This window comes from Syngnathus scovelli, chromosome 20 (genome assembly GCF_024217435.2).
Source record: "Syngnathus scovelli strain Florida chromosome 20, RoL_Ssco_1.2, whole genome shotgun sequence".
Lineage (NCBI taxonomy): Eukaryota > Metazoa > Chordata > Actinopteri > Syngnathiformes > Syngnathidae > Syngnathus > Syngnathus scovelli.
The window spans coordinates 3,582,455-3,715,789 of record NC_090866.1 but is presented as its reverse complement, the minus strand read 5'-3'; the positions used below and the strand labels follow the sequence as shown (position 1 = coordinate 3,715,789).

The 133,335-nt window shown below is 44.0% G+C and overlaps 14 protein-coding genes and 1 long non-coding RNA gene across 29 annotated transcripts; 8 read left to right on the top strand and 7 right to left on the bottom strand.

Moving 5' to 3' along the window:
- Positions 1-11,760: 11,760 nt before the first annotated feature.
- Positions 11,761-23,128, bottom strand: dusp10 (dual specificity phosphatase 10). The gene is made up of 5 exons (XM_049758115.1): positions 22,974-23,128; positions 18,849-19,906; positions 17,248-18,077; positions 15,209-15,577; positions 11,761-15,142 (listed from the first exon to the last, which is right to left on the bottom strand). Exons 3-5 carry the CDS (start codon positions 18,029-18,031, stop codon positions 14,877-14,879), a joined length of 1,419 nt encoding a protein of 472 aa, XP_049614072.1. The 5' UTR covers positions 18,032-18,077; positions 18,849-19,906; positions 22,974-23,128; the 3' UTR covers positions 11,761-14,876.
- A 1,319-nt stretch (positions 23,129-24,447) lies between these two features.
- taf1a (TATA box binding protein (TBP)-associated factor, RNA polymerase I, A) lies at positions 24,448-31,142 on the bottom strand. 4 transcript variants are annotated; one of them, XM_049758116.1, is made up of 12 exons: positions 30,987-31,142; positions 30,671-30,874; positions 30,372-30,535; positions 30,131-30,244; positions 29,860-30,058; positions 29,660-29,781; positions 29,403-29,561; positions 29,230-29,296; positions 29,041-29,164; positions 28,802-28,956; positions 26,911-27,080; positions 24,448-24,926 (listed from the first exon to the last, which is right to left on the bottom strand). In XM_049758116.1, exons 2-11 carry the CDS (start codon positions 30,807-30,809, stop codon positions 26,926-26,928), a joined length of 1,398 nt encoding a protein of 465 aa, XP_049614073.1. In that variant the 5' UTR covers positions 30,810-30,874; positions 30,987-31,142; the 3' UTR covers positions 24,448-24,926; positions 26,911-26,925. The 4 variants fall into 4 exon arrangements, with proteins under 4 accessions (XP_049614073.1, XP_049614074.1, XP_068505224.1 ...); XM_049758117.1 differs by having other exon boundaries at positions 24,448-24,792; XM_068649123.1 differs by lacking the exon at positions 30,131-30,244.
- Positions 31,143-31,710: 568 nt separating this feature from the next.
- mia3 (MIA SH3 domain ER export factor 3) lies at positions 31,711-46,372 on the top strand. 6 transcript variants are annotated; one of them, XM_049758111.2, is made up of 28 exons: positions 31,712-31,895; positions 32,717-32,850; positions 34,450-34,536; positions 34,647-36,753; positions 36,869-37,207; positions 37,293-37,423; positions 40,356-40,487; positions 40,627-40,648; positions 40,728-40,816; positions 40,888-40,965; positions 41,051-41,161; positions 41,251-41,322; positions 41,608-41,712; positions 41,848-41,970; positions 42,047-42,134; positions 42,209-42,261; positions 42,348-42,438; positions 42,518-42,656; positions 42,728-42,890; positions 42,957-42,992; positions 43,084-43,151; positions 43,270-43,355; positions 43,485-43,598; positions 43,912-43,956; positions 44,032-44,078; positions 44,548-44,613; positions 45,033-45,429; positions 45,574-46,372. In XM_049758111.2, the coding sequence occupies exons 1-28, from the start codon at positions 31,775-31,777 to the stop codon at positions 45,711-45,713; spliced, it is 5,184 nt and encodes a 1,727-aa protein (XP_049614068.1). In that variant the 5' UTR covers positions 31,712-31,774; the 3' UTR covers positions 45,714-46,372. The 6 variants fall into 6 exon arrangements, 4 of the variants coding, with proteins under 4 accessions (XP_049614068.1, XP_049614070.1, XP_049614069.1 ...); XM_049758113.2 differs by lacking the exon at positions 43,485-43,598; XM_049758112.2 differs by lacking the exon at positions 44,548-44,613 and having other exon boundaries at positions 31,713-31,895.
- Positions 46,373-47,039: 667 nt separating this feature from the next.
- aida (axin interactor, dorsalization associated) lies at positions 47,040-50,292 on the bottom strand. 3 transcript variants are annotated; one of them, XM_049758121.2, is made up of 11 exons: positions 50,066-50,290; positions 49,917-49,996; positions 49,321-49,387; positions 49,193-49,246; positions 49,076-49,130; positions 48,929-48,992; positions 48,739-48,839; positions 48,323-48,445; positions 48,121-48,243; positions 47,932-48,049; positions 47,040-47,835 (listed from the first exon to the last, which is right to left on the bottom strand). In XM_049758121.2, the coding sequence occupies exons 4-11, from the start codon at positions 49,211-49,213 to the stop codon at positions 47,736-47,738; spliced, it is 705 nt and encodes a 234-aa protein (XP_049614078.1). In that variant the 5' UTR covers positions 49,214-49,246; positions 49,321-49,387; positions 49,917-49,996; positions 50,066-50,290; the 3' UTR covers positions 47,040-47,735. The 3 variants fall into 3 exon arrangements, with proteins under 3 accessions (XP_049614078.1, XP_049614077.1, XP_049614076.1); XM_049758120.2 differs by lacking the exon at positions 49,917-49,996 and having other exon boundaries at positions 50,066-50,292; XM_049758119.2 differs by having other exon boundaries at positions 49,917-50,291.
- A 259-nt stretch (positions 50,293-50,551) lies between these two features.
- rnf8 (ring finger protein 8, E3 ubiquitin protein ligase) lies at positions 50,552-54,004 on the top strand. 3 transcript variants are annotated; one of them, XM_049756606.1, is made up of 8 exons: positions 50,552-50,765; positions 51,389-51,517; positions 51,683-52,131; positions 52,210-52,417; positions 52,589-52,645; positions 52,991-53,029; positions 53,100-53,207; positions 53,282-54,004. In XM_049756606.1, exons 1-8 carry the CDS (start codon positions 50,571-50,573, stop codon positions 53,540-53,542), a joined length of 1,446 nt encoding a protein of 481 aa, XP_049612563.1. In that variant the 5' UTR covers positions 50,552-50,570; the 3' UTR covers positions 53,543-54,004. The 3 variants fall into 3 exon arrangements, with proteins under 3 accessions (XP_049612563.1, XP_049612562.1, XP_049612561.1); XM_049756605.1 differs by having other exon boundaries at positions 51,683-52,417; positions 52,592-52,645; XM_049756604.1 differs by having other exon boundaries at positions 51,683-52,417.
- Positions 54,005-54,465: 461 nt separating this feature from the next.
- Positions 54,466-65,000, bottom strand: tmem151ba (transmembrane protein 151Ba). The gene is made up of 3 exons (XM_049756603.2): positions 64,519-65,000; positions 56,918-61,626; positions 54,466-56,841 (listed from the first exon to the last, which is right to left on the bottom strand). The coding sequence occupies exons 1-2, from the start codon at positions 64,609-64,611 to the stop codon at positions 60,181-60,183; spliced, it is 1,539 nt and encodes a 512-aa protein (XP_049612560.1). The 5' UTR covers positions 64,612-65,000; the 3' UTR covers positions 54,466-56,841; positions 56,918-60,180.
- On the top strand, positions 56,491-58,576 carry tcte1 (t-complex-associated-testis-expressed 1). The gene is made up of 5 exons (XM_049756607.1): positions 56,491-56,638; positions 56,718-57,274; positions 57,368-57,817; positions 57,914-58,304; positions 58,417-58,576. Exons 1-5 carry the CDS (start codon positions 56,491-56,493, stop codon positions 58,425-58,427), a joined length of 1,557 nt encoding a protein of 518 aa, XP_049612564.1. The 3' UTR covers positions 58,428-58,576.
- Positions 59,895-62,460, top strand: LOC125990020 (uncharacterized). Its single transcript, XR_007488792.1, has 3 exons — positions 59,895-60,033; positions 61,478-61,639; positions 62,284-62,460. It is a non-coding gene; the product is annotated as an uncharacterized lncRNA (long non-coding RNA).
- Positions 65,001-74,790: 9,790 nt separating the features above from the next.
- Positions 74,791-80,625, top strand: nfkbie (nuclear factor of kappa light polypeptide gene enhancer in B-cells inhibitor, epsilon). The gene is made up of 6 exons (XM_049757136.1): positions 74,791-75,546; positions 77,238-77,340; positions 78,007-78,217; positions 78,382-78,470; positions 79,738-79,986; positions 80,057-80,625. The coding sequence occupies exons 1-6, from the start codon at positions 75,227-75,229 to the stop codon at positions 80,123-80,125; spliced, it is 1,041 nt and encodes a 346-aa protein (XP_049613093.1). The 5' UTR covers positions 74,791-75,226; the 3' UTR covers positions 80,126-80,625.
- A 1,661-nt stretch (positions 80,626-82,286) lies between these two features.
- slc35b2 (solute carrier family 35 member B2) lies at positions 82,287-86,524 on the top strand. Its single transcript, XM_049757133.1, has 4 exons — positions 82,287-82,542; positions 83,300-83,487; positions 83,565-83,725; positions 84,374-86,524. Exons 1-4 carry the CDS (start codon positions 82,523-82,525, stop codon positions 85,304-85,306), a joined length of 1,302 nt encoding a protein of 433 aa, XP_049613090.1. The 5' UTR covers positions 82,287-82,522; the 3' UTR covers positions 85,307-86,524.
- Positions 86,525-87,951: 1,427 nt separating this feature from the next.
- On the bottom strand, positions 87,952-92,853 carry hsp90ab1 (heat shock protein 90, alpha (cytosolic), class B member 1). Its single transcript, XM_049757130.1, has 12 exons — positions 92,689-92,853; positions 91,632-91,766; positions 91,353-91,559; positions 91,064-91,223; positions 90,824-90,957; positions 90,441-90,749; positions 90,191-90,356; positions 89,916-90,106; positions 89,683-89,830; positions 89,334-89,602; positions 88,644-88,977; positions 87,952-88,488 (listed from the first exon to the last, which is right to left on the bottom strand). The coding sequence occupies exons 2-12, from the start codon at positions 91,764-91,766 to the stop codon at positions 88,370-88,372; spliced, it is 2,172 nt and encodes a 723-aa protein (XP_049613087.1). The 5' UTR covers positions 92,689-92,853; the 3' UTR covers positions 87,952-88,369.
- Positions 92,854-94,517: 1,664 nt separating this feature from the next.
- On the top strand, positions 94,518-102,606 carry rbm25b (RNA binding motif protein 25b). Of its 2 annotated transcripts, none has more exons than XM_049757128.1 (17): positions 94,518-94,685; positions 95,160-95,260; positions 96,405-96,610; positions 96,696-96,753; positions 96,941-97,101; positions 97,190-97,372; positions 97,446-97,529; positions 99,407-99,660; positions 99,732-99,843; positions 99,930-100,019; positions 100,198-100,271; positions 100,544-100,694; positions 100,861-101,308; positions 101,411-101,691; positions 101,814-101,912; positions 101,983-102,030; positions 102,128-102,606. In XM_049757128.1, the coding sequence occupies exons 2-17, from the start codon at positions 95,182-95,184 to the stop codon at positions 102,218-102,220; spliced, it is 2,421 nt and encodes an 806-aa protein (XP_049613085.1). In that variant the 5' UTR covers positions 94,518-94,685; positions 95,160-95,181; the 3' UTR covers positions 102,221-102,606. The 2 variants fall into 2 exon arrangements, with proteins under 2 accessions (XP_049613085.1, XP_049613084.1); XM_049757127.1 differs by having other exon boundaries at positions 99,930-100,043.
- Positions 102,607-102,682: 76 nt separating this feature from the next.
- On the bottom strand, positions 102,683-106,930 carry eif2s1b (eukaryotic translation initiation factor 2, subunit 1 alpha b). The gene is made up of 8 exons (XM_049757138.2): positions 106,763-106,930; positions 105,936-106,178; positions 105,787-105,866; positions 105,556-105,707; positions 105,253-105,359; positions 103,530-103,627; positions 103,243-103,386; positions 102,683-103,139 (listed from the first exon to the last, which is right to left on the bottom strand). Exons 2-8 carry the CDS (start codon positions 106,174-106,176, stop codon positions 103,014-103,016), a joined length of 948 nt encoding a protein of 315 aa, XP_049613095.1. The 5' UTR covers positions 106,177-106,178; positions 106,763-106,930; the 3' UTR covers positions 102,683-103,013.
- Positions 106,931-106,991: 61 nt separating this feature from the next.
- On the top strand, positions 106,992-109,724 carry atp6v1d (ATPase H+ transporting V1 subunit D). Its single transcript, XM_049757139.2, has 8 exons — positions 106,992-107,189; positions 108,123-108,240; positions 108,343-108,422; positions 108,486-108,598; positions 108,686-108,789; positions 108,929-108,995; positions 109,065-109,143; positions 109,221-109,724. Exons 1-8 carry the CDS (start codon positions 107,149-107,151, stop codon positions 109,363-109,365), a joined length of 747 nt encoding a protein of 248 aa, XP_049613096.1. The 5' UTR covers positions 106,992-107,148; the 3' UTR covers positions 109,366-109,724.
- A 129-nt stretch (positions 109,725-109,853) lies between these two features.
- Positions 109,854-116,641, bottom strand: LOC125990226 (protein PALS1). Of its 2 annotated transcripts, XM_049757132.2 has the most exons (15): positions 116,403-116,641; positions 115,513-115,603; positions 114,878-115,312; positions 114,312-114,520; positions 113,324-113,401; positions 112,974-113,093; positions 112,719-112,880; positions 112,451-112,528; positions 112,196-112,379; positions 111,672-111,740; positions 111,513-111,581; positions 110,979-111,140; positions 110,704-110,906; positions 110,456-110,566; positions 109,854-110,374 (listed from the first exon to the last, which is right to left on the bottom strand). In XM_049757132.2, the coding sequence occupies exons 3-15, from the start codon at positions 115,188-115,190 to the stop codon at positions 110,198-110,200; spliced, it is 1,935 nt and encodes a 644-aa protein (XP_049613089.1). In that variant the 5' UTR covers positions 115,191-115,312; positions 115,513-115,603; positions 116,403-116,641; the 3' UTR covers positions 109,854-110,197. The 2 variants fall into 2 exon arrangements, with proteins under 2 accessions (XP_049613089.1, XP_049613088.1); XM_049757131.2 differs by lacking the exon at positions 115,513-115,603.
- Between the last annotated feature and the right edge of the window lie 16,694 nt (positions 116,642-133,335).

The window sequence follows — 133,335 nt, the reverse complement described above, 5'->3', positions numbered from 1 at the left end:
GACCGCTCAACTCCAGCTTCCAGATCCACTGTCATATAATGGATCATTGAGGGCAGAAAGAACCAGAAACATATGTATTGACATTAATTTCCTTCCCAGAAATGTGTAGAACAGATCTTGGCTCGTAGGCATTGCTCCCCCCCCCCCCCCCCCCCCCCCCCCCACACACACACACACACACACACACATGTTGGAAAGATAGAAATGTGTCGCTATTTGGATTTAAGTCAGGTGAGTGGACTTGTCAAAGGTTTATTCTGTAAGGAGGAGGGAAAGTAGTAAATCATTGGAGAGCCTGAGCTTCCTGGCTCAGGTTTGTGGTCTATTGTCTCCAGCGGAGTGGGGGCAACAGCAGTTTTAGGGGGTCAATACTCAATGATCAGGCAGATGGATTTTGTTATGTTCACCTCACAAGTGGCTTTCAGAGTTGACTCTAAACTGGTACCAGGCCCAAAAGCTCTGAGGTGTCAAAACTGCAAAGAATATTGTCATTGTCTGAGGCCGCTGGCACAATACTTATTTTTACACTACTACTAGGTGAACTTGGAACACAAATTGTCATTTTGAAAATCATTTAACTGTCATCAATGAAGTGAAATGTAAACTATTTTCCTATTGTGGCTTCAGCCAACAATCCTGACTCGACCCAAAATATTCTCGTCTCAGATGAGCTATTAACAATTGGTTGAAAAACCATTTCAATTCCTTCGGGCTGCATTAATATAAGACACCAACCAAAAGATAATCAGGGAAAATTTTAGAGACAAGGAAAAACGATATGATGTGCTGCATTAACCTGAGACGGAAAATATAATCACAAGCTCAACACACCTGTTTTCCATAGATTGTTTTTTGTTGGCCTCTTGCGGAAAATTGCTTATTAGGGGTTGTTTTAAAATAACATTTGTGGTTTTATGAATGAATTCCAAAAATAATACGTCTGAAGTGGCCAAATGCGCTGCAGTTGAACTCCTTCATGCTGGGCAACACTTGGATTGCAATATTTTAATTTTTCATGAGTACATTGCACAAAAGCAGAACTACAGCGACTCGGTTACACTTCCTGCGACCCAGAACTTACTTTCTTGTAGCAGCTAGTCCAAGTGACGCCACACCCCTTCTTTCATTTAAAATCAGTGTTGTCCAGGTGACACCCCCCCCCCATGAGCGGTTCGATTATTTGGTTATTATTATACTTCATCAGAATCTTAAGGTCAAACTGGAGATGTTGTTTCATCCACTCACAGTGAGATAATCACTGCACCTGCTGCCAAAAAGAGGTTAACAAAGACAGGAAGATTAAATAATACATTCATCACATTGTGAGGGGCGAAGGGCCAAGTTCATGTCAAATCCATAACAAGCAAAGTATCCTCAACCCAGGCTCATTTCCCCGCATGCACGTCACACACCGCTGGAAATCTACGAAGAGGATGTATTGATCTTGCTCGCACTTCCTTTCTCACAAAGTCACAAACAGAGCCGCCGTATCACAAAACAAGGCCCCGCCCCCGCCAAAACAAAATAATAAACGGAACCTTTGGCAAAATAATCCCAAGACCTTTGTGTGTGTGTCTGCGCGAGTGCGAGTGTGCGTGTGCGTGTGTGTGTGTGCGCGCGCGCATGCTTCTGTGTGCGTGCAGCCCGTACTTATGCTCCAATAATGCCTTCCCTTTGATTCGAGAGATGAAAATAGCCTGTCTTGTGTTGGGAAAGGTTACATGTTTTCTCACATGGATCTTTAGTGCCACAAATATTACACAAAAGGTGTGTGACCATTTCAAAAGTAAATTAAGCCTAAATTAAGGCTAACCTTAAACCCACCCTTTCTTGTGTCAACCAATCAGGTCGCTCTAGCAACTCTTGCAGTTTTGTCTGTTGTCTGTTTGTCTGTTGTTTTTGTTGCTCTGGCCATGTCTCCCTATTGTTGGTATGTTAGCTGTTGTGCTGGTGTTTTCAATGTTATTTTTGAATCTTGATTATTTGTTGATTGTGTTCGATTAGTCTTTTGAGTTTCCATTTTGTTTTTTGAAATATTTTTTTTTAGAGCCATCATGCCTTGCTTCCCTGCTTATCAGCATTTGACTCCTCCAAATGTATTTATTGATCTGTTTATTTCCACAATTCCTCCACGCAAGTTTTATGTTCTCAAATAAGGGAAAGGAAGGCCACATTTGCCATCACTTTACAGCAGTTTATTGAACATCATGAAAAGAGTAAAACATGAACACAAGGGATCAAATACCGAAATACCAGAAATCAGCTACAGGCTTTGATTTACATCATTGGTTTTTGAAGCAGCAGGCAAATGGACCACATCTGTGGGACCTTCATCAGACACAATATGTTTGGCTCAAGCTCTGACATTGTAGACTTGAGTTATTGGACTTTTTGTCTTTTATAACCACTCATCAAACGTCACTGTCATGCACCGCCCACGCGCTAAATGATGAAATATCTCAAATCTTGGCTGTTGACCTTCACCCATCTGTCTCATTTATGGTTTACATTTTGCGATTAGAAAAGAATTGCGGGACAAGTTCAATTTTAAGGACTCGTGGAACCTTGTGAGACCAGATGTAAATTTGAAGCATCATAAATATAATTTTGATTCTTGCACCCTTGGTCCCCATTGTGTACTGAAGGAGTTAAATATCAAATCAAATGCTTTAAAGTCCACAATCTCTGAATCCAGTTTGCATCTTTTGCCTCGTAGCCCATCCATGTCTTGGCAGCCATCACCAAACATGTTCTGTATTCATGAGTCCCTGCCTTTACAGAAGGTCAAGGCAGATGTGTGTGGTCCTCCATTCTTGTTGGACCACTACCTACTGGCTAATTAGCATGCAGCATAGATCCAGTTAACAAAACACAGGGAAGTACGAAGAGTGACTTTCGGGGTTTTTTTTCCCCCGTGGATGTTAACCGAGGGTTTCGCGATCGGGTGAGCGACACCTCTGCACCACCGCAACACAAGGCCGCGCCCATACCAACCCGGTTGCTCCGGGGTTTACCCTCAATCGGGCTGCGGGGGTCCCGAGGGCTTTGCCCCGCCGCCTTCATACGGCGCCATATTTTGGCGTCGGGGGTACTTCCCTGGAGCGGGTTTCTAGTATGATTTCGTCTACGTTCTGTTGCGGGAGAAATTTAAAGGGGTGGGGGTGCAAGCCCCACTCCCCCGTGGTTACGGACGCAAGAGATGCCACCCCTTTCAGCACCTGAAGCACAGAAAGTGCTGTTAAGTATGGAGGCACCACCTCTGACTTCTTTCCAGTTAATACTGGGGTGAGGCAGGGGTGCGTATTAGCCCCATCACTTTTCAGCACTTGTATGGATTGGCTTGTGGGCCGTGTTGTAGACAGGACGGGCTGCGGGGCGTCTTTCGGCAATGATCTGGACTTTGCTGACGACGCTGTGATCTTTGCGGAGACCCTAGACGTCTTGACCGAAGCACTTGAAGCGCTGAGCGAGGAGGCGGAGCCGCTGGGACTGCGCGTCTCCTGGATCAAGATGAAGATCCAGGTCTTCGGTGACTTTCTGGACGCTGCTATCGAGTCAGCCGATGTGGCAGGCGAGAAGGTGGAGATCGTAGACAAGTTCACTTATCTCGGCAGCGTGGTGCACCGCTCCACTTCATGTGAGGCTGAGGTCGCTCGTCGGCTTGGTCTTGCGCATGGAGCAATGGGCTCGCTGAATGGGACTGTTTGGCGCTCCCGATATCTGAGCACGTTGACAAAGGTTTGAGTCTTTCGCTCGCTGGTCATGCCCGTCCTGCTTTACTCTTGGACACTGACTGGCGGGCTAAGGCGAAAACTGAACACCTTTGTGTGCACTTCCCTCCGTTGCATCCTCGGGATCCACTGGCGAGACCGTGTGTCAAACCAGACGGTTCTCGAGCGAGCGGGGATGGAGTGCGTCAACTGCCAGATATGGGAGCGACAGCTGCGCTTCTATGGCCACGTGGTACGCTACCCACCCTCGGATCCAGCGAACAGGATTCTGTCCGCTCCGGACCCGAGGGGGTGGAAGCGCCCAGTGGGGCGACCGTGTGCGCGGTGGTTGGAGCAGCTCGGGAAGCATCTTGAGATTGTGGGGGTGTCAGGCCGGGCAGGCTCCCGGTCCTACGCTGTAAGGTCACCGATGGAGTAAAGCAAGAAGGTGAGTGCAGCAAAGCGTCACCGCGACGTGTGCCCCCATACCTGACCTGACCTGACCTGATGTTAACCAGAATATCATTTTCTGTTTATAGCATTGTAATATAATTTATATGAATAGATCTTCCATAAAGGCGACATAAAAAATGACAATATTTTATTTAACAAAAGTCAGCGAACTTAATGCTAAGATAACGTGACACACCGTCAATGCGCCCAACATAGACGTCACTGTAATGATAAACCTTCAAACTAGAACAGAGCTAAAACATTTAAAGCTGCAACTGTTGATTAACAGCAAAGCATTCAAGCAGTTGCGTTAGTCGCCGGCCTCCAGTGGCTCTTTGCCGAAGTGATAATGGAGTACTGAGTTATGTGCTGCCCTAATGAGCGCAAATAAAAAAAGCAGGAGACATTCAGCAATGATCACATCTTCCACCACTGAGCGGCATCTGCTGCAGTAGAATCCCTTCAGCTATTTAGTTACGGGGATGCTTGGCTGCGTAGGAGTGCTGTGAACTGGGAATATCGCATGCTGTAATATGGAAATTCTTTGGTAACGTGGATGTCCAAGGTTTTTTTTTTTTTTTTTTGAATCACTCAATTCATTTAGTAAATGTTACAGTTTTGCCAAAATTCTACGAGAGGGGGGTCTGTGTGTGTTTATATATGCCCATATTAACTCGTTATTTTATTTTTGCATGGGAAATGTTTCCTTTAATTATTCTTTCAAAGTTAATTATTTTTCTAGGTTTTTTTTTTTTCATATTCAGGAAGAACAAATATGACATGGAAACAAATCAATTTTGGCCACAATGCAGATATGATGTGTGCTAATATGTTGAGACAAAATACTCAATTGTGGCCACAATATAGTCTTGTATACCGTACACGAGAAAAACTAATCTGCAAATAGGTATAACGTGTGCACGGAATCCGAATTTGTGGGTTTGTAGAAAGATGGCTGTCATAGAGGGATGTGCATTGTGTGTGCCAGTGATGACTTCCATGTTGTAGTAAACTCAAGTACAAACCGGGCCTCAGTAGCACCAGGTCAGTTTAAAAGCTCCAGTTTCATGCGTTCGGTGAACAAACGATTTAGAAAGGACACACAACCCACAAGGTCCAACAGTCTTCCCCGCTGATTTGTGGGCCCTGACACTTTTATTCAGTGGAAAACAAGAGTCAAGGCCCAGGAGTTAAGTAAGTCTATTAACACCATGAAGAAGTAATGCGTTCCAGTGGCGTGCCAAAGCTTTGCCACCCAGGGTGATCACGTGAGGGTGGGGGGGGAGTTGAGCCCCAGATAGTCTGGCGGGTGGGTCAATGTTTTTCCAGCTGACACTGTAAAATAGGTATCATGATTTTTCAGATTGCTTTTAATCTTCCCAGTTAATGACAACATTGTCACTAAATGGGTCAAATATTTGCCAATAATGCTTTGGCAATGGCAAAGAAAAATCGTATCATTTAGTCGTACTTGATGTGTAGGCCCGCACTCCAGAGACTAAATTATTTGATTACAAGTCCATTTTTTTTGTAGAATGTCCTCGTTAATTGTTATACTGTGTACCCCACAGTGATAGAAATAAAGAGAACAATACACACATTACATCCAATAAGCACACAAATCATCAGTGACGATAAATCACTCGAGCTACCTCCCAAACTGTTTTGAAAATCAATCTCAGATGGGATGATGTCATCTTCCCGCGCACTCACAAAATCTGTCTGTATTTTCAACAGGACAGACAAGCCAAGATACATTTTATAAGGTGTCGTTCATTGGAGCCATCATTGTCCCAAAAGGCTTCTCTTTCTTATAAAAGAAGAAACATTTCATTGTCCTCCTGTCTATTGTGTTGGGCATGATGTCAGTTGTGCATCAAATGAGCAAAGGGCTGAGGAATGGAACGAGGTGGATCTAACATTTAAGCGCAATGGAAAAAGGTTGAGTTGAAAAGCAGTTAAAACGATACGACAGATTTGATGCACTCGCTATGTGGTACCGAATTGTGAATTTGGCAAGTGGACGGGTTGAATCCATCATCCTGTTCTCCTAACAGCAGGACGAAGGACATTAGTGGCCTTCACTTCTGCAGCCAGTACAGCTGATCTGTTGTTTTAACTTTTTTTTTTTTTTTTTTAAAAAGGCTCTTTATTATTGGAAACTTTGCAGTGCCACCCCATGGACATTCCAAACATAAACGTAATGCATAGTGACTGACACTAGATTTGAACTACTGTTTCACATTCTCAGTTGTTGGACAAAATCATCTTGGCAAGAATTCGGAAGATAATTATTTATTATTATAATTTTTAAAAAAATAAGCCTGGCCATATGAATGTTACATAATAGGCATGATGATTTTCCTCACTTTTGTTTGGTGGTGCTGGGAATAAAGTTGTGGGTTCAGTTTTTACTGCTCAATGTGACCCTCAGGTCAATGACTTGAGTGTGTGTCAGGTGGTAATTTACAAATATCTATATTAAATGTACTTTAAAAGCTCACCAGACCGGAGAAAGGATGACAGAGTGGGAAAGCAAGGATAATAGTTAGTTTTTTACAATAAAATCCTGCACGAATTTATATTTCTTTAAAATTATAAGCGTGCATTTTAAGTATATATGTAGTTATCCAGGAAAGTGTGAGTAAGAACAGATGGATAAGAATTGACTAGTAGCCTACTAAAATTGGATTGCTGAAGCGCTGTGCTGTATTTATATTGCATTATTCCTGTTATACACAAGGGGGCAGTGTGCCCACTATACTGCACAATCTGGTGTTTTAAATGCATATATTTGATTACAGTGTTGTGTTCATTATGCTAGAAGTGTGTATAGATGAGTGTCTCGATACAAGTGCAATACCATTCACACATATATTCATGGATGTGCATTACGGCACTGATTTTGTTTGACTCATCCCCTAATAAATGTAACCCCATAACCTCTTTAATAATCATGATCAAACCTCCCCGAGTCCAAAACCAAGGTTTGTGCCTCCCAAGGCAGCTAAATAAGTGTCATCTGTTCGCAGGCTTAACCTTAACCAGTTTTGTCTAACTGGGTCACAAAAGGTCGAGCTAGTCCAGACTCCAGACAAGGCGCCTCTCATTGGCTCAGCTGTTGCTCATGTAGAGCGCTCGCCTGCTCTGTTTACTGATGTCACCGGCTGGATGGAGCCCTTAATAGGCAATGGCTCATCTCAACATTACGAGCTGTTTATAGAGGAGGTGAAAAATGACACTTTTATTGCACATTACAGCACCCCTCTGTCCCGCCGTGCACCGCCTGGCCTGTCATGCTTTTTTCCCGTCATATAATTTGCTGGAACAAGATGACGCGTCAAGGGGGAGCAAAAGGCAAAAAGCAGCTTCACTTGTTTAGCATATAAATCAAGTTGGAGTGGGAGTGATGGGTGATATGCATTTTGTGTGGATTCAAGACCTTCAAGACTGCTAGACAATTTATGCCATAGCTTTATCACAATAACAAGAAAAAACAATAATGTGTCCAGTTGACAGCTTCAAGATTTTACCCCGATGTTGTTCTGTAGCTTAGGATACTGGAGTATATATAATATAATATCTCGAGTTATAATTAGCATGACTTTATGATGCTCGTGCATCTGGTCAGCTGCATCCTGGTTCTAAACACAGCACGGTACATCACTATATCGTCCACAAGAGTGCAGCAGCTTCCAACATTTTTGCACGGATGTGACAAAGCCTGAAGGAAAAGTATCAGCTGCAATGCTGAGCTGTTTTATTGTGCCCTCACATCCAGTTTGAGTTATTTATAAAAAGCCCCGAATCAGCTCCACTCATGTCTCCTCTCTGTATGGTAACAATTAAAATATACCAAAAAAAAAAAAAGGGGGGGGGGGGGGGGGGGACATGGCAACATAAACAAACGAAAGTCACTCTCACATGTTAAATGTGCCTCATGGAATGTCATTCAGTCCTGTTCTGTTCTTTAATGTATTCTTTATCAGGCCTTCATCTGACGTTTTGTTACTCAAAATGTGGCTCACACAACGGGGTCTAAAACACTTAATTTACAATTTATAGTCATCAATTGGATTGTCCACACTGTCATGTCTTTCATGTCTTTGTAGTCTGTGATCAGTGTTAAGATAGGGTAGGTCACATGACTAGAATCAGGAAGTAAGCGCAGGTTTCAGCACAGTGTTGAAAGAGAACGCTGCTTGTTCTATTCTCTCCTGCAGTTCGGCAAACCTACTACCTCCATTTTGTGTTATACAAGGCATCGTTGTGTTGGATTTTGTCCACAATTTAGGGAGCGCGTTTTATTTATTTAATATGTGAATATGCTTGTCTGCTTATGTACTTTATTCAATGAGTTTGAGCATATCTGTTTTTGTAGCTAGGCAAGACTTTTTGTATTTCGACCTCATTCCTTCAGTTGGTATGTATCTTTAAGTTATTATGGATCGAAATAGATCTTTTGAGTTCTGAAACTATCAAAGTCAAAGTCTGCTTTATTGTCAATTTCTTCACATGCCAAGACACACAAAGAGATCGAAATTAGGTTCCCACTATCCCACGGTGAGAAGACAGTTCACAATGTACATACAAGTATATTGGTAATATAAGTAATTATAGTTTTCTGTGATATTAGACGATAGGATAAAACCATGATTGAGATTTCATATCGATTTAATTCATTTAGTTCGTATGACTGATCATACTATGTGGTTTGTATTCTCCCAGTTTCACCCTTTGCCTTGTTATTAAACCTGGAGTCAACCTTCAACCTGGCCTTCAGAGTCTTGATGAGTGAAAGTGGTTGAGCTTACTGTCTTCGGATATTCAACATATTTGGAGGGCAGGATACACACAATTCCATTGAGGGGAAATAAATGAAATATAAAGAGGGGAAGTGCATATAATGGATATAATGTGATTGAACAAGTGTGCACACCCTCTTATAGCTGACAAAGTGGCTGTAGTTTCAATTGACCAATCACATTCCAACGCATGTTAAACAATTCAGCGCACATCTGCCACCATTACATGTGCCTCGGAATAACCCCAAAATAAGAATCACGACAGGTCTGTAACTAGACAGATGATGTGATCCACATTTGGGTCCCAAACCACCAGTTGAAAATCCCAGTTTTAGGTAATTTAATGAATCATTGTCCCTCATGCAAGTGTGTCAGGTGATACAAGCAGGGAAGCCTGATATGGCTAAAGAGAGAGACATAGCCAGAGAGAGAGTGAGTCAGGGGGTCTGGGCCTATTTCACACTGAGTAAAAAAAATTACAGATGGTATGACACCACGACAACATCTCTGTAAATATGCAGATATCTGTGGAGTGAGAAGGGGCAAAGCAAATAAATTAATAAATCAAATCCACAACGGCTAAGTAGAACGAAAACCCACTGTTGCACATTTGTGGTGCATCAAGGGGGCGTGTTTGGAATTTGAGTCACTAGTGCACAACTCAGTGTGGTGACACTCGGCCATATGTCACAAAAACTCACTGAGCTGCCATGTTTAGGATTAGGTGGCGTGAGATGAAGCTCCTCCTGCTCCCTTTATCAAAAATGTAACACACGTCTCGTTTACCCGTGTGCTTGTACGTGTGCTACTACCTCAAATGTGCCTTGTGGATCATGAGGTGAATGTTTTCATGGAGTATTGAGACCTAAATATGGCTGCCTAGCAGCGTGCACACTCTCATTATGTCATCAATCAATTTAAACATAAATGATAATTGAAATTTTATAGTCGCCAGTAGAGAATTAAGTCACACACTGTAAATATTCATATCTCCATTCATTTTCACTTACTGTTGTTTTTATTTGGTCTCTTGACATTGTAGATGTTCACTGGAACATGTCTTGCAATAAATAGTTTTACTATTCTATTTTCATACACCTCACTCTGTGACCACCCTAAAACATATACAGTGTGTCTATATTTTACTTTATAGCCTTAGTGGGACACATATAGCTTGAGAGTGCTCCTGTGAGTATTCACAGAATCTGACCTTTTGGCATGCATGTATATATATATATATATATACACGGCATACATATGCAGACTGAGTACAAAGTTGAGCCTGTGTTAGTAGCGTCACTGACTTCCCCAGACGTGGAGGTTTCGGATGTAACTCAATAGGGCCATTAATTATCTCTGTTTCCTTGGTGACCTCACAAACAACAGCTGCATGGTTATCGGTCATCTAGCGATGCTCGCCTCGAAATGGCGTACAGCAATGTGGCTAATTGTTTGATTTTTTTTTTTTTTTCAGGGGATTGAAAACATTTTGGTATGGTCTTGCGAATAAATCCATCAAGCTGTTACTATGATAAAATATTTTGCCGGTGTATTCAGCGGCAGTCTTAACGATACTTTATCCATGGTAACTTGCGCTTCATTCAAGACTCTGTCCTTGAACACATCAGATGATGCCTCTCTTCTTTCAGAGTCGATTTGAGTCACCAGTCGTCATCCATGAGTGCCCGCTTGCTTCTTTATTTAGATGCATATGCGCATAGGAAATGAAAGGTAGAGAACAAAACAAAAGTCAGGACACAAAGAAAAGCCAGGTGAGGTCTCGCAGTAATAATAATCAGAATAAAACAGGGCACTGTAAATTACATCATTGCTGCCACTTAATTGCCGTCTGTAATAAATATTAATTACTAGATACATTATTATATACAAATAATTATTATTATATGTAAAATATTACATAATTACCATATAATTTTTATATAAAATTCTTAAATAAACGAGTACAACCATGACTCGTGCGCTTCAGTAACTGTATTGGCTAGGAAGTGATTCTAAACAATGCCTTTGTGTGAAAGTGCAGATTGTGGCCGCAGCGGCATTTAGTGTGCAATGCCGTGCAAGTGTCTCCCTATGACAACGCTTTGATGATAACCAGTGTGGCCGTCCACGGGTTCATGCAGCTCCTCTGTTTCATTTCACCACCTCCTCTGTTGTTGTGAGGTCATGCACACACACGCTTGTGTGTCTGCATATGTGCATGCACCAGTGTGCGTGTGTTTAGGAAAAGGTGGGTCAGGCAAAACTCAGGCCGTTTTGCCTAATATGTCCATGTGGGGCTCGCTGGAAAGATCAGTTCTATTCTGGTGCTGCCAGCCTGTCCGGTGCTGATAGGGAAGGATTAATGATGCAGGGCTCTCATCAACTCGTAATTAGAAACAACGCTAACCACTATTTTAGTGGCTGTTTCTATGCTGGGATCCTGACCTCCACGACCCCTTCCCCACCGCCTGAACAAATATAGGCCCGGCAGCTACGTGACACATGTTCCAAAAAGAGGCGAGTGCAAATAATTCTCAAGTCTTGCTGTTTGACACTCACATTTCACAAGGTCGCTTTCTCTCAAAATACATGCTGTCACATTTGTTTCGTTGTTATTGCGGCTTAGGACATTTAGATTCTCACCACGTAAGCGAAAAGGACGGGGGAAAATGAAAATGCTCTAGCTAAATATGTGCTAACCACTCCGTCAATAAATCACCTTGTGGAAAGATATTTTCCCCGTGTTCAAAACATTTGCATGATATCATTTCAAATATCAAAGGAAACCAAACTCAAAGCCCCCTGTTTATTTTCAAAGCTCACAAGTAGAGATTACAAAATTACAGTGCTTCAGTGGTTCAAGGAGTAGCAGTAGTAGAAGTTGAGGGATGACAGACCAGTTGAAGAATTTAGAGCAAGTCATGCAAGAAAAGGTGAGGGAGAAGGCCTCCGATATAATAGCACCCTTTGTGGAGAAAAATAAATCCATCTGTCCATAGGTCAGTGCAAAAATAGTCATAATGTACGCATACAAAGAAAAAAAAATTCAACTGTATATTTTGGACAGTTGATAAGAAACAAAGAAAAAATAGCAAATTATAAATCATTCTAATGGAGCTTCTGAGACTGTGATATTGTTGTGATGCAGAAAAAGAAACATCTCAAGCTACAAACACAATAATAATTTAAAAATTCAAATAATATAAAAAGCATTGCGTTTGAGACAGCACCAGATGGACTGCAAGAGTCCTTCACACACCAGGAGCCAATGGCATGCTTTGTTGCCTCAAGCAGACAGCAATGTACTACAATGTTAACATTGTCTTAAAAATCATTGCATAATAAAAAAAAAAAAAAAAAAGCCAAACCAAAACATACATAATTCAAATCGTAAATAACGTTGGCTCAGTTGGCAAGCTCCCGTTTTTGTTTTTTTTGCCAGCGGCTAATGGCTGAAGATAAATGCAGAAGCTACAAACGTGCTAAATGGTTACAAGATACACAGCACCAATTGACAGATACAATGACATGTGAAGACACTTGAATTGAAGCAAACGGGAACATTTTTTTAAAACGTCATCCACTCTCATTCATGCGCCAAAGAGCTGCAGCAGATTCATTTGTACAAACAACTTGCAACATTTGCATAGCATGAATTTTCACCAGGAAAATGTGGAACTTCCATTTCTGCATAAATTTTCATGCAAATAAAATTAAAATAGTGGAGAAGGATGTGAACAGACTAAACAATGTTTGTGAAAATTATGTCGGTGTCTAGAAATGACCTAACCATGAAAGTTAGTAACATCTGAAGCACAACGAGTGTGAAAATTTAGATGCAGCAGGCTGAGGATAAACTTTGTTTGTGAGCATATTATTTTTATTTTTAAACTATTTAGCATAGAGTTGAATTTAAAGCCGTTTTTTTAATCTCCCATGACTCACACAGTATTTACGCTTAAACCCCAAAAAATTCATATGCTGGCCACATTTTGAGGTTGTGAGTTTGTAATTGCTCTGTGTCAATATCCTTCCAGCAGAACATTCTCAAAAAATGGCAGACAGCTGCCAAAAAGTACATTTTGCCACAACGTTTTTCGCCATAGTTTGTGGTAAAAGTGTCTGGGGTTTTTTACAAAGATTTTTCAAGTAAATATCTTAATATTCCTCTTTTTTTCCTTACAGTGCACTAGGTTTTTGTATGAAATCAGATTCTCACCAGGCTCTTTGAATGTATTGCTTTGTCAATCAGGCCCTGCCGGCGGTGACGTGAGACTTAAGGCATTGAACGAGGCACTAGAAACAGCCCGTGAAAGGGACACTTTGCCTCCGGTCACTCGGTCGGCTGTAGCTTAGTGTCAAGGGTTGAAAGGTGTCACTCCACACTTGGCAGGGGAAGGGTGCGTTTATGTGAGTGGACACCTCACCTCTGCTACCATGTATTACCATCCATCATCATGACAAGATATATTAGGCAGTATAGCCGCACACTCGGGAAGGACGTAATGTTAGCTAGCACAAAGATGGAGAGGAGCAAAAAAAGGGGAAAAGCAGGCAGTGAAATTAATCTATTGTTACATTAAAAAAATCACCAGTAGCCCAGTTTTATGTTCATTTTTTTCATAACTATGCATGTGGTTCTCAATGTGATTCTCAACTGGTGGGCCAGAAACCAAAAAGACAATTTTGGGTGGGTCATAAAAAGCCAGTAAAACAATATACAAACCAATCTACCTTGACTTATGAGGACTCAGCTCTTAAAAATTATATCTCTCAACATGAAAAAAAAAAAAAAAAACCATCAAGCAAAACAACCCCCTTTGAAGTCATGGTACCACTATTTGTACTTTTCTGTACGGTACAAAGATGAATGGACTTTGGCCTTGGGCTCTTTGCTAACTAGTTTACACTGTAAACAAAGCCAGTGCACCTCTGGCTAACCGACGTCATGGCCTATGATGTTTTTGGCTGTAGGCCAAATGTGTTTGAAACGGCCTTTAGAAATAATATTCATATCTCAGAGGCTATTTTCAAACAATATCTTATTTTTGACACACAACTTTATAAAATGCAAGTCCCCAGGATGACAACAGCTGAGAACCACGGCCAAAACATATTTCTGTAACTATTAGGGATGGGCATAATAATCAATAAGTTAAATTTATTCTTAATCTTTGCATTGAATCAATCGATAAAAAATTTAGAACAGCGGACAATTCAGTCTTATTTGAAGAATGTGTCTTGTTTCTGGTATTGAAGCAGAAGACGTTATCAATAAATAATTTCCCACACTCTATCAAGAAAACACAGCACCCATCCCTAATAAGTATTGTACCCAAAACATAAATGTACTGCACCAAACAGAATTAGTTACATAACACCAAAACTCAGCTGCGTGTTTCCAATATATAAACAGAAGATCAAGGTTTGCATTCCATTCAAAATTATTGCACTGTAAGCCAGAGTGGGCTTGTAATGTATAAAAATAGATCATTAACACACCAGACATGTCTTCAACTGTTTATAGTTATTTTTGTCTTTTTATTTTTATTTTTTTTTATGACTGGCAAAGCATTGGCCAGTCTCGCCAACATGTGTGCCATAGTATGAACTTCTATCTCACACTCGCTCCTCTGCAGTCCCACATGGAACGTTTACAGCACATTCTCTTTCCCTCTGTCTCAACATCTCAACACATGCTCTCCTCCGGGAAGTTGGCCAGGTTCAAACAGTAGGGATATTTTGGCATCTCATCAGTTTTGATCCACCGCTTTGCTGACCCACAGCTTTGGCACTCTCCAGAGTCCGAGACAAGCACAGGCGGGGAGATTCGAGAAAAAAATAAATAAGTAAGAAAATGGCGGCTTTCACATTCCACGTTCAATTACCGATGGGTGATACGAGCGGTTCAGACAATGGTCTCCACACCCACTAGCTTTGGTGTGAGGATCCGTGGCGTAATTCCGTTGTTGAGGTCTTCCTCGAATTCCAGCAGCTGGCCCATGAAGTTGAGGTTGGGGGAGATGACAGGCCTCCTGGTTTTAACAAACTTGTAGGCGTCTGTCATGGTCATCCAGGTGTGTTTCATCAAGTAGGCGATGACGATAGTGGCGGAGCGAGACACGCCAGCCTGGCAGTGGATCAGAAGGCCCAGACCAGCTTGGTGTGCTTCCTCTGAAACACAGCAAAATAAAAAATGTGTTTTCTTCCCCACTTATCCCGTTCAGAGTGTTTTCCTACCGATAAATTCAAACGCCTCCTCGAAGTACTGTCGAAGGTTCTGCTTGTTGCTGTCGGTGGCCGGCAGGCGTTTGTAGACGAATAGGCCCGTGTCATAGTGAAAAAGCGGCAAGTGGGTGGTCACGTTGAGGATATAGCCCACGTTCAAGTGTTGCAGCAGGTTGACGTCCTGGGCATCGTGCTCGTTTCCCAGGTAGAGGAAGGGTAGCACGGGCGTCACGTCTGCGTTCTCGATGTCCGGGGTGGAGGGCAGGGTGTGAGGTAGCGCCCCCGAGAGGTCGGCGGCCGCGCCCGAGTCCAGGCCTTCGTGAAGGTGCAGTGAGTGTTCACACAGATTCTCGTGGCTCTGCCTGAAGCAGCTAAGGCCTCCTGTAAACAGACGCGCTCGAATCAAAATCTGGACACTTGCTATTATTTTTTATTCAGATTTATTGTTTTGTTTATATTTACTTATTTGTTATCTTTATTTAGGTATTATTTTATTTATATTTTATTTTGTGTATATTATTATCATGATGATGATTTCATACATATAGATAATATTTTAGGAGGGGGAACTTTACTACAATAGCTGTGAGACAATAAAGACTGAATTTTTATTATGACTCTCACTGAACTTTTGCACCTGTCACCCGTAATATTGTTGAGTAGTATTGAGAAACACACACACACATACACATACACATACACACACACACACACACACAACACACACACATGGACAATGCACATGTTGTTCACAGAGCAATAGTTGATGCATGATTTAATGGGAGGTCATTGCACAGCCTTGCAGTTTCCCCTGGGCAGGTGGGGAGTTGCTTTATGGTTGTCATTTGTTTTCCCACTGTCTTGCACACACACACACACACAACTGAATCCACTTGTATCCTTGCATGGGAAGAATACAGAGGCATGTATTTCATTTTTGAAACGCAGGCAAGGCATCAATCCACAGAAAAATATTTTGAGCGCACATTTCATAAAATCAAGCGTTTAATTTTAGCCTCATGTGAATCTCATCGCCACAATGTTAACAGTGAATGACGAAGAGAGCTCTTTGGCCTCACAAAAGTCGAATACGGAGCCAGCTGAGTGTCCTGTGTCCCGTGTCGGGTATTTTGATAGAGAATAGTCGATTAGTTGAAGGCGAGGTCAAAAATCAGTCAACTGGGATATAATTTGGTTGCCTCCAGTGTAGCAGCGCCAGTGTACAGGACATTTGCATGCCTGTGAAAAAATAATGAGATGGAGGCGTGTGCAAAGAGTGAGATGAAAACATTAAGTCAGCCATTCCCATATTCACGTATCACAAGACGCAATCAGCTGATGGGGGTATGTGTTTTGCAGCATTAAAGATGGAGGTGCTTCTGACTGCATGCTGGCTGATCATCAAACATTGTACTTAAAAGCTAATTTGCATAAAAAAGCTATAATGGAAAACTGATGTTCCTTTAAGTCTGTAAAAAAATGCACAATACAGATTTGCAAAGGACACTCAGCCTCGCACCCGAAACAATATGCCGCTCCAGCCACGCACACGCATGCACACACACGCCCGCGCGCACACACGCACACACACACACACACACACACACACACACACACACAACCAGCGGTGGAAAGCATGGTGGCCATTCAGCATAGTGCCTCAACAGCTGCTTCTCACACTACTGTATTTATGTCAAGAATAATCTAAAAAGGCAGTATCACACAGCGTTTGCGTGTGAGGTGCACGCTCAAGAAGTCATTTCATGCTGCGGTCTTCCACGCGATTAAACAAGCAATTTGTCTCGAGGGCAGGTCAGCTGATCAGAACAATAAAGGTCAAAGTTTAACAGGCTTTACACAAACACTGCACACTATTATGCAACCTCTCACAACTTCTCATCTCCGTTTATATTGGCACTCAAGCTCCGAGCTCTGCTTTCAGACGTCGAGAATGATTTCAAACTAAGGCCCATGAAATTGCACTTTCTATCCGTTAATATGGTGGAAAGCCGCCTTTCCATTTCTGGCCCATCAAGCTTTTGTATTCTCACCTTTGAGAATGATGGGGTCTTTGCCCTCCCTCCTCAGGGACTCCAGGACCACATGGAGAGGCTGAGAGGGCGCCAGCCTGTTTGGGTCGACGGTGCCGTCGTCGTAGACCACTATTTCTTTGGAGAAAATGCCCTTAAATGAGTCCTTGCCCTCCCGAAGGGAAATGAGGTCCAGCACAGTGATCTTTCCCTGCTGCAGCCTCCGCCGGCTGATCTTGTCAGAGCAGTTGATGTGTACGGCCCCCCGGATATGGTTCTTGTTGTACTCCGTAAAGGCCCGGCAGTCGATAATGACCGGCACGGGCCGAACGGGGTGACCCATGGGGCAGCAGGTCATCCGCTTGGCCAGCTCATTGGGGTGGATGACTCTCACAGTGGCGGACGGGTGCGCCTTAGGTGCGCCCGGGGCGAGGCTGGAGGCGCTTAATGCTTCGTGGTTGCTGAGCATAGGGGGTCCGGCATAGCTGAGGTTGGGGCTGCTGGCACTCACCTGACTGTGGTTCAGGCTGGGGCTGTCCTTCTCATAGGTGGTCACCGAGCAGCAGCTGGCACTGCTGCATCCACATGACAAGGAGCGTGTGGAACCCTTGGATGAGGGCATATACGTCACAAGATTGGCCGTCGCCCGAATTTTCACCACAGTGGTGCTGATGACCGTGTCGTCGCTGCTGGTGGAGGCGATGGAGTCCAGGTAGCTGGTGTCCAGTCGCAGTTGGAGTTCCTGAGGTCGGATTGGCCTTGGCAGCGCCACCACAATTCTGTCGTCAAGGGGAGATGGAGGCATGGGGAGGCCGAGGGCGGGACGTCTACGGAGAACTCAACACGCCGCTCTGACACCAGAAGGAAAAAGATTTGAATTGTGCATTTGCACAGCGTAATCAAGACTGAATCAACACACAAGTCTGTTTGATCAGCAGCAGGAGCAGCATCCTGAAGCCAAATATTACAATTGGCAACACCCACGCTGATAACAATAACAAACAAAAGAGTCTTTCAAGTGAATCACTTCAAGCTAATTCAATCAGAATCAACCTCTTGTTAGTGTCATGTTTTGTTTTTATTGGTGAGCAATTGGGTTATGTCTTATCCAAAAGCTTTTACTCTGTGAGATAAGAGCAGAAAATACTGCACCACTGCAGTTTGATCTCTCACACAAGTCAAGAGATGGACAGTAAATGCGTTCCAAATGCAAGCGTTTTAAAAGCATGTCATCCTGAATTGTTATGTAAGGACCACCGCCATGCATGCATGCATGCATGCACTCGGTCATCCTCCCGCACAGCAAAGGATAAATTCGTTCATGGATAAATTCATTCAAGAAACTCGGCATGGGGACGTGCTGTGAATATAACGTGAGATTTACAGAGCTATGCGCACATAAGCATCAGCCACTACAATATTTAACAATAATAACTACATCAATATCTGCAATGCCTGCATTACAAACTTAAACTATATAAAAGCAACACGTTAACGTAATAAATTATCACCAAAAACAGCTGCACGAGGATGCATTCATTATTTATAGTTTGACGTGAATTCCCTGAGCTTGTGTATTTATCAACTTGTAATTGCCAAACTTGCGTTAAATATCTGCTTACCGGTATGTGTTGCTGTCTTGAGCCCAGTAATTCACAATCTCCGCTCGATGACAGGACTGCCTCCATTCAGCAAGTCCCCGTGCAGTGGATCGGCAACATTTTTGGGGCCACCTTTACCCCGTTAGCCAGAAATAATGTCGAAGCAAGTCTCGCCAGCCTCCAGCAGCAGGACTGACGCGAGTTGGACCCAGTTCACGACTTCATTAATATTAAATGTGTCGTTTGGGTACAGTGGGGTCCCGCCCTGCAGTGGGAGGGGTATTAGCTGGGACGTCTGGTACTAAGCCAGGGGCGGGGACGGGGAGGAAAGCAGATGGGTGAGTCTGTCGCTTTAAACGGCGGCTTCAAATCGCCTTCAGTCATGTGCGCATAGCAATGATGTCACGGGGAGCCAATCAGCAATCACGTTGAAAAACCAGGAAGATGTTATGGTGCTTTCAATTGCTGCTCGTCATTGTGAATACTCAATTGGTGGGACTTGGGCTGCTCATCAATAAGGAAGTTAGTTTAGAAATATTAAGTTTCCACAGGGTTTTAAAAAAGTATTTGAATAGTAGAGTTTCGTTTTGTAGGGGTGACAATATCAGAAATAACTCTTTGCTGTTACAAGTCAGATTTATTTATTTATAGTTGAAGTGTTATATTAAAACCTAAACCTAAATATGTGGTATCTGATCTCTGAGTGTTTGTTTCATCTAGAATACATTTTTCTAATGTAGTAACAGAGAGTTAAAGTAATCTCACGTGACTGTGTACTAATGCCATTAGCAGTTGCTTTAATTGTTTTGATTAAAATTTAAGGTGGCCACGATAAAAAAATAAATAAATAAATAAAAACTCCTGATGGTCCAGTGGTAAGGATGCTGCGCATTGACCGCCACGGCCTGGATTCGATTCCCGGTCAGGGACCCATACGCAGCCATAGTGTCTCCGCTGTGCCGGTCCCAAGCCCGGGTAAATGCAGAAGGTTGTGTCAGGAAGGGCATCCGGCGTAAAAACTGCCAAAAACTTCTCATTCGGACCATCTGGACAAAACGGATGGTTCGCTGTGGCGACCCCTGAGGGGAAAAGCCAAAAGGAGCCACCACAATTAATCAGTTTTGCTGTAGGCATTATTTAACAGCACACATGCAAACCATGCACCATATAAGGTTGCATACAGCGGTTTGGTCACAGGGCTTTGTTAATGCTAATGTGCAAATATCATTTGTATTGCATGAGGTATGTGCTATGACAAAATATGTGTGTTTCCTGGGGTCTCTTTTGAATGGTGTTTTTTTTTCATTTAAGTGTTTAACCACACCCTATCTCAATTTTGGAAATTAGGAAACATAGGACTTGGAGTATCAAAAAATATGTGTTATTGACTGAAAATCCGTTTCCCTTGACGTGAAATATTAATTCCTATTTTTCCCATTGCTGACATCTGATGTTTTTGTTTTGTTTATCTACTTTTCAAGGAATGTGAATAAACAAGAGAGAATAAACAATATATGCTTTTATTGCTTAAATCGACGAGCTGACTTTGACTTTGACTTTGACTTTGTTTTGGGAAAGCTTGGTATTGTTTATTCCACTTTTCATGCCTCATCTCTGTCCTTTCAGAAGTATGAAATGCCCTACTTTTGTCAAACAGCTCTCATACAAAAAAAAGGTTTATCGGTATAAGGCATCCATGTTATGTGACGCCAAGAACCAAAAAATAACACTTGAGGTAACAACGTTTCTTGTCATTATGTGAGATTTAGCTGATGACATTGCCAAATACGAAAGGCAACATGCTGGGGACTTTCTGTCTTAAAACCCTAAATATAGTCTGAGCTCTTTTTTTATGCTCAGCTGCAACCTGAAACAATGCAGGGCATTTATTACCGCTGCTATTATTAGTGCACTGTGCACTTATTTATGAATTCATAAGCCTATTTGGATTGGATCGGGCAACAGATGTTTTGTAAATACATGTCTGGATGTCTGGATATATAAATAAGGGCTGTATTGGGTAAATTCCTGGATCGGAACTAGTCAGAAGAAAAAATTCCTTATTACAAACTAATTGAAGTTCTTGTATGAATTTAGTTGCGTTCAAAGGTTTTGTAGTTAGAGTGATAGAATGGTTGCGTTTTTTAAACGAGGTGTTAAGATGCTGGTTTAGCAGTTATGTAAATTTACCCGGTTCGGCCGGTACGGCTTGTTTCGTTACGCTAACGTTAAACAGAAAACATAATCCCGTATTATCCAATTCTGATGTGTTCATTCAGCATTCACAAAGCAAAATGAAGTTATGAAAACAAAGCCACATAAGATGTGAGAAGTATAGTTAGAAAAACTCATGGGCTGTAAACATGTCTATTCTTGGGGAAGTGATTTGTTTATGTTGACTTATGAAGGAGTCCTATAATCAAGAAAAAATATTCTCTTAAATGATCTCAATACTTTGTTCAATGTGGAACTACAAGTATGCGATGGTGGGAAAAATCAGATGTTGCAAGTCATTCATGATTCATTTTCAGTGAGATTTTGCCTTTTTTTTTTTTTTTTTTTTTTACTTTTGCAAGCGCTCAAACCACATTGAGCTTACACAAATGTCAACCAGTGGAAAAAATGAGTGAATGCGGCTTTCTATATCAGTTTTGAGATCAGACCAACATGAGATCATCACAAATGAAGTAAAATACTGTCGAGTGGTTAGCTTTTTTTTTTAAAGTGTGGATAATATGACGTGTTATTTGCTGGCCCAGAAGACAAACATAAACCACTTCCTCACTTTGACAAGGTACAGACTTCATGTCACATTCAAAGCATGAGGCGATTAAATAGGTTCAGGAACGTCTGAATAATTTTGTTTACTAAATTAATTTTTTAGTCTTTAATTAACATTTGATGTCATTGACTGGCCTCTCGCTATCTAGTGAACGACTTCATCACCGCTTGAGAGGGACATATGAGGCACAGATGGGCCTACTGAAATCCCAACAACCTGATAAGCAACATGTTCACTAAACACAAGGCGGGAGGGACACTGCTAAACATTCAACAGCCTGTCACTGTATGTATGTTGTCTTAGATTCTCGCCATTCGGCGTCACGGGTGGCTTCGCTTGTGAAACTTGAAACTTGCAGTTGTCATTTGATAACTAGAATGTTTAGTCGACTTTCATTCCGATATATTAGATGTAAGATTATTTACAAACATTTAAACAGAAATGATTCACATTTTTCTGGCCTTCACTCGCTTCTACTCGTTACGTAACAACAGAGAGTGGATTTTTCAGTTTCTCTTCAACGTCAAACCTTCCATGTCTCAAGACTATCCCTTTGGCACTCCCCTTGGTGGTGGTTATAAAATGCGAAGGAAGACGTAAGCATGCAGTATGTTGACTTTTCAAGCACAATGTTGCATGTGCAGGAAGAGGGACAACGTCAACAAAGCAACGGTCGTCTTACCCTAACATTTCCATCTCTGAATTAATGACAAACCTATTTACCCTGAGCTGAGCTGGCCTTCTCCGTATTATTCAATCACGTTGGCATGTCCCTTCTGAATCATCCATGTGGTTACCTAGCAACTAGTAAATATTGTATAGCTAACAGCATTCAAACGTGCATATGAACAATTAATATGCATTAAGGCAGCCTCCATCATTGTATGAGCCATCGGTGAGCTTCATTGTCCCGATCTGATGCTTCATCTTCAGTGAAACGAGAGATGATGATCTCAAGTATAGGTCACTCTGCCTGGGGCGGCCAGCCAATTTAATTGTGACCTTCACCCAGAATGGAATCATATTACAAACACACACAGAGGAATTTGAGCATGTTAAATGATGCCCTGGTTATTTTTCTACCACAACAGTGAGCTCTGCAGGGGTGGACGGTATACAGAAACAACACTACACATTAACATTACTGGTCCTGTAGTGCAGTTCTCCAAAAAGCTGCTGCTATGGGTAATGTAACCTAAAGGCTACCTTGGTAATCTTTAACCAAAGACAATAGAACTAATGCCTGTAATTACTTTTTGGGCTTAAACACTGTTGAATGCTCAGCACCCTACAATTTTCATATAACAGCACAGTCAAAGTCTACATACTAAACAAAAACACAAGAAATAAGAGTCATCACATACCAGTGGCAATCCCGAGCTTCTTCACTTTAGCTCAACTAATTTCAGTAGTTGTCAGTTTTTTCTCACTGATTACCTTGATGGCTTAAGTATTTATTAGGATGATTAGCTCTTTTATCCTTTATTGGATTGATTGTTAACAAAGCCTTGTGACATCATTTATTATTCACCAAACAAACAAGATATAAATAACATAGTGCAATCGAACTGTTAAAAAAACAAAACAATAATAATGTTAAGAACATGCTAAATCGAATGTTGGTACCGTGACAACACCAGAGCACATGTTTATAAACCGTAAAAAAGTCTAGCTAATTCAACTGTGCTCCAATGGACCAGCTCATCAGTAAATACTCGCTGCCTTCCACCTCTGACACAAACACGCGGCTTAAATATAAATAACAATGACACCCCAAGCAGCCGTTGTTAGTCGCATGTAAATAACAACTGTTTCTAGGATAGGGGGTCACCGGTTGCGAATCAGCCTTGTGGTCGCAAATTGATGCTGGGAGCGATATATAGCACTATTGCAACACTGGCGCACCACAAAATATTTTGTATAACTTGCAAAGTGCGATTCAGTGACTTTGATAGGCTGTCTTAGGTCTTGTTCTGCTGTCTCGGCAAGCCTCTGTGTTCTTTCTGTTCAAGCTAACTCCCCAGGAAATTCGACACAAGCTGTCAAGAAATGTGAAACGCTTCACTTCCTGTGACAGAGATGGAGGATGGAGGACAGCAGGTGCAGGGAATAGCACAAAGAAAAATATTTTGCGGGTAACAAGTGTGCTTTCACATTTGGCATTGGACATAATTCAAACCTGTTTTTAGTTTATGAAAATATTAAAAAAACATTCAAATGTCTCTAATGGCTAGGCGGCTCGGTGGAGCACTGGGTAGCACGTCCGCCTCACAGTTAGGAGGGTGCGGGTTCGATTCCACCTCCGGCCCTCCCTGTGCGGAGTTTGTATGTTCTCCCCGAGCCCGCGTGGGTTTTCTCCGGGCACTCCGGTTTCCTCCCACATCCCAAAAACATGCTTTGTAGGCCGATTGATCACTCCAAATTGTCCCTAGGTGTGAGTGTGAGTGCGAATGGTTGTTTGTCTCTGTGTGCCCTGCGATTGGCTGGCAACCGGTTCAGGGTGTCCCCCGCCTACTGCCCGATGACGGCTGGGATAGGCTCCAGCACGCCCGCGACCCCCGTGGGGACTAAGCGGTTCAGAAAATGGATGGATGGATGTCTCTAATGGCCATCAACAATCAAAAGTAATTGAAAGGCAAAATTAGGTCACTTGCCTTTTAATTGGAAAAGCTTTTGTGTAAATCTCCTGATTATTATTGGACATAAGAGTTCACTCATTGTGTGTCTTTGGAAAAGTCATTTGACAAAAATAATTTTTGTTTTTGTTGAAACTATTTACTTAGGTGGGGTTGATGTTGAGCTTTGTCTGTGTACTAAACCACGACTGTCAGTCAGTGCGCAAGTGATTCAAGTATTTATTCTTCTGAGGTACATCCTGCCTCTTATTTAATATTCATCATTCTGGTACCAAAGACAAATAGGGATAATTATTATCGTTCTATTCTTTTAAAGTCTAAACACTCCTCAAAGAGCTTATCAGAGTCTCCTGGGTCTCCTTGAATTTTCATTTATTTCCCTGACAGAACAGAAGCCTACAATACATGAAAGCTAATGAGGTCATTACTGACCCAAGAAAAGTCAAGGAAAAGAAAAAGAAGAATGCAGACAGAAGAAGAGAGAGGTGTGTCACTCGGTGATGTCATCCATCCGAGCGTCCAGCGTGAGAGAGACGGCGGCAACACCCTGAGTCAGAGGATGACATCAACGCCACAAGCTGTCAGACAGGTCATGAAATGCCTTTTGTCCCATGCTCGCATTGTCCTCTGGTTAATGCTGTCATTCATCCCGCCACCGGCTTTAACATTTGTTAATCTGACCTATCACACATCGAGACAAAGAAACACAAACAACACATTTAAAAGCTGGCGTAGACCAAAGCTGGCACAAAGGAGCAGCGTTTTGATTGAGGTCAGGCAATGAAAACTGACCATTAGACAGAATCACTGGAAGGTCGAAGGATTGAAATGACTCACGTGTTGGCAGCTTTGCAATCAACTCTAAATCAGGTGGGTTGTTATCAAAAACCAACAGCTGCTTGGCAATTTTGCATGATGCCTCACGTCATAATAACCAGGTTGAACCACGGCTTCTACTTTGGTAGCAAGCGTCATTCGTGATAGAGTGTTACTAGAATGCAAAATATTGGCTTATTTTTTTTATTTTTGGAATGTACAACAAAAATATGAATAAAAACAGAGACGATAAATTTCATTGTCAGGCAGTAATTTTGCTAAGTCTGCATCACTCCTGAATCCTAAACTTCCTTATGTTTCAAGGGAGGTGGCTATAGTTTCAGTAAAGTTGCTGAAGCTCATGAAGAGAAGGCAGCGTGGTTGGCTGGTGATCGATACTGCCTCAGTCATGCTTTCAGTCTCTGATTGGTTGTTTTTCTTGGATGCGGTACTTTTTGAAATATCCAAATAGAGGGCCAAGAGCAGGAACAATTAGAAATAATTGCAGGAGTTACCATCATATATCTTAGATCGCATACATCATGGAGCAGAGAAGCACTTAAATATCATGACAAATGGAGAGTTCATAGAGGAAAAAAAGATGAGCGGAAAAACACACTCCCACATTCATGCAAAATACATAACATTTTTCAACCATTCAATTTCCTACTATGACCGTGAGGATCAGGTCACACGTACTTAACCAGAAGTACAGGAAAGGTACAGTGACGCTGGGTGTATTACAAAATGGTAGCTGGGTTACAGCATATTTCACACAATTTTAATAAATTGAGATTAAATTCAGCAAAGCTAACTTTCTGGTGTGGGATCAATCCGGATGCTTGTGTTGTCTTAATAATTCATCTCAACCTGGAATTCTCTTCTCTTTCCTTCTTCAATTTTTCAAATAATTTCCCCTCCGTGTGTACATGTGTCGTAGTACATTCACAGAGTTCGACGCAAAGTCACAAGATTTGGATTGCCATTTATCATGCAATAAATTACATCCCTGAGCCTGAGGTTGAGCACTGTCGGCTGAGCCACTTTGCATTTTAGTCACTCCACTAATGCGCAGCAATGCAGTGTTTGTCCACTCTGCTGTAAGCCAGCGCATTGTTTGGGCTATGAATCTTCAATATTTATTTACTACAACATCGAGTGTTTAGTAGCACAGCCCATATGCCCAGGGTACATTTACAAAGATTGTAATGGTCAGCTTTGAGATACTAATAGGTGGCATTTTTAAGCATGTTCATCATTCCAAAAAAAGCTCCCCAGAAAGCAGTTCAGTCATTATTCCTCCAATGTATTATTGAAAGCTTTTTTTTTTTTTTGCACTTGGAGAACAAAGCTTATGCGGTTGTCAATTTTCAACTAGGGGGGGATATTTGGGGATTTTTTTTTCTCTCCTCCTCCCTAAAGTTCCACAAGACACGTCTGCCCTCGAGCAATTTTGTTTTAGCATCTGCCAGTACTCAGTGTGTTGAAAGCTTTTTGTTAAACTGTTCAAAGGCCCATCATTGTCAGGATATATCCATCACACATGGAATAATTGCATCAAAGCAATGTAATTATAAAACGTAATTTGATTTTTTTATAATTCCAATTTTGGATGTTTTTTTGTTTGATTTGTGTTTCCTGGTTTGATCTTCTCCAGCGTTTTAAAGATTCTGGTCGCAGCCTAATATTTTCCCATTCGCCTTTGTAGACTGCAGCACTGCCAAGCACATCAGTATGTTAAGCCCCAGATGCAAAGCTGAATTAAGAGGTTTTCACCCTCCACATCTTCTTTCTTCTTTAACACTCTGCACTCCCTTAACGTACAAGACTTGAAACATCATCCACTTACTGCTGAGTTGTGCTGTCACAGTCTGGATTTGAGGGTACACATCCACTGGGTCGAGCCAAGCAAGACTCTGAGTACAAACTGCTGCTGGGTCGAGCCAAGCAAGACTCTTGAGTACAAACTGCTGTCTTGTGTTTTTTTTTGTACTTCTATGTCAAGAAGATGAGGTGGAACTGCAAGGAGGGGAAGAGGGGAGAATTCACTTAATGTCAAACTGGCACAACAAAGAAATATGCAGTGCCTTTCTAGGCTCCGCAATAAATTAAACATATTCCCTTAACATTTTTTTTGTTACCAGTCACCTTGAAACCTGCTATGATAATTTAAAAAAAATACAGTGGGAACCTCCAGTCTCTAAGACGACTATAAGAGTTTTTAAATGACATGCGACTTGTATCCCCCAGATCTCTTCAGTAGCTGCTTCTATGGTCAGGCAAGTGCTTTGGGCTTTTGGTTTATGTAATGACTGCAAAGCAGCACGCACACACACGCACACACGCACACACTGCACAGCCAACATTGTGGCAAGCCTAATCAAGTAAGCAGAATCATTACAAAACACTTTCTTTTATTAAATTGGCATGCTGCTCCATGCTGACTTTATTTCATGGTTTGGTGCAAAGGACCCAGAAGAGTAAACATAATGTTAAGAAGGCATGACTAATGTTGTCATATAATATGATACACAAATATTTTTGGTGCACTACAAAATACATTGACCAAAATTTACTGTGTGCTAAATATTAGCACTTAAACTATGCCATCTAACTACAACTTCAAAGCTCCCTTTCATTTGACGTTGTTTATGGCTCCTATTGTTAATCCACACATGGTGCTGTCGATAATCTGTCATGCTTGTCCAAATTAAAGCACACTGGGTTGTAGTGAGGTCTGTGCTGGTTGAGTAATCTCTCATGACAACAGATCTAACAGAGGCTGTGCGTGTTGTGTGGGTAACACACGGACTTGTAGCATCAGTGGTGCAGCAAAAGTCAGCTTGGGACAGAGTAAGATTTCCAACAAATGTTACAAAAAAAAACCTTAAAATACCCATGAGGGCTGGCTAAGAGCCAAATGTGCTTTCTGTCCAGAAAAGGTGGCCATTTAAACCACCTATTCAAGGAAAATACGTATAGTGCTAGGGCGACCCCATGTGGAGAAGAACTGTATCAAAATAACTTCAGCAGACCGCACTGACAGATTAAAATAATAACTTGTCGTCTTCAGGTTCTCCAATCCTTGATTATTTGTCCAGCTGGGTATGTGAGCTTCATTTCTGGAAATATATAAATAACACTGAGCTGTACAACAAAGACAAAGTATAAATCAGTCGCATTGTGTTTTTTAAAATTCATTTAAACATTTTGCAAATGTTCAAAGTTTCATCTTTTTTATTTACTCATCACATTATTTTGATATCCTAGGGGAAATTAGTTTTGACCATGAAGTTGACTTTGATCTCCAACGCAGTTGCAAGCACAAGGTTTGAAAAATAAATACCATGACAGGGCGGCTCGGTGGCGCACTGAGTAGCACGTCCGCCTCACAGTTAGGAGGGTGCGGGTTCGATTCCACCTCCGGCCCTCCCTGTGCGGAGTTTGCATGTTCTCCCCGAGCCCGCGTGGGTTTTCTCCGGGCACTCCGGTTTCCTCCCACATCCCAAAAACATGCTTGGTAGGCCGATTGATCACTCCAAATTGTCCCTAGGTGTGAGTGCGAGTGCGAATGGTTGTTTGTCTCTGTGTGCCCTGCAATTGGCTGGCAACCGGTTCAGGGTGTCCCCCGCCTACTGCCCGATGACAGCTGGGATAGGCTCCAGCACGCCCGCGACCCCCGTGGGGACTAAGCGGTTCAGAAAATGGATGGATGGATGAATACCATGACATTTTCTCACCTGGACAGAGGATCTTGGTGAGTGATGCCTTCACTTCCATCAGTTGGGGTCTTTGCACGGCATCCTCACTTGCGTGGAACATTGTGAAGTGCATTGCGGGCCACCACTCTTTTCTCGCTGTCATCTGCTCAGCAACAACCTCCTTCCAGTCGTCCCTATTTTGACACATACGATGGCAATGAGTGATGAAGCCCAAATTGGCATTTGGTAAATTAACGTCTTTATAAAAAATGGCATACTGTAACTGTAATTTGTCAATAACGTCTTTTAAACACTTCCACGCATCCATGCTCGTCCTCCAGCAGGCATAGTCAAGTATGTCAAGGAGAACCCCAAGAGCCTTCTTTATGTCTCCTGGTTTCTCTGACACAATAAAAAATGACATCATAGGTGTGTTTCATGTTTTGTCCGTTCATGTCAAAATTTACCTGAGAGAAGCAGGAAGGAACTGTAGTCTAACATCAGCTCATGGCTTGGAACTAAATGATGGAGGACCTAAGATATGAAAAAGGAAATTTGCATACAAAATAGTCAGCCTAGTGTTGCTTTGAGCTTCCTTGTAAATCTGCTGAAAAGAACTTTTGATCACACTGTGGCATACCTTTAAAACTTTCATCAATTTTCTCGCTTGTGCATTGTGTCTCTGCAAGTACTGGTAAAGATAGACATGTGCGTTTGGATTTGAAGGGAACGTGCTGTCATATGCATACTCTTCCAAGACTTTCTTGGCTTCATCATGAGCGTCATAGAATTCAAGCATCTGTCCCAAAAAAACAATGTTCACATGAACAAGATTAAAAGGAAGCAACTTTGATATTTACAATTACAATCTCATTGAAGATAATTGAATTTATTTACCTCGACGTAACTCAGTATGAAGGGATCCCAAACACCAGGATATTTTAAAATCTCCTTCAGATTGACAGAAGCCTGTCTAAAGTCATAGTGCATGTCTTGGTTGCTTCCAGCGTTTGTCGAACCTTGAAAACACAAAACAACCTTAATTTATTCGGGGTCTTATGTAGAATGGAGCCCAACGCTATACAGTGTTGTCTTACTCGTCTTGGTGGGTGCATTTTTCTTGTTGCACCAGATTATGTAATCCAGCAAACCACTGTAGGCCTGGATCAATTTACTCCTCTGATACTGATGTGCAGTCTCTTGACCATGCCTCCAACTTTCAGCGATGGAGAGGTGACGGTTTGCATTCTCAATTTGACCATGGAGAAGCAGGTGGAAGGAATGTTCCAAGCAGATCTAGAAAGACATAGATAATCTTAGTACACTACAGAAAAATGATGAATTCACATGGATATGATGTTGCTGTACCATCAGGTAATGTTTGAATCCTGAATGTTTCATTTGCTCATAAATTATATTATAGTCCTCCATCTTTGAGTTAGGGTGATGATGAAGGATTTCAATAGTAATTCTCCAAATCATCTGAAAAGCAAAAAGTCTTCATTACTGACTATTTCTTTAGACGAGTTAGTCACTTTTTTTTTTTTTTTGCATTTGTTAGTCCTGGTTTGTGGTTTTCTAAAAGCTCTAACCAAACTTATTTAAGTACCTCTTTGTAGTGCTTTCCAGGGCCAGCAGTTGTGTCCTCCAACTGTTGGGGGTAACAAGCCATATATTCTGCAGCCTCCTGCCATCTGTGATGCAGCATCGCCTCTCTGATTCTCTCGAGACAAAGCCTTGTGGTCCGATGGAACCCTGTTTCCTTCGCTGTCTCTGAAATGACGAGGAAAGAACGACTCTATTGCATTATCAACTCACACTCAACTCCAAACACGCATCACAAAGGTCTGAGCGAAAACAATAGTCTGATCAAATTTTTGGATGGTATGCACACAGTATTCTGCTCACCAACAACAAATGCCTCTGCCAGTGGAAGCTTTGATTTTTTCTGCTTTTTTGTCACATTGTACTCTGATGAATCGTTGTGCTCGTCAAACAGTACAGGAGACTGTACGGGATACCAAAGCTCATTTTCCAGATCGTCCATTGTAAGCACTGCTGTTCTTGCTGATAATTATTTATTTTATTTTTTTTTGCTTGCAGTGCCTCCGCCTGAGGGTTAAAATATAATAATGCATGTGTTAAGCATGATTAGCATCGGTTAGCACGTCAATCTCATAGTTCTGATAACAGAAAATGCTTCTATGGTGGGATTGGCTCCTACCTGGGGGTTCTTGGAATTTCAAGTTAATTTATAGGTTAAAAAGTTTATAGATGTTGAAAATAAGGCTCGACATGGCAATGTTTCTATTGCTCGTGAGGATTTTCTTCTTTTGCTGTGTTTTGTCAGATGAAAGTTCATGCTGCGCGATGCTGTCCTCTACTGGTCACTTGTAGGAAACACAATATTATTTTATTATGTACTAAAAATATTAGTACAGATGTTATTTACTGCCTAATTAAATAACTGCTGCAACATCTTAATTAATCCTCCTGGTATCAATGATCTCTTTGATATACCTGTGTTTGTAAAAACAGATCACAATAAAGGACATATTATATAAATGTGGCAAATTAGTACATTTAGATCTCAAACATGAACACACTGAAAGCATGTTATGCTCTGCGTTATAAAATTAATTTGGAGTTTATTTCAGGTCGGGGACAAGATTGGTAACAGTAAGGATTTTTTTTGGTGAAAGAAGGTATATAATTAACTTATATAAACAAGTATTTAGTAGAATGTGATCAACCATCGCTAAGTGATTGTTACGTAACAAGGTATATTTGTATGTTGTACCAGCCTGTTTCCCACAGATGGGTCAATCTCAAAACAATGTGCCCTTGGGGTACTCGTTGACTCATATGTGAGCAACTAAAGAATCCAAAGTGAAACCGGGCAGCATGCAGTGAAAACGAACCCGTGTTGCCTACACCCACCCGGATCTGATCTGCTTGCTGACGTGTCGCCTCCCATCTCAGTACTCCTACTCACCACTCAAATCTGCCAGCATGGCAGCAAAACACTTTTACCAAAAAGGCTTTTTATTACTTTTATTTAATTTTATCTCAACCGCCGCCTTGGAGAAGCGATTCTCCGATTTTAAGAGATGTGCCGACGAGGAGTGCAGCTGTAAGGTTTTTTTTCTGTTGATAGTTAACAAGAACCTCGGGCATGCATCTTCCATCCATCCCAAAGCCGCTAGCCATAAACTGAGCCTTATCTCTTGACCTCGACAGTCGATTTTTTTGCGACTGCGATAACACGGTCTGCTGTTGCTTTATCTTTGCGACGACATTGCAAATGCTGGCCAGTTCGACAATGTTTGCTGATCCCTGGTAAAGGTTACTTGCAGCCTTCGTTGGCCGGTTTCCTGACGGCTCCGGCCTGCATTAGCAGCTAATCGCTAATAGCACTATAAACAAATAATACCTGGGCAGACGATGTGTAACAGCAGCTAATTTAAGCAATTTTTGTTTTTCTTTTGAACGATGTTATTAGGCATACCCGTGTTAACTTTCTTCATTTATTAGAGTTGTTAGCATAACAAATTAAATTCAGCAGAGAAAAAAACATGTAAAACATTGAAAACATTCTAATGATTTATATATTTAAGTGTACAAAAGCAGTTTAAACATCAACTAGAAGTTCACGCCACAAACCTATACTGTTTATGGAAATCTCAGAAATCACTGTCCCAGTTCTACAAACACAGAAGCATAGCAGAGATCCCTAAACTGATGTGCAGAGTCTACCTGAAGCGTTGACACAGACAAAAATGCATGTTTTCAAAAAATGACATTTTCTGCAGGGACCATGGTAAAATTATTATTGACTGCTTACAAACTAAGTCATAGTTTTACCAATGTGATGGATACAATTTTCGTTTGTTTCATTCCCCAGAAATTAGATGAGGATTGAGATACCCATAACTCTGTGTTTTCTTTTTCTAGTGCTTCTATGTCGTGGAAAAGCAGTGGAAGATTTCTCAGGACCGGACTGTCGATTCTTGTCATTCAAGAAATCAGAAACTGTCTATGTATACTACAAATTGTCCGGCAGAAGGGATGACATGTGGGCCGGGAGTGTGAGTACATTCTACTTTATGATTAAATTTGACCCTTCCCATGGGCTCACCACTTGTGGGAGGGGCCAAAGGGTGCAGAGTGAGCTGTGCGGCGGCCAAAGGCAGGGACCTTGGCGGTCCAATCCCTGGCTACAGAAGCTGGCTTTTGGGACATGGAATGGCAGGAAAGGAGCCTGAGCTGGTGTGAGACTCTCTTCCACTCTGGAGTTGCCCACGGTGAGAGGCGCCGAGCAGGTGTGGGCATAATTATTGCCCTTGGCTAGGTACCTGCACATTGCGGTTCACCCCGGTGAACGAGAGGGTAGCCTCCCTCCGCCTTCGGGTGGGGCGACAGGTCCTGACTGTTGTCTGTGTCTATGCACCAAACGGCAGCTCAGAGTATCCACCCTTTTTGGAGTACTTGGAAAAAGTACTGGAGAGCGCTCCTTCTGGGGACTCCATTGTACTGCTGGATGACTTCAATGCTCACATGGGCAATGACAGTGAGGCCTAGAAGGACGTGATTAGGAGGAACGGCCCTCCTGATCTGAACCCGAGAGGTGTTCTATTACTGGACTACTGTGCTCGACATGGATTGTCCATAATGAACACCATGTTCAAACATAAGGGTGTCCATGTGTGCACCTGGCACCAGGACACCCTCGGCAACATTTTGATGATCAACTTTGTGGTCGTGTCATCGGGTTTGTGGCCGCACGTTTTGGATAATCGGGTGAAGAGACAGGCGGAGCTGTCAACTGATCACCACCTGGTGGTGGGTTGGCTCAGATGGTGGGGGAAGATGCCGGTCCGACCTGGCAGACCCAAACATACTGTGAGGGTCTGCTGGGGACGTCTGACAGAATCCCCTCTCAGAAAGAGCTTCAACTCCCACCTCCGGCAGAGCTTTTCCCACATCCCGGAGGAGGCGGGGGACATTGAGTCGGAGTGGACCATGTTCCGCGCCTCCATTGTTGAGGCAGCCGACCGGAGCTGTGGCCCTATGGACACGAGCTATGAGTCGTGACCGAAAGAACAAGATCCCGGATACAAGCGGCCGAAATGAGTTTCCTCCGCAGGGTGTCCGGGCTCTCCCTTATAGATGGGGTGAGAAGGTCCGTCATCCATGAGGGACTCAAAGTCGAGCCACTGCTCCTCCACGTTGAGAGGAGCCGGATGAGGTGGCTCGGGCATTTCATTACGATGCCTCCTGGACACCTCCCCGGTGAGATTTTCAGGGCATGTTCCACCGGCAGGAGACCCCGGGGATGACCCGGGACGCGCTGGAGAGACTATGTCTCTCGGCTGGCCTGGGAATGTCTTGGGATTCCCCGGGATGAGCTGGACAAAGTGGCAGGGGACAGGGAAGTCTGGCTGTCCCTCTTAAAGCTGCTGCCGCCGGATAAGCGGGGATGGATGGATGGATGGATGGATGGATGGATGGATGGATGGATGGATGGATGGATGGATGGATGGATGGATGGATGGATGGATGGATGGATGGATGGATGGATGGATGGATGGTTGGTTTTGGGAGGGACGGACGGACGGACGGACGGACGGATGGATGGAATTTGAACTAGAAATCTGTCAATTCATGGGTGCACCTCTTTGTCACAGGTTGGAAGTCAATTTGGTTATTTCCCAATGGACCTCTTGGCTGTCAACCATGTTTATACAGATAAAGAAGTTGAAGTTCCAACAGAGGTACAAGATGTTAAGATTGAACAATTCACTATATTTTTTACATGATTTGCATTTGAGTTTGTTTAAAAAGCACGATGCTTCAAATCCATTGTCTTCTGTCTGCTTCACAGCAAACGGATTTTGTCTGTTTCGACACAGGATTTGACCAATTTGACAACTATGAGATAGATTCACTGTTGGGTTTTCCAACAGTGAAGAATTATGATGAAAATGAACAGAATTTTGACAAAACCCAAGTGCCAGAGGATACTGCAAAAGACACAAACCGACCAGAGGAGGAGGCGATGAATAACAGTGAAATAGAAGCTGATGAAATTGGCAGGGCCACAGATAATCAAAGTGCCTCTTTTCTTCAACTTGATATGGAAAAAGAATCTCATGAAGAAAAACTACCTCATACAGAAGTTACACCCGACGACACCGACTCTGCTGCTGATGACGGAATGAATGAGCAAATAACCACCAAAGAAGTTTTTCTTGAAGATGCAGAGTCAGAGGAGCGAGATGTTCACAAAGAATACGGGGAGGAATCACTACCCGAAAATGATCCTGTGTCGGAACACATTACAACCCCAACTTCTCAAGAAGAGACAATCTCAGAGTTAAAAACAACCTTTAGATCAACTTTTGATGCTGTCACCACAGATGCTGAACCCACCATGAAAGTTACGCCTTATGAACAAGAGAATAATGAATTTCTTGAAGATCATTCTGATCAACATGGTGATACCTATGAGGCAAAACCAACTCAGTTGCTTTCTTCTTCAGAGGGAAAAGCTGACACTTCCATGGTTGCACAGGATGACAAATCAAAACTTGATGATGAGAAGGTTGTATCAAAATTTTTTGGTGATGGTGTTTCTGATGAAGCAATAAATTCAGAAGAAGACTCGGGGGACGAAACATTTCTTAATCATGAGGAACCACCAAAAGACGCAGCACCAGAAAATGTCCATCCAGTTGGAGATTCACCTGATTCCAATTTAGAACTTCCTACATATACTGAGGAGCCGGAGAACCTAGTATTCCATCCAGGGTCACTAAATTCTCATTCCGAAGATCCTGGAGATCACGCAAAGTCAGAGAACTCAGAGAACCCAGTATTCCATCCAGGGTCACTAGATTCTCATTCCGAAGATCCTGGAGATCACGCAGAGCCAGAGAACTCAGATCAAATCCTTACAGATACACCGGATTCTCTTGATCCAAGAGAAACAGTGGTTGGGGCACTATTGTTTGATCTTGAAGATGATGATGCTGGTGGTCTAGCGAATAAACATGGAGAAACTCAAGCTGAACAGCCGAAACCTACTGATGAAATGGTACATACATTTGATTCTGTATTGCACAGGGTAGCCCAAGCGGAACTACACAGGAAATTACCAGATGGACATAATTTGGAGAAAGAGGTGACCGAGAATGAAGAAAAACATGACAACAGCATTGTAATGGGGGATGACTTGAAAGAAGTTTCCCATGAATACAAAATTGAAATACGTAAAGAAATAATCCTTCCTGAAAAAAACAGAGCGGTGCCTTTAGAGGAGATTGAGTCATTTAGCGAGCTGAACGATATAGCAGCGAGAGATGATGTCCTGCCCCAAGAGCCACATATTAATGATGAAGCGCTTCATGTGAAGGAGAAGAACACGGAGATGGATGAGAATAAATATGAGGAAAGAGAAGACCTATTTGAAGATGAAAATGCACTTTTGTTCTCTCAGTCGTACGACACAGACGCTGTGAACGCATCACCGACGACATGTCCACATGTTACCTCGAGTCCTGAGCTGGTCTACAGCGACAGCGTCCTGAGGCTGACTCTGCTGCAGGGTTATTACACTGAAGAGAAGATGCTGCATTTCCAGAAGTTTCTGGGACTCAAGAATCTCTACAAAGTGGAGTCCATGTTCTCCGACATGGACACTAAGTTACAAGCTACTCGTCTTGCACTTTCAGGAACGGTGCAAGATCTCGAAGAGGCACTTGAGGACATCTTTGAAACTTCGGAAAATACCATCCTAGATGAAATTGAGAAGATTCTGGATAGTCGGCACTCAAAATACGACGATGAGCAGCGGATGGATCTGATAGATGATGAAACACAAATACTGGATGACTTCCAGGAGCTGGCATTTAATCTAAGACAGAAATATTCTGCAGCAAGCGACAGCACAACTTTGGTGGAAGAGAAGATAAAAGTTAAATATGACCAGGGTATGCATGTATTTTTTACTATGTTTTTTGGGGGGATTATATTTGTCATAATATGCAAGAAGGGTCTAATACTTACTTGACTCCATTCTAAAGTGTCCATGTTTTTTTTTTTCAGTCATTGCAAACAAACCAGACATGAGCGGCAAAGATGATTTGCCTCACATTGATGAAGTCAAGAAGAAACCTGACATGTCATTGTTGGAGAGTGATGATAACCGTACAGTGACCGATCTTGAGAAAGACCCCGCGGGGATTGATAGAGAACCGGAGATCAGCTTGGACGAAGAGCATACTACACCGGATATGAGTGTGGGGGAAGATGGCAGACACTTCAATAAAAACAAAGAAAACCAGCCAAGTTTCAGCGTGTCAGAGGAGATCCAGAAGTTTCCTCAAGCTGCTTTGGAGAGTCCCTTGGACAAGGGCCTTGGGGAAGTGGAGCACGCACCCTCAGGTTGGTCATCCAAACAGGAATTTTGTGTTAGAGTTTGTCTTTGAAACACTGTCTAATTTTTTTTATTCATTTTTTAATATATAAGGGTCTTTGGGATCCATCGAGCCTCTGTCTGAATTTCCTGAGAAAGAAGTGGGATTGCTCTCAGATGTGGTCACGTTTCTGGGTTGTGCTGCTACAGTTGTCAAGGCAAAAGTTGCAGAGTGGACCGTTCTTGTAAGTGATGAAGCTAAAAATATGTTTGTTTGCTTTGAAGCTGCTAAAGGAACAACATGATTTGGATACAATTATTTTGTAATCCCCCGTTTGGTCAGTTCACGAACTATTTAATGACATAGAGTGGAGCCTCGGTTTTCGAACGTCCCGGTTCTCGAACAAATCGGTATTCGAACAAAAAATTCGAGATTTTTTTGCTTCGGATGTCGGACGGAATTTCGGTTGTCGAACCTCGCGAGATGAGCCGAGAGGACCCACATGCCAATTGACTCCGTTCGTTATTACATTCTCGTTACTCAGAGGATTGCATCAACTCTAATCATGCCTCCAAAGGAAGCAAGTGGGAGCAGTAAAGCCATCGTAAAACACAAAGACGCTCTTAAAGCAATGCGACAGTGAGCGCCTCGCGCACTGCGGTTGCGGGATCGGACCAAATTAAGCTCCCTGCGCACTGAGGTCCACTTAAAATTGGGTACATCAGGACTTTAAAAATATTTTCTAAATTTCAGCGACGGCTCTGTCACAATAATGTGACCAGCGCGGTGCAGTTGCGCGGTCGGCAACGTGCTACGGTTGCGCCTTCGGCGGTGCGCTGCAGTTGTGCGATCGGACAAAAATGCGCAAATGAAAAAATGCTTAAACAAGGCGTTTTGTTTTAGTTGTTTTTTTGGCTTGGAACGGATAATTTTTTTTCCAGTATTTGTAATGGGAGAACATGATTCGGAATTCGAACGATTCATTTCTCGAACAGCCTTCTGGAACGCATTGTGGTCGAAAACCGAGGCTCCACTGTACTTATAGCAGCAGCAATTTAAGCATAGATGTTATTCTGTGGTACAACAATTACCGTATTTATTCAAATTATCGTCCAGGGCAGTAATTAGAGAAGGTTTATGTCCAACGGGGGGAGGGTGGGCGATTAATAGAGAACACTTTTTGTCCGATCGCCAACGGGCACTGAAATGGGCGACAATATGCAGATTTTCCTTATGTAGTATGCAATACCTGCATCTCACTGGTGTTAACACTAGAACAGCGGCTGTTTTGATCTACCTCTAACAGCGGGGTGGGTCAATTGACGCTCCATCGATGCGACACGTTACCGTCGCACATCACATGTTGTGCACGTCATGTTATCGCGATCGTCTTGTTCGAGCTCACGCCCCGATAACGTAATTGTGTGAGGATATTGTAGCGGAGTGACGAGTGTAATTGTGTCATAGTTTATGGAGAAAAACAATTTAAAAGGGACATTCAACGTGCTGTCAAATCAGTCATATTTAAACTTGCGCAATGACGTCGGCATGCGGTCGCGGAGGAAAACGTAAGTTTTGGGGGGAAATTTTAGCAGCATGGGCGATAATTATCAATGTTTTTTATTTATGTCATTCCTAACACACACTGGGCGATTATTAGAATATGGGCGATAATTAGAATAAATACGGTATGTTTTGCTGTTGTACAGTGATGTCAAATAATACATTCAAAGAAGAGTCAGTCTTACCTGAGGCAACTGTGCGTTCAAAAAAGTAAAGTTAAAGTCCCAATGATCGTCACACACACATCTGGATGTGGTGAAATTTGTCCTCTGCATTTAACCCACCCCTGTGTGATTTTGATCCATCCCCTGGGGGAGAGGGGAGCAGTGAGCAGCAGCGGTGCCGCGCTAAGGAATCATTTGGTGATCTAACCCCCCAATTCCAACCCTTAATGCTGCGTGCTAAGCAGTGAGGCAATGGGTCCCATTTTTATAGTCTTTGGTATGACCCGGCCGGGGTTTGAACACAACCTTCCAGTCTCAGGGCAGACACTCTACTACTAGGCCACTCTGAGCTGGAGTTCGTATATGAAGTCTCCTTTTGGTAACACCTTATGTTTTCGATTTGTTTTTTTAACAGCATTGTTCGATTGAATCAATATAATTATATTTTGTCATGTTCCACTCGTTACTCGTATAAACTTACCAAGTTCCGAGTTATCGTGAACGTCTCATGTGTCCCCGCCCCCTTTTTGTTGACTGGCAGTGCAAGGCTGAAGTTCAACACAGCCGGTGCTTAGCTGGTTGCTAGCAGAAACGCAGAGGCTTGTTTTAGCATGAATAGACATCTTGACACTCATTCATATACCTACGTTTTTGTTTGTTTGTTTATTTTATTTTAATCTTGCTTCAGGTCTGTGTTGCTTTTCGGAACAGAACCTGTCCAGGTCTGCTTGCCAGCTTCCCCACTACGTGTTCGGTGTTAATTACCGTTAGCCCAACTACTGCTTCCCATTTCATTTTTTGCAGTCGTTTCTATTTAATATTTTTCTCCACATTGTATCCATTTGTATTTAATTCACACACGTAGGCCTGCAACGTTGCTTGTTTTGTCGCACCATAGACGTCCCATGTTCATCTAACCCGTTCATTAGCTAGCAAATGTCAAACTAGCTTACTTGGCTAATTATTAGGAATAAAGAGCGACATGCTACTAAGACGTCCTCTCATGGAACTCGAGCATGTGTACGTGTTTTTTCTAGAGGAACTTCAACAGGTAAGTATTTTGTAAAAAGCATAGCATATGCCCATGTCGATGATGATGATGTACTGATGCGCTGACGTGTTGAAAAGCATTGGAATTGCTTAAGCGTGTTCAACCCCTCCTCCTTCGCTAATGATTTACACAACGGGCAACGTAACTGAATTACTCACTTCTGTTGTTTATTTTAGGTCGTAGATATGCACCATAGCCAACGCTCATTATTGTTTTTTGTTTTTTTTTTGGAAGGGGGGAAACCATTTTTAGTTTGATGGCATTTTACCTGTGCAATTTATCAGTTAACATTTCATGATTTTCTTTGGCCTATATTCAGCACACTTCCTCTGGCCTTTACAACCCAGTCCTCTTTTCAGTCCCCTAAACTGCGTGGTTGTGTGTGTGTTTGTCCTCAGATGATTTCACTACTGCCAGAAGAGTGGAAGCCTGAGGAAACTTTGTTTGGCTGTCCGTGGCAGGCTGTCATCATCACTGCTGTGGTTGGTTTACTGACCTTTACCATCTTCTTCTGGAAAACTGTGCTAGTGGTAAGTGTTTAACCAACGTTAGTGTTCAGCACTGTGTGTACAGTACAATATTTACATTTGATATATCCTCACTAAACAGTAGTGTTCCCAGCATGGTTGTGTTGCCAAGAAACCACTAACTTTAATAATTGCTTTGCAGGTAAAAAGAAGAGAATATCTTGGTAAGTTTTTCATTCACAAGAAAGTCAAACAATGATAATATTGAAGTCATTTTTGGTTAACTGATATATTTCCTTTAAGTGGATGAAAAGCAACTGGACGAACAAATACAAGCACTTAAAAAAGAGAAAAATGACGCACTGACCCGAATGAATGAACTCCAGAAACAGGTAAACTTAGAGTGAAATGGTAACATGCTTCAGCAAAATAGCTTATGTCTTGTATCTATCTCCTAAAACAGACTGAAGAGCTGAAAGAAACCCAAAAGGACTCTGTAGAGACGGTTAATTGTGCATTGAAAAACAAGCAAAAATTGGAGGTAATGTTTTACACCCAATATTAGATGCAGTAAATATAAATATATCATTATTGTACTTCTAAATCCATTTTTCTACTTTTTGTAGAGTCAAATTTTGGAGGCTGAAAAAGGGTATGAGCGCATGGTAGAGGAAAAGAAGATCTGCCAAAAACTGCTTGATGAAGAAAAAGAAAACTCACTGCAAATTGGAAATCGGGTGCGTTATTTTTTGAGGGTTAGCATTCATTTTTCATGAATTATAAACTGTCTTGTGTGATTCACTCTGAAAATTGCTGTCTTGAACAGCTTAAAAAATTGGAGAAGACAAACGAGAAGCTCGAGCTGAGCAGAAAAAAAGCTCAGGAAGCTTTAGCTAAGGTACAAATGATTACATAATCTTTTGACCGCAATCAAGAGGTCTATTAATAAATTGTGTGTGTGTGTGTGTGTGTGTGTGTGTGTGTGTGTGTGTGTGTGTGTGCGTGTGCGTGTGCGTGTGCGTGTGCGTGTGCGTGTGCGTGTGCGTGTGTGTGTGTGTGTGCGCGCGCGTGTGCGTGCGTGCGCGTGTGTGTGCGTGTGTGTGTGTGTGTGTGTGTGTGTGTGTGTGTGTGTGTGTGTGTGTGTGTGTGTGTGTGTGTGTGTGGGCTCCCCCCCCCCCCCCAGACAACTGTCCTCTTGGATGAGGCTAAGATCCGAGAAGATGCACGCAGTGTTCAGCACAGATCTCTCGCAAAGGAGTATGCGGGGCTTAAAGAAGAAAATAAAAATGTAAGAACTTTTTGTGTAAGCAATGTGACGAAAATTTATGATAATATTAAAGATGAGATGACATGTAACCCCTCAGATGGTGGATGCATTCTGAATGTTTTTTTGTTGTTGTTTTGTTGTTTTTCCTCCCTCTAGCTTAAAGGAACCATAAAAGATTGGGAGGACAAACACACAGCGCTGAGCGAGCAGATTAAAGTATACCAGAAGGCTCAGAAAGAGTTGGAGGACTCCGTGGTGCTCAAAGATCACAATGTGGAGGTCTGCACTTTTGTTAGATGCCTGTTGGGGATATTGCATCAAATTTTCAGCTCACACAAAACGCTTCTCATGGCAGGTTTTGTCCGAACTCCTGGCAGACCTTGACGCCTGCGAGTTGCAAAAAAGCAACGGCAAGGTATTGGTGAATGGCGAAGTAGCACCTGGTAAGTCCACTGACTTTTTCCAAATGATTTTTTTTAATGCGGTGGTTTAAATGTCATTGTCATGGCTTGCACAGATAAGAAGACTGCAGTAAAGAACAGGATCAAACAGATGATGGACGTCTCCAGGGTAACAAGACTCAAATTCAACACAGCTCTGGCAGAATTACAAATAGTGTTTTACTATAGTCCTAAACCATCATTGTCAAAATCCAGGTCCAGACCACACTCACGGTGATCGAAGAGGAGCGTGACCGCTTCATGTCCAAACTGCTTAGTGAGGAAAAGAGTAGAAAGGCTCTGGAAGGTGTGTGGATCACGGGAACAGCAAGAAATGTCACTGTGGAGAACAATGTCGTAGAGTGTGCGACCTTGTTGTGCCGCAGAAAAGCATCAGGAGCTCGAACATAACATTGCAACGCTCAAAAGTGAGAAGAGCCACGTGGAAAGCCAATTCAAAGTCCTCCAGCAGAAGAATGAAATCATGATGGAAATGTACCAACAAAAGGAAAACGCTCTGCAACAGTAAGTTGACATGTCAGTGTGAACACTTAAGCCGGGCTTTTCTCAACATTTCGCTTCCGCTGCCACGGCAGGAGGCTCACCAAGGAGGAGCTCGAGCGTCGCTGCAAAGAGGACATGCTGTCCAAGGTGGGAGGCAAAGCCGTGGAGGCCGAGGAGCAAGTCAAAGTTCTGCGTCAGCGCATTAATGAGATGGAAGAGCAGATGAAGAAGACTGAAGAAGTCTATAAGGAGCAGGTAAGACTCACCTAGCTAAGAAGAGCTGCATTTTCACACTAAGAGTTGACATTTTTTGTTTTTAAGATAAAAGAACAGGAAAATAAGACTCACTCTAACTGGGTAAGATGGACAAATCTTGCGTGTTTAGTGTCGTGAATTTTATTTATTTATTTCATGTGAATGCGTGTTTAGTGTCGTGAATTTATTTCAGGTGAACGCTCGCAACGCAGAGCGGGCTTTGAATCAAGAGAAGCTTGAATCTTCCAAGCTGCGTGAGAAGTGAGTCGACCCCGTGGACTGAAAAGATTAATTTTATTTTTGATTTTTATTTTTTTAGCAGTGTTAATATGGCAAGGTGGAAAAAGTTGACCTACTTTTATTGCGTCCTCCCTCACAGGTTGGCTGCACTGACCTCACAGCTGAATGAGCGACGAGCGCCTCTCTTTAGACCAAACTCGGGACAAGCTGCTGGTCCTCGCCAAGGTGAGCGCATGTTTCTCATCTCATCGTGTTGCTTTATTATTTATTGCCTGGAGCTCATCTTTAGGCTTAATTATAAAGTGGAGGCATTTGTTTTGTTCTCACGGTAAAAGACTGGTTTGATCACAACAGGCGATTCATACGGGCCCTCCCCAGTGAGTGGGGGGGTGCCGTCCCCTCCATTAATGATTGAGGGTCCCAGGCGTCCTCCCTCGGCCCCAGTGGGCCGAAGAATTGATCCGTACGGTGAGTTTATTGGGTTCCTTTGCCGACGATTTACCCGCCACCTCGTCCACTTGAGTCCCCTTCTCAAATTCTTTTTGGTCTTTCCCACTCTTCAATTCCTCGTTTTAGTTGTTCATGTCCTCCTGGGGCACCTTCAACTTTAACTCTTCCATTTCCTCAACCCTTGAAGACTTGGGTTCTGATTTCCACTTCCTTGTTTCATCTTACTTTTGAAGAACTTGTAATTCTTTCCCTCCATAAGGAACAGCTTCATCTACTGCAGTGGGTTTCTTCTTCACTCACGTCTTTGCATCATTTCTTTGTCACCCCTCAGGTCCTCGCCCGCCATCAGACCCACACAGTCGTTATCCTGGAATGGGTAAGACTTGCTTTTGCTTGGTAAACCTCTAACGTAAGCTATTGCCAAACGTTTGTCTTTCTTCTTCCTTGTTAGACATGTCGGGCCCGCGCAGTTCATCACCTGCCAACATGGATGGTTCTGTGAGTCACACATTATTTTCATACAGTCCTCCCCTTGGTGTGTCTTGTTTATTGTTTATAATGTGGATGGGCATAATACATCAAATATGAATATTTTTGGAGGGAGAAAGAAAGGGTTTGTCAAACACAAAGAAATCTGTTTATTAACATTGTTACATTTGTGTACACTGTGTAATATAATAGGAATTAAATTGGTCATGTCTGAAGATAGACAGGACCGTTTGCGTTACAATACTGCTATTTAGTGGTGATTGCTGGAATTCTGCATTCAGCTCCATGTTGTTTGCCATATTGATCATTCATAAATGGATAGTGAATATCCAGGCTCCCTTGGCAGACAAAGTACAGCAGTTTGTTAGGATAGTTAGATTACAAATTTAATCTCTTCTAAGGATAGTGAGATCAGGAAAGTGTACTTTAGCGCCTGTCCCTGTCTTGACTTGTTTTTGTACATGTCCTTGCTGTGAAGGAGACTCAAGAAGTAGATCCACACACAAAAGGCGAGGCTGAGGCCTCCAAAGAGGCTGCGGAGTCAGTGAGTAAAGAGGCCTGTCTGTTGGTCTCAGTGTGAAGGGGTATGCAAGAGGCCCCACCCCCTTGTCTAACCTTAACTGGACTTTGCTTAACACCTGACTGCGTGTAACACAACCACGACAAGCCGCAGTCTCATGACCATGGTGCTCATTTTTTCTATTTATCATGCTTGTTGGTTAGAGGGTTAAGTGACTTGGCTGTGGCTTTTTATTGGGATTACTATATTCTCGAGTAGTGGTCTCAGTTAAAGGAGGTTTTTGATGCAATTACACAATTTAAAACACAAACATCTTTTAGAACTCAGTCGTAAACTCAGGACCTCTCTAACTTGCCGGCCACTATTAGAGGAGCTACGGTTAAATAAATGTCCCTTGAGCACATCAAATTGATCTCCATCGGCAAGCTTGTTGTCTGTCGCAGGGTCCCGGATCCTTTCTAGCATCACCCATCAGGGACTCGCCAGGCTCCTTGAGTCAAGGACCCCCGCCACCTGGTCCCGGACTCCATGATCCACCCTTCCCTACAGGACCTAACAGCCGTTTGCCACCCAGTGGTCCCTACAGACCTTCTAGACCACCCCTCTACCATCCAGCACCTGGACCCCATGGTCCTCCAAATGCGCTTCTCGGGCCTCCGCTATCTGCCAACGGACCCCCGGGTATGTCGCTGTCCGGGCCGATGGGGGGAGACTTTGGGCCCCACCCCGCCAACGGACACTCATTCCACCCTGGACCAGGACATGTCATCCATCCTCGGGGTCCTCTCCCACCGCCGTTCCGTCCGCCTCCAGCTCATCATTTTGGGCCGATACCACATGGTAGGTTCTGACAGTTTGTGTCCTGTTCACAGGATTTACACACACGCACGTAAGCAATTCTGCATGCTTGACCTATAGTTATGAATCGAACCATAAGTTTCTGTTTTAGTCTGGCATTGTTGTAGCCTATTGCCTTCTTTGCAGGTCCACGCGGGCCTATGGGTCCACGCCCACCATTCCCTCCTGACATGCGCTTCCCAGGACCACGCGAGCACAGCGGGCCCCCATCGGACCTGCCTCCGGTTGTACCGCCCAATCCGGGTCACAGCGAAGCCTTGGGTTAGCCTCCAGCCGTTGCCCCTCGTGGTTTGGTGGGAGGGCCGCCCCCGAAGCGGGAGGCCTCTCAGGACTCAGCGAGGCCGGCCATGGTCGAGCCTTAAAAAAAAGAAAAATGCCACAGACTGTTGCAGTTTACTTGAACACTCCCCACAACCATGTCATGTTAAACACAATTAAGTTCATATATACCAAGACTTTCATATTTCAGTCTTGTAATAAAAAATTAAATGCTATTTAGAAGACATGGTCCTTAAATCAAAACATTATCAGTAATTGTATGGAAAATTCCACTTCGAAACTTCTATTTGAATATATCTTACTGTGCAATAATTCACTGTATATCAAAGGGTTTGTCATTTTATATATATATATATATATATATATATATATATATATATATACATACTTATATATAAATATATATATATATATTATATAAATGGCTTTTTAAAAGGTTTTTAAATGTCATTTCCTGTGGAAATTATTTTTTAAAAGCGGGTATAGAGAGGTTTACGCTTCCAACATTTCAGACTCAAACCACAATTTTTCTCAAATTTTTTCCTCTGGGGCTGACTGTAAAGCAAATGTGTAATTTGATGGCCAGATGTATAACTTATTTTACTATGTTGGTAGGAACCTTTTAATAATAAAAAATGCAAAAATTGTTGGTCTTACATTCTCAGATAAGTACAGATTGCCTACAAGAAACATGTTTTCTTCCCTATTAAAACAAATAGACTTTTTTGCTGTAACTGAGGATGCTGAAATCAGCAGAAAAAGTTCAAGAAATTACTAAAAATAAATCGGGCAATTTTCAAATTACTGCCAAGATTTATCTTTTTCCATTTATATTTATAATATATATATTTATATTATCATTTATAATGCAAGCTTTCTTTCCATTATGTGCACACTCGCAGTGGTCACACAAGTGAACCATCTGAAAGGAAGATGCCTTCTTGGGGAGTGTAGATATGAAAATGAAATGAACATGGCATGTTTAAAATTAACTTTACAGGAGGGCTAAATGAAATAAAACAAGTAAATTTGCTATTAAGTGGCCTGCTCGTTCCTCAGACCAAGAGGAGCGTGTCCGTATGTTGTCGGGAGTGCATACAGGTATGTGGAGTCAACACACCCACCCAAGCATCATTTTGACTTGTACTGAGATTTTTCCACATTGGAATATGATTCTAAATCCACGCCTCTAGAGGTTAATTGTTTTAATTTCCATCGTTCATTGTTATTAACACGTTCGGACTATGGAAAGAGTAAATGTCCTGATGGTGTAAAATACAAACTTGACATTGAATATCATATTGTCAAGTGTATTAAAATGACATAAAAAAATCTCTTCAGTTTATTACAAAATATTTTGATCAAATTCCCCTGTCAGTCCAGGCACACATCACATTTTTACACATAGTTACTGCATCTTCATCAGTTAGTGTATCTTACACTTCATATAGAATCCTGGATGTTTAGGAAAAATAAAATATGAAAATCAAGTATTGCAATCAAAATGAGTGAAGACCATCACATAAAAGTGACATCAATTATTTTTCAAACTGCCACCCGGCCGAGCGCCGGCCCCCGACTTCCATCCACGGAGGTGAAAGAGAGCTCCGTAGAGTGGGACCGGGCGTGCGTAAAAGCCACAACAGTGTGTCACTCCAAATCATTAAATCCTTCAAACTCTTCGTCCTCCGTGTCACTTACAAACAAAGCCGCTAATGATGCTGGTAGTACGTGGGGCCCTTCGTCATCTTTGTCATCCCGTGATCTAATCTTTGTCCTTTATGTAAACAACCGCTGCGCCGCTGATGTCACTTGAAATACAAATTACAGTAATCCCTTGCTACATCGCGGTTCCACTTTTTTTTTTTTTTTAAATTTGTGAAAAAATTCACATATAAGTCGCTCCTCAGTATAAGTCGACCCCTCACCCAAACTATGAAAAAAAAAACGCGACTTATAGTCCGAAAAATACGGTACTTGAAATTTTGTAATGGTGCCTTGTGGGCATTTTAGCTGTCCTTGTGCAAGGTTTGATGAAGATGAAGATAAAGTGGTTTCTTTGTAAAAAGCTGCAGTTTCTTTCTCTTGAAGTCGGTGGGCTTCTTGTACCTGGAAATCCAAAATTACGGGGTTCAACGATGCCATGTTCATTTTGTCAAAAGACATCCATCAAATCAATGGAATAATGTACAATACTTGACTCACAGCTCAATCACAACTGGACCGGGCTTGATCTCATCCATTTCCAAGAATGCAAAACATTTTGTGCTGGTGAACCTCTTCTTCGGTTTGTAGTGCTTGAATTCAAAGAAAATAGCTGCCCCTGCAGACGACAAGATCAGACACAATTTGTGAGTTCTGGAAATTTGGCTCATACTTGTTTTGTCCTGTTACCTTTGGGTAGTTTCTCCAGATGCCTTTGGATCTCGACGTCCATAATGAAGTGAATGTAGATGTCTTCCTTCTTGGTGGCGACTGGGGTGTCCTGAACAGGGTTCAAGTCCACCCCATTCAAATCTGCACACAGTCGGATTTTTCATGATACAAGCAGCAATCGGGATCGTAATGAGGTAGGCGTTGTGATGCGTTTTTGTACCTTTGACACTAATGGTCATGTATGGGTCGATGCATTGCCCGGCATCTTTCAGCCCAATCTTTTCTATTCTAATTGTAAGCAACGTCATTCCAGGCTCGGAGGGTAACCGTGGCAACAGGGTACCTAAAGAGGGCAATGATGTCACAAAGATTAAACTACTTTTCCCCCATTGTGCATCGAGGACATTTGTTGATCTTGGGAGATCTAAGCCATGCACATAACGGCAGTACTGTGATAAGGTCCTACCTTGTGAGGCTGGGAATAAAGCAGGCGGGCAAGAATAAGAGGTGAGGTCATGCATGGTGCCGACGGAATTGGACAGAAAACACAGACGGCCACATCAAATGGGACATTGTGACTCAACCAAGCAGGCAAAGGGGCGGGAGCGGCCGTGTTCGCTTTTGGTTTGAAAGTACCAGGAGCTCTCGGGGGAAACGCTTCTGTGGAACCAGCGACTGCCGCGACATCTTCTTCTTCCAGCTCCAGATTCTCCTCCTCACCAGGAGCGAGGATTTTTCTGATGAGGATGCGCGAAAAAAGTGTCATTTATGTGTAAATAATTCAATAAAAGCTTGATTATTAATCATACCAAAAGCTGCTCTTTACCTTATGGGCACAGGTTGAACATCAAAGGGAAATGCTTTATTGTACGTCAATACATTCTTAATGACTGTGGACAAAAAGGACATGTTATGCATAGGTTAGGATGATGAGCGTTGCTAAACAGCAAACAAATGGTGGTAAATGACTCACCGCTTTCCAGTTTCTTCAAGTCTTCCAACTTGAACTCCTCGGTTGACTGTGTGCTCTAAACACACAAATAAGAATTATATGTGAATATGTAATGTAATTGATGCATGTTAGACTAACCTGCAAACTGATACTCCTCATCTCTAGGCATGTTGCAATCTTCCCTAAAGTTTTCTAAAAAGAAAAACATGTTAAGTCAATTATAAAAACATGAAGTTCTTGTTCACACAACCTACTGAATTGTCTACCTTCTGTTCTTCGGTGAAGTCTGATGAGTTGGATGACTGCACTTCTTTTTGCAGCTGCCTTGCAAGACTAGAATTAAGTTAAAAAAAAGTTATTATATAGAATAAATGAATGTGCGGTGCACATTTCCACACCCTTGTGTTCAGAGAGAAATGAGAGAAAATTTCAAACCTTGCAATGACTACCATTCATGTAATTTTACACTTAGCTGGAGGGAACATTATCGTGATTTATTTTTGTTTTCATGAGGGATGTTTTTTTTTTTTTTTATTGTCAAGTAGTTCCTCTGAAACCACAGGAAACCCACCCATAACAATGAGAGGGTGTGGCTGATATTTCTCAATACTCTTGAGGAATATTGGTGAGTTTCTGCACAGAGCAACACACGCACGCACCGCGAATTGGTGAAGGAAGACAGTTGAACGCGCACGCAACAAATGTCACATCGCGCCATATATGCGGAAGATTCACTTAAATGCTCCCGAGGTCTGAAAGACAGCTCGGGGGGGGTAACTTGAGCGAGCTCCCTAATGACTCCACCTGATGGAGTAGTCGTGCATACATGTGCTCACATGTTAGAGGCAGGACACACACTTACATTTGGTACTCGTCTATAGCCTCCACTAACTGTCCCCACGAGTCAAAGTCTGTGCCTTTTCTGAAACTGGCGTGCCATTTCTGCAGAGTTTTGTTGACATCAGACATGTTGGCAGGGCGGGTGCCGGCGGCAGACTCAGGGCAGCATACCCGAGGGCGAGGTTCATCTACGAGGGGGGTCTTCTTCAGGGCTTGTGCGCCTCCGCCGCGGAGCTGTCTGCAGCAGTTTCGGTTCCGCGCTGACTCACACGCCGAATACTGACACCCTGACTATTACCGGAATGGACCAAACCCTTTCTGTCTGCTATGCGCTCACCCCGAACTCCCCATCCGCGAGGAGGAGAAGTTACCGGAAGTCCCGCCTCGTGCTGCGGATGTGCGCGATTTGAGACACTCTTTGCGCGAGTGGGGCGGCAAAAGAAGGAATTGATTATTTGAGTAGAATTATAAGAAATTAAAACCCATTTATCGAATTCCATTTAATAATGAGAAAAATAATAATTGTTTTTATCAATAGTAGTCACACGTTCATAATAACTACCTTTCCAAACAATGTAATCAATTAAATAAAATATAATTTACAGCACATCCCTCTATATGCTTTTATTTTGGAAATACCCAAGACCATATATCGCATAAAGCGTAACTCTACGCAATGACAATCTTTGGACGACAGCCACCGACTGAAGCGCTGTTCAGAACAGCACAATATGAGATAAAGACGGATAAAGTCACAATGGACCCTTCTGCGTCTAATGACTCTGAGGATGAAAGTTCGGACTCAGAAGTTGTTTGTTTAATGGGGGTCGGGAAGAATTCAGACTGGCTTCGCTTGGTAGAAAACATACAAGTTCGTACATTCATTTAGCTTCGTTAGCTAGCTAATCAGAAATAACCTTTAACTTTGTGAACCTTTAAATTGCGGACGTTATGTGACGTGAGGTGATTTTCGTGTGATCACATCGCGCAGGTCTGTTGTGCAGTCCTCACAGTAAAAAAAATGCAGTGGAATTTCCTCTGTGGATGATTTTCATGCAATATTTTGTATGCATCGACCTCAGTTTTAAAGCTAGCTTCAAAATTTGTATCGAATAAATAAATCATTTTTGATTGATTGACTGATTTTTATTGAACATATAAATCTAAACTATTTCAAGAAAAAAATGTATGGAGGTAGTTTTACATGTTCAAAGGGAGTAGGAAGAAGTAAAATAACCTAATATCAATTTATTCCACTAGTAGGTCATGTATATGCAAAAAAAGACCATAAAGTCAAAACAAAACACTTCTGTTAACACCAGTATAAGCGTGGTTGTAAGTACATAAGACAAAAAGCCTTGCTCACGTGTACTGATAGATCAATGAACTACACTTGTATATTAGGGGGTTAATTTTATTGTCACGTCACATAAGTGCTAATATGCAGCCACGAAGACTGACAAAAATTACCATTTGTACCTTTCTTGTGCGTAGGTTTCTATTGGCCGTGGTTTTGGCGTGACCTACCAACTTGTGTCCCCATGTTGCCCTTTAATGATCTCCAGGCTTCACTGCACTTTTTCTCAAAGGGAAGATGGACATTGGACAGTGACAGACAAGCAGGTACCCATTAGTTAGTAGGACTGTGCTGTCAATTCATTAGCATACCGCAGGACCTGACGTTGAAGTGTAGCTTTTTCAAGTTTGTACATTTCAGTCGATACAGAAATGTATGTTGTTTGTGGTGTATAAAACATATTTTTCTGTTCTTTATGTGATCACCGTCAGAGTCTCAATGGTGTGTGGGTGAATGGGATCCGCATACCCACTGAAAAAGCCCACCTGCTTCAGCTTGGCGATTCCGTGCGTCTCGGTGTTCCTATCGTGGGATCCAAAGCTGAGTTTGACTACAAACTTGTGAAGCGACCCCTCAGAGAAATTCAACACAAATTGGTAAAAGGGCAGAAAACAAGCACCAAAGTAGTGAGCGTACCTATGAAAAGGAAGCTGATCGAGGAAGAAGGGGAGCCATCTACCTCAAAGACTAAATTGTGCTGCTGCTCGGACCTAGACACGTCGGCGGCACACGCATGCCCGCTGTCTCCAGCCGAGCACCAAGAGTGTCGCACTTGCGCCCAGCTGATGGAGGCCCCTCCCAAACCACATGTGGAAGACTCGGAGCGGGCCTGTGGTGGCTTAGATGTCCCATGTGACCTTCACAACTTGCAGATGCACATGTTGTTCCCTTTGACATTACATTCTGCCTTGACAAAGACGACAATTGCCAGAACACCTCTCTGCTCTCCCTCTTGCAGATATAGCCAGAACATCTCCATGCTCAGGGAGCAGGTAGACAGCACACAGAGGCAGGTGACCTCGCTGGAAGGTGAGCCCCAATCAGCCGACCCATTTAGGGAGGAGCAGATCAACCAGCTACAACGACAGCTCAAGACACTCCAAGCCAAGCTGCTGAAAATGAAAATGTTTGAGAGGTCCGTCCGTGAAACTAAGAAGCAACAAGAGGTGAGAACATGCTCAAAGAAAATCTTGTTCCATTATGAACCGATTTGTATTTTAAATGAATTGCATCTTAAGTAATACATGCGGCTGGAATTTAAAAAAAACAAAAAATCCCTGCCAACCATGCAGAAATTGAGCTTAGTTTGTGTTTTTTTTTTCTTATTATGGCCTCAGAAGACACAGCAGCAAAAGGAGCTGATGGAAAAGCAGTTAGAAAACACCTTGCAGGAGGTAAACATCATATCGTACATAAGACACCATCACCAACAACAGAGAGCAGAGCTGGATGCGGAAGGCATAGAAGGCAAAACGTTCTGACAAAGTGTAATTGAGTAACTCTAGCACATATAGATAAAATGATGTCTCTAATATGTGAAGAAATAGCCAATATGTCACTAACATAACCAATGATCGTCTATGTGACCAAATGAATAACCAAAGCCACTAGCATAATCAAGGACCGACAGTCATGACACATTCCACGTTGTATTTTTTTTCTCGTTGTTCAATTTGTTCTCGCTCATTAGCAGAGAAAAGTAATGGATGAACTTGTGGTTTTTTTTGAAAATGTTCAAGATTCTGTTGGACAAAAACAAAGAACTCGAAGTGACTAAGGTGGGTGTCCACACCCAGGATCTTTTTAGCGCAGCGCATTTGCAGCACCTCACACTATTTCTGTTTCCAGGCGGAGAAGGAAAAGGCGAGGGCCCAAAAGGAGGAAGTTGTCACGCAAGTGACCACGACCCTGGAAAACGAGCTTCAGTGCATCATCTGCTCTGAGCTCCTTATTGAGGTGACAGTCAGTAGAAGCCGCTCGCATTTGATCATATCAAGGAATACCAAAAATTGACAACTTTTTCCCTTTAGGCTGTCACCCTAAACTGTGCTCATAGCTTCTGCTGCTATTGCATCAAGCAGTGGCGCAAAAAGAAAGAGGAGTGCCCCATCTGCCGGCAGGCCATCAAGTCCCAAACCCAATGTCTGGCGCTGAACAACTTCATCGACAGCATGGTGGAGAACCTAAGTTTGGATATGAAGATCAGACGGCAGACGCTTGTCTCTGAGAGGAAAGGAGAGTTGTGCATTAAATCAAGTCACGATGGAGCAGGAGCCGAAACATCAACATAATCTTTTTGTTCTGCTGAAGGTTATGACTTTTACATACTTTCAACAGTCCAAAAGGAAATACCTGTCGGGATGACCAAGACATTAGTGATGAGAAGGAATACTGACAGTAATATACTTGTGACATCACAACAAATGAGACACAACGTGTAATGACAGCAAGACCTTCATCGTTAGTCAGAATGTCAACATCTGGATGCAGACCACCTCTTCACTGCAGTAAAGAAAGAGTGTGTGAACTGCTGAAGGATTAAGAACCCTCGAGCCGATGTCCATAACAGCAGCTTCTGCTCCTAGGACACCCAGAACTGGATTTTCTTGTAGTCTTGTCTTGACAGTTGATGCGCTTCTCCAGGATGTTCCTAGGACGTTTTGGAAACAGATCGAGTTAAGATCTGTGTTGTTTTTGTTTCTAGGAAATATGTTTGCATGCCAAAAGATTAAATAGTTTCTGTTTGAGTATAATACCTGACACATTCACTTTTCTAATTTCCTGGCTCCTTGTAGATTTATTGGTGGCAATTTTTACTTAAAACATCCAGTTTATTTTCCTGAGCACAGCCGTTGCGATTCCCCTACTGTCCTGTGGGTAGCAGTATTTTGTTATTGCATTGATAGCCGTAGCTATGGAAACGCGCGGCTCACAAAGACAGCAGGTACGTCTTCACACAGTGAATACAAATTTTATTTGATCAATAGTGTATAAAATTATATTGCCATGAGTCTTACCCAATTAAATCGGCAGAAGAGGTGGTACGCACGGGTTTAGTCACAGTTGATGAAAGTGGGCTGGACTTTTTAATTCTGTCTTAGCATGATTGGTGGAATGTTGTAGCATTTTAAAAATTGTGATGTTTTAACAAAGCTAATGATACAGTATTAGCATGATTACAGGATTTTTTTTTTGCATTTTAAAAATTGTAATGTTTTAACAAAGCAAAGGATATTCTCTAACGTTAGAATAGAATAGAATGCCCTTTATTGTCATTTTACAGCTTAGTTGTACAACGAAATTCGGATAGCTGCTCCCTTCCTAGTGCAAACATTACAAAATTTACAAAAGTACAAAAGGAACTCTGAGGATAAAAGTGAAAGATCTTATTTACAGTATAGCTCAGGTATGGGCAAACTACGGCCCGCGGGCCACATCCGGCCCGCGGGACCGTTTAATCCGGCCCGCCAACCCTAAATAAATTGTATTATTAAACTTTTTTTTTTCGGTCATTTTGCCTGCAATGACTGCGTTTCCCCAGTAGATGGGGAACCACTCGCCTGCGCATTTACTACCGGAAGCCGTGTCAGAAAGCTCGGTGCACACAAGTGCGTGTACGTACTCAGTAGTACGGAAATGGCGCACTCGCGCTCTATTTGTAGCAGTGCCGAATTTAGAGCGTGGGCTGTGACGACAGCATTCTTGTAATTTGCGCGCCGAGTTTTCGGATACAGTTTTACGCTAAAGCCACCCACAAACCTTCCCCTGGAATCCTTCCATTAAAATGAGTCGCCCAAGGAAAAGCAAGGTGGACACTGAGTGCCGAGTGTTTAAAAAGAGTGGCCAATTTGGCTCGACGTACGCGACGTGACGTTCAGCCACATGAACATCAACATCAAATGAACACTGAAAATGAAGGGGAGGCTTTCAAGTTTCTTGTAAAAAAATGCATTTTGAATATGATCTGTACAAATAGCAGGGATTGAAACTAGCGACCATTCTCATTTTCAAACAATGCAGGATGCTCAAGGACATTGATGCACCACCTGTTTGTGACTAATCTTAACCTTTAAAGTTCTTAAGGCTTACTTTAAGGAAGTGTTTTCCGTTTCCTCACCTCTGTTACCAGGTGTTTGTGAGTTAAAACTCTGCTCTGATTTTCAGATACCCCTCACCGTGTTGCCGTTTTGATTACTTTATTTGGATGTATGCTTTCACCGATTCTTCAAGATGATATATTTGGTCAGAATGTTTGCCGTTTGTTGTGATCTCATAAGATAAACATACATCTTTCATTAATCTGACCTGCAGGCACTGAAGTGATGGAGACTGTTATTCATAATAACAGTGTCATATTTTATGAGAATCACTGATAGCAGTTTTTTAGGGATGTTTTTTTTTTTTAATGCTGTTAATAAATGCATTTGTTTTCAAAAAACTTTTTTTGAATATCCATGCTTTACTACCTACTAAAGGCCAAAACCTTTTATGCAATGACCTTTACAGGTCGTTTATATTACTTCACACAAACACTACATCCATCTGGTCCTGGTTCGGCCCCCCGGTCAAAATTTAGAACCCAATTCGGCCCGCAAGTCAAAAAGTTTGCCCACCCCTGGTATAGCTACTAGTCTAAGAATGAAGGTTAAAAAAAATGTATTTACAGTATGTTCAATGTTAGTATATGTATTAACATAATAATTATTGCACGTTGTTTTAAAGGAGTATCGGTGTTGTATTATAGCTGGTGTTATTTTCTCTCAGAGTTCAGAGCAGTGATGGCTCTTGGGAAGAAACTGTTTTTCAGTCTGGTAGTCCTTGTTCGAATGCCTCTGTAGCGCCTCCCAGAAGGAAGTAGTTCAAACAGCTGGGAGGCGGAATGTGTGTTGTCTTTGATGATGTTGTGAGCTCTGCTGACACACCGGGTGTTGTATATGTCCGTCAGGGAGGGGAGACGGCAGCCGATGATCCTTTGCGCTGCTTTGACTGTCCTCTGTAGCCTCCCTCTATCTGCAGCAGCAGTTATACTTGAAGTAGCAGTGATTCTTGTTCATACATTATTTGTGCGTTCATAAAACCACTTTAACAGTATATTTAGACTTAAATAAGTAACATGTAGGATATCTAGATGGTGGCTCGTCTGAAATACAAGCTATGCTTTACAATCATGTTTTTACAAAATGCATGATCATTATATGTACTTTTTTTAGTTGTAGTCCTCCACAAACCACCAACAATCATGTCAAGGCTCACTGGAGGCCCAACTATGTTAGCTGTGGACCACAGGAGATTAAGGAGGACCATTGCTGAAAAGCCAAACTGGTCCTTAAGCCTTGTGCCCTTTCTATCAACTCTCTGCCTAGACTGTATTGTAAAACATTTTGAGGGTATGCCATTGTTTTTATTAGCATTCATATTCTAGTCAATAATTTTAGAGAGACTAATCCAATGCTCCGTCTTTGGCAGAAACTCCTATCTATGAAGAGCTTACGCTCAGCCAGAAAGACTATGTGCAGGAAAGACTGCCGCTCTCTCTCCCCCTTTCTGTGACTGCCAACTTGGTCGATGATGGCATCTACTGGCGGCGGTCCTGTGAGCAACGGTGGGACATTTGTGACGTGTCTCACTACAACCACAGCTGGAAGCGAATGTTTTTCGAGAGGCACCTGGAAAACATTCTCGAGCACTTCATCCCAGAAACAACGTCCCTCAAGACCGTTACCGATGAGATCCCGCTGTGTGAGGCGTATGTGAGGAGGCTGGATATCTCCCAGATGCTGCCACCCATTAAGGAGAACAAGGGAGATGCCGTAGACTGGTTGAGTGACACCGACTCGGATGCAGCTCATATGGAACACTATGACTTCCGCAGTCTCCTGAAGCAGCTGAGCTGTCTCGAAGAGTTCCACTTGACCTACAGGGTCAAACATTGCGGGATGAACTTTGAATGGAAAATGACGGAGATGGCTCAGCGAGACTGTGAGACTCTTGCCATGGCCCTTCAATTCTGCAAGACCTTGAAGGTATGCACCCCCTTTGTCATGTAACAAATAATTGAATAATAATAATAATTGAAAACAATTATTTCAGAACAGAACTGCTTAATATTTCTGCAGGTTGTACGACTCTATGAAAGTCACATTGATGACGAAAAGTGCAAGTTGCTGGCCAAACACCTAACAGCGCACCCATCCCTTCTTGAGCTCAACCTTTCCCACAACGTAATTGAAGATAAGGGGGCCAAGGCCGTCAGCAATCTTATCAACAGCAGCAAACTGGAGATCCTCAACCTGAGCGACAACATCATTCGAGACGTGGGAGCCAATGCCATTGCCAAAGCCTTGTTCAATAACTGCACTCTTTTGTCCCTCAACCTAAGAATCAACCGTGTGACCGACAATGGGGGGCTCGCCATTGCCAAGGCCTTAGTGAGGAACCGCACCCTGCTTCATCTGCACCTTGGAGCCAACCTCATGACTGAGCCCACTGCCATAATGTTTTCGAAAGTTCTGGTTAAAAATCAAACGCTGAAGACCATCAACCTCTCCTGCAATAAATTGGGTGTTGTGAGCATTATACAACTTTTTTATTCAGCTTTGTTTTTGAGAACTACAGCCAAGATTTTGCCTTAATCATACTGCTTTTATTTCCCATGTGAACAGGATGGAGGCAAAGCTCTGGGGGAGGCCATAGTTCAAAACAGCTGCTTAACGGAATGCGATGTCCGTCTGACGGATATCAATGAGCAAAGTGCCTCCGTCATCAACCAGGTGGTTTGCACCAATAGGAACGCCACCAACCAGGTGCTCTTCATCCATGACAGCGACTTCATCATAGACGAGGTGATTGACAGCAGTAAGAGCGACTCCATCACCGATGAGGTGATTGGCAGCAGTAAGAGTGACTCCATCACCGATGAGGTGATTGGCACCAGTATCCAAAACTTAGAGGAAGAACAGGAACAAGGTGACGAGGTGCAATCACAAGGCAATGAGGTGCAACCACAAGGTGACGAGGTGCAACCACAAGATGAGGCGCCACAAGAACAAGACGGTACGGTTGACGTCAGATTCTTGTTTTCTGTTAAACCTGCTTTATTGTTGTACAACTTTGCAATCTTCATATGCAAAAAAGCAAAACATGGTTTCTCTTTTTGCATCCACAGGAACCATCTGAAACAACCACTTCCAAAAGCAGAATCTGATTCTCTTTGTGGACTTTTTCATTTTATTTAATATTTTGTTCCAGCATATTGATGATTGGTCAATCTAGTCAATCCAAGTGTAAAAAATACAATATCAATAAACAGGTTAATAACTCACAAATGTTTGCTTGAAAGCTGAGTGTAGATAAGTAGTTAAGCCATATTAGTTACTTGAACTGTTTTCAGACCACTGGCGGAGATAGCGTTTTTTTTTTTTTCCTGAGGGGGCTAATACCGCATTTATTTAAAAAAAAAATCACAATTGACGGATTGTTAATACCCATCCTTACCTGAAACATTTCACATGTTCTGCAAACACATAGATTGATCAAATTGAACCACATCTTCCCCCAGAGAGCAACATCTTACTTCATATCTGTTGATTTGCACGAACAATCCAGTGGCCTCAGGAATTTGCGAGCAAAATCGCCCCGACATCTGCATCGCAGCACTCAGATCTTTCAAGCCATCTTTTTGTTTTATTCCAAGTGACACTATCAGTCGTGAGTGCAGGGCCCCTGCCTATTTTCATCGTCTTTGAGAGCCAGCTCTCTGCTTTGTCTCTCTGATAGGCATCAGCAACTGCAGCAGCATCTCAGCAGTAGCTCTATTACACTGCCAGGAAGTCAGAAAAAACATTGCATTTGAAACAATCAAAAGGTGACATGCATATAAACACACAAAGGTAAACTCGATTTAGACGACCGAGGGCAAGATGTTTGTTGGTAATAGCTCAATTGCTAGGCACTTACAGTTAAAAAAAATAAAAGATAGCTGATTATTAAAGGCAACACTGAACTAGTAGACAAAGTTTTGATATTACAATGTTCGTGTGTTTTTGTCATTTGTACAAAATTTACAGCGAGTGTGAAAGCTTAGAAGAAAATGAGTGTAGTGCTTGTGTCCTTTAGCGCTCCTCTACTGAATTATTAATAACGAGTGTTGCTATATTTACCAAGCCAGGAAGTGTAATGTCATCTCGACCAAGCCATTTCTGCTAATGGAATATTCTGCATTGCTCTCAGGCATTGGGAAACATTTTCAAGTTGCACCAGCTTTGAAATTCCAGCATTGAATATTTTGCTTTGCAAATTAATATTTCAAAGAAGAGATTTTTTTTTTTTTTTACTATACGGTTATTTAAATGACCCAGCACACTGTTTGTAGTCACCCTAAAAAGGCTCCACAGTATTTATTTTTTAGGTAAAGTTGTAGACTGAGTGCTATTCATTGGACAAATATGTTGTAAGTGTCAAGATCTCTCTGTTTCCTTGTTTTAATGTCATAGTTTCGGTTCACTTGTCTGTGTGCTCGCCCCTCCCCTCCTGTGTCTGCTCACAATCTGTGTAATTGCCGTCACCTGCCTCTCGTTACCTGTCTTGTATTTAAGTCCTGTCTGCGTGTCACTCCCTGCGGATTGTTCTAGTCTCTTGTCTGCAGTCTGTTCTAGACTTGTTTTGTCTTTCTGTTCCGTTATTCATGTCCATAGTCGAGTATCTATAGTTTTCCTTTTGAGTTTGCTCAATAAACCCTGGTCCAAGCTGCATTTGGTCACCCTGCTCCATTCCCTCCATGACAGTAAGCAGTAGGGGTGCTTGGTTATGTGATTTTTGGCTTTATAGCACAGTAGAGGACTGACCTGACAAAATAGCCACAGTATATGAACCAACAATAACATATTGGGTTCTCCTCTGTCCTATTTTTCATCCTAATCCTGTTTGAGGGTCATAACGAGGTCTCCACGCAAGAGCCGTTTCTGTGCAGGGACTGATGGTTGTGATTGAGGCAGCCTTCGTTGTTGTGTACAATGAGCACAGGAAAGTAGCGCGCATCCTGGTACGCCGGAGGGCTCTCCTCGCTGCTCCGCTGGCCCGTTAGGCAACGTGTGCTTTCCATTGGGCAACTTGGGGGCTCGTTCAGGTTCCCGCCGCTCCTCCACAGGCAGCTCCGTCTGGAGCCATATAGCCGGCCCAGCGAGAAGCGGCTGGCGCTGAAGGGCAGACACGGGCTCGCCGTGTTGTAGATGCTCAGGGCACTGCGTGAGAAGACTGAGGAACTGCTGATGGCGTGGTGGCACCACTGGCAGTTCTGCCTGTAGCTGCCGTAGCGATGGCAAGCCGAGTAGTTCTGGCAGGTTCCAGAGAGCTGGACCAGGTCCAACAGAACCGCCTCAGAGTAGCTGGGGACAAGTTGCTGATTGGAGCGGATGTGCCACTCCAGCTCTGTGCTGTCGATGGTGTTGACCCGTGGGATGTGCCTGCAATAAGGACGCTCCTCTGAAGGTGTCAATGGCACATAGTCGAAGCCGAAAAGCTTCTCCACGTGGTAGTGGACGCAGGCGGTTTGGAACTCCATCAGCACCCGTAAAGGCCAGGAACGAGTCAAAGCAGTCGCTGTCCAGAAAGCGGAATGCGATGCGTACCAGGGAAGATGATGTGGCTCACTGAAGGCAGTCATGTATTCCTTAAAGTCTAGATTCTTCAGGTGCATCCCCTCACGGGCCTCCATGTAGTCGTCCAGGCCCTCGTTCTCTGTGAAGAACCTAGCCCGCTGCGTCAAGTAAGAGTTCTCCGACTCCACGTTGGCAAAGCTGAAGCACTTGGTGAACCTCAGCTTGGTCATGGCAAAGCGCTCAAGGCCCTGCAAGTGTTTTGAGATGTCCTTCACCCCGCAATTCCCGTAGTCAAACTCCGCTTCGGCCACATGCGTGTTGACCCTCTCATGGTAGACCTGAGTAGAGGTGAGGGCGTCCCCATTACGATATCGTGTCACCTGCCGCGTTCTTCTCACGTAGTGGTAGCTGATAGCCTTCCACCAGATGCACGGCGTGGCCTGCTTCATCCTCCATACGCGCTCGGCCACGTTGTCCGCATCCACTTTGTACTGCATCTCGTTCCTGGTGTAGCGGTGCCAGCACTCCACGAGGTAGACCACGTAGAGCATAACCAGGAAGGCCAGGGGGATGTAGATGTAGCCATTGGAGCAGGGACTGTCGTGGTACATCATGGATTTCACCTTGCAGGCGCTGTCGAAGAAGAGGCGTGTGACGGTGGTCACCTGGCACCAGGTCATGACGCCCACACAACCGTACATGAGCAAACTGAGCAGCAGGCATTTCCAGTGCGTGTCCTGACACAAGGACTTCAGCAGCGACTGTTTCTGAGGCCGCAGCTGCACACAAAGGGTACGACCACATTTGTTATCTTGTATGCTTATAAGATAATCTTTGACATAGTTGGCAAAAATACTTCTATGAAGCTAAAAATGGCTCAAAATCAGAGACTTGTGCATATGAAATATTTAGTTCAATATTCTATGTTGTAAGTGCTTTTCCATAGTTTATGCATGAGCGGTTGCACATGTCACGGTCTGTGTGGATTGCAACGCAGAGACTAAAAGTCTGAGAAATTCCTATTGGTGCACAAGTACAATGTGTGTCCGTCTGAATTTGCATCTTCTTCATCTTCTTCAATGAAGTCAATGTGCTTGCTAGTTCAAGTCCATATCATGTCCATATTCAATTCAGCAAGCCAATGACGATGCGGCATGGGTAAGATGCTAGTGGCGTCCTTCATCACCTCAAGGAAGAGCGATCCCCGTGCCTGGATCATGAGTTAGTCACGCTTGTATTGGGAAGGCTGCCATGCAACCCTGGCATGATTCAAAAGTCCCATGCAGGAAGGGCCTGATTATTACTACTGTGTTCATTCAACAGTAAACGCCAGGCTGCAAATAAAAGTGCAAATCAGGGGTTTTAAGATTTTTTCCCCCCCAAAAAAAAGTTTAATTTCAACCAAATGGTATTTAGTGTCTGGATTTTCTCCACAGGTCAAACGTTGAACACAACAGTCACTGCATTGATGTATTGAATCCAACATGTCAGCAGCAGCACTTCAAGTGACAAGCAAGCGTCAATAATACATGTTCATATTTAAAGCTTCTCACTTCCACCTTGGTCACAAGGTTGTGCACCTCATTGCGAGGGTTAATTTTAACATTAAAATGACTCCCATTGAAACGATGAGGCCTTTGCTTAGCGTTGTCCGCACATGTTCTACAAGTACAATCAATACATGACACAGTTAATGGCTCATGTTACTCTTTAGTGCCTTCATTCAAGCAGCGGGCATACAGAGTATATTAACATCATTGGCAGCAGAGTATATGAGCTCCAATCTGCATTATGTTTTACAAAAGAAGGATAAATATAGAATAAATACTAAAAGATATGTGTCGCCCTCAAAACCTTACAATAGAAGGGAATCCTTGCCGTGTCTTTGATTAAGTACCGCTTTCACACTCCCACTCATAGACACTGTCTTGACATAATAAGATCAGTTATGTTATGTAAAAAGCCTCTTGTGCAACAGATATTTTGAGGTTACAAGTTTGACTGAGCCATCATTCGATATTTGATTAGGTTATATTCTGTCTGTGTTCAACTGAATACAACATCTGCCTCTGGTTATGATCTGGAGACAGAATTGTTTTAAAGGGGGTGAATAAATCAAAGGACAGGGTACTTGTGGTTAGCTTATCTGCTGCATATTTTAGACCACGTCTTGTTCTGAAACTTGTTAATATCATTGTCCTCCGCCCTAATTTGGACACCAATCAAGCTGTTAAAATTAACTACCGTATTTGCCGGTGTACAGGTCGACTCGGTGTATAAGTCGACCCCCTAAAATTCGACGGAAATTTACGATTTTATGATATATCCTTTGTATAAGTCGAGCTCAATTGTTGCATTATATTAAACTTCAAAATTCAATATGCGAAATTTATTGACGAAATGTGTTCAAATTCCGGGAGGCCGTGCGCATGCGGCTGTTTATAAGCACCGCGGAGGAGATCGCGGAGCCTCATTCGACTTCCAGCGGCCGGCGAGCTCGCGCACGCCGCCCGGCACCAACGGGAGGCCGGAAATAGCTCCAAGCCGAGTGGATCTGCACTTTATAAGCACCGCAGAGGAGATCGCGGAGCCTCATTCAACTTCCAGCGGCCGGCGAGCTCGCGCACCCGCCCGGCACATCCGGGAGGCCGTGCGCACGCGCCAAGTGGCTGAAAACAGCCCCCGCCGAGCGGATCGGCTGTTTATAAGCACCGCGGAGGAGATCGCGGAGCCTCATTCGACTTCCAGCGGCCGGCGAGCTCGCGCACCCGCCCGGCACATCCGGGAGGCCGTGCGCACGCGCCAAGTGGCCGAAAATAGCCCCCGCCGAGCGGATCGGCTGTTTATAAGCATCGCGGAGGAGATCGCTGAGCCTCATTCGACTTCCAGCGGGCCGCGCACTCGCGCACACCGCCCGGCACATCCGGGAGGCCGTGCGCACGCGCCGAGTGGCCGAAAATAGCCCCCGCCGAGCGGATCGGCTGTTTATAAGCACCGCGGAGGAGATCGCTGAGCCTCATTCGACTTCCAGCGGGCCGCGCACTCGCGCACGCCGCCCGGTTCAAATTTTCTAAGTGCAACGCACAATGAGATGCATGAGAAACGGCCTTGGTTACCATCACATTTGAAGCGATGAATACGAAGTTAAATTTTATGACTCGGTGTATAAGTCGAGGTCGATTTTTTTCGGTCGATTTTGGATCGAAAAAGGTCGACCAATACACCGGGCAAATACGGTAAATACAAAATTCTATTTTTGCAATCAGATTATGAGGAACAGAAAGATCACTCCAATTACAGGCTAAGAATAATCACCAAATAGTGGTGCAAAACTATATTTTTTCACGTGGTTTTGTATTAATGGCCTGGAAGTGGATTTCTTAAAAAATCTATGACATTTCAAGGTTACAAATGTTGCAAAGACTGCACGCTCAGTTACTGATGTAGCAAAAAAGAAAAATAAGGCTTTGTGCCACTAAGTGTGCTCTCTGCCCTGCAAGAGGTCCCGGAACTCTATTTTGGACACCTATGATGCTTAACTTAACTAGTGATAAATAAGCCACTTAGTTCTCAGCAATTTGATTATTTCCACCAGAGCATTACTCCAACAACATAGTTAAATTCCCGCACCATTTGGATATGAACAAACACGACTAACCCTCTCACCGCACCTCAAGTCTAGAGCTGTCCGGCTCTGGCTCCTGTTCGGTTGCGACCGTGCAGGTGCTGCGTTCACTAGCCGCCGTGGCCGATGCTGGGGACATGATGACAAAAGAACGACTTCTTGCATGGAGCTTCACTTGGGATGGGATGAACCGGGTGCGGGCGCTATTGCTAAAATCCTAAACACATTGGGTAGCCACCTGACAAAGAATCATAACCAGGGAACCCCGACGCTCAATCGAAACATCTTCCAGGTGGGCGGTTCAGACGAACGACTGAGAGAGACTCAGTGCGCCGCGACGTCTAGTCGCCGAGACGAGAGCGCTTCAAGGGATGCTCAGAAACGACAAAGCCAGCTTCCCGTTCCCGATCGTGGCCTTGAAGGGTCAAAGAAGAAAATGTGTGCGCTGACATCTCCATGCCACCTAACAATGACGCGCGTGCACGCTGCACGATCGCGCGAGGGCGGAGCTGACACAGCACACCCGACTCCCCACACGCCCCCTTATTTGGAACCCTCTCATTTAAAATGAAAAAAAAAACAAAAAAAAAAAACGACGATACTCGACATACACAATATATGCGCACACCATCATAAGATGATATTTCCTTAATTATAACGTGCCCTGGATGTTGTCATTTAAAAAAAAAAAAACATTCATACGTTATATTGATTCATATGCGCACCTTAGGTTTAAACAGGATAGACTCTTAGCATAAAATGAAATAAACAAGGGTAGATTGAAACAGATGGCGGCTGTTGGCAGCAACGATATTTCCTGTATGACAGTCAATACAGTGGAGCCTCGGTTTTCGACCACAATCCGTTCCAGAAGGCTGTTCGAGAAGTGAATCGTTCGAATTCCGAATCATGTTTTCCCATTACAAATAATGGAAAAAATGTAACCCATTGCAAGCCAAAAAAATCGCTTTTTTAAAGCATTTTTTCATTATTCTACACCATACACTGCATAAATAAGTGAGTAGGCAATATATAAATAAATAATATGAATATTAAACTGAATTAATAGAGTAGGCTAGGCTGGGGAATGTATTGCCGTATCTGTAGCAACTCGCTTGTGTGTTTCATTCTAATAGTAAAAGATATTGAAGTGAATTTTGAACTTTATGCGTATCTGTATGTTGCATTAGATGATCCACTAGTAGCAGTAAGACTATCAAACTATTTTTGCTGTACAGGGAAGCTTTAGTTTCAGTAATGTATAGGTACTTAGTAGAAGATAGTGTTGGACTTTGTCCACAATTTAGGGAGCGCGTTATCTGCGCCTCACGGCACAAGCCACTGCCAATCACCTGTTATCCAATTTACTCACTGCGTGCTCGTTTGATTTCTTCAGATTTAGGAAAATGCTAAGACACTGAAGCACAAATTAGACTTACACAGGTTGGTTGAGTTCAATCACAATTCTTGTTCAGAAAGCTCTGTTTTCAGGAAAGTACAATACAGCGCTGGGCCCTTCAAGAGCAGAAAGTCTCCATTCAGAAAAGGCAATGTTCAAGGTTCTTTGATCAACTTATATTCAGTTGCACATTGTGGGCCGAGATTGATGGGTGATGAGTCTTTCGGGTGGGGCAAGTTCGCCATGGGAGTGGGTGCTGGTTATCGGCAATTTGGTGTGTGTGGGGGGCTGTTGTCTTCCATCCCGTCTTTCGGCCTTGGCGATCATCTTTGGCCGAGTCCTTGGATGGCTCCCTCTGGCACCTGCTGGTTTTATCTCTACGTGACCTTCCTGTGAACATTCTTCTCCAATCTTGGACATACACTGTAGTACCTCATTCTTTCAATTTTGTCATTTTGTACAAAATTATGTTAGCTTTTGGCTGTGACATCATTAATCTATTGCTGTTCCCTGACTATGTAAAGTTTGTTCTTTTGATACTTCATGTCTTTGCCTATTCTTAGTTTAATCATGCTTCCAACGGTATCTTTTCTTTGTTAGTCAAAATATTTCCCTCTGTGCAGAGCGTTCAGTAGTAATCAAAAACTGGCGTCTAGCATTAGTCAAAACATAAGATACAATCAAGTACTGAACGGTCAAGACGACTCTGGCCGTGTCCATGATTTAGAAAAAAACATCAGGCATGCATTACACAGTTCCTTAAGGGTCATTAAGCTATTTAGGCAATATATCAAAAGACATTTGTTATTTCAAAGTGCTCAGAAATATATATCAGATCATAAAGTTTATAAAAACCTTTCTCATTATCACTTATCAAAAATGTCTAGTTATGTCTTCTTTATTGATTTGGTGTGTAGGTATAATTATATGCTTAAAATGTTTCTTTTATTGATGTCATGCGGTCACGTTTATTTTCCGGATTTCTGTCTTGTCGGTGTCGTAACTTCACTTTCTGTTTTATTTTGTCATCCCTTCCGTTTCAGTTCGTGGTTCCTTCCTCTGTTTCTGTTGTCTTGTATTCCCTGATCCCGATTGTGTGCACCTGTGTGGTTGACGCTAATTGTCAGCACCTGTGTCCCAGCCCTTTTGTGTGTATTTAGTCCGTGTCTTCCCCTTGTCTTGTGCCAGTGTGTCTTGCCTCGTCCCGACCACCAGCGATTCCTTGCCGTCCTAAGTCCTAGTAAGCTTCCTCCTTTCTGTCTCGCCACAGAGCGACGCTTTTTGTTAGTGCCTTGTTCCCCATAGCTCTTTTTGTCTCGCCCGAGTGCGAGTTGAGTTGTCTTTTTGGTCATCTTATGTTGGAATAAATCAGTGCAAAGAAAGACTCTGCAGCCGAGTCCGCCGCCTTGTTCCCTGCCTGACAATTGATTTAATATGTGAATATACTTGTCTGCTTATGTACTTTATTCAATGAGGTTTGAGCACATCTGTTTTTGTAGCTAGGCAGGACTTTTTGTATTTTGACCCCATTCCTTCAATAGAAGGGCCAGTTGTCCGTGACCAGGGAGAGCTGAAGGGATGACCTTTTAGGGGAAACAAGCAGACTGAGACTCAAACTGCAGCTGTTACCCAAAGCCGCGACATCAGCTTCTTGTCAGGTATAAAACCTACGGGCCTGACAAGGGAAGGGGCTCTCACTCTCTCGCTCTTTTTCTAACATCCATGCTTTGGGGCCACGCAACTTTTTGGAAAGACTTCACTCTGACATCGGTTGAATAAAATCTTTTCCCAATCAGCCGTGTGTTAGGGTTTTCAGGTTGGTTTGATCCTATGATTATGTTGGAATGTAACCTGTAATAATTAAACTCGCTTGTCCTGTCTTAACAAAAGTAGTAGAACAAAGTGCTAAGATCTTTTGAACTGATTGACTAGCTGCAGAGGAAGCAATCAAAGTTGTTTTGTTCACACAACATCGTGAAGGACCCCCTGCTGTGCTTTGATCAGCCAGGGGCTTCGGCCATTTGTCTACTCTGACCCCCACTCTCAACCCCCACTCTGTTTCTCTCAATAAAAATGCTCCTGCAAGAGGCCTGAGTCAGACTTCATTCGATCATCGCTGTTCAGACAGCGACGAATGGACTCTCCACCTGCAGGTGCTTAAGAGGACTTACTTGTCTCCTGTTTGGTTCTTGCAAAATAAGTTGGAGTGTGCACAACTCTAACATTTTGGTGCCGAAACCCGGGATCCTCATACCCACCATCTGACCGGCGAAGGAGGACGTGCTGCATTGTCGACAAGCCAGCGTCCATTAGGAGGAACTGGAAAAGAAAGTCCTGGGAAGAGAATTCTTCGCTGGGCCAGCATCTTAGGTCTGCCTTCGTCTGACAGAGGTGGATTGACGGGATCCGGCGGTGCAACGAACCAGGGGACAAGTAAGTTAAAGCGCTAAAGATACGGCTTTGGTTTGTCCGAGCTATGAGATACGGCTTTGGTTTGTCCGAGCTATGAGATACGGCTTTGGTTTGTCCGAGCTATGAGATACGGCTTTGGTTTGTCCGAGCTATGAGATACGGCTTTGGTTTATCCGAGCTATGAGATACGGCTTTGGTTTGTCCGAGCCATGAGGCCTAAAAAAGCGCTGGAGTTTGTGTGATTGAGTGTGTGACTGGTAGGATAAATTGACTAAATAGCAGTTCTAGCATTGATCCACGGCAATAATACAGGCTAGTAATTTGTTGTAAGGTCAATTTAAACCTGCATTGAGGATCCTCAAAGAAAAAAAAAATTGAAAAAAAATTGTAAAACCTTAAACTACTAAAATTAAGATGGGAAATAAGAACGGTAAATCTCTTGCTCTGCTCTTCTTTAAAACGAGAAGTTCATGGCAAGTAGATTTCTTAATTGTATGCAATACATGCTGAAGTGGAAGAAAATGTATGGAGTACAAGGAAATTTGAAATGTGGAAGAAGTGGTAGAAGTGCTAGAGTGTGGTTGAAATCTTCACAAAGAGATGAGAACGAATTCAAGAGACAAAAGCTAGAAAGATGAAAACTGATGCGGTCACAAGTGTTTGTCAGACCAGGAGACAATAAGGCCCCTGTGAGCAGGTGCAAGGCCGCAGCTCAAGCCGCGGCTCAAGCAAGGGGCAAGAGGAGTTTCCGGTCCTATGCAAATCATGTATCGAAATTTAAAAGATCTGAAACCTCTCCCATATGACAGCAAAACATGTCATTGTCAGGTTATCAAAAATCGTTTTAGATTGTTAGAGCCCCTGTCCACACAAGAAGTATGACAATGCTGTTTGTAGGCCCAATTACAAATGAATAGGGATCAAATTATGTTACACTGAAGTTAAAATATGCAAATCAAGTGGTAAAGAAATGCAACTTGCTTCTAGAAGGTAAATAAATAAAATTAGAATGTGCTGTCCTCATGTGCATGGGAGGGACCAGCTCATGATCGACCACAGGAAATGGCCAGTCTGTGACGAATCATTGTTGCTGAGACCTACCTTTTGCATGCGAGAGCTGTGCATGTGTGTGCGTTTATGTTAAAATGATGAACATTGGCTAAAGTTTTAGTATAAAAAAAATTTGCTAGACTGTGGTCTATCCAATTTGCACCGCAGAACAGAAATGATTTTGAAAGATAAAAATGAGAGGAAAAAGAGAGAAATCTGTTTGCAAGCAGAAACTAATCCACACTAGTGCATGTTAAGTGTCGAGCCCACATGAGATATTCGAAGAAAAAAAAATGACAGAACATGCTTTCAGGAATTGGAAGAAGCTAAATTGTAAATTTAAGATTTTGCAATGCTACATTTAATAGGAATAATTGATTGGTTGTGTTATAAGATTATACAAAATTCTAAATGCAAGCTAAATCTGAGAGATTGAGTTCTTCAAATTTAAAAACAAAGAACAAAATTCAGATTAATTTGCCAGTTGTTTGTTTTAGTTAAGTTTTTTTTAGATTGGTGGATTGTTCTACCAGGAAACCTGAGTTGAAAATGATATATGAATGTTGTGTGGTGAGCTTGGATGAATTGGGACCAATGTGATAGAAAGACTCCTTTTTGGAGACTGCGTGTGAGATGCAAATGAACATTGATGAATGATAGCCTGAATGAAAAGAAATTACAGGTTGAATGGTTGAAGTTGTTGGCGACTACTATAGAAAATTAGTAGAGCGACTTTGATGAAAGAGTGATTTTGAGCAGGTTGAATGTTATAAAGAAACACGTAGCTTTTGGATTGATAATTAACTAGAGAAAAAAAACTGGAGAACCAGTAACACATGTAGAAGATGTGTGAACTGAGAAATTGAGAAGCGTTTTGGAAAGAAAGTCAAATTAAATGATGATGGAATCGTATGTAGTAAAGAATGCATTCTCCCAAAAAGTTTGTCAAGGTGTGAGGCATGGGCGTTGCCAAGCCTCAAAAGGGGGGAGTGAGTAGGACAGATAGTGGAAGATAGTAATAATACAACACTTTATGACAATGAATTTTCGAATACATTTGGTGTTATATTGTGGTAAATTTTTTGTTCTGGTGTAGATAGGTTAGCAACACGAGAGATTTAGAGGTTCAAAAGAAAGACAGTTAAAAGAAAACATTTTTGATTTGGACAATTGCAGGCTAACAGGAACATGAGAACGATAAGAACTACGAGGTGGGATCCAATTTCATTGGGGAGATTGAGAATTCACAGCACCATATTCTAAGTCACATTTTTGAGCAAGCATGACAATAACATGTGAGAGGTCAAGACATACAGATCAGGGCTTGATGTGGAACGCAGACCTCGATGAGTTGATTTTCAATAATGATACTGAAGACAACATAATGTCCGATTAAATTGGAACTATAGTTAAAATGTAGCTCAAAAATAGGATGAGTTGCAGGATTTACGATATAAAAACGAGACCGCTGTTATTAGAAGAATTTGAAGTTTGGTAAACAAACGTTACCAGCAAATTGATGGAAGCAGCTACATTTGGAGATAGTCTTACAAGTTTGATGTCCCAGCCTGTCATTCTCAGTGTCAGAGTCCCTGAAACCCAATCCAAGACTTCGCCTGCAGCCGTGAACAACCACAAAATGGTGCCTGGCTCTGAAGCACCTTTGACCTTTGGCGAAGGACAAGAAAAGACTGCTGTTGTGCTTGGAGGAGGACAAGTACACTCCGGAGGAAATACAACATCCTCGGGGACGGAAAAGACAGTGAAAAACGGAGGAACTCACAATGATGAAAATTGACTCATTTGAACAATGGACTCATTCAAGAGTGATGGATGGGGTCGCTCTGAAGCTACAGCCAAAGAACACCAACGTGAGAGGGTGAAGTGCGGCAAAAAGATATGGACTTGGAGTGTCCGACAACCAAATCGCACTCCTTGCTACGGCGTTCCCAAATTTGGTGAAGCTTGGTTCAAAGTGGAAGGGAGGTTCATTGTGCACTGAGTTTGACAGAACTGAGGAGATTTGATAAATAAATAAATAAAAATTTGAAAAATACGTAGGGCTCCAGAGAAAAGCATTATAATCAGAGATTGAACGGATTTGGATAAAACAAATAGGCTAAAACAAGAGCAAGAGCTTATATTTTGGCTCATCAAGCTTAAGACGTAGAGGTCGAGTTATATAAATTTTAGAACAGGACATTTGGCAGTCAGGAGGAAGCTAGGTTGCTCAATGTACCTACTCAATACAATAGTAAGTTTTTTTGCACCACAGTGGAGGTTGGATGGTCAGAAAGTTAGGTACGTTCAATTTTTTACATTCACACAATCATGCATAGGAGCCACACGGCGACAGTTAACAAGACAATGACTGGAATAGGGGCCAGCTACGACTGCACCGACATGAAAAAGTAGAAGTGAGAGAGCGGAGTATGGGATTATATGCTAAAACGTCTGCTATACAGTTACCGATAGGAGATTCTATCAAAAGAAGCTACATGAGAGATGGATTAGAATCTCTTTGTCTGTGTGTTCTGTTTGTGAGTAATCTCTGTAAAATTGTGACAGTCTTGTTGTCGTTCGTCTGAACTTTGTATGCCGTTTTGTGTATGTGTGCGTGCAGATGTGTGTGTGTGTGTGTGTGTTCACACCCTGTGTGGGTGCGAGCGTGTGAGGAGAAAGAAGGCATGGATAAGACAAATCTCTTTTAAACCAGGAGGCAATAAATGGGACCATAAATAGTTTTTGGTTAAAGGGAATCATTAGGAAGTGTTCAAACTCTTCCCGCAAACATTCCTATTTGCCAGTTAAATGGGCACTACAATTGACTACGAGAGTTGCAAACAACAGATGAAGAGCAGTCCTTGGCAGATTATATGATCAGGACGCTCAAACTGTGTCAAAGACAAATTTACTGCCGCTTGATCTTTCCTCCTCACAGGTCGACAACCCCATCAATCCAGGAGACTGGGTCTACATCGAGGTCATCAAAAGAAGGAACTGGGCCAGCCACGACGGGAGGGACCATTCCAAGTCTTGCTGACTACACATGTTGCATCCAAGGTTGCAGGACCCACAAATGCATTAACTGGATGGGAGCTTTGGACATCACCGCTGTGTGCCAGGATGAGAGAGCCGTTTTCAAGGTGTAAGGGCTCTACTACCAACATGGCTGCACCATCGGACGGGACCTACTTCATCCAGAAGTTCAGAGGCACTGCCTCACCTGCATCCTATGAGTGCACGTGCCTGTTCAGTACGGATCATGGTTTTGTGGTCACGAGAGTTGTCCGATGCTGCCTGCCAACTGGACACGAGTAACGACGACTGCTCTCCAGGAGGAGTTTGCGCCAGTGTGTGTGACAGACCTCACCTACAGACTAGAACATCATCAGCTGACGAAAACGCGAGCACATATACAACTTCTTAGACGTGACGGATGTGAGATGAGATGTGGATTGCGTAGATGCTGTTCTGTTGAGCATGTATTACGGAAACTTGTTGATTTGACCATCGAAAATGCTTCACAAGTGATGGATACAATGATGTACTGTTTCTGTGTTTTTCTTTTTATTTTTTATTGATAGCATTCTGGTCGCCTGTGGCACAGGGGCCGTGTAAGAATTTTCCTGCTAATAACATCTGGCCAGCAGGTTTTTCGCTTACACAATAAGTTTGATCTGGGGTATTGAGGTAATGCCTCATCTTCACTGGAAAGTGTTGCTATCATTGTTTGTTGTTTTTATTTTTACCATTCTACTTTCTTCATTATACGTATATATGTTTTTTTTCTTGCTTGTCTTTGTTGTTTGGGGTGGCATAATCATATGATAAATCAGGAGGGAGATGTTAGGGTTTTCAGGTTAGTTTGATCCTATGATTATGTTGGAATGTAACCTGTAATAATTAAACTCGCTTGTCCTGTCTTAACAAAAGTAGTAGAACAAAGTGCTAAGATCTTTTGAACTGATTGACTAGCTGCAGAGGAAGCAATCAAAGTTGTTTTGTTCACACAACATCGTGAAGGACCCCCTGCTTTGCTTTGATCAGCCAGGGGCTTCGGCCATTTGTCTACTCTGACCCCCACTCTCAACCCCCACTCTGTTTCTCTCAATAAAAATGCTCCTGCAAGAGGCCTGAGTCAGACTTCATTCGATCATCGCTGTTCAGACAGCGACGAATGGACTCTCCACCTGCAGGTGCTTAAGAGGACTTACTTGTCTCCTGTTTGGTTCTTGCAAAATAAGTTGGAGTGTGCACAACTCTAACACCGTGTGTCCCTGAAGTGTTCATTTGCCTGGAGCCAGCCACCGACCACCGACTGTTTTTTGGAGACCAGCGAAGAAACAAAAACCATTCACCACAATATCTTTTTAAATTGTGAGGGGAAAAAAAGCACATCAAAACATTTTTTTTTTACCAATGAAAGACAACATTTCAAAGATCATGTGAAAGAAAACAGCAAAAACGTTTTCTCAATTTCAAAAAGGTAAGCACAGTCGCCCCTCTCGCAACATCACTTCCTTTAAGAGTGTCTTTGTTTTTCAGGATCGAGCTTATTGTCGATTTTACGATGTAAAACTCCCGCGCCAACTCTGACACACGCACACCGGACTCATATTTTGCGATTAATTCTTTTTTAAATTCAACCGTTTTGCGCACTACTTTCCTCTTTTCGCCATGATCAGCTTTACGGCTCCCACTTGCTTCTTGGAGGCATAATTAGAGTTGATGCAATCCTCAGAGTAACGAGAATATAATAACGAACAGAGTCAGTTGGCATGCAGGTCCTCTCGGCTCATCTCGCGAGTTTCGACAACCAAAATTTCGTCCGACATCGGAAGCAAATAAATCTCGAATTTTTTGTTCAAATACCGATTTGTTCGCGAACTGGAACGTTTGAAAACCGAGGCTCCACTGTATTTGGGATACATCTGGCTCCCTTAGATGGCTGTGTAAGTGAGCCCTCCAAAGGCCAAACCACAGCAAGCATTTTAAAGCGAGAACAGTAAATAAGTTGAAGTTGTTTTTCCATAGGCCAAGAGAAATGTGCGCTTACACAGATTCAACAAATGCCTTTGGGAAAACTGAAGTGCTTTGTAAAATTTTAGATTAAAAAGTCACTATATTTATGGTCAAACAAAAAAAAAGGGGGGGGGGGAATGCCCACAATAATAGCATGCAGGAGGTCTTTTATTGAAAATAGTATACCACACTTTAGTTCATATGAGGCTGTGCTTTGTTGCAGATAAACTTAACCTGGAACCAGCATTAAACTCATTTTAGACAAGTCCAATGCTTCAGCTCTACTTTACCAGCCTTTTTCTTAAAAAAAAAAAAAGACAAGTATCTGTACGACAGTGTGAATATTTTTCCCACATCTGGCATAAGAAATGGCAATGTCCAACGTACAGTGAGAAGCAGTTTCTGTTTATAAAGCGCATGCGCAGTTGTACTAATTCCGCTTTGACTTTTGCAAAGCGTCTCGCATGCACGGGTGGGGATTCCCCGCGTGACAAAAACAGCTCAGCTCTTCACATGTCGGCTCTTCCCCTTCTCGCCTTGCTTTGCTCATATGCACCCCACCCGGAGGAGCTCGCACCGCAACCGGATTTCTCGACGACAGACAGCCGCTTTGCAATCCTCTCACGTCCGTAATGAGCGTCGAAACTTTTGAAGGCGCCTGCACAACACGTCACAATCGGGTAACCGAAGCTTTTAACCAACGTCTTTAGTCGTCCAGTGGCATGAAAGGCACCAGTTCTCGACTTCGGCTTTTCCCACAACCGGTGGTCTCCTCGTCCTTGGAGTCCCGGTTGCCGTCGGCGACACCCGCCACCAGCCTTTGAATTCTATCTTGAAATTAGTCAGTGACGAACCGGGGAGATCCACAATGGCGAGCGGCGACTATCGAAAAGACGATTTTCTGGAGGAGAGTCGTATGGACTCGGGCATTAACTCTTACTGCTCCATACTGAAGTCTGGGGATCAGCAGCGGGAGTGCAGCGGCGAGCCCAGCGAGCCGAGGGACACATTTTCAGCCGTGGAAGAGCGCTTGGATTCGGCATATGCGTCCTCGTCACTGACGGTAGAGAGCCTGGCCGAAATCGTGAAGGGCCTCACGTTTGACACCAAGGAGGCACCAGCGACCAGCCCTGGAATTTCAGAACAGGAGGAGAACATTCTCACGTCCATTACGGATGATGGAGATACGTAAGTTTAAAGGAAAAAGGCAAACAAGGAATACGCTGGTAAATGAAGTGCAACATTTGCAGCTAAACACATGCCGAGATTAAATAAAGACGCTTAAACGATAATGAACCATTTTACGTTTTAACGCCTTACAAAACACGTTTGCACATCATCGCATCAATCGCGTGCCAATGACGCCGTCACGTGTTTGCAAGGAGAGCCCTTGTCGCAGGTGCATATTCATATTTTCACTAAGCACATTTTTACTAACAGTCAAAGACACAAATATAAAACGAGAAGACTGGCTGCTGCTATTTCCTACTGAGATGCGCACACTGAAATTACCAGCCAGTCCGTGTCAATCATCAGGTCACACCTCTCGAAGGCACACATTGTCTTTTTTTGTTTGTCGCAACATTCAGTTCCTATTCATCCTATTATTATAAAATATATTCCTTACAAGCACGTATGCTGAAAACATCGATGCTGGTTTTGTAGGGGATTTCATCTATTTAGTGGACATACTTGTCATGCATGCCGACAGACTGCTATGAGGCTCGCGAGTGAGAAAACAGAAGTGAAAGAGAGTGGCCTGGACTTCCCCACGCACAGACAAAGCGTGCGCTGTGAGGACAGCTCTTTTTTTTTTTTTTTTTTTTTTAAATCCAAGAAACTTGTTTATCAGGATAGCACAGTACTGCTTCTGTTCATTTTTTTCTCGTTTTAAACGATTATTATCATTGGCTGATGTTATTGCCAGCCTACAAGATGGAGCTGTCTTGGAATTTATTTGAATGGCATTTTGTCAGTCTGCACCTTTTTAGTTTGCCACACCCAATGTTACCATCCCATGCAGGCCTCTTGTGCATGTCACCGGTCGGCCTCGATTAACAAGTGCAGACTGTGTTCCAGCAGTCGATAATAGTTGCAGAATTATTGTTGTGTGTTCTGTGACCTCTTTTGGCTTCCGCTTGTTGCTAGTCAGTTATGATGCAATGCGGTTTCACTCATATGGAGTGTCTATATTTGCGAGGGGAAGGAGACGTGTGAAGCAGACAAACGCATTGCAGCTCAGAGTAAAAGCCATGTAGGCTTTAGTTTTTCCTCTGTGGGATTTTTTTCTGTACTTATTTATCCAATGCTGACTCAAATCAGGAAGTCGTATCTTTATGCAGACATTTGCTCTCATGGCTGACCCATTCATCTGCAGACTTTGAAATGTGAACCATTAGCATATATTTGACCCCATGTGAATGCAATGCTGTATGTAATGCATTTGGAGTATTTTTTAAACCACTAATAACTTTTAAAATTTGGCCATGCACCATTGCTTAACTAATAATTGAAATTATGTTTTTCAAACAAGAGAGTGTTGTAAGCACTGTCAAGTGTCACGTATGTTTTGCAGAAAAGTATTTTTACAAATGTGTGTGCCAATCTTTTGGATTGTTCTTTAGTCTAAATTAAGCTTGAATGCCTGGTTCCATTTCCTGTCTTTCGCCCACAACACATGTAATTTTCTATGACTTCCCCTTCAGGGTTAGAGTTTAGTTTTTTTTTTCTGCTTGTTAAGCATGTGAATGAGTGGTGAGTAAATTAGATAAGTGTATTGTCTCTGTCTGCTGTGATTTTTTTAATTTACTATGTATGTATGAATGTGTGTGTGTATGTGCGTGCGTATTTATTTATTTGTTTGTTTGTTACTCGCTTAGAATTCTGCACCTGGCCATCATCCACGAGGACACATCTATTGCAAAACAGTTGATCCAACTATTCCCAAAAGAAGTCCTGGACATTCAGAACTATTTGTATCAGGTAAGTTATTCGGGTGACTGCTTCTTATCCCTAGAAAGTTCCAGTGGGTGTCATGTGGATTGTGGAAGTTGTCCAATTTTTTTTTTTTTTTTTTTAAGCGATATACTTCCAGAGAACTGGTGTTCTTCTTTTATATACAGTCAGCATCAGCCTCCCTTTGGGATGTCCCTGTTGGTGGTTCCAGTGTTGGCTCAGTAGTGACTTCTTTAGTGGAAACTCCCGTGCTCTTCCTCAGTAGAAGGGGAAAAAAAAGCCGCGCAGTGAATTGTTAGTTGTACAAGCTGTGTAGTCGGGTTCCTGCTTGTAGTTTAAAGCTGATGTGAAAATGGAGCAAAGCGACACAACTTGTCAGTGGAAACCTCAGAAGACTCAGCAATGACTCACTTAGCCCCCTTCTCTTAGCCAGGCAACTTTGTTTACCTAATTTCCTCTCGGTAGTCATTCAAAGACATTCTAACATTTGCACATAGAAAAAAATCAGTCAGCATGTTGTTTTTTTTAAGCCAGCACCCACACACATTTCCTAGTTTGCAATCTTAACAGCATGATTGTTCTTTTCACCATTTCAATCACCGCTGTGATTTATCGTTGTTGCTCAAATAATTGAGGAATAAATAAATCATTTGTGGTGTTAAAAGGGGCTTTATTGTTGTTGTTTTTTTGCAGAGTCCATTGCATCTGGCCACCTACTTGAACCTGACAGAAGTGGTCAAGAGTCTGGTGGACAAAAGCATCAGCGTCGAGTTGCAGGACAGCGACGGAAACACAGCGCTGCACGTGGCCTGCCATCACGGCCTGACCACGTGTGCCGCCGAAATGACCAGCGGGATGTCCCCCGGCAAGCTTGCTCTGGTCCTGGAGACCCAAAACTGGAGAGGTGAGCTATAACAACACTCGACTGCCGCACCGTCTCATGTTTTTAACCAAATCGCTAATGTAACTCATCTGGCCGCTACTTGCTTTGTTGTCGTTTTGGAAAACCACCGACATTGCATCTCTTATTAAATTTACGCATCTCAAACCACAAAAATCCACTTGCAGGTCTTGCGTGTCTTCACTTGGCAGCGCTCAGCAGGCAACATCAGATAATGAAGCTGTTGATGGCAAATGGCGCAGACCTGAATATCAAGGTTAGTGTCTTCTTGGTATGCTGCGTGTAAAATTCTATTTTGGGTTTGGACAGGCATCAGTCGCCTGTAATGTGCTGGTAATAAATTGAGAATTGTATACATCACTAACGTAAACTATAAATATACAATAATGCAAACTATGATTAATAGTACAGTAATCCCTCGCTACTTCGCGGTTCACCTATTGCGGCCTCGCTCTATCACGGATTTCTTTAAGCAAATATTGTGGATAGGTTCGGTGCATCGCAGATGTTTTTTATTTTTTTTATTTTTAAGTCTGACACACACACATACACACATTCTGAGCGTCATATGCAATGAAGCACACAAGCCAGGCAACAAGACAGGCAAGTGCCCCCCTACACCGTCAGTGACTCCTTGATGGTCGCGGCTTTTTGCGGCGTCACTTGGAGCGCGTCTGCCCACATGACACCAATGGCCAATGGAAACATGTTGATCTGTGTCCTTGCAGTGGATTGGCTTTGCAGTTCTGACAACATTCTATCTCAGCCTCCCGCACTACTCCGTCTGCGTCAACATATCCGCAGCATCTCAGACTTGCACTTCATTACACGCATACTATCACGTCTCCGCAGCGGAGTAGAACTGCGTGTCTTCTTGTCACTCCCGATCGGATCGTCCTGTTTGCCCGTTATAAAATTATAAAAGTCATGTGTGGATGCCCTCGCGCTGGGCAGTGGGGGCGCGACAGCCGGTTAGCACGGTAAGAGCAGAGCGGAGCCGTTGCACGTTTACACTGGTCAGCGAGCTTGCGTCGTGCAGGCATCTCGTAACACAGCGGGTCAGGCAAACGAGAATCAGGTGGCAGGTGTGCATGTCAAAACAGACAAAACTGTGGGGACTGATCATAGCGCACACGGACATCATCTGATCAGTTCCGTTCATAAATGTCTTGTGCGGATATTGTATATATTTACTCATATTTATTTTCGTTATTTTCCTATTTAATTAAATAAAGAGTATTTATGAAAATCAGTTTGACTTTAAAATGTTTACTAAAGCGTTACAAAAAAATACAAAAAACATTATACAGTGTTTAAAAATACAATAAAGGTTCATAAAAGTCTTATGGACATTGTAAGAATATATTTTCTCTACATCGTGGATTTTCACCTATCGCGGGGTAGTCTTGGAACCAATTATCCGCGATAAACGAGGGATTACTGTATACATTTCTGCGTGGATCCGCTGTGTGCCTTGAATGAATGTCACCAGTATTTTGAAGCGCACCCTTGCTTCCATACAGGAGGGAACAAGTGGCAAAACGGCGCTGCATCTCGCGGTTGAAATCCACGACACCACGTCGGTGAAGCTACTGCTCAGTGGCGGCGCCAATGTGGACGCCGCCATGTTCAACGGCTGCACGCCGCTCCACCTGGCCGTGGGGCGGCAGGACACGGCCATCGCCAATCTCCTCTGCCAGTCTGGCGCAGACACCAAGTTGCGCAACGTGGAGGACGAGACAGCGTTGGACCTGGCTGATGGCAATAATGATGTAAGGTGTTAACTGCAGCAGATGATGTCCGTTTGCGCTACGATTTTACTGCAGCACTGCTGTCTTTCAGATTCTGGCTCTGTTCCCATTTGATGACATCCAAATCTCTGGCAGGTCAGTGGTCGGTGTGAACTTTTGAGCTACTGTACAGAGCTGCGTCAGGCTGAGCGATTGTGTTTGAACTGTATAATTTGTATTGTTTTTGATTGAAATTTGTATTTATAAGTTCTATTGACAAACTGCATCACTTGGGATAAGGACACCATTCTGCTTAGCAATCTTTGACCTGAACACTGAAAAAACGATCAACTTGATACTCTTCTCTTCATGGTCAGGTTCGCCACATCCATTAAAATTTCTTAAAAGATCTACCTCTTTCTCAATATTTTAAATAGCTATTAATCAAAATTTCAAATAACCTTATCCCCGTTTCTTAAATTTCACTGGTGCAGAAGTTGTTTGGGTGTCTTTTTTCTTCCAAGCACAGCTTTTTGCAATGAGACTGCATAATTCCAGATGGACATGTAATCTATGACATCAAATTGTGTGAAGTTTCTGCTTTACTCTTGTTAATTGCACTGGCCTGTTGAAAATAATTTTATGCTCATTTATTTTGTAATAAAATGGTTTGAAACATAATTGGATCGTGTTTCTTTAGTGTTAATATGATTCTATGACGACTGACTGTTTTAAAGACTTGTTTCCTGGAATGTTGCGCAATATCTTAACTTCATTTCATAACACTTGTACTGTGATAACACTTGTTAGAATACTTATGAGCTATAGTCATGTACAGTGGATATTAAAATAAACATCAAAATGATGAAAAAAACTGTTTTACTTTGTACCATGTGATTAATTCAAAGTTAAAACTATTACATGCACGTTAAATTAAGGGGCGGCTCGGTGGAGCACTGGTTAGCACGTCCACCTCACAGTTAGGACGGTGTGAGTTCGATTCCACCCTGTGTGCAGATTGCATGTTCTTTCCGTGCCCGCGTGGGTTTTCTCCGGGAACTCCAGTTTCCTCCCACATCCCCAAAACATGCTTGGTAGGCCGATTGAGCACTTCAAATTACCCCTAGGTGTGAGTGTGGATGTTTGTTCGTCTCTATGTACCCTGCGATTGGCTGGTAACCGGGGTTCAGGGTGTCCTCACGCCCGCCACCCCCTAGAACAGTGGTCCCCAACCTTTTTTGCGCCACGGACCGGTCACGTGTAAGAAATATTTTCGCGGACCGGCCTTTATATAAATAAATAAATAAATAAATAAATAAATAAATAAATAAATAATACATTTATATAAATAAACAATACATTTGTAATAAATATATAAATACGATTAAAGACAATGATGCGACTGGCATAAAAACAAATACGAAGCGCATAAAAATAAAACTCACATTTACTTCCGTAGCTTTGTTTTGGTTGCTGTAACCGCAGAAAATCCCGCTTCACAAAGATACGATGTTGGAAAAGGAAGCAGAGTTTTCATTGCTTTTGTGGCGATCTCAGGATATTCTGCTCTGATTTTAATCCAGTTTTCTTATTCTTGGAAATGTCTTTTTTAGGGCCTACGGGCCTTTAAGGTGTGGCGAATAAATACAATAAAGTAAAATGATACAACTGGCACAAAAACGACTTCAATGCAACTTTACTAGCAGCGTCGTAACATTGTGCAAACAACAAGTAATATCCACAGTGCCCCGAACACTCGCTGACTCTGGTCGCTATGGTAACGTTTAAACATGAATGAACAAATAAGATTCAGATACAACACAAAAACAAATATATAGCGAATGAAATGGAAAAATGCCCGCCGCATATTATGCAAAGTGGGCTCGGTGCGTGAGCGTCACCTGTTGCAATAAAGCCGTATTTTAAGTAGGACTCCTGGTATAGTCTGTTGAATGCGGGTTTGTTTTTCTTGGGAGTCGTCGGCTCTTGTTCTGTCTCATCACTGGGCCTTTTCCCCTTCACAATGAAACTTTTCAAAGACGTTTGTTTTTTATTCATTTTGCTTGCTTATGGGTGACACACTAGCGTTCACGTGACCAAGATGTAGGAAAGAATCCGGTCGATATTCAAAATAAAAGATCATTCCGGAAATAATGCAATTGTTTTTTTCTTTCTTGTGCGGACCGGTACCAAATGCTCCGCGGACCGGTACCGGTCCATGGACCGGGGGTTGGGGACCCCTGCCCTAGAATATGGATGGATGGATGGACGTTAAATTACCATCTAACGTCACTCTCGAACAGCAACGTTCCAATAACTCCTCCGCGACGACAGGAGGCGCTAGGTACACGTAGTTTCATCCGCAACCCGTGGTGTCCGGACGAGAAGCGTTCTTTTTCTGTGCGAGTCAACACATCGGCTTGCAGCCTTCCACTATAAATTGAAGCTAGCAGGCTAAAGGCAGAGAAAACAAACCCGCTTTGGTCATTTGCGTCTTCCAGACGTTCCGATTTTATGCTCCGTTTCAGCGTTTGAGTGTGTCGGCGCTGCGCCAGCTGTCGGGCTACACAGGAGGAAGATGTCATCTTTTGCACAAAGGTAATGTTCACAAAGCGAAGTTTAGCCCAGTTTGTCTTCGTTTACAAGCTAATTATATATTTATTTGGCCTTTTAGTAACTTTCGTTGTCATTGTCGTCATACATGTCCCATTTGCAACGATGTTAAGTTAATTGCGAAGGCCATTTGCTTCTGATGAAGTGACAGTAAAAACAATGTGAAGTATTTTAATTATTGATATTGAATGAGAGGTGCTGGCGCTTGAATTTTGAATAATTTTATGCAATTAGGTCCCACAGAGCTGAACACCAGGTTAAACAGGTTCAGATAATTCCTGCTTCCTAGTCGACCTGTGCACAGCATTCCTGCATGCAATTGACTGCTTGTTCAGGTCCAGGTCTTTGCTGCAGTGGGCTCCTGGCAGTCCAGGCCACAGCCCAGTCATGCACAAAGACGCTCTGTGAGTCAGACACGGCCACCTCACTCCGAATTAGATCCGATCCTTCTGCCACGGAGGCAAAGGAGCACACCTTTTTCATTCATGTGCATTGAGCCAGGTCATCACTGATGTGCTTGACTCTTCTGAACTGAAAAATACTGAATAGAAATTTTATTTTTATTGCAGTGTTAAATGTAAGTCTAGTATTCTTCCATGTTTTCTGCGTCCCATCCTGCTCTCTGTTTGTATTTTGTAAATACATTTAGTGTCATGTCTGCTTCTGGGTCCAAATCCTGCCCCACACATGACAATAAATTTTGACATTTTTATTTTTGCCCTCTTTTGTGATTGCCTTGCAGGGTTTTGCTAGTGTTGCTTCTCTTTCCATCTGTGGTCGCCGCTCAAGAAGAGGATCCTTCACTATTGGATGGGTGGCGTGATGTGTGGCTATTTCGCTTCGTCATCAACTTGCTGGGATACTCGACCATCATTATCCCGGGCTATTTTCTTATCCGCTACTTCAAGCGCACCAATTACTTGGACACAGGTGAAGCCCTATAACTGGTGTGCTGCAAAGCCACTCCGACTTGAGTCGACATTTCATGTGGTTCTTATATGTTTCAGGTAGTGGCTTATGCTCTACGGTCATCAAGGCCTGTGTATTTGGAACTGAAGCCAAGTCGGGCTTGTTGGACGACGTGTCTGTCACATCCCGGAATGAGGGGGATTCGGGCTCGTCGCTGCGACAGGCCGTTAGCTTGATCTTTTGTGCAGCCGGACTTCAGGTGAGGATACGCCCATTAAATACACAAGACTGTATACAGTAACTAAGCTAAAAATTAGTCAGTTATTATTCTTTGCACAGATACAGGGAGGATTGTTTTATTGTTTGATTTAGGTAAGAGTGAGCACACCAGCAGTTTGGTCATTTTTTTATTTAAAATTCAATGATGGTTTTATTGTAGAAAATTCTGCAAAAGAAGTTTTCTGTCAGGGAAAATGCGTTAAAATGTTATGGTAAAATATTAGACATTTGTCAAAATGATGCGCCATCGCAAACTGCAACCATGATAATGAACAGTTAAGTTGGTTTATGGAGGTTGATTAAATTTTAACGGAAGGTAATTATCAGCCTCTTTCCCATTAATTTCATGGAGTTTTTGTGCCATTGAGATATAAAGGTCTTTTTAAAAAAATATCTTTCATTGTTTCGGGGAGAAATTCTATGTATCAAAAGTACTAATGGTATCGGTGCTTGGTATCGGTGACTATTGAAGAACTGAGTACTCGTACTAATAGAGGTCTGAAAAAAAGTTATATCGAGCATCCCTGAAGAGGGTAATTGAAAAATTTTCTGTCTTTTTTTGATATGATTCATTGTCAAGCCCAAGTTCTTCCCGCCATCCACTCATTGAGCTGTTTTGGTGTGCCAGGTGTCATACCTGACGTGGGGGGTCCTGCAGGAGAGGGTGATGACCCGATCCTACGGAGCCTCAACTCCAGAGGAAGAGGGCGAGCGTTTCAAGGATTCTCAGTTTTTGGTCTTCATGAACCGGATTTTGGCCCTGACTGTGTCGGGTCTATGGTGCCTGCTGTTCAAGCAGCCACGCCACGGCACGCCCATGTACAAGTACTCGTTCGCCTCGCTCTCCAACATCATGAGCAGCTGGTGCCAGTACGAGGCACTCAAGTACATCAGCTTCCCCACTCAGGTCCTGGCCAAGGCCTCCAAGGTCATTCCGGTTATGCTCATGGGTAAGATCATTTCCCAGAAGAGCTACGAGTACTGGGAGTACCTGACGGCAGCGCTCATCTCAGTTGGTGTCAGCATGTTTCTGTTGTCCAGCACTGCCGGCAAGCACCCGTCCACCGTCACCACCTTTAGTGGCGTGGTCATCCTGGGCGGCTACATTGTCTTCGATAGCTTCACCTCCAACTGGCAGGACAACCTGTTCAAGTTCAAGATGTCCTCCGTCCAGATGATGTTTGGAGTCAACCTGTTCTCTTGCCTCTTGACGGTGGGCTCGCTGCTCGAGCAGGGCGCATTCTTCGACTCGCTGGCGTTCATGGCGCGCCACTCGGAGTTCACCTTCCATGCCGTGCTGCTGTCCGTTTGCTCGGCATGCGGCCAGCTCTTCATCTTCTACACCATCAACCAGTTCGGCGCTGCTGTCTTCACCATCATCATGACTTTGCGCCAGGCCATCGCCATTCTCCTTTCCTGCTTCCTTTACCGCCACGCCGTCACCGCGATTGGCGTCTTTGGCGTGGCTGTCGTATTCCTGGCTCTATTTTTGCGAGTGTACGCCCGTAGTCGGGTGAAGTCGAGCCGGCGGCAGGCTCAGCCGATGATGCAAAAGGTGTAGTGTTTGCACCAAACTGAGGACTGAGACCACGTTTTCGGTGGGGCCTTTTTAAAACGAATCACGTCCATTGTTTATCATCTCTGTTAGGTACTGAAAGGGATTATTTTATTTGTTATTTTGTGCCTCCAAGCGGTTTCACAACCTGCCTCGTTACAGTCACAAGATGTTCTTCCCCCTTAAGGACAATTTGTGGCTAGTTTGGCCACTGCTAGTTGCTGAGAAAAACCTACTCCATGAAAAGTTAGGGATATTCATCTTTTGGGTGTTTTTTTTTTATTGAAAATAGGTATTTTATTATTTAATAGAACAGAAAGTTATGGAAGAGGATTAGGGCCAGTGAAGAAAAAAAAAACGAGGGGTGACAGGATTCTGACTTTTTTTCTCAGAATTCTTACTTTATTCTCAGAATTCTGACTTTAAAGTCGGAATTGACTTTTTCAGAATTCTGAGAAAAAAAATCAGAATCCTGTCACCCCTCGTCTTTTTTTTCTTCACTAGCCCTAATTGTCTTCCGTAGAAAGTTAAAGTAGAATTTGAGAAGAAAAACAAAACTCAGGGGGCGGACATTTTAACTTGGACTTACTGTGATGTCGTTTTCAGTCAAACAGCAAGTGGCAAAATAGTCACCCCCTTTATTAGAACATATTAGAATGAGCATGTTTTTTACTTAACTTCCCCTTTAAAGTAAGTTAAATAAAATTACCTGTAACGCTTATGACTAAATTTCAGATTCATCCTGAAATGTCACCCGGAAGCTAACTTTTTGTGAGTAGTGTGTGTGGGCTTTATGGCAAAAACAGTTTAACTTTATGACATTGCCCTGAATTGACTGAACACTGAAACAAGATGGTCAATATCATAAAATCTTCCGTTGGTTTGTCACAGTTGCCAGATGTCCTTCCCATGTGGAATGTGAGTGGCCTTGGTGTATTTTGTACGATGAAATTGCACATACGTATCTTTGAGTGTACCTACGCACACAATTTGGTACAATTGTGGATGTGACAAAAAGAGATGCTGCAAGTTTTTTTTTGTGCAGCATTTGTTTTAAGACACAAATGAATTTTTCTTTTTAAATCATGTTATAGCATTGACTCCAAATCATGTTAATATAGCTTAAAAGTTGTTTATATCCACCATGTCTGTTACACTGCATCCTGTGATCAACCTCTGTATGGGAGGAAGTGAAGTAATAATAAAATACTTATTCATATAAAATGTGTTATCTTTCATTATTTGGAATAGGGTTCCTAAACATGCTGTTTTGAAATGAAAGGACTAAACCTATCTTGAGTACATGATCAGTGGTCCACGATCACACTTGTGACTGTTGAAACCTGTTTTTAGTCAGCAGATGCACTTTAAGCATCTTTTCCAGACTTTTAAGTCAGACATTCAGTCAGCAACCAGACGAGACAGGCTACAAAAGGTCATCAAAAGGTGTGACACGGCCCACTCATGAAACCGAGGAACACCCCCCAACCTTTACCAAATTTGCGCATTTGTGGGTGGAGAGCATATGATCAGTCAAATGTTTCCACAGGATGTTTAATTCTCAGTCATGAGGTGAAAGGTGAATGTTTAGTTGCCATACGAGAAGCCCACACCCACTGTTGAGGTTTTATGAGCAGTATCCAAGCATATTTGTTGTACAGAACATGTCATTTAAAAAAAATGCCATAATGAAAAATCTCAATGTTAATATCATAAAAAAAGTTGAATTCTGCAAGTCAATTTGATAAGACTTGTACCAACATAATTGCTATGTAAAGGGGAAGTCGACCTTTTTTGTAATATGTTTATGCTCCTGTGTTCTCCCTGTGTCTGCGTGGGTTTCCTCCCACTTCCCTAAAAACATGCATGGTCGGCTGATTGAACACTCGAAATTGCCCGTAGGTGTGAGTGCAAATGAGGTTGGTTGTTAGTCTGTGTGCCCTGCGATTGGCTGGTAACTGATTAAAGGCGTCCCCCGCTCCCCTGCAGCGGGAGCGCGCACGTGGTTTTCGGAAAGCGAAAAACCAATGCCGATGCGTCAGTCAATTTTAATTTTTAGAAAGGATTATTTTCATTTTATTTCTTTAAGTTCATTCACGTTCTGCCGTTGAAGCGAGATGGGTTCAATGACCAATCGTACAGACGGAATACTCAATCACGTCACTCCACTTTTTGGGGAGCATTACATGCTAATATATACTCCTATTACAAAGGAGACCTTATAGTTAAATGTGATCATCATTCATCCATTTTCATTATTCAGGTATTTTCAAAGCAACTTAATATTGTTGCATTGATTAATTTGCTTTAAAATGATTATAATTACATGCAGACACTATAGCAATGTCAAACGTGTTCATTTAAGTAAAACCTACACAGCGGCCCCATGAGGATATGAGAGGATATTCAGGAAATAATTCCCGCGGCAGGGGAACCAAATCGAGCACACTTGTTTAGGCTCCAGCACACCCGCGAACTCCGTGGGGACAAACAGTACAATGGATGGATGGGTGTTCTATGCAGCCCAACTAGTCAAAAGACCACGTTTCGTTTGCTTTCGCTTGTACAAGTTCGCCACTAGTGGCTCAAAAAATGGAATGCACAAGTGTGAAATAACTGCAGTATAGACAAAGTACACCAGACAAGGCAAATTCAGTATTGCATGTTTATTTTTTTGCAAAACAACACTTGAATACAGACAAGCCTATAGTCAGGCAAATGAATCTTACAGTCAGTCCTCTTTCTCCATGCAGCATTGCCAATAATCCGAACTCACCCAAACCTTCCGACCCGATAATGGAAATGTATGTTCACTCCCACATTTAAAACTCAGTGCAACAGGGTACTTGATAAAACAAAATGTGCAGTCACCGTGGACTTTACGGCCAAGACTTTACAGCCAAAAAACAAACAGCTTCTGCGTAAAGGGAGGGTTCTTGCAGATAAATGCTCTACAACAAGAGCAACACTGGTCCACAAAACATGAATGACAATTTGTTTCAAAGTTACTGCAGTTTAAAGAATTAACAATAGAAACGTGGAACCAATGGATAGAAATCTGGTGGGTGTTTAATCAACTTCTTCCATGCGTGATGCGTCATCTTCACCGTCACCCTCTAGTGGGGGAATCTCATCTGGGACGGATGTGGAAGTGGTCTCGTCTATAGGGACATCGTCATCATCAATACCTGAGGGTCAAAAAGAGATCAAAAGTCACCTTCTAGCACCAGACATTTTCATAATCCAATTATTCAAGATGAATCAAATCAATTGCAATTGTACGAAGTTTCAAAATTTGAATGGCTTTGGGATAGAATTTAACTCCCACTCTACACATTCTTACCGAGTCCAAGTTTGATCATTCTGTATATGCGGTTGGAGTGTGTCTGGGGGTCATCCAGGGAGAAGCCTGAAGACAGCAGGGCGGTCTCGAACAGCAAGATGACCAGGTCCTTGACGGCCTTGTCGTTCTTATCAGCCTCCGCCTTCTGCCGTAGGGTCTCTACGATGGGGTGGTCAGGGTTGACCTCAAGGTGCTTCTTGGCCATCATGTAGCCCATGGTGGAGTTGTCCCTGAGGGCCTGGGCCTTCATGATTCTCTCCATGTTGGCAGTCCAGCCATACGTGCTGGTCACGATGCAGCAGGGCGACGACACCAGGCGGTTGGAAACAGTCACCTGTGCAGGCGGGTGGAAATCATGGCACTTCAGGCATGTGGCTTCAAAATGGCAAAGTTATGAGGGTAAGTGGCATGCAACTCGGAAATGGCTCTATTTCATGTTCACTCAAAAACAGAAAGATCAAGCCAGGCAATGTGACATTCAGAAGTTAGGTTATCAAAACCAATTCAGAACTATTTACATTCACAAGTTAGGTTATCAAAACCAATTTGAAACTATTTCCAACTCCAGAGGGTGGACTCACCAAAGCACAAGTAATGTTCAACTAAGGCACCTGTGTTGTAAACAACAACTACAGTTGGCAAAGACTAAATGCATTGAGGCCAATTTGTTGCGATTTCATCTGTGCCTACCTTCTCCACTTTCTTGTCCAGGATCTCCTTCATGAGCTTACATAGGTTCTCAAACTTGGCCTTGTCCTCCTCCATCTTTTTCTTCTCCTCCTCATCCTCAGGAAGCTCCAGGCCCTCCTTGGTGACTGAGACCAGGCTCTTGCCATCAAACTCTTTCAGCTGCTGCACACAATACTCGTCGATGGGCTCAGTCATGTACAGGACCTCGAAGCCACGCTTGCGAACGCGCTCCACGAAGGCAGAGTTTGCAACCTGGTCCTTGCTCTCACCTTGAGGACAGATTTATTTGAAGGTAAGCAAACCTTTAAGCAATGCCTCAAAATAACTCCAAGCCAAGCGGAAGAGTCACCAGTGATGTAGTAGATAGACTTCTGGTTGTCCTTCATACGGGTGAGGTATTCTGTGAGGGAGGTGGTCTCATCTCCTGACTGGGAGCTGTGGTAGCGGAGCAACTCTGACAGCTTCTTGCGGTTCTGGGAATCCTCATGGATGCCGAGCTGTAAACAAATGGCTTCAATTGTCAGAAACATCACAACTACCAAAACAATTTCTATCAATTGAACAAGAGCTTTCACTAGTTACCTTTATGTTCTTGGAGAAGCCTTCATAGAACTTCTTGTAGTTCTCCTTGTCCTCAGCCAGTTCGGCAAAGAGCTCAAGACATTTCTTGACGATGTTCTTACGGATAACCTTTAGGATCTTGCTTTGTTGCAGCATTTCTCTGGAGATGTTGAGGGGCAGGTCCTCTGAGTCGACCACGCCCCGGACAAAGTCTGGGGGGAAAAAAAACACCTCAGCCCTGCAGAAACCAAAATGGCCCAGCAGTCCCTGGTTGATCGTCCAAAATGCAAACTTACTAAGGTACTCTGGGATGAGCTCTTCACAATTGTCCATGATGAAGACTCTCCTGACGTACAGCTTGATGTTGTTCTTCTTTTTCTTATTCTCAAAGAGGTCGAAAGGCGCACGACGAGGAATGAAGAGCAAGGCGCGGAACTCAAGCTGACCCTCCACAGAGAAGTGCTGCAAGGAGAAGACAAAGAACACATTATCTCCAGGATTCACCCAAGGCAACCCCCGAAATCTTAATTGGAGTGGCATTATTACCTTCACAGCCAAATGATCCTCCCAGTCATTGGTGAGACTCTTGTAAAACTCTCCATACTCCTCGTTTGTGATGTCATCAGGGTTTCGGGTCCAGATGGGCTTGGTCTTGTTGAGCTCCTCCTGGTCAATGTACTTCTCCTTGATCTTCTTTTTTTTTTTCTTGTCCTTATCTTTAGAGTCATCTTCCTCTTCATCATCAACATCTTCAATCTTGGGCATTTCGTCACCTTCCTCTTTCTCTTCCTTCTCCTCAGTTTTCTCGTCCTCTGCCTCATCATCACTTATCTCCTTGTCACGCTCCTTCTCCACCTACGTGCCACATTGGCGGTTTTGGTTAGTGGTGGCGCCGCTCAATCTGCAGAATAGCAGCCGGTAATACTTACAAAGAGAGTGATGGGGTAGCCAATGAACTGCGAGTGCTTCTTCACAATTTCCTTGACTCTCTTCTCCTCAATGTACTCTGTCTGGTCCTCCTTCAAATGCAGGATGATCTTTGTTCCACGGCCAATGGGCTCTCCTGCGAAGAGTTGCATAATCATAATTGCACCAAGTTCCAGCTCAAGTAAACAACTGCAGGCATCGGGCCAGCTGAGTTCCCAAAGCTTGCATGTGACAGTTCGTACCACTGTCGATAGCAACTGTGAAGGAGCCGCCGGCGGAAGACTCCCAGGCGTACTGCTCGTCATCATTGTGTTTGGTGATGACCACCACTTTTTCTGCGACGAGGTAGGCAGAGTAGAAACCCACGCCAAACTGACCGATCATAGAGATGTCAGCTCCAGCCTGAAAGAAAATTGCAGTTCCAAAAATTTGCATGTGGGAATTAAACATTGCAATACAGCAATAGCATCCTCGCTGTCAAATGGCAAGCTAATTTAACTGATTTATCCATATATACTAAAAGCTATTTACCTGCAGGGCCTCCATGAAGGCCTTTGTACCAGACTTGGCAATAGTTCCCAAGTTGTTGATCAGGTCAGCCTTGGTCATGCCGATGCCAGTGTCAATGATGGTGAGGGTGCGGTCGACTTTGTTAGGAATGATGTCAATCTTCAAATCCTTGCCGCTGTCCAACTTGGTCGGGTCAGTCAAGCTTTCGTAACGAATTTTGTCTAAAGCCTGAATAATTACAAAGGCAACATTAATACAAGGATAACTTCTACAGACCTCTCAAGACCCCGTTAGACTTACATCAGAGGCATTAGAGATCAATTCCCTAAGGAAGATTTCCTTATTTGAGTAGAAGGTGTTGATGATGAGGGACATCAACTGAGCAATCTCTGCCTGGAAGGCAAAGGTCTCTATCTCTTGCATTTCTTCAGGCATCTGCACAAAGAAGACACGGTGTTAAATTTATTTCTATTTGCAGCAATAGCAGAATTGCTCCTAGCTCAATATGCAGCAAGGGTGGGTGGCGTTATGAGTAATGCCCAAAACAAACACTTCCAGTCTTAGGTGAGAATACAAACTTTCTATTTAGGCTTAAAATGTGTTAAAAAAAATACAAAAAAAACCCCAACAACGCTCAAAGGTTTCGCAAACTTTAACACAGTTGCTCTTGTGGCGCCAGATGGCGGAAGTAGCCCTTAACCAACATGGCGCCCAAACACACGGACAATGGCTCCCGGCAAGCACGTGCTTATACAGAAAAACGACAAATTACACATTATTTACACACAAAAAAGTCCACATTTTACCAAAAACACACGCTACTTAAGCGGTTAATGTGACCGAGCGGGCATAATAACCCAAAGCTACACAGTTACACGTAGGCCAATTTTTATCCCATAACACTAAGTTCGTATGAATCAATACTTTAATTGATAAATGCATGTTCAATTTATGACGACTAACCCAATCGGATGATAAAACAAACAAGCAGTAGTCGCCATTAATGGTTGATACTTAACCACAATAAAACCCCCTCTTAATCTAAGGAAGCAAATAAAAGCTAAATGCCGTCCGACCAGCACTACCACACCTGCGTTTATGTAACCAAAGCTCGACCAAACACTGATCTGCTGCACTGCATCCCTAACGCACCCTGACAATGCGACAAAACGATAAATAATAATTGAATGACAGTATACTGCGCATATTCGATTTTAAAAACAGAAATATGACATATAAGGATACTGATGCTCGGGGTACCGTCGTTAATCAGGGGACTGGCATCACACTGGCACGAATAACGTCGCCAAAACAAAATATGATGATGCACGAAGCGAGGTAAACGGTGTACACCAACCTTGTTTGTTGCGTCAACTTTTCCTGAATATAATGCAAATAGCTAAATGTTCCCCTCTGCTCTCTGATTGCAGGGAAAAGGAAAGGGACCTTCTTTCAATGGACCGGAATCTTTATACACATGGGTTGCGACTTGGTGCAAGTTATATCCATCCGCGGCGAAGTGGGTACTATTGCGTAGGTACAGCCTGTACGGTACAGGCTGTGTTTTTAGCTACTTTTACAGAGAAAGGTCAGAGAAAAGACTGCAGTACTTATTTATACACACATGGGAATTACATAAGCTATATAAACTGAACTTACTTAGACAGATGACACGACCACATTTTGTATATCAAAAGGCAAATAACTTTGTAATGTTTTAAGTCCTCTTACGTCCTGTGGCTATACAATTTAATAGCTGTTGCCAAAGTACGCCTATTTTGAAAACACGCTGATCAAAATATACTTTAATAAATATATTCATATAGACACATAACCTTGCAGTTGAAACCGCAATTATTACAGTCATACGGCAATATTTTCCTGCCCTCTTGTGGCATCACAGATCATTTAGCCTTCGAGGGCGTTTTTATGAGGTCGTACTAGTTCTGAAATATTGTCGACGTACATCACCAAAACAAAAGTATTTTTATTATAACAGGAAAGGTGCTTAAAGTAAAAAAAATTATAACCTTGTTTATATCGCAATTAACTGAAAAAAAAAAACACTAGGATCTTTTTAACTGCACGCATGGATACTGGAAATGAAGAGGGTGTGCTTCGCTTCTTCTAGCACTTTCTACGACGAAAAAAAAAAAAAAACCCGCGCCTGAAGTGACGTCACACGCTTGTCAACCGCAGCCCCAGCTACCCAACTGCTACTGGGCCAACACAAATACTATGGCAACATTTTGTGATGTTTTTACAAATTAAACATAATATATTGAGCAGTGTTTGTTAATCTTTGTAACGACAATGCGCCAGGACATGGAATCTACACAATCTTCACAATCACATACCAAGAGATTATTTATGATTTGTCAACACGTCAATAAATGCCATGGATGGATATATTTAATGTGTCCTAAACAGTTAAAGATATGGCTTAATTTATTTAATGTTTATTTGGATCCAGATTGAGTTAGTTCCGGTATGCTGCATTCAAGTTGTACACGTAAATTTGAATTTCTCGTTGTAATCCAACACTATTATAACAATATTGTTCACTTGGAAACAATAAAATGTGCATATGCTATCATGAGACAGCTACATTAGGTAATCTGAATTCATCGTGGATTTTTAAAATGCCTTCGGATATACTCACGGTGCAAACTCTCCGGTTGTGTAACTACGTTTTACGTTGGGTTGATCACAAAACATAATTTGTTTAGTAACCAGCAGTAAAGGGCGGACAATGACACATCAATTTGTGACGAAATTCTTTAATGACGGTTTGAAAAAAACAAAAAAACGTTTAGCCTTTGTTTTGATGAGAACATGTGAACTCAGTGGACCAAGAATTAATAAAAGAATACGATCGTGTTTGTTGTTGATGGGCATCCATGCTTTTTTTTTCCGACAACGCCGATTTATCCTGTGACGTCACAATGATCCAGACTTCCGGGGTAATTTGCTCAAATGTACAAGCGTGATTCAGTGTTCCTTAAATGTATTTTGAAAACAACCATTTATGAGCAGGTACTTTCCTCTACCAAGATTGACTCTATATAGTACAGTTAAATGTACAAACGTCACTGAGTACGACATAATACATTTATAAGAGCATTTATTTACATGCTTAGTGCTTTCTGTGGAGTGATGAACGGAACCAATTTTAGCTCCGCCCGTCGGCCACATCCTGAAACTACAACCACGCGCTTCTCCACTGCGATTGTGTAATAGCGGGCCGTCAGCTAGCTATTGTGCTAATTTAGCTACAGCAATTTTTGAAAGCCGTTCGCACTTTAAAGCCCACGTTTAGCCACTTTGGTACAATCACACAAGGACAATTTCTGGGTATGTATACGCATTTAGTCTTTTGGCCTTATTGTGCACGCTAGACTGATCAGGTTTATTAGCTGTTAGTAATTTAGCGCATTTTAGCCATGCCGGGTAACATAGCGTGGTAATGGCCGCTTAACCTGCGTTGGCAGCGTTGTTTTTGTTGTTGTGACTGATGCAGTAAGAAATGAGTTATGCAGTAAGAAATGAGCTATTCAAAAGCGACACAGCACGAGCATTCACCCAAACGCTGGACTTTGACACCTCGCTACTGGTCCATTTACTCAGCGCAGTTTCCAGCACTTAGCAGGTTGTGATTCTGGATCTTTGAACGACGATAGCAAACATTAAAGTTACAGGTTACATGATCACAGCGAAGTTGCAGTCTCCTCTTAAAACTATATTCTGACACTCTTGTACTAGTATTAAACTTCTATGTCAAATATGGAGAATAAATCACAATGCATGTTTGTAACTATTCCTCATCAGGTCGGTCGTAGTTAGACCCACGATGTCCTTTCCTCCACATTTAAACCGGCCGCTGTTACCCCCTCCCGGGTTACCCCCTCAGTATGCTGGCTTCCCTGCAGGTAAGAACCCCAATCGGGCGGTATTCTCTCACTAATAGTTTTAACATTATCCAGTTAAGAAAATGTATGAGACTCCACATGTGTTCTGCGTCTGTGGTGTACTCAAGATGACTAACATGGCTCAATTGTGTGTATGCTGATAGCAGAATGACAGCACAGCACTTACATCAGGGGTGTCCAAACGTTTTGCAAAGCGGGCCAGATTTGGTTAGATGACATTGTATAGGGGCCGACTATTTGCACCGACATTCCTCGAACCATTACCATTGTAAATATGTAAGTATATCCTTTGCTGTCTGCAGATAGGTTGATATTGCAAATGAGAATCTATTGTCAGTTGCACTACCAGGAAAATCAAAGATTAAAATAATAATACATTAAATAAAATTGAAAAATTTTATGAAAGTTGAATGATTTTTTTATTTTATTAGATGTATTAAGTTTGTATAGTTATTGTATTAATGAGAAGGGTGATATTGGTGTTTTGACTGCAGTAGACAGGCCAGGTTGCATCATGTCATATTTTTAATCCAAATTAAATCATTCTCCATATTATCTTTTTTATTTCAACTTTATATGTAAGAAATTACTTCATAATCACAAAATAATAATAGTATTTTTGTTGTTTGGGATCACTGTGAGTGGGCGGCTCAAACGCGTAGTACTGTGTAGAGTTTGTACGAAGTAGACAGCTCTCACCAGTAGTCCGTGTTTTTGTTTTTTTTTGCCTTTCCCTGTGCAGCGTCACTTGCAGCCTCTCTGATTTTAGCGTCGCCTTAGTCCTTGGTGTGCGGACATTTGAATGAGGAAGTCTGTGTCTGTGTCACTGATTATCTTACAAACAGACACCTGTGTGCGCGCGTAAACTGGGAAGGGAGAAGGGGAGACACGCTCACAACCGATCATGAGCGCTGGCTCATGTGCGCTGGCTCATGTGCGCGTTCCCGTTCGGACGAGTTTCATTTCTGTTGCTTGCTCTAGGGCGTGCAGGTCGCTGCGACAGTGCCGGCGGGCCACTTATTGTTGATTTTATGACACAATGCTTCAGGACAGTCTAAATTTAGCCCTCGGGCCGGACTTTGGACATGGCTGACTTACATGAATATGAAACATAGAACACTAATTCACAGCTTTCTTATTGCAGGAGCTCCCATGATCCCAGTTCACATGGGCATCATGACCCCCAACCCTGTAATAGTGTCATCTCTACCAGTGGTCAGCAAACCTCCAATCCATAGGAAGGACCCTCTCATCCGAGCCAAAGACGACGAGGCCGGCCCAACAACCACAGTCTTTGTGGGCAACATATCTGAAAAAGCCTCAGACATGCTTATCCGGCAGCTGCTAGCGGTAAGGGACTGTGTTTTATTTTCTGTGATACATTTACTCATTTTTCATAACAGTGCCAGCTCACTGGTGTAAACTTTTGTTGCAGAAGTGTGGAATAGTTCTGAGCTGGAAAAGAGTTCAGGGAGCCTCAGGGAAGCTACAAGGTAAATGTGATGAATCACTGTGGCATGTCTGCTAAGGTTGCAGGTTCATGTGGACCATTACTAATGTAGAAACCTCAATGTTACGTTTGAAAAGTAAAATTCTAGTGTGTTGTAGTCCTTTATTAAGAAATAGTGAAATGTCAATCAGCTGTACTTTGTAAATATTCTCATGCTCGTCTTTTGGCAGCATTCGGGTTTTGTGAGTACAAAGAGCCAGATTCCACTCTTCGAGCACTGCGGCTACTTCATGATATGCACATCGGGGACAAAAACCTTCTTGTGAGAGTGGATCCCAAAACTGAAGCACAGCTAGATGAGTGGAAGGCCAAGAAGAAAAGTGCTAATGGGGTAGGATTTTTTTTCTCCTGTACCTTTGTTTTTGATAGTGTGCTTCAGTTTTTACTTAGCTGCTGACATATTTTTTTCCTTTTACCAGAAAGTGGGCTCGGAGAATGGAGATGATGGAGAGGAGGTTCTGGATGAGGAGACCAAGAAGAAGGATCAGGTCGTCAAAAGTTCTATCGATGCATTAATGCGGGAATACGCTGACGAGCTCAGCGCGCCTTCACAGGATGAAGATTCCCTGCGGCGAAAAAGAAAAAAGGACAAAAAAGATGAGGTACGGCAAGTCCATCTTGAAGAATCTTACCGTACAACAGTGGCCGAGATTGACATTTCACTTTAATCTGCAGGATGACTTGAACACAATCGATATGGAGGACGACAAGAGAGACCTGATTACTAGAGAGATTAGTAAATTTCGAGACACTCACAAGGTAAAATCACCTTTTTGATCCTCCAGTTAATATTACAGGTTTTTGGACAGCAGCTGTTCACTCGTGTAGCTTGCACACTCAGCAACAGTTGACACATTTAGACTGCACCATGAATTGGATGTCATTGAAGTACTCTTTATTTGCTTCACACTTTGTGCATTACATCATCTTTAATGTTGAGTCACTATGAAAGAATCATAGAGTACGACAAATATAAACATTGTATTACACACACGCACACGCACGCACACGCACACACAGGCGCGCACAATGCATGGAGACAATGAAAAGTTACTTAAAAGCTAATCTATTGATTAAACCCCACCATTATGATAGTGATCATATGGTGACTAAAGCAAGATGAATCTCAGAGCTTTGGAAAAAGTTTCGAGGATAGGATGTAAGTATGAGCCTTCCTTTACTTTCTACATAAACTGGGTGCCCCCCTCTTGAGGACTCGCAGGGGGGCAACTGCACTGCACTTTGGCCTACTTGACCAACATCCCCCCCCTTGCCTATTCTGGCCAATTTGCGCCCATTAGTGACGACCCCCACCCCGAAGAGTGTGTGAGCCTCTGCGAGTTTTCTGTAAACTATGTTTCTAATAGTGATGGTTATATTGAAAACACAAGCCTTTTGTCAATAACCGCCGCAGTTATCTGTGGCCATATAGTCTTGACTCTGATGCATAAGTACGGGCTAATAAGAGAGGGGGGTGCCCTCTTCACAGCAGCACAGTGACCTGAAGACTTTGAAGGTACGTGCTTCTGCATGTGGTGATAATGTTTGAGGTGTTGTTTCCATCTCTTGTTGTCTTTCAGTGCCTGGCTCACTCTGCCTTACTCTTTATAAAGTTATATACTGAGCATGCAAGTCGTACTTACATTCAGGAAGCAAAGCAGACAAAATCTCAGTTTTTACATTTTATGAGAACAAAGTTTGTTCATTTGAGCCATGACGTCCATTAGCATTGCGATCACTATATAAGGGAACATATTGTCGTTTATTTCCGGCGTAGATCATTGTTCCTGTACTATAGAGAGGTAAGTAGCAGTAAACTGATGTGATATCGCGAAACGATGACCAACTACTTATCTGTTTTCTGCAGCAACTCCAATTGTTATCTTGTCTAGCTCTGCGTTAGACCCAAGGCTTGCCCATTGCAGTTTGCCAGCATGATTGTGTGCCAGCTTGTCTGCTCACTTTAAATCAAAGATAGTCCCGTCCAAAGCCTTGTGTGTAATGCTCTCAAAGGCAGAGTTGATGTGTGTGCGTGTGCATCTTGGGTCGCCAAGAGCCGCCGTAGACTTCTGCAGGGGGTAAGACAGCTTCTCCAATACTTTTAAATGATCTGTGCCCAAATGTTCTTTTGCCACATTGCCAATGAAATTCAAAGGTTGTTTCTGTTGATGATGCTGAAGCAAAGCAAAACCCCATAACGTGTTTCCCTTGTATACCGTGTGACCTGCTTTCCTCCCAGGCCTAACTTAAAAGGCTTATAGGGGCAGCGAAGGGCTGAGTCCATAGTTCATCACCTGTAAGTCTCAAACAACCAAATCAAGCAAAGACTGACGTCTGTTCTTTGTTTTTGTATTTCCTTGTGCTGAGCAAGGCACTCTTAAGGAAAGAGAGAAAATGCGCGTTTTCTTTTCCTCTCCCTTGTCATTTCTTGTCTGTATTTTGCAGTTATGCTAAACATGACTTTATATCGCGAGTAAGCTTGAAGATTCATTTGTAGCCATTGCATGGACGAGTAAGAGTGTACGAAAAGCTCCTCGTCTGCCATCGCAGTCTGGAAACCACTTGAGAAAGTTGAGTGCTAACGTTGGCCTTGCTCCGCACCGTCCTCTGAACCTCTGTGTGCTTTGCTCCGACAGAAAAGAGAGGAGGAGAAGGACAAGCGGGAGAAGGAGCGTCTGGAGTTTGAGCGGGAGAAGCGCGAGCGGGAAAAGGAGCGTGAGCGCGAAAGGGAAAAAAGGGACCGTGAGAAGGAGAAGGAGCGCGAGAGGGAACGGGAGAGGGACAGGGAACGGGAGCGCGAGCGGGACAAAGACCGCGAGCGCAGGACCAGAGAGCGCGACTGGGAGGGGGACAGAAGTCGAGACAAGAGTATTGCTCGCAGCCTCTCCAGGTCAAGTATAAAAGTTCACTTTTATATGCAGGGTCTTGAAACATTGCTGACCCTAACATCCCCCTCTACAGGGAGAAGAGCCGGGATCGAGAAAAGAAACGAGACTTGGACGATGAAGAGGATCTGCACGAGCGCAGGAGGCTTGAAAGGAAACTCCGTGACAAAGAAGCAGCCTATCAGGAGGTAGGACGCAGACTCCGAGGAAGTTCAGCTGTTGTTGTTAGTCTTTAGATTTTGTGATGGCTCATGGCACACAATTTTGATGACAGCGCCTAAAAAACTGGGAGCTCAGAGAGAGGAAGAAAGCACGGGATAACGCCAAAAATGCAGAGAGGGAAGATGAGCGCCGACGTGAGATGGTGAGATTTTGGGACAAACTTCAGGTGGATGATCTTCTCCTTTCACATTCTTCTCGTAGTACCATCCACTCAGAAATGTGCTCTCGTCTGATGCGCTGATACTACGCACTGTGATGTATATATAAGGCTACTGTAGTTGAGAATGGCTGTAAAGTGTGCCCCATTTCATTTTTGTCAGATGAAGGAAGGCAAACGGCTAAAAGGGTTCCTGGAAGACTATGATGATGACAGAGATGACCCTAAATACTACAGGTAGGAGTCACAAAAGGCAATATGACACTGCAGAACACTGCAAACTGGAACAGCAGTTTTAAAGCAGAAAATGAATTTTATGTTAGACATATTTATGGTAGCGTTCCATGCATATAATTGTTTTTTCTTGGTCTTTTGCTCCCCTGAGGATTTTTCACATTAAATAAGACACTCAGTGGCCTACATTTACATTCTGGTGGCAGACATGGAAAAAGAAAAAAAAATCTGCAGCCTTTGTTCTGAAGCTTGTTGCTGCTTGTGGCGGCCACTAGGGGCAGTGCACTGCAGAAGCGCTTCAGAGACAGAGAGAAGGAGGCGGAGGCGGATGAGCGTGATAGGAAGAGAGAGAAGGAGGAGCTGGAGAAAATCAGACAGAGGCTGCTAGACGAGGGACATCCAGACCCAGACGCAGAGCTGCGCAGGGTAAGCGCTGAGATCTGACTACCATTATTCATGTACACGTGTTTGAGAGAGAATCTGTGTGTCTGTGAGTATGCGTGAATGCTGTCTTTGTGAAGGTCACGTCATCATTCCTTGCACGTTGATTCATTCCACTGGTTTTCACCTCCGGCACATCCTATTGGTCCAGATGGAGGAGGAAGAGGAGGAGCGACTCAAACGCCCTCCCGTTATCCAAGTGCCGGAGCTTGAGGAGCCGTGGGAGCAGCGCCACAGGGCTTCACGGGAGCATCGAGGGGACCACCGCGACCACAGGGGGGATCACAGGGAGAACCACAGTGGGTACCATGACAGAGTGGAGCATCGTCCGCACCCCACCCACTCTGAGTACGACGAGGTCGAGGAAGGTGAAGACGACTACTACGAGGAGGACCATGCCGAAGTCAAACCCTGCCTCAAGCCCACCATGAGGCCCATCACGGCGGCGCCGTCTGTGTCGTCGGCCAGCGGCAACGCGTCGCCCAACACGCCCGGCCACGAGTCGCCTTGCGGCATCATCATCCCCCACGAGAATTCGCCCCCCAACAAGCTGCCTGATGACGAGAACAGACCCAAGATTGGGCTCAGCCTCAAACTGGGTGAGTGCATGTCGCTACATTGATGCATAACATAACCGGAGACTTTGACAACAACAACAATCTAGTTTTTTTCCTTGGCTAATGAAAACACCCTCAATGCAGGTGCAAGTGGAAGTCCCAGTCAGCCCAACGTAAGCAAAAGAAAGAAGCTGCCGGTCGACAGCGTCTTCGGCAAGTTTGAAGACGAGGAAGCAGACGAACAGCCGCGGAAGAGGAAGTTGGTGCCTCTGGACTATGACGATGACAAAAGCCTGGGGGTGGACGGCACCAAGGGGTCCAACTCGGAGGAGAAACGCAAACATATCAAGAGCCTCATTGAAAAGATTCCCACGGCCAAGCCCGATCTGTTCTCCTACCCTCTGGATTGGTCCATGGTGGACACTGTAAGTACTAGTCCTGTAGACAGTACTCGTCTTAGTAACAAAGTATTTGCACTCCGATGGGGACGCTTCCTCTGATTAAATCACAGCAGTCACAACGATGCTTCTTCTGTACTTCGTCGCAGGCGTTAATGGAACGACACGTGCGGCCGTGGATCAATAAAAAGATCATCGAGTATATCGGAGAGGAGGAGCCCACGTTAGTGGACTTTGTCTGCTCCAAGGTATCAATCCCGACCCCGGTCACTCACCTGCACTTGTCCCATGGATGCACTCACGCTTGTGTCCCCACAGGTCATGGCTCACGGCACCCCGCAGGGCATCTTGGATGACGTAGCTATGGTGAGTCAGTAACATGAGCGGACATTTTGTCAGCGCACCTTGAAATGTACATAGTTTATGCTAAATCAATTACTTTCTACCGGGCTACTTTTTGTAGGTTCTTGATGAAGAGGCTGAAGTCTTCATCGTGAAAATGTGGAGGTTGCTCATCTATGAAACAGAGGCCAAGAAGATTGGTCTGGTGAAATAAGTACAATTGGCATTCTTCATTATAATGTATAAAATAGATTTGGGAGAGTTTGGTCATGGCCGTTACAACTTGTCCTTACCTGCTGCTTCACCAGTTTTGTTGTAAATAATGGCATTCTTTGGTAATTTCCTTAAAAGGCCCATTTGCTTATGTTTGAATCAGCTTACTTGAACTTCTAGTTGTGGGGAAGTTAATTGAGCAGGGTTGCCTTCAACATGTGGGTCGCTTCATTTTATGTGCACACCTGCAGCTAGACATTTGAGGGCATGCCGTTGATTTCATTCTTTCACCTGAATTTGTTAAAATCACTACAAGCAAATGTTACAGTTAAGAATCCATTTTTTTTGTATTGTGAACATTTCAATAAAAATGTAGATGTTTTATTATATTGTGTTTTTTGTTGACGTAAAACCCAATTTGGTGATACTTAAACATTTCCATTGAAGGGAAGGAGACAGCTCATGACAGTCAGATCAAGAATTTTATTGTTGCCAAGCTAACGGACAAGAGTAGATTCTATAGGTAAAAATCCTGTAAATGTCACCACCAAATGATAGCCAAACAGCAGAGCCTGCATATTTTCCTCCAAACACGTTGGGTGACAATGCCATGGATACTTGTTTGAAGGTCACCATGATGTCATTAAAAAGAGAAGCATATTGTGTCCTTAAACGACTCAATGCTTTTTTTTTTTTTCAACAAGTGGGGTAAACAGAAAACTGCTGTTAAAAGTCCAAAAGAGGCACTTTTAATAGCAGTTCATATTTGCTGGACTGACTGTCCCCTCGTTTCTCTAGTCCTCAGTTTTGGCCTCCATCTCCTCTGCGTCGTCATCGCCGTCCACTTCGGCATTTTCCCTCTCTAGCCGCTCCAGCTGCCGGGCCAGCTCTGTCTCGTCCGTGTCCGTCACCACCTTAGGCTGAAGGGCACAGTTGTTAATACGAACACTCATGTTTTTTCTCAATTGTGAGTGCCTGTACATTTGAGGTCATGCTGGTAAGACCACCAATGCTTTAGCTCACCTCCATTTGGATGTTAAAGACACCCCTCTTCTCTTCAATTTTCTCCTTGATGGCTGCCATGGCCTGGTTGAGGACCGAGAGTCCCTCTGTGCGCTCCAGAGTGGTGGTGGTCATCACGTAGCGGGGAGGAGCGATCAGGTTGATCTATGGTATGAAGAGAGATTGGCCTCATTCACAGGTAGTACCATACATTCTGATTTGGTATTACATCACCATTGTGGCAAAAGAACTTAAGACTTTGATTAATGTTGGTGTCACATAATGTGCAAGGGTGGTGGTGAAGTCACCTTAATGGGCATGGCCTCTGTAGAGCAGCCCAGACCCGCTCGCAGCGCTTCCTTAACGGCGTCGATGCCCTCGTAGCCGTAACACGCCACTTCAATGTCTGCCATCAAGACGAGAGGAAGAATGTTTTTCGTTTTCTGTTGTCATGAATCCACGTGGTGCTATTGCAAATCTATTTTCTACAAACTGGATTCGGTTGAAGTTGGGAAATTGTGTAAAATGTAAATAAAAACAAAATACGATTTGAAAATCCTTCTCAACCCATACTCAATTGAATACACTACAAAGACAACATATTTAATGTTCAAACTGATAAACTTGATTGTTTTTTGCCAAATAATAAATAACTTAGAATTTCATGGCTGTAACACATCCAGTAGAAGTTGGGAAAGGTGGCAAAAAATACCGAGAAAGCTCAGAAAAGCTCATCAAACATCTATTTGGGACATCCATGTGATCAGGCTAATTGGGAACAGGTTGATTAGGTAAAAAGGAGCCTCCCCAAACATGCTCAGTCATTCACAAGCAAGGAAGCGGCGAGGTTCACCACTTTGTCCACAACTGCGTGAGAAAAAACATTTCTCAAAGCAAAATTGCAAGGAATTTAGGGATTTCAACATTTACAGTCCATAATATCAAAAGGTTCAGAGAATCTGGTAAAATCACTGCACGTAAGCAGACTGAATGACCGTGACCTTCGATCCCTCAGACGGCACTACCTTAAAAACCGACATGAGTGTGTAAAGGATCACCAAATGGGCTCAGGAAAACTTCAGAAAACCATTGTCAGTAAATACAATTCGTCACTACATCAGTAAGTGGTAGGGTTAAAACTCTACCATGCAAAGCAAAAGCCGTTTATGAACAACATCCAGAAACGCCGCCGGGTTCTCTGGGCGCGAGCTCATGTAAAATGGACTGATGCACAATGGAAAAGTGTTTTGTTGTCTGATGAGTCCACTTTTCAAATCGTTTTTGGAAACACTGGACGTTATGTCCTCCGTACTAAAGAGGAAGCGGACCATCCGGACTGTTATCAACGCAAAGTTCAAAAGCCAGCATTAGTTCTCATGGCATGGGTGACTTACATTTCTGTGTAGGCAACATAAACGCTGAAAAGTACATACAGATTTAGGAGCAACATATGCTGCCATCCAAGCGACGTCTAGTTCATGGACGCCGCTGCTTATTTCATCAGGATAATGCCAAGCCACATTCTGCACGTGTTACAACAGCGTGGCTTCGAAGTAAAAGAGTCCAGGTTCTCCCCTGGCCCGCTTGCAGTCCAGACCTGTCTCCCATTGAAAATGTGTGGCGCATTATGTAGCGTAAAATACGACAGGGAAGACCCCGGACTGTTGAACAACTGAAGCAGTTCATCAAGCAAGAATGGGAAAGAATTCCACATGAGAAGCTAAGAGAATTAGTCTCATCTCTTCCAAAAAAATTTATTGAGTGTTATTAAAATGAAAGGTTATGTAACGATATGGTAAACATGCCCTTTCCCAACTTCTACTGCACATGTTGCAGCCATGAAATTCGAAGTTAATTGTTATTTGAAAAAAAAAAAAAAAAAAGTTTATGAGTTTGAGCATTAAACATGTTGTCTTTGAAGTGTATTCAATTGAATATAGGTTGAAAAGGATTTTCAAATCATTGTATTTTGTTTTTATTTACATTTTACACAATTTCCCAACTTCAACCAAATTGGTTTGTAGTTGTTACCTGCTCGGATCTTAACAGCCTGCGGAGTAAGTCGCCTGTTGATATTGTCAATAAGTACGGCCCGCTCTTCCTCTGTCAGGTCCAGCTCAGACAGGATTGAAGGATCACTGCATCAAAATGCGTAAGTCACATTTCGTCACCGTTAAGCTTATACAAATTATGGGGTCTTGTATGCGTGACAATTCACTTTTGTTATTGGAGCATATGCAACATGCACTACTGTTATACCAAAGATAGTCACAGCCTTGATTAAATAAATAATAAGGGGAAAAAGGGCAATGATTTTTTGCGTGCGTGTCTTACGACACAGCCTGTTTGAAGACGTCGTAGGCGCCGTATCCCGGCCGCTTGTACTTCTCGTCAAAGACCCAGGCGGTGCGTTGGTACAAGCTCTCCAGCTGCTCATCTTTGCTGTACTCCAGCACTTCGGCCACGTGTCGCAGGATGCTGTAAACCTGAAGCATGTTTGTCATCAAATTAATGGGCATAATTTGACAAGGTTGATTAGTTCAGATTGCTGTCAATGTGACTCACAGTTTTAGATTTGGTGAATTTATCTTCACACTTGATGGCCTCTTCTGGTGAAACTCGTCTTTTTGATAGATCAATGTATCCTAATGGGGAAGCAGTGGAGGAACATGGTTGGGGCTCTTTCTACGAAATATAAACAGCGGCGAACTAACCTTTCTCTTTGTCTACCCGGATGACCACCACGCACTCGTTGCGTCCTATGCGGATGAGCTTGTTGATGGAGCGGATACGCCGACGCGACAGTTCGCTCAGGAGGATCATGCCCTCAATGTTGTTGTACTCCAGGAGGCTGACGTAGGCGCCCATCTCGGCGATGGACCTCACGTTCACCATGACCACGTCCTCCACCTCCGGGAAGCGGTGCTGGTAGAATCGACAGCTGAGCCCCGGCATTGCTAATTGGGGGGGGGGGGGGGGGGGGGGGAAGAAAATACACTTTAAGTGAACTACAGCTATACACAATCTTTATTATTAGGTCATACTCGTCTTTGTTAAGCAAACACACTCATATTAATAGATAGATTTCAATCAAAGATTAGCCAAGTTAAGGTTTCCCTACTAAACAAATTTATCATCTTACCAACAAGTACCGGTAGTCTCTGGTTTTAAAATTAAGGCGTTCTCTAATATCCAAACATAATACTTACATGAGTATAAAAAAATATCGCTAAAACAAATACTGTCAACAATATTTTCATTCGCACTTTTTGTTGGACACAAGAAAAGGCCTAAACGCGTTGATGATCCATAAAGGTCAATAAGACAAAAAAAGATACAAACATTCAAATATCTACCATAGGCAGAACATATGATTGTGTTATATTACCACAAGACACAATTGGAAAAAGAAAAGCTAATAGCATTATTAGCTCGGAGCTCGTAGCCGGTTGCTCACATGCGGCACATGCAAGTGAGCGCGGCTAGCAGCTAGCATTGCAACTTTTCCATTCTAATGTCTGATTTGTCCGTTAAAACTCACCTGTGTCATATGTTTGGATAAGAAAAGCCTCTAAAGTGGTTTACTGCGTCTTTAAACGTTTTCTTTTGCTCTTTTTGGTTTCGGTTTAGTGATTAACAACTATCACCTGTTAGCTCGTATTCACATCTGTGCTAATATTTTTTTCGACCGGGACCCGGAAATGATCGTTTTTTTTTTTTTTTTTTTTTTTGTCATCTCCGCATAAGCACAGGGTCTCATCTATAGTCACGTGACCAGAGGTCAGCTGATCCACGGCCGGGGAGACTGACATCATCTTAACCTGTGCTTGAAATCCCGCTCGAAGAGTATTTTATTTGTTTCTGGACCGCAAATAAATTGGAAAATTACGCCTTCGTGATCTAAATAATCATCAGGAAACTGGCAAGATGTCTGGAAAAGACAGGATCGACGTGTTCCCATCCAGAATGTAAGTGTGTTTTATAGCTACGCTAGCTAACGCCATTTAGCATAAATAACATCAATTTGGCCATTCATTTTTGTGTGCGTATACCCTTAGCATGAACGTTTCGGCTGGAATCTAACGTGGTGCAATTTTGTTTAATTTCTGCGTTCGAATTTAAAAGCGGAAGAGTCCTTGTCATGTGACGTTTTCTATTAATGTGACCCAAGTTGGAACTGTTACTATTTCACTAACATTTTTTTGCCCCCCCCCATCAGTGTCTTATAAACATTATGCTATTTGGTATTCAATAATTATGACTCTAATAACATCGACGTTTTTTCATCAAAAAGAGTACAGTTAGAAACTACAATAGGACATCATAAATCAAATATGTAGATGTACTTCTATTTGGTTAATGCAGTGGTTCTTAACCTTGTTGGAGGTACCAAACCCCACCAGTTGTACATTCACCGAACCCCTCGTTAGTGAAAATATATATATTTTTAAATTCAAGCCATAGATGTTTTTTACTGGTGCACAAAATGAGCCGTGCATAAACATCACCTTGTTCAAAGAACAAAACCAACACAGTGCATGAACTCACAACAAATTGCATACTGGCCAATCAGAATTTACACGATAAATCAGGTTTGTTCGGACCTCCTCAGTAGAGGCTCTGTTGAACCCCTGAGACCAATTCACCGAACCCCTAGGGTTCGATCAAACTCAGGTTAAGAACCACTGGGTTAATGGGAGGCAAACACTGGCAGTGTTACACAGACTCCCATCTGATATGAGTTTGAATGTGGTTGGTTAATTCTGAATACAAATTTTATCAGAGTGCACTTTTATAACAGTTTCTATAAAGATTTGTTTTGTCTTTAGAATTGCACATTTTCCGTTGTTGTTGTTGCCTGCTCTAGTGTCATTATGCCTGTTGTGTGTTTTGGTTGGCAGGGCTCAGACCATCATGAAGGCCCGTATGAAAGGAGCGCAGACAGGCCGCAATCTGCTCAAGAAAAAGTCTGACGCTCTCTCCATGCGATTCCGTCAAATTCTTCGCAAGATTATCGAAGTCAGTGTGTTTTATTTTAGAATTACAACCTTAGAAGGAATGTAAAATGTTGTTTTCGAGTGTATTAGTTAACCATTTTTACGCTGTGATATCTCATTTCAGACAAAGACCAAGATGGGGGAGGTGATGAGAGAAGCGGCCTTTTCTTTGGCTGAGGCCAAATTTGCAGCTGGTGATTTTAGGTAAGAGTGGTGTTAAAAATGACTGAATAAGTGTCCAACTAATATGTGTCTTTGTGTACACAGCACTACAGTCATTCAGAATGTCAACAAAGCTCAGGTGAAGGTGCGTGCCAAAAAAGACAATGTGGCAGGCGTTACTCTTCCAGTTTTTGAGCATTACCAAGAAGGCGGGGATAGTAAGTGAAACAATATTTGGTATAAACATGTATAACGTTTTTTCTTCTTCAAGTAGATCGATTGACATCTTTGTTTGTGATGGTCAGGCTATGAGCTGACTGGTCTAGCCAGAGGAGGAGAGCAACTCTCCAGGTTGAAGAGGAACTATGCCAGGGCTGTGGAGCTGCTCGTAGAGTTGGCCTCCCTACAGGTAGGGAGCGCTATTTCATACCTAACACTGTGCCCTTTTTCTCTCATCTGGACCAGGAATGGTGCCAGGCCACAGAGAGATATACAAAAACAGTCACATACCCAATAATATTATTTATTTATTTTTATTTTTTAACCAGACATCTTTTGTCACTCTGGACGAAGCCATAAAAATCACCAACCGCCGCGTGAATGCAATTGAGCATGGTAAGCTTGAACGATTTTAACATTTGATCCCAAATTGATATTTTCAAGACTAATTGTGGTCACTTTCAGTGATCATCCCTCGGATCGACCGCACCTTGACATACATCATTACCGAGCTGGATGAGCGGGAACGAGAGGAGTTCTATAGGTCGGTGGCCTCATAAGTCTCTCATTTGGTTATTTCTCAGTGTCCCACTGACGCGTCTCTTTTTTTCGGCCTCTCAGGCTGAAGAAGATCCAGGAGAAGAAGAAGCAGCTGAGAGAGAGGACGGAGAAGGAGATAGCCGCCCGGCTGGCCAAATTAGGTCCCATCGCCGAGCCCGCCAACATGCTGACAGAGGAGACGGATGAAGACCTGCTTTTTGAGTAAACACCCTGTTGCCAAGGCAACCTTTAAATTTATTTATTCCCTGCCTATCGGGGCAATGTCCAAGTCTCATGAAGACATTTTGTGTGTAGTGTGTCTTGTTGTGTCATACTGTATAGAACTGCAAAGAAGTTGAAATAAGTACAAATAGAAAACATATACGTAAAAAGCGATGACATTCGAAAGTAGATTTTGATTGTCTTCTCAGTTCGCATGCTGTAAATTTTAAAAGGGTTGTGCTAGTTAACAGTGTGTGAGTGCCATTACCTTGTTTAAAAAACAAAAAAAAAAAACAAACCTAATGAGACTCTTGCTATAACACACATTTCAACATGTCATCAAATAAAAGGTGTACCGAGTTATCTTGTTGTGTTGAGGCCTCACCAAACTCAAATCAAATGGATCCCGACGGCCATTTTGTACCACAATGTTGCATTCAACACATTTTGGTAGGTATGAAGAACAGACACGTTCGTGTTGAGGCAAGAAGCTTTTGCAGTATGATATGCCGTTTAATGGTAGAAGAGAAAAAAAACTAAATCTATTAACAAATGGAACTGCAGCCACTTAAAGCAATGTACCATTATATCATTTTGATTTTCCAATTTAGGAGTAAAATGTTTACATTAGCCCTAGAAAAATCTATATTTACAATTATAAATATTAAGATATATCTATTTCATAAATGGCTAAAGCAAAAAGGGGGAGCACAAAGGAGACACACAGACATGATGAATTGTAAGAAAAACCTGAGTCCGTCTTTGAGGAAATGTGCAAATGAACAGTGTAGCGTCTGTCTTTCAAATGGTGCCTTCAAGAACGTCCATGGGGGAGCTCAGCAGAGCCAAGAGGTGGGCACCCACTGCGGTTCGGTGTCCAGCTTCTCGATGAGCCTGCGCAGTTCAAAGAAAGCCTCGTTTGGCTCCGCGTTCACAATGGTGGCGTCAAAAACGTGGCCGAAGTCCTGCTCCATCTCGCGAGCCTTCTCGATAACCTCCTTAAGATCTTCTGGCTGTGCAGGACACCAATTTGGACTTGGTGAGTTTTCTTTACATTTAACACGATGACAAAGGTAACCAAGATGATTAAGTACCTTGGGTGTTTTTCCCTCAGTAGCCAGCAGGGTGCGCAGTCGTTCTTGAGAAGGAGGTGCAATGAAGATTACAAACGGTTTGAGGTTGGAGGACCTCAGGACCTTCAACGACTGCAGAAAAGGAGTAAAAAAGTATTAAACAAAAAAATTAGGTTTTATAATCATTTAGAGACATTTTTAGTAAGAAATAATATATGCAGCATGATGGAATAGTAATTTTTAAGTTTATTGTTTGCGAGATGAACTACCCTGGTGTGCAGGCAGAGCAAGCAGATGCGCCCAGAGTTGACCACGTGTCGCACAGAGTCCGTGCTGGTTCCATACAGGTTCTTCCCGTACTCCCCGGACTCGATGAACTTCCCTGCTGACAAGTCGTCCTCGAAGCTTTGTCGATTCACAAAGTGGTACTCGCGCCCGTTCCGCTCGTGGATCCTCGCACTTCTGGTCGTGTCTGCGTGAGCGAAAAATTTGCAATGAGATCACAATCGGTTACAAAAATAATAAGAAAATGTGGGCAACTTACGTGGGACGGCGACGGCAAACTTGTTTGGCTCGACAACGAGTAGCCTGCGGCGCAGCTCGTCATGGCCGCTGTTTGTAGGAGCGATCAGAGCTATGGGGCGTTTGCGGTTGGCGGGCTGGTGATAGAGAGACATCTCCTCATACGTCAGGACGTCTTCGCTTTCTGAGAAGAGAGGGTAACAAGGTTATTCGGAATATTACGACAGTTGAAGAATTTATAGATTTGAATGAGACCCAGTATTGATTTTTCTGTGCAGGTTTTGGCCAAAGATGTGCTTGGTAGCTAGCGAATCACTTGTGTTTTTCTTTGTGTGGCTGAGTGAGCGGCGGCATGACATCACAGGGTCCCTCTGAGTGATTTAGCCCCCTGCTGGACACCTGTTGGTGCCTCCTCTGATCCCGTCTAGGAGGAGACGACTAATCTGAGCCAAGCAGAGGCCAGGTCATGTCCGCTATGGCTAGTGGAGTTTGTGTTTGCACACTGACCAAAGTGAGAGCACAGAGTAAAGCGAAGCGAGTTATTATTTTTTTTTACCAGCGTTTCTGCATGGAGATGTGCTTTTCTTCTTCTGCTGCTTGTTTTTCTTCACATACCAGCGCTTCCCTGAAAAAGAAGACAAGGTTACTTGTGGTTACAAAATGCCGCCTTGCTCATGTGCGACCTTCGCAATGCAAAGCAACACAATTTTCTTACCTTGCTGCTCTCGACTCCTGTCTGGTGTTGTTCTCTTCAAGGTCTCTCTCTGTTGCTGGAAGCATTTCCCTGTCAAACACAATGACAGGACTGATTTAATATTTATTATCCGTGTTTTTCTTTCAGTCCAGCGAGTTGGCCCACTTTCCATTTCCACCGCTTAACCTCCTTTTGGTAGCAGGCGCAAGCTTGGGTCAAAGAGCAATCTCAAATAATTCTCAGGTGTTTGATTTAATCTGCCAGACTTGCCAGACGGGCAGGGCTTTCCTCCTGTTGAGCCAGGTTAGCAGCTTGCCATTTTTTTGAATGCCATCTACGTGGTAAATTGACTATACTTTAACATCTGGAATTTTCGCCCAACAGCGGCAACATGCTAAGTATAATATTATTTTGAGCGTTTACCACAACTCACAATGTAAACATGAAGATGATTCGATCTTTGTCAAGTCATGTTTTTGCATTACGAAAGACACCAGAGTAAACAAATAATCTATATGTCTGATCGGCTTTGGCCTGCTCCCAACCTGGAATGAGTCCAGCCAGTAACTGATTTTCTTCATCTCCGTCCCTGTAAGCCTGCCACCAGTTGGGGTCATCCTGGCTGATGACGTGAAGAATGTCCCCTTTCTGGAAAGAAAGGCCCAGCTCCCGACATGGCACAAAAGGGTCATCTGAGGGGTCGTAGTCAAAGTAAGCTCGTACGTGCATCTGCAGGACACGGGGGGTTTACTGCTTGTGTGCATGCAAACAGGGCAAACAGGTCCACCTTTGAGACTTACCACAGTCTGTCTGTGTGGGGCAGATTTAATCTGAGAGCTCGGGATGAGAAGGAATGTCAAAGTGCCGTGCATTTGTTGCTGGTGGACAAAATAAGATGAATGTCCATAAGTCATCATTCTCTTCGATGCTCAAGCTTAGGGCAATGATTCATTATTTATTAAAAATAAATAAATAAAGGAAGAAAAAAACCTGCTCTAAAATTACACAGAATCCCCAAAAGCAAATCAAAGGTGAAAACAGCAAAAGCATTCTGAGCCTGGTTCTCACCAGTAAGTCGTGAACTTCATTGACGTGCTTCCCACGAAGGGAAATGCCGTTGATCTCCAGGATCTCATCCCCCTCATTGAGCAGGCCGCTGTGCTCCGCAGTCCCGCCTTTCACTACCCGGCTCACCATCACACTGTCCATGTCATTACGCACGGTCGCGCCCTGAAGGCAGACCAACGCAGTTTGGAAAAATCATGGAGGTTTGGCCTAAGATGTTGTTTTGTTAAACATTCAAGAATGTGGAGGGCGTCTCACCAGCGGAGTGTCACGAGTCTTATGCAGCCGCACCATTTTAACAGTTTCGCCCAAATACTGGATCACGTTGTCCTCTGCCATTTCCTGCACAGCTAAGCTGTCATGTGCTTGCATCAGCGCCTGTGCACACCAAACAAACGGTTACAATTAGGTCAGACCTTTCTGAAACGACACAAACAAAAACATCAGGATTGACTTGAACAAAATTGACATTCAGGATCTTCTAACCGCTGTTACTTTACTGTACATTTATCATTGTAGCTAAACTCCACCAGGGAGAGCCCTAGAGCAAAATTGTGAGTTACTAGTCAATGGCTAATAATCAGACTGAGTTGAAAGAGTCACCTGACCTGGAGATGAGGATTGATGAGCAGAGCCCTGAGCTCCAAGCCCTCTTTCTGTTGGCTGGACTGGAGGATCTTCTGGACCTAAAAACATGCACACGCGCGCTACTAGCTTGCTTCATAAAGAAACATGTAAACGTCGCAAAGCACGCTTTGAAATCTTAATGCAATTTCACACTCCTGCGACAAATCGACTTTTAGGGTTTTCATTCCAAGCAATTTTGTGTTGTTTTGTGTTAACGTAATATTATTTATTCTTTATTTATTGTCCCATCAATGGCATTAGTTGACCTGAAAACACATTGCAGGCTTATTAAACAAGCTTTAAACAATAAACTAAATTGTCCATGGGAATAAACGTGATAATTGGCCATAATTAAACTGCTTGTGGATAAAAGGCAGGGAAATTATTATTTAAATTTTTTTTTGGATGTCCTGTTAGAACTCTGCAGTGTTACACTAATAAAGATCACCAACAAGGTGACGCACTTCTCCCACCCCTTAGCGGGCCATTAAGAGTTAAGCTCATCCAATAGCAGCAGCTATTAGGCGTTGTTAAAACGCTTCGGGATCCGTGCCCGGTGTTTGCTCTCCCACACGGGTTTACCTCACAGAGTGAGGATGAGGCCTTGCCATGTCTGAGCGCAAAATAGATCCGCTCAGTTGGGATGTCTCTGGTGGCCTTTAAATGAACTTTACACGGCCAAGCTCACGCCTGTCGGTTTCAGCACGGTAAAGGCTGATTCTGCAATATTGTTTTTTTTCCCTTCCATTCGTAGTTGATAAATCCCAGTGGAGAACCTGTTTAGCTAAATAGCAGCAAAGCGAATTACAATGTCTGTGGTTGTGTGTGTGACAGGAAAAAACACAGGCTCAATTGACGTAAGTCAATTACCGCTGCTTTGCTTTAGTACCGACTGGCCTGTGTTTGTGCTGACAAGATGACATCACCTGACAGTATACTCGTGCATAGCAAGCGAAGCACGTCGCATACCTCTAGGCATAGCTCCTGCGCTTGCGCCGTGAGGGGCGAGGTGGGGTTGACTCGATTCATCTTTTGGGACACAACGGTGTAGATGCTGTAGGCGCACTTAAAGTCATCATTGGCAAGCAGCTGGATGAGCAGCTCCGCATCCTGGTGGCTCCGAGCGTCACTTAGGTATTGCTGCACCCACTTGATGGCTTGCAGCAGCTCCTCCAGGTCTGACACAAATTGCATGGATGAGTTTATTCGCTTTTTAATGTCCTTGGACTCTTTTAAAATATTATACTTTTTTATGCAGCACACACAGAGTGTGATTAAAACTAGATTTTTTTTTTTTGATACAGAATCTGTAAGAACTTTTGCTCCCGAAATGTGCTCACAGTGCTTCCCCGCCAGTTTTCAACTTAAATATATGTCCTGTCCTTTACCCTGCCTCCTCAATAGTCACTATTCGACATTATTTTCTTATCACTCCCAATAGGTCACAACTTGCCATTCTTCTCTGAAGTCTGCATTACTCTGCGACCACACCACCCCCCCAAAGACGCCCAAGATATCAATTCACGTCAACTCACCGGTAATTGCATCTTTGGTGGTATGCTCCTTCCCCTCAAAGGTAGGATTGTCAACGCCCACTTTTGGATTCTGTGCCAGTTTCCTGAGCCTCAGTGATGCATTGGGGTCAATGTCGTGCTTCCCCCGGCCATCCTCTTCCCTCCTCTTCCTCAGCTCATCCTGGCAGTGTTGGATTCTCTCCATCTGGGCACTGCAGTGCACGGGCTTGACGAGGCAACTCTCGTCGCCAGGGCAGTCCACTGCCCGCTCCCTGTGGCTGGCGGCCTGGGCGGTGCCTTCCTGCACATAACCGTTCATGTGGGTCGTGATCATCACGGCTCCACCAGCAAATAACTCAGACCACCTCAGTCCTGGCCCAGCTCTGCCCAGTTGTTAAGAAGAACTGGTGCAGAGACTCTCATCAGGGGCCATTTTTACTCTTGACTTTGGAGATCCTGAAACACATGCAAAAATAAAGGCATACAATTATTCAGATAATTTTTATTTTTTGTCTCATTAGACAAACGCTCAGTCCATTTTGAATGCTTAGGCCTAGTCATTCATATGATAGACCGCTAGCAGCCCTCCCCCCTGCCTGAGCTAATTACAATTGGCATGTCCCCCCGCTCCTGCTCCAAGCTCTCGAAGCATTTACCTAGACTGGCGGCTGACAGTGTATACTTCAAGAGGGCCATCTGTCGCCACAGCCTTAGTTAATCCCTGGATAGCGCAGCAGGCTGAGGCACCTGAGCAGGACATGATGCGTAGGATAGAATTGGAGGTAATCAAATATGATCCAATCATATGACCAAGGCATGACAAAACAAATCTTTAAAATTTTCTACAATAACCGCAGATGAACTTCAAAAGGTGTGCAAGCGTGAAAAGATCTCGTGAACATGAGGAAGCATCCACACAGACTGTGGCTTGCGCTCTCTAGTTAGCATTCACATATCATTCCAAATCAGGGTATCCCAAAATGATGGGACCCAAAACGCACAACGTGTGCCAATGTGGCATTGCAATTTGCATTTTCCATACCGAAAAGAAATAATTTGTTGGTGTCATGTTGCACTGTTTTAGCGTAACCTCCTGCAGGATATCACTCTGTGCTGTAACGTGTGGTACTGTAACCCCTAAGAAATTATGAGTGGCCGAGACGAGGTTAGCGTAACATCTAACGTACATTTTTATACAACTACTTCGGTGCTTAAAGTAACTTGCTCAGGTTTTACCACCCACAGACACGTCTAGAGGTGAGAATAATGTTGCATTTGGTCCTTGCTGCTTTGCAAAGAGATTAGTTTAAATACCCTTCATGTGCAACTACTCAGTGATTTAACACGACGTAAAAAGTCACTTTAGCGATATTACGCACAAGAAACTGCTAGAATGTAGTTAGTGAAAGAGGTTATTGCAGTCTGATTGCTAATAAAACCTCACATTAGTTTTACCCCCCAGTTCAAAATGCGCAGATTAGCTTTGTGCCGCTAACTCCCAAATCAACTACGTAGCCGTATCCCGTGAACGGAGACAACGACTCACCACTGCGGCGTCAGTGAATACGGCTTAAGAAGCCAACTGCTGCCTTCTTATTAAATCTTCCACTGCTTATTTTTCAGAAATCAAAAAGGAAAAGGTCACGGTAGAAGGTCAGAACATCAGCACACTCTTGGGGTCCCGGTGGTCCACCTCCAGACTGTTGTAGTGAGAGTTGAGTGCAGGGACTCCTGAAGCCATTGAAGACGTGCACGAGGTGTTTTTATGCGGTCTCCCCTGGCAACACCGAGACGCCACAGCGGCACCCATCGGTCAGACGCATTATTAAACGTGCTATTATTACGATCTCGTCAACCTTAGGACGAATGGGCGAGATTTATCTAAACATAATTCACGGATACATTTTGATTGTTGACCAGCATTCTTGCGATAGAAAGGCATTCAATCCAGTACATGTCTTAACATCTTTGGCAATCAGTGGAAATTTTAGAACAAACTATGGCTCTAAATATCCCCTTAATAACAAGGCTACTGTTGTGTACACCATCAGGTGTCGTTCTTGCTGTTGTTGTTTGAGGACTTTGTTTAATGAGTCATTGCATTTTTCTGCTTGCTTGACAGGATTGCAAAGGTTTGGGACCCAAAGATGCAGCTGACAGCCTTGTGGGGCATGTAAGGGACGGCAAGTGAATAGTGTTGTGCACTTGAGGAGCTCATGTGCGATGTCACATTGCACCACATGGTGGCCACGAGTGCACTGACCCATCTCTCACTAAACTTCAAAGCTTTGCTTCAGGTACTGCGCTACACTGTGAACCTCACAGACACATGTTTGTCAATGACATTAATGTGGGCCAAGTTCATCCATCCATCCATCCATCCATCCATCCATCTTCTTCCGCTTATCCGGGGTCGGGTCGCGGGGGCAACAGCTTCAGGAGGGACTCCCAGACTTCCCTCTCCCCAGCCACTTCATCCAGCTCATCCCGGGGGATCCCAAGGCGTTCCCAGGCCAGCTGAGAGACATAGTCTCTCCAGCGCGTCCTGGGTCGTCCCCGGGGTCTCCTACCGGTGGGACATGCCCGGAACACCTCCCCAGGGAGGCGTCCAGGAGGCATCCTGATAAGATGCCCGAGCCACCTCATCTGGCTCCTCTCAACGTGGAGGAGTAGCGACTCTACTCCGAGTCTCTCCCGGATGACCGAGCTTCTCACCCTATCTCTAAGGGAGAGCCCGGACATCCTGCGGAGAAAACTCATTTCGGCCGCTTGTATCCGAGATCTCGTTCTTTCGGTCACGACCCATAGCTCGTGACCATAGGTGAGGGTAGGAGCGTAAATCGACCGGTAAATTGAGAGCTTTGCCTTTTGGCTCAGCTCTCTCTTCACCACAACGGACCGGTACAGGGTCCGCATTACTGCCGACGCTGCACCGATCCGCCTGTCGATCTCACGCTCCATCCTCCCCTCACTCGTGAACAAGACTCCAAGATACTTGAACTCCTCCACTTGGGGCAGGATCTCATCCCCGATCCGGAGAGGGCATTCCACCCTTTTCCGATCGAGGACCATGGACTCGGATTTGGAGGTGCTGACCCTCATCCCGACCGCTTCGCACTCGGCTGCGAACCGTTCCAGCGAGAGCTGGAGATCACGGCCTGAAGAAGCCAACAGCACCACGTCATCTGCAAAAAGCAGAGACGCGATGCTGAGGTCCCCAAACCGGACCCCCTCAACGCCTCGGCTGCGCCTAGAAATTCTGTCCATAAAAATTATGAACAGAATCGGTGACAAAGGGCAGCCTTGGCGGAGTCCAACCCTCACTGGGAACGAATCCGACTTACTGCCGGAAATGCGGACCAGACTCTGGCATCGGTGATACAGGGACCGAACCGCCCTTATCAGTTGGCTCGGCACCCCGTACTCCCGAAGCACCCACCACAGAACCTACCGAGGGACACGGTCGAACGCCTTCTCCAAGTCCACAAAACACATGTGGACTGGTTGGGCAAACTCCCATGCACCCTCGAGGATCCTGCCGAGGGTGTAGAGCTGGTCCACTGTTCCACGGCCAGGACGAAAGCCACACTGCTCCTCCTGAATCCGAGGTTCGACCTCCCGACGGACCCTCCTCTCCAGCACCCCTGAATAGACCTTACCAGGGAGGCTGAGGAGTGTGATTCCCCTGTAATTGGAACACACCCTCCGGTCCCCCTTCTTAAAGAGGGGAACCACCACCCCAGTCTGCCAATCCAGAGGCACTGTCCCCGATGTCCACGCAACGTTGTAGAGGCGTGTCAGCCATGACAGCCCCACAACATCCAGAGCCTTTAAGAACTCTGGGCGGATCTCATCCACCCCCGGGGCCCTGCCACCGAGGAGTTTTTTAACTACCTCAGTGACTTCGACCCCAGAGATTGGAGAATCCGCCTCAGAGTCTCTAGGCCCTGCTTCCTCAATGGAAGGCGTGTAGGTGGAATTGAGGAGGTCTTCGAAGTATTCTCCCCACCGACTCACGACGTCCCGAGTCGAGGTCAGCAGCACGCCATCCCCACTGTAAACAGTGTTGACGTTGCACTGCTTCCCCCTCCTGAGACGCCGGATGGTGGACCAGAATTTCCTCGAAGCCGTCCGAAAGTCATTCTCCATGGCCTCACCGAACTCCTCCCACGCCCGGGTTTTTGCCTCAGCAACCGCCGAAGCCGCGTTCCGCTTGGCCATCCGGTACCTGTCAGCTGCCTCCGGAGTCCCGCAGGCCAAAACGGCCCGATAGGACTCCTTCTTCAGCTTGACGGCATCCCTTACCGCCGGTGTCCACCAGCGGGTTCGGGGGTTGCCGCCACGACAGGCACCAACGACCTTACGGCCACAGCTCCGGTCGGCCGCCTCAACAATGGAGGCGCGGAACATGGTCCACTCAGACTCAATGTCCCCCGCCTCCCCCGGGACGTGGGAAAAGCTCTGCCGGAGGTGGGAGTTGAAGCTCTTCCTGACAGGAGATTCTGCCAGACGTTCCCAGCAGACCCTCACAGAGCGTTTGGGTCTGCCAGGTCGGACCGGCATCTTCCCCCACCATCGGAGCCAACCCACCACCAGGTGGTGATCAGTTGACAGCTCCGCCCCTCTCTTCACCCGAGTGTCCAAAACATGCGGCCGCAAATCCGATGACACGACTACAAAGTCGATCATCGAACTGCGGCCTAGGGTGTCCTGGTGCCAAGTGCACACATGGACACCCTTATGTTTGAACATGGTGTTCATTATTGAAAATCCGTGTCGAGCACAGAAGTCCAACAATAGAACACCGCTCGGGTTCAGATCAGGGGGGCCGTTCCTCCCAATCACGCCCTTCCAGGTCTCACTGTCATTGCCCACGTGAGCATTGAAGTCACCCAGTAGAACGATAGAGTCCCCAGAAGGAGCGCTCTCCAGCACTTCCTCCAGGGACCCCAAGAAGGGTGGGTACTCTGAGCTGCTGTTTGGTGCATAGACACAAACAACAGTCAGGACCCGTCCCCCCACCCGAAGGCGGAGGGAGGCTACCCTCTCGTTCACCGGGGTGAACCCCAATGTGCAGGCGCCCAGCCGGGGGGCAATAAGTATACCCACACCTGCTCGACGCCTCTCACCGTGGGCAACTCCAGAGTGGAAGAGAGTCCAGCCCCTCTCGAGAGGGCTTGTACCGGAACCCAAACTGTGTGTGGAGGCTAGTCCGACTATATCTAGTCGGAATCTTTCTGCCTCGCACACCAGCTCGGGCTCCTTTCCAGCCAGAGAGGTGACATTCCATGTCCCAAGAGCCAGCTTCTGCAGCCGGGGATCAGACCGCCAAGGTCCCCGCCTTTGGCTGCCGCCCAGCTCACATTGCACCCGACCCCTTCGGCCCCTCCCACAGGTGGTGAGCCCATGGGAAGGGGGACCCACGTTTCCATTTCGGGCTATGCCCGGCCGGGCCCCATGGGCGAAGGCCCGGCCACCAGACGCTCGCCTTCGAGCCCCGCCTCCAGGCCTGGCTCCAGAGGGAGGCCCCGGTGACCCGCGTCCGGGCGAGGGAAAACTAAGTCCATTTATATTACTCATCATAAGGGGCTTGTGAGCCGTGCTTTGTCTGGCCCCTCACCTAGGACCCGTTTGCCATGGGTGACCCTACCAGGGGCATGAAGCCCCCGACAACATGGCTCCTAGGATCATAGGGGCACGCAAACCCCTCCACCACGATAAGGTGACGACTCGCGGAGGGGGTGGGCCAAGTTATTTAAAAATAATTCAAATTTGTGTTTTTGACTAACTTGGTTTGTGTTATTGTCATTGACAGACATGTCCAGAAATGTGTCATGATGTTGTGCAGTACCCGGGACTTCGTTTTTGACCCAATGAGAGATGACTGCCGGTTGGTTGTGCTCATGTGCACCTTGGTACCATTTGACAGAAAACCTGAACTTATCAAGCATTGAAGCTGCTTCATGCATGGTGGTCACTGCAGTGGAGAAGTGTTCAATGGTTGCTTGAAGTCTTGAGATGAGAGTTGGACTTCAGTCACTGCAATGGACACAAGTCTTTGACTGCTCGCCTTTGTCTCCACATGACTCAAAACTACAGCAATTGTACAATTCCTGTAGCTTTGAGGCATGTGGGAGACAGGGGAACAGTTAAAGACTTGTCCATTGCAGTCACTGAAGGGCAACTTTGACCTCAAAACTGAAAAGCGCCACTTTGCCCGCCCCCTGACCATGCCCAGAATTTAATCTGACCAATCATAATGGAGCCTTAATTTGCATAATCACACCCACAATTTAGCAACCAATCAAAATGCAGCAATGTGCACAGCTGACCAATCTGATTTTGTCAGATTGACCTGCCCTCACCCACTTCCAACCCACCAATCACACAGCTCCTTATATGCATAGTTGTGCCCACTTTTCCAATCACAGGATTTTATTTTCATTGTTCCACCTACCTCCAGAGACCTCAGCGAATCATGAAGCTTTATTGCAGCCTTGCCCCACCCTATATTTTTCCAATGTCTTCTCACAAAAAAATTAAATAAAAAACAATCAAAACATAAATTTTTTCAGTGTTTACGTTTTTTTTATTTAAGTAAGAAGTTGAATGTTTAAGTGTTGTTTGTAATCATGCTTTTTTTTTTGCAGACTAGACATTCAATCACAAAGCGAGCAAGAAAAAGTTACAAGTTGGATGACAGTCTGCTCGTTGCTGGGTCGTCAAGTGTTGAAGTGAGACGATTGTGGTGTCTGAACATAAGAGAATAAACAAATGGCGAGTCAAATGTTAAGTCAACTTCTTGTGGAGAAAAAAAAATATTTTTGGCATGAAACTTACCTGTGACAAGGATGAGTTGCAAGTTGGATGACAGTCTGCTCGACGCGCGTTGAGGATGTCGGCCAGTGAGATGAGTGTGGGCAAATTGGTGTCTGGACCTTTCTCCGGGCACTCCGGTTTCCTCCCACATTCCAAAAACATGCTTGGTAGGCCGATTGAAGACTCCAAATTGTCCCTAGGTGTGAGTGTGAGTGAGATTGGTTGTCTGTCTCTGTGTGCCCTGCGATTGGCTGGCAACCAGTTCAGGGTGTCCCCCGCCTACTGCCCGATGACGGCTGGGATAGGCTCCAGCACGCCCGCGACCCCCGTGGGGACTAAGCGGTTCAGAAAATGGATGGATGGATGGATGGATATATTTGATATATACCGTATTTTTCTGACTATAAGTCGCTCCGGAGTACAAGTCGCACCAGCCATAAAATGCATAATAAAGAAGAAAAAACACAAGTTGGACTGGTTGGGGAGTTTTTGAAGCTGCAACTTCAGACCTGCATGAACTCATTGACACAGTCACATCATACATCAGTTTTTGTGAGGATTTGTGTGTGCAGACTAAGACCTTCTACAAGTACAACAACGACAAACCTTGGTTTACACCAAACCTCAGGATGCTGCGCAAAGCCAAGGAGGATGCCTACAGGAGCGGTGACCGGGACCTGTTCAAGCAGACCAGGAACACACTGAACCGAGAGGTCAGGAAAGCCAAGAGGTGTTACGGGGAGAGCCCGGAGAGATACCTCTCCGCCAATCCTGGAAAAACTCAAAACTCCAACTAGGGGAAATGAGAAACCTTGAGAAGAGACCACAGATGGGAGGATCCCTCTTCCAGGATGACCAGGCTGCAATGGATGCAGAGAGGACACATAGTACAAATAGTGTAGACAATTCAAAAAGGGTGTGGGGAGCAGGATGTTATTGCACAGCAGTGACTCTGATACTCTAAGAGTGGTGTGTGTCATGTCTCGTCCCCAACTGCTCTGTTGTCTTGGTTTCTGTCTGTGTGCTCGCCCCTCCCCTCCTGTGTGCCCATGATCAGTGTGATTGTTTCCACCTGCCTCTCGTTACCTGTCGTGTATAAAAGTCCTGTCTGCCCCTCACTCCCTGTCGGATCATTGGTTGCTGTCGTTCGGGGTTGTCGTACTGTCTTGATGCCGTCCATGCTCCACCCCCGACCGTGACAGAATGATCCGACCATCACAACGACCAGCGCTTGGACCCCCCTCCACCACCAGCTCCCGCTGCGACGCCCGATCGTCGTCCGAGCTTGTTCCAGCGCCATGGGCTTGCAGCTGCCATCGGATCTTGCTCCAGCGACGCCGGACTCACGGCCGCCATCGGAATTCCCCCCCCCCCCCGGCGCCATCGGCTCCGCGACCGTCATCGGACTTCGCTCCCTCGACGCCGAACCCGCGGCCGCCATCGGAGTGCTTCTGGCGCCAGCGGCTTTGCGGCCGCGATCGGATTCTGGTGCCGCGACGCCGGACCCACGGCCGCCGTTGGAGTGCCTCCCGGCGTCATCAGACTCACGGCCGCCATCGGGCTCCACCACAGCGTCGCAGGACCCGCAAACGTCAGCAGACATCCAAGCCAGCTGCGTCGGACCCGCGATCGTCCCTGGCTCCACTCCCACTGCTGCGGCGCGTGATGGCTCTTGCCGCCGCGCACAGCCCCGCCTTCCGAATGCCGCCGATCGAGGTACAGACTTCCAGAATCGCCGCCAATTACTGTACGGACTTCCAGAGTCGCCATCCGAATGCATTCTATGTTTGGGTTGCCGCCCGAGTGCGGTTCATGTTTGTGTTTCCGCTGATTGCGGTTCTGTCCCCAAGTCGCCGCCCGAGCGCGGTTCAGTTCCCCAAGTCGCCGCCCGAGCGCGGTTCTGTCCCCGAAGTCGCCGCCCGAGCGCGCTTCTGTTCCCCGAAGTCGCCGCCCGAGTGCGGTTCTGTCCCCGAAGTCGCCGCCCGAGTGCGGTTCTGTCCCCGCAGTCGCCGCCCGAGTGCGGTTTTGTCCCCGAAGTCGCCGCCCGAGTGCGGTTCTGTTCCCCGAAGTCGCCGCCCGAGCGCGGTTCTGTTCCCCAAAGTCGCCGCCCGAGCGCGGTTCTGTTCCCCGAAGTCGCCGCCCGAGTGCGGTTCTGTCCCTGAAGTCGCCGCCCGAGTGCGGTTCTGTCCCCGAAGGCGCCGCCCGAGTGCGGTTCTGTCCCCCAAGTCGCCGCCCGAGTGCGGTTCTTTCCCCCAAGTCGCCGCCCGAGTGCGGTTCGGTTCCCTAAGTCGCCGCCCGAGTGCGGTTCGGTTCCCCAAGTCGCCGCCCGAGTGCGGTGCGGTTCGGTTCCCCTAGTTTTTTTTTTTGGGACGTCGGGAGCCGTCCCTTGTGGGGGGGGTTCTGTCACGTCTCGTCCCCAACTGCTCCACTATGTGTCTGTTGTCTTGGTTTCTGTCTGTGTGCTCGCCCCTCCCCTCCTGAGTGCCCATGATCAGTGTGATTGTTTCCACCTGCCTCTCGTTACCTGTCGTGTATAAAAGTCCTGTCTGCCCCTCACTCCCTGTCGGATCATTGGTTGCTGTCGTTCGGGGTTGTCGTACTGTCTTGATTCCGTCCATGCTCCACCCCCGACAGTGACAGGTGTGAGTTCATCAGAGCAACAGCCTGGGGGAAGAAGCTGTCTCTGTGTCTGCTGGTTTTGGCGTCCGGAGGGGAGTAGTTCAAACAGACTGCAACCTGGGTGAGAGGGGTCTGTAGAGATGTTACTTGCACGTTTCCTGGTCCTGGACAGGTACAAGTCTTCGATAGACACCCTCCCGGTTGATTCCCATTATCATTTCTGCAGTCCTGATTGTCCGTTGCAGTCTGTGCTTCTCTTGTTTGGAGGCCGATCCAAACCAGACATTGATGAAGGTGCAGAGGACAGACTGGATGATGGCAGTGTGGACGGTCTTCAGCCAAGTTGAACTTCTTGAGCTGTCTCAGGAAGTACAGCCTCTGCTGGGCCTTCTTCCGGACAGAGTCTATGTGGCCAGTCCATTTCAGGTCCTGAGACACACAATAATATAAGGTATGTGACTTTGATGTCTACTCATATGCAAATGAGGTAGGGGGTCATAAAATGTTATGACCTTTTTATGATTTGTTATGGTATCATAAATCACCCCCTTTTGGATTGGGGAGGGGTTGGGGGCGTCAAGATGGCGCCAGTCGTGACGGCGCCATCTTTGGCTGTCGCCATTTTGGTTTGCTGGCGCCATTTTTAGATGTGGACATGTATGGGCATGTATTTTTGTGAATCAAAACAGGTGCAGCATCTGAGCTAGCTTTGTTATCAGCCAGTATGTGTGGGGTGAAGGGGGGGCGTTTTGTTGAGAAAAAGATGGGGAGGGGTGTTTGTGTCAGTATGGGGGGTCGTGAGAGTCGGCATTATTGGTGCCAAAGATATCTGAAAGAAAGAAAGAGACTGGAGGAGATAGCCAGGGTGTTGTCGCATCTAATTTGACATACAATAGTTTAGAGGATCAAGGGGGAGTTTTGTTGAGAATATGACATCTAAAGGAGAAGAAATCATCTGAAAGAGACTGGAGGAGATAGTCAAATGTGGTCGAGTCATTGAAGTGTCGTCAGCATGGTCCCAAAGTTATCTGAATCGGTATGCGGGCAAAGTTAGGGGTGTTTAATTTTGGAGGGAGACAGATGAAGGCCTCTGAAGGGCTTTTATTTTATATGTCTAAAACCATATGGCGTATGTTACAATGTGCTTAGTTTTTAATCAGGATATGTTTTCAACTTAGCTGAGTTAGGGTCATTAAAACGTGCTTAGGTTTTAATCATGATATGTTTTAAACTTAGCTGAGCTGGGGCCATTAAAACAACGTGAAAAATCATTAGCGGGTGCTAAGATAACGCCAGTCGTGATGGCGTCATCTTTGGCTGTCGCCATTTTTGAATGTGGACATGCATGGGCATATATTTTTATGAATCAAACCAGAGAAGTGGAGGGAGCTTTGTTGAAAAAGAGGGGGTCAAGACGGGGAGTTTTGTTGAAAAAAAGACATTTGAAGAAGATAGTCAAATGAGGTAGAGCCTTTGATGCGTCATCAGTATGCGGCCAAAGTTATCTGATTTCTCGCGACACGTGATCCCATAGGCGTGGTCTTATCCCCGCCGAATTTTAAGTTGGTTTAGTGTGAATGACCAACGCTCATTTTGAGAAGACAAGCCATCGCTCTGAGCAACGGAGTCGAAGCGCGTCAAAAGCTGTTTCGAGATGGTTAAAGGTAAGTCATGTTACTACTTTGTCGCCGTAATAATAATAATGATAATAATAATAATAATAAATAATAAATAATAATACACTGCGGTTATTTATAAAACAAGATGTAATGTTTATGTAATGTTTGTAGACATCATCGTTTTTGCCGATGTCCATTCAGCCTTCGATGACGATTTTAGCGACGTTTATCTAACACAATCAGACTACGGTGAGTCAATCGTTCATCTAAGGTAGTTCATATAAATGCTATTAGTTGGTGATTTTATTTTATGTATATGTAACAGATGTCGTGGCCACGGCTACTAGGAAAAACAATCAGCCGACACAAGCTGCCTTCGAACGCCATTTTGAAGAAGCAGAAGCGGCAGAGCCAGCGAGACCAAGCGCATCAGAGTCACGTGCTACCGTTGAAACCAATCCAATTGCATCTCCCACACCGACCGACAGGAAACATCGACGGACACAGAGTTAGCTGAAGCTCTATCTACATACGAGGGCTTGAACCATCATCAAGAGTCGACAAACAAAGTTGGAGGTATTGCCTATATTTTTCTCTCTTTGTATGCTATCATCCGACATACTATTTTTTGCTATTTCCGATATTATAACGGATTATCTTTTTATATCTACTTCCAGGTGAGCGTCGTGACATGGAGGTACAGAGAGGAAGGAGGAGGGGGCCGCCCTTCTACAACACGCGCCACTCAGCCAGCAGGGGGCCTGATAGGAGACAGCCTGTAAAGTGCCGTGGTAATTGTATCTACAAAAGACGGTTACAAGAATGTTTTAAGCTAATACGTATTCTGACAGAATACAGAATTCTGTGTGTGTGTGTTTATGACACAGGGCGTGTGATGCGTCAGTGCAGTAGTGTTGGAGTAGTTGGCCTGTAGTTTGTGCATGCTGCATGCTGCCTCTGCTTGCCACTTTTCTGCTTTCAGCTACCGCCACCGGCTAGCCCTCTGTTTCCGGGGGTGAAAAGAGGAGCCGAGTGCGTAAGCCTCCTCAGCCGGTACACAGCCTCTCCATTGCCAAGACTTGGACACGCCTCCTCGTGGCCACACACGGTAACTGGCACCTTGCGGTCCCAGGCTAAGTTGTGCAGGATCTCGGAGCAGCAGTGGGCCCCAGAGATGTGGCATGTAGGCCCACCGGTGTGTGGACATGCCCTACTGCCCATCAACCACTGTCCCGGCTGTGGGTAAACAGCTCCAGCTATGGGTAAATAGTGAAGAAAGACCTCAAGGGTGGACCAGGCGGAGAATGATGGCTGACCTAAGGGGTGGCGTCACAACGGCTGGGAAGGCGGATGAAGGCTGCAGCAGAAAAGGGTCACCAGTTGTCTTGGTCTCCTTGCCACTGGACTCTGACCCTGATCTGTCAAGAACAGTGTGGTGACTGTCTGTGCACCAGTCTCCCCACTCTAAACATAGTCACCCACAGGCGTCTTTTTCAGGGAATCCTCCTTACATCCCGGATTAAAGTTCTGTGGCGACCGGTAAGTGGCAACGGGGGCAGGATTGTGAAGTCTGGAAGCCCCTAGTCACAAGTTGGCACATCAGGCGGTGGATGTTAGATGATCGTTGGGCTCTTGGACCGAGGCAGAAGAGCTCTTCGGTAGCTGCATCCACGACTGAGCAGCCCTTTTTAGGATCCACTCTGCTCACCCCTGTGGGGGAAGGGGCTAGAAAAGGTGCCCTAAACATAGCCGGCCTCAAACCTCCCGACTGGATTACCACGTTCAGAGGGATCACCAATATGCGGTAGAAAACACAGAAACATGAATTTTGGAGCATGGAATGTGCGCACACTAATGGGCAGTGTAACCAGTGATAGGCCGGAGAGGAGAACCGCCATCATTGCCAGGGAACTGAGAAGATGCCGGATTGACATAGCTGCTCTTTCAGAAACCCGACGGGCAGAGGAAGGTCATCTGAAGGAGGAAAAGGGTGGATACACTTTCTTCTGGAAAGGAAAGGCCACAGATGAGCCTAGGATCCATGGGGTTGGTTTTGCCATCAAGAACCAACTGATCAGTCAGCTCTCTGAACTCCCTGTGGGAATCAGTGAGCGACTGATGACACTCCGTCTGGTGCTGGCCAACAACCAGACGGCAACAGTTCTTAGTGCTTATGCACCTACCCTCATTTCCGATGAGGACAAAAAAGAGGCCTTCTATGCCTGTCTGGATGAGGTATTGTCAAAAATCCCCAAGGAGGACAAGATTATTATATTGGGAGATTTCAATGCCAGAGTGGGCCGTGACCACCACCTCTGGAAGGGCACCATTGGAAAGGAAGGCATTGGAAACATCAACTCCAACGGGGTTTTGCTTCTTAGCAAATGTGCTCAGTACGACCTTATCATCACCAATACCATCTTTCGCCAGAAGAACAAGCTCAAGGGCTCATGGAGGCACCCTCGCTCTAAACAATGGCATCTTATTGATTATGTCATAGTCAGAGCCAGGGATCAGCGCGACGTGAGCATCACAAAAGCCATGATGGATTCAGAGGCCTGCTGGACAGATCACTGCCTGATACGATCCACGATGTCCATCAGACTCAAGAGGAAGAGGAGACTGCAAAAGCTGAGCCGGCAAAGACTAAACCTTGAGACCCTGAATAAAACTGCCGCCCTGCAGCTGTTTCAGGCCTCTCTTGGAGAAAGCCTCAATCAGGAATACCCTGCGGACATTGAATAACACTGGAGCCTGCTCAAGTCTTCCATCCTCGACACCTGCAGTGCCACTCTCGGGTACAAGGCCAGAAAGCATCAGAACTGGTTTGATGAGAACGACACAGAGATAGAACAGGTCATCTCCAAGAAGAACGAAACCTTTCGTGTCTGGCAAAATGACATCACCTGCACAGCAAAGAGACAGGCTCACTCCAGAGCCAAGGCTGACGTCCAGAGCCGGGTGAGACAGATTAAAAACTCCTGGTGGACAGAAAGGGCACTGGGAATCCAGAGTTTGGCAGACTCTGGTGACACCAGAGGCTTTTTCAGTGCTACCAAGGCTGTCTACGGCCCAAGCCATCGCGGCCAAAACCCCCTGCGCTCTAAAGGAGCTGTTGAAGGACAATGAGTCCATGAACAACCGGTGGAGAGAGCACTTTCAGGAACTCCTCAACCGTGACAGCACAACTCAGTCAGATTTCCTCAGTCACATCCCTCAGAGTCCCATCAGGGAAGACATGGGTGAACCTCCCACTTTAGCAGAGGTCCAAGATGCCATCAGGAGCCTGAAGAACAACAAGGCCTCTGGGCCAGATGGGATCCCAGCTGAGGTCCTAAAGGAAGGTGGACTAGAGCTCCAGCGCCATCTCCATTCCCTCTTTCTGACGGTCTGGGAAAAAGAAGTACTCGCCTCGGAGCACAGGGATGCTCTGATAGTGACCATTTTCAAGAAAGGGGACAAAGCGGAATGTGGGGCAGAATCATGGACAACCTGCAGCAGGCACCTAAGAGCTCTTGAACAACACCACCGGAGAACCTTGAGGAAAATACTCAGGATCAAATGGGAGTACAGACGCACAAACATCAGCATTTTGGAGGAAGCCAGGATACCGAGCATCACCACTTTAATAATGCATCACCAACTCCGATGGACAGGACATCTCATCCGCATGGCTGACACCCGCCTCCCCAAACAGATGTTATACTCCCAGCTGGAGAGAGGTCCGCGAGCCCGGGCAGGCAAAAGAAACGTTTTAAGGACAACCTCAAGACCAATCTCAAGAAATTCCAAATAACATCTCAGGACTGGGAGCGCATTGCCTTGAACAGGAACTGCTGGAGGGCAGCGGTGCAAGAAGGTGCAGCATATCATGAAAAGGAACTCTGCCGTGTCACATAAACCAAACAACAACTCCGTAAGGAAAGACAAAAACAGGCTCCAGCACGACCACAACCCACCACCACTTTCCCCTGCCCACACTGCACAAAAATATGTGGATCCCGGATCGGCCTCTACGCCCACCTGCAGACCCACAAGTAGACGACCCTGAGAAAAAGACAGTCATACTCGTTCCGAGTGACCGCCGATGATGATGATTCTGAGAGATTTGGCCGAATCAAAATAGGTCTGTGTTGTTTCTGTTGTGTTTTGTAAAAGGAAATATAATGGATCATTCAAACCTTACGTCAGCAGAGTCAGATTTCTTAGCAAACATTGATGAAATAGATTTGCTACCATTTAGCGAAACAAGCCAAAGAAGTGACACACCTGAGCTAGATTTGTCAAGCGTTAACAATGATTCGTTATCAAACAATACGTCTACCAGTCAAATAACAGATTTGCTCAACAATGTGAGCACTGCTTTGTTAGAGGGGGAAAGACCAGTCAGTCCTGCTATTCTTACCCATTGACAAGCTGTCATAGATGAACTGAACAATCAAAGTCCGAATGAAGGTAGACAGAGTCCTACACAGATCCCGTCACAATTGCTAAACATGATAGCAGAAATAAACAACCAAGCTAATGACAGCAACGGGTGTATCAGTCCTGATAATCCTGTCCAGTTGCTAAACATTATCCAAAATCTAAATACTGTTGGATTTTGTCCACAATTTAGGGAGCGCGCTAGATGCGCCTCACGGCACAAGCCTTTGCCAATCACCTGTTATCCGATTTACTCACTGCGTGTTCGTTTGATTTCTTCAGATTTAGGAAAATGCAAAGACACTGAAGCAGAAATTAGACTTACACAGATTGGTTGAGTTAAATCACAATTCTTGTTCAAAAAGCTCTGTTTTCAGGAAAGTACAATACAGCGCTGGGCCCTTCAAGAGCGGAAAGTCTCCATTCAGAAAATGCAAAGTCCAAGGTTGTTAGATCAGTTTTATATTCAGTAGCACATTGTGGGCCAGGATTGATGGGCGATGAGTCTTCGGGGTGGGGCAAGTTCGAAGGAGAGTCTGCTTCCATGGGAGTGGCGCTGGTTATGGGCGATTCGGTGTGTAGGTGGGGGGCTGTTGTCTTCCATCCCGTCTTTCGGCCTTGGCGATCATCTTTGGCCGAGTTCTCGGGTGGGGGCTGTTGTCTTCCCTCCCGTCTTTCGGCCTTGGCGATCATCTTTGGCCGAGTTCTCGGGTGACTCCTTCTGGCACCTGCTGGTTTTATCTCCACGTGACATTCCTGTGAACATTCTTCTCCAATCTTGGACATACACTGTCGTACCTCATTCTTTCAATTGTGCCATCTTGTGCGAATTTATGTTAGCTTTTGGCTGTGACATCATTAATCTATTGCTCTTACCTGACTATGTAAAATTTGTGCTTTTGATACTTTATGTCTTTGCTTACGTCATTAGTTTAATCATGTTTCCAACCGTATCTTTTCTTTGTTTGGCCAAAATATTTCCCTCTGTGCAGAACGTTCAGTAGTAATCAAAAAGTTGGCGTCTCGCATTAGGCAACATATGACGTTTAGTCAAAATACAAGTTATAAAACACAAGATATAATCAAATACTGAACGGTCACGACGACTCTGGCCGTGTCCATGATTTAGAGAAAAACATCAGGCATGCATTACACAGTTCTTTAAAGGTCATTCAGCCATTTGGGCAATATATCAAAAGACATTTATTTTGCAGTGCACAGAAATACATATTGAATCGTGAAGTTGTAGCAACTTCTGTTATTATCGTATTATCAAAGAATGTCTAGTTATGTCGTCCTTATTGGTTGATTGCGTGAATATACTTGTCTGCTTATATACTTTATCCAAAGAGATGTGAGCCTATCTGTTATTGTGGCTATGTGGGTTTTTTTTTGTCTTTTGACCCTATCCCTTCACTACGCAGCCTCTGGTTGACCCGTTGACCGCTAACCCTGTCGATTCATCGCCGGCTGTTATTGACGACGTTCCACTGGCATTTCAGCCTAACAACTGCTCTGTTATAATTGATCACGAAATAGATGTTATTGATGACCGCACACCAGCATTTCAACACATGTCCCAGCAATCTCACAGCGGTTCTGTATTAACTGATCAGCGCGGCGGTTCTGTTGTAGTCAATAGACCGCATTTCAATAATGTAGAGGTAAGGCGACAGTTAAATATACCATCACAACTGAACATGAATGATTTTGCAACCTTCTACCTCCAGATTGAAGATAAAATAGATGATGTTTTGCAAGAGGTGCTTAGTCGAGCACAACCAGGTGATGTGGTTCAGGCTGAGTTAGTGGGTGGTAATGATAGAGCTCACATCTACCAGCAAACAAGTGACAAACTCTATCAGAGATAGTGCAACAGACATGCTTGAGCGTTTAGCCCAATCGAATACAGAGCTTCTGGCTGATGAGAGCTTAGAGCTTATTGTACAAATAGTCACTCCGTTGCGCGGTGGAATACGTCGTAGGTTGGTGAACAGTACCAACAGAGAAATTTTGAGGTTGAAAAAACGACACTTACACATACCTCGTAATAAAGACAACAATCTATGCTTTGCTCTCTCGCTAACCTATCTGCTAAATGACACACTCACATCAAAACAAGCCACAAGACAGGCATGGCTCTTACACGAGAGTGTGGGGTTGGATAGCCAAACACCTGTGAGTCTGGGTGATCTCCATAAATTTGAGAAAGTCCTCAAACGGAAAATAACTGTAATGTATCGAAAAGAGGACTGCCGCCCTATGACTTTTTTCGACACACATTATCCCAAAACAGACGACACTTTATTTGTCTTACACCTCGAGGGTCATTACTACGGCGTGAAAGCTATAGAGGCATTCGTTGGTCACGCGTTCTTTTGCAGACATTGCTACAAGGGGCATGAGAATTGGCAACAGCATCAGTGTGAAGGACAGTGTAACATTTGTCTCGATCCGTGTTGTAAACAAGGGCGGATTAAACGTGTTATCTGCCCCGATTGTAACACAACTTGTCGTAATGAGGAATGCTTTGTCAAACATAAAGACTTTCGAGCGACGAATCGTGTGAGCAACTGCACCACATACAAAAAATGCTTGCAGTGTGGTCTCCGGTATTATGTGAAAGCTGATGGTACCGGTGCTAAACATCGTTGCCCTGTTAAAAAATGCACAGTGTGATGAGATCTTAAATCAAGATGATGCCTTGTGAACCCCCACATGTGCTACATTCAGCCCATCAAGCCTCAACAACCTTGCAAAAATGTAGTATACTATGATTTCGAAACCTATGTAGACGTAGATGGTTTACACAAACCTTTTCTCATCTGTTGCAAATCGAATAAACTGACGAAACAGTGGTTTGGCACAGATTGTGTTGACAAATTTCTCAGATTTTTTCGAAACCCTCGGTTTAAACAAACTACGTTTGTTGCACATAACGCGAGAGGTTTTGATTCATACATCTTGATAAGGAGAATGCTTAAATTAGGTCTCAAA

Coding starts and splice junctions, on each gene's coding strand:
- dusp10 (XM_049758115.1), bottom strand. CDS start 18,031: ATGCCTCCATCTCCCCTTGACGACAGAATTGTGGTGGCGCTGCCAAGG. Junction 15,578..17,247: donor AGACCCCATCATTCTCAAAG/GTGAGAATACAA, acceptor GTCTGTTTACAG/GAGGCCTTAGCTGCTTCAGG. Junction 15,143..15,208: donor GGAGGCGTTTGAATTTATCG/GTAGGAAAACAC, acceptor GCTGTGTTTCAG/AGGAAGCACACCAAGCTGGT.
- taf1a (XM_049758116.1), bottom strand. CDS start 30,809: ATGGACGATCTGGAAAATGAGCTTTGGTATCCCGTACAGTCTCCTGTA. Junction 29,297..29,402: donor AATTGATGAAAGTTTTAAAG/GTATGCCACAGT, acceptor TTCATATCTTAG/GTCCTCCATCATTTAGTTCC. Junction 29,165..29,229: donor TTCCTTCCTGCTTCTCTCAG/GTAAATTTTGAC, acceptor TTATTGTGTCAG/AGAAACCAGGAGACATAAAG.
- mia3 (XM_049758111.2), top strand. CDS start 31,775: ATGGCAGCAAAACACTTTTACCAAAAAGGCTTTTTATTACTTTTATTT. Junction 42,135..42,208: donor GAATGGCGAAGTAGCACCTG/GTAAGTCCACTG, acceptor TGGCTTGCACAG/ATAAGAAGACTGCAGTAAAG. Junction 45,430..45,573: donor TTTTGGGCCGATACCACATG/GTAGGTTCTGAC, acceptor CCTTCTTTGCAG/GTCCACGCGGGCCTATGGGT.
- aida (XM_049758119.2), bottom strand. CDS start 50,023: ATGTCTGATGTCAACAAAACTCTGCAGAAATGGCACGCCAGTTTCAGA. Junction 49,131..49,192: donor TGAGGAGTATCAGTTTGCAG/GTTAGTCTAACA, acceptor TTGTGTGTTTAG/AGCACACAGTCAACCGAGGA. Junction 48,446..48,738: donor GTTTCCCCCGAGAGCTCCTG/GTACTTTCAAAC, acceptor TGCCCTCTTTAG/GTACCCTGTTGCCACGGTTA.
- rnf8 (XM_049756604.1), top strand. CDS start 50,571: ATGACAATCTTTGGACGACAGCCACCGACTGAAGCGCTGTTCAGAACA. Junction 52,646..52,990: donor TAGAAAACACCTTGCAGGAG/GTAAACATCATA, acceptor AAAATGTTCAAG/ATTCTGTTGGACAAAAACAA. Junction 53,030..53,099: donor AAGAACTCGAAGTGACTAAG/GTGGGTGTCCAC, acceptor TTCTGTTTCCAG/GCGGAGAAGGAAAAGGCGAG.
- tcte1 (XM_049756607.1), top strand. CDS start 56,491: ATGTCAAGGCTCACTGGAGGCCCAACTATGTTAGCTGTGGACCACAGG. Junction 56,639..56,717: donor TATTGTAAAACATTTTGAGG/GTATGCCATTGT, acceptor CGTCTTTGGCAG/AAACTCCTATCTATGAAGAG. Junction 57,275..57,367: donor AATTCTGCAAGACCTTGAAG/GTATGCACCCCC, acceptor ATATTTCTGCAG/GTTGTACGACTCTATGAAAG.
- tmem151ba (XM_049756603.2), bottom strand. CDS start 64,611: ATGTCCCCAGCATCGGCCACGGCGGCTAGTGAACGCAGCACCTGCACG. Junction 61,627..64,518: donor CGGACAGCTCTAGACTTGAG/GTGCGGTGAGAG, acceptor CTTTGTGTGCAG/CTGCGGCCTCAGAAACAGTC.
- nfkbie (XM_049757136.1), top strand. CDS start 75,227: ATGGCGAGCGGCGACTATCGAAAAGACGATTTTCTGGAGGAGAGTCGT. Junction 75,547..77,237: donor ATTACGGATGATGGAGATAC/GTAAGTTTAAAG, acceptor TTACTCGCTTAG/AATTCTGCACCTGGCCATCA. Junction 79,987..80,056: donor TGGCTGATGGCAATAATGAT/GTAAGGTGTTAA, acceptor GCTGTCTTTCAG/ATTCTGGCTCTGTTCCCATT.
- slc35b2 (XM_049757133.1), top strand. CDS start 82,523: ATGTCATCTTTTGCACAAAG. Junction 82,543..83,299: donor ATGTCATCTTTTGCACAAAG/GTAATGTTCACA, acceptor ATTGCCTTGCAG/GGTTTTGCTAGTGTTGCTTC. Junction 83,488..83,564: donor CACCAATTACTTGGACACAG/GTGAAGCCCTAT, acceptor TATATGTTTCAG/GTAGTGGCTTATGCTCTACG.
- hsp90ab1 (XM_049757130.1), bottom strand. CDS start 91,766: ATGCCTGAAGAAATGCAAGAGATAGAGACCTTTGCCTTCCAGGCAGAG. Junction 91,560..91,631: donor TGATCTCTAATGCCTCTGAT/GTAAGTCTAACG, acceptor GTAATTATTCAG/GCTTTAGACAAAATTCGTTA. Junction 88,489..88,643: donor AATGATCAAACTTGGACTCG/GTAAGAATGTGT, acceptor TTTGACCCTCAG/GTATTGATGATGACGATGTC.
- rbm25b (XM_049757127.1), top strand. CDS start 95,182: ATGTCCTTTCCTCCACATTTAAACCGGCCGCTGTTACCCCCTCCCGGG. Junction 95,261..96,404: donor GTATGCTGGCTTCCCTGCAG/GTAAGAACCCCA, acceptor TTCTTATTGCAG/GAGCTCCCATGATCCCAGTT. Junction 100,695..100,860: donor CAGACGCAGAGCTGCGCAGG/GTAAGCGCTGAG, acceptor CTATTGGTCCAG/ATGGAGGAGGAAGAGGAGGA.
- eif2s1b (XM_049757138.2), bottom strand. CDS start 106,176: ATGCCGGGGCTCAGCTGTCGATTCTACCAGCACCGCTTCCCGGAGGTG. Junction 105,708..105,786: donor AATTCACCAAATCTAAAACT/GTGAGTCACATT, acceptor AACATGCTTCAG/GTTTACAGCATCCTGCGACA. Junction 103,628..105,252: donor GGCTGTTAAGATCCGAGCAG/GTAACAACTACA, acceptor TCTTGATGGCAG/ACATTGAAGTGGCGTGTTAC.
- atp6v1d (XM_049757139.2), top strand. CDS start 107,149: ATGTCTGGAAAAGACAGGATCGACGTGTTCCCATCCAGAAT. Junction 108,790..108,928: donor TAGAGTTGGCCTCCCTACAG/GTAGGGAGCGCT, acceptor TTTTTTAACCAG/ACATCTTTTGTCACTCTGGA. Junction 108,996..109,064: donor CGTGAATGCAATTGAGCATG/GTAAGCTTGAAC, acceptor GGTCACTTTCAG/TGATCATCCCTCGGATCGAC.
- LOC125990226 (XM_049757132.2), bottom strand. CDS start 115,190: ATGATCACGACCCACATGAACGGTTATGTGCAGGAAGGCACCGCCCAG. Junction 112,881..112,973: donor AGACTCGTGACACTCCGCTG/GTGAGACGCCCT, acceptor GTCTGCCTTCAG/GGCGCGACCGTGCGTAATGA. Junction 110,907..110,978: donor GTTTGCCGTCGCCGTCCCAC/GTAAGTTGCCCA, acceptor TCGCTCACGCAG/ACACGACCAGAAGTGCGAGG.